Raw genomic sequence first — 144,179 nt, 5'->3', positions numbered from 1 at the left:
CTATATTCAGACGACCTTAAGAATGTTTGCTGCCCAAGGGTGATCATAACCAATTCATGACAATCCAAATATCTATTATCAGTAACTGTGAACTTTGATATGACTGTGATGTTTTTTTTAATGCTTAATTGTGATTACGTTTTATGACACAACTTTTAACATTCTGACAATTCAACCATAAATACTTAGTCGACCTCAGATGACCTTTAACATTTTTGGCCTAGAGTTGTCAGTGATCGACAATCTGTACTTAATTCACCTCGGAGGACTTTGACCTGACCTTCAACATTTTCGTGCTTACACCCATCATGTCCATAATAATTTAACTCTTACAACTTTCTGTCAACTCTCTAATTCATAACTCTAAACTTTTGTCAGTTTGCCTTTTCTATCTTTTACCATTTAATACACAGTTTTTTAATTAAATGGCTAAAACTGAAACAAGTAGAGTCTAAAGACACAATTCACGGATCAAGTGTACAGCAGTTTGTTCTAACTTTGCATTTTCGTATCTAATCTACTCTGCACTGATCTTATAATAGATTAGTGATTTTAAGCATAATGAAACCTACAATTTTTGTACATCCTGACTATGACTTATTAAACTCACCAGCAAGAAACTTGTTTAAATACAAGCTTCTTTCAATTCATTATCACATGCAGATATAGCCTTGACCCAATAATTTATTAGGATTCTAATTAAGATAAGCAAACATTACTGGTAGATAACAAGAACAAAGTTTTTGAGTTGGCAGTGTTCAAAAGTAGTATAATGTCAAATATTAATGGTCCTAAAAACTTTATTTGTAAACGGATTTTCATCGTTAACAAAACAAAATGTATGTTTAATATATCAATTATTTCATTTGTAGCAAATTTCTTAGTTTCCATCCATAAATAATCACAGAGTGTTATCTGTTTACAAAATAAGCGTTTGGTGTTAAAATTCATATTACTCTATCTATGCACTGTTATCAGCAAACTGGTATGGAGCCTATGACCACAGATATAAAACAACATTGTATTGTGACCTTGATCATATGTTATAGTCAAAAACAGATACTTTGAACGTACGGCCCAGCCTGCATGAAGGAGACTACATGCACTTGATAATTTTCTTATATATAATAAAATCCATTTTTGAGTATAATAGGAAAAAACTCAGATACCATGGATGGATACTGACTATATATTTATAGAACTTTGCCTACTAGGAATTTCATTGATACATAATGGGATACGGGAAAATCAATTGGACAAGTATTAATTCAAAAGAAAATATCCTATTTTGGTCAAAATTTAACCAATTTGAATATGTTGGGTGTCAATCTGGACTGAAAATGAGCCATTCGCCAGATTTCGTTGATTACAGCAAATTTCATCCATAAACAAAAAAACTTATCCAGCACATTTCATATCTACCTAAACTCTTGAACAACCTCATCCTTTTTTCTGAAAATAACCACATTTTGGTGGTCATCACAAGAAACTCATGCATATGCAAATGAAGCAATTCCTATTGCTAACTTGGTAAAATGCACACTTGTAGCCCAATCTCGTACATCATAGCACCCAGTTTTGATTTGCTGTTTCAAAATACTGCAATTACACATTAGTTCTTTCAAATATAAAATGCTAAAACCCAAATCTAGAACAATCGATCATAGCTGATCATTATATTTATAAAGATATAGCAAACTTTCCATGATAGAGGTTTGACCCAAGATAAATTACACATAAATTGGGTGCCAATTCAGTATTATACCCGCATGGCGGAAAAAAAAAGACCAATGCTAATTGCCCATGACCCCAGTAATGTTCGTCTTTTAAAAATATGGTGCAGCTATGTAAACACATCCCCACACACACACCATAACCTGTCTAGACACCAAAACATCAAATGTTATATTTTTTAGTTTTGGGAACACTCCTTTTTTGTAATATAAAAGTTGACAAAAAGTAACAAATTCTACTTTGCAACCATTAAAGTTGACATGAAACGCCAAAGTGCACATGTGCGACTGATTTTTTTTTTCATTTTTATTCACCTGTACATGGGCCTGGTGAAAGGGGAAAAGGAACATACAGACATGGTCCACCAGACCCCATCATAATAATTACGGTAACCAAGATAGATACAAAGATACAATCAGATTATGACAATGAGATTTAAATAATACCGCCCACCACGACAACAGGACCCAACCGATACCTCTGTCAAAAAAATGATGCGCACTACCAAGAGTGATGAAAAAGTGGTAGTCCAGCAAAAGCATGAAAACACAAAGGCAACTGTTGGGTCCCCCCGCCATGGGTGTGCAGAATCAGCACCATACTGCATCAATAAAACTAGACCAGGGATTTTCTACTTCGTGACATCTTCCAACTACCAAGATCATAAATCAATTTATCAATACAACACCTTTTATTGCTTATTTGTTTTTTAATCAGGATTACGAACACGATGTTTCCTTGTCTTTTTTTTGGTGTGAAATACTGCTGAAATAAGAAATTACTATAAATCCCGGGTGGGGTCACTCCCATTGTGGCTTGTACACCATCCGCTATAATAATATCGTGTTTAGGGTGTAAAAAACATGAAAAATTGGAAAATAGCAATTGCTAATACGCGGAAATGAAATTTAGGGTATGAAATTTGATTATCGCTGATGGTGTACAGGCCACAATGGGAGGGACCCCCCGGGCTATAAATATTATAAATGTATTTTATAAACAACAACAACAACATTTTACGTGTTTTGTAACATTTATAGCGCATGTTTCGTTTTAAAAAATATCGTCCACTTCTCCAACAGAATTCCGTAAAGAACTTCACTCGATGATCTGATCAGTACACCTGTAAAGGGCAAGGTGTTGTAAGTTTAATTTGGATATTATCTGATTATGCGGTAAGAAGAAAAGGGGGTCAGCGCTTTTACAATAATTGTGTTCGTGTTTGTGCAAATTTAGCAGTTATATCTACCAACTCGCCTTTTCATATTGAATTAGATTAACATAAAAGCCAATTGGAAAGTCAATGTTGGAGGCCTTGATAATTTAAAATAATTCATTTTTTGTTCATAATAGAATCAAATGGGCTACCGGCATCGATCTTGGAAAGCTAAACAAGCAAATCAAACAAACAGTAAAAAAGATAAACGAACAAACATCTTTTGTCGGGTCCTATCCCTACTCCAGATTCCAGAATAAATACATCACTGATTTTTTGGAATAAAATCTCTTTATGTCAGATGAACCATTATATGGCTCAATCCTAATCCTTTAAAGGCCCATTCAGTGATTTGCTCATCCGGACAATCGTAACAATCATCAAAATTCAGATTTTGTTACCATTATCTCCTAAATGTGCTAACATAGCCTGCTAGTGGTTCAGCCGAAAGCCGTGTATTTAAGACAAAATAAGGCATTTTACATGAATCTGTAATTTATACTGACAGTATATAAATTAGCTACATGTATTTGAATGAGGCTTACTGTTTGTTTTTTGGGGGTTTTTTTGCCCAATTTTTCATTTCAAAAATACCAAATGATAACATGTTTAAGGGGGTACTACACCCCTCGATAAATTTGTGTCTATTTTTGCATTTTGCTCAAAAACTGATAACACAGTGGTAACAAAAGTTATGTATATTATAGGGGCATGGAATCCAATTACTACACTGGAATTGCAGTGACCCAAGACAAGCGGTTCGTTATTTATGATAAGAAATAAGGTACCGTTAGGATGTACCTCATTTCCTATCATATATACTGAACCGCTTGTCTTGAGTCACTAAAATTTCAGTGTAGTAATCGGATTTCTTGCCCCAATAATATACATAACTTTTGTTACCAGTGTGTTATTATTTTGTGAGAAAAATGCAAAAATAGTCACAAATTTACCACAGGGGTGTAGTACCCCCTTAAGCAATTTATAAACAATTTTAATTTTTTTACACTTCCGCTGGGATCACTGAATGGGACTTTAATTCAACCTGACTGGAAATACAATTTCATATTCAATCAATGTTTGGTATTATTGGATGTTTTTATTTTGACAATAACAATAACTGTCAGTCACAAAAGTCACAGTACACAATATTCTCAAAAGGTTGGCAGAAAATCTTTTTCAATTTCGGATTATATATGTGAAGTAGATTAGGCATGAAGAGAATAGCAAGTTGCGCCTGTTATGATTCATCAACAGCACTAACAGAAGGTAAATCCGGCTCTGGTTGTCACATTTACATTATACATACACATGCGCACTCCCAACGCTCCCAAATACCGTCACCTGACACCCACCACACCACCCCTAGTACATATGGAAAGATTTGGCTACAAAACGATTCTCTTATAAACACACCCCTGCACAGTTCCACCTCGATACACCTGAGCACATAATTTCGTCCAAGAGCTTCCAAGCAAGCAGTGAACTGTCTTTACACATTCTTTGTTTACACTACACGGTTGAGTGTAGAAATGTTTGACAGACAGATAACACACTGTGTTAGCCCAGCAAAATAACACAGTTCGTTGATGGAGATATTTCAGTCTGCCGCTTCTTTGAGTCGACAATAGAAGCAAGCACTATTGGCTCTACTATATCGCCTTTGGTGTATTTTCTTCTCCCCAGCACACACAAGAACCGCGAACCGAAGTTTGATGACTTCACGCAATTATGGTAACTTTGTACCACCACTGGCTAACACAAGTTCCACAGAGTTCTCTTTGCTGCCCTAACCAATTATTATCCAGGGCTTATATTTAATCTGCTACCTTTCTGGAATAATCATTATATTTATAGCATATTACAGCATTTCTACAAATAGCCCATTGCCTCAACACAAACCAATCAGAATCATTCACCTGCGCACATGATTACTGTAACAGCGCCACCACTTAATGTTCTAGAAACTTCTTGAGCAATCATGATCATTCTAGTGGTTTACATTATGTATGATTGTTTATTAATATTTGCCATTGAGTTTCCAGAATTATTCTATGTACAAACCAATTGAGATTAAGATGAGAACAAGTGAAAATTAATGTCTAATGACAAAATACATTACTTTTAATCAATATTATGATTTTTTTTTTGGGGGGGGCACATATAGACTATCTCCTAATTTAAATGATGCAATGTCCAAATTACGCCTAGCATATATGTATTTTAATTATCTATAATGATATGGTATTTGATTGGACTTAATTTGTCTGCTTTGTGCTAATCATGCTAATAAAGTGAAGGAATTTATGTACAAAAACTGACGTTTATAAATGTGTATGATCATGAACGCCTTGGGGCGGAAGAAAACCTATGTTTCGTTTTATCTCATTTATTTCATTCGGCTGCAAACATGTTCTTTGCCTTCCAGTCTTCTATTACCATGTAATGGGGTGTAGAGAGCATATCTCCTGCATGGTTCATCTTCATTCCTGCATCTTCAGGATATGTCTCAGGAATCGATTCCTTGTTATTCTATGAATATGCATAAGTATTGTGCCTTTTATTTATGGCATGGTCTGCTTTGTTATTTTCGTTTACTGTCTGTATTATATTGCTATTAAAACAGCAATATTTCCCGTATAGAAAATCGGTTTGACTTATGCTTGCACAGCCTATGGGCCTTTTTATATGGAAAATCTGCTTGATTTATGCTTGCACAGCCTAACGTTCTTTTACAGAAAATATGCATGCTTGCACCGCTATCGGCCTTTCTGTATAGAAAATCTGCTTGACTTTTACTTGCACAGCCTATCAGCCTGTGCTATAAGTGACTAAACATTTTAATAAAAAAAAAGGTTTGATGTATCGGCCAATTAATGAAAACAATTGAATATGCTGTTGGACAAATGTCAAAGAAAATGGCTTTATTTGCTGTCTGAGGTGTGCAAGGGTTATTTTCAGCAACTTTAATTCCGTTAAATCATCCAGGATATTTCGTTACCTAGGTAACACAGCGAACTATATAGATAACCATCAATATCACTTAATTGGTAATGACCCATATTGTAGCGTTACCAAGGTAACGAAACATACTAGGAAGTACTAATTATTTCTTATTTGCAATGTTAGAAAAAGGGAACATTTCGAATAATCTCATTGTGGAACTCAAGAATATACCTTTTATCTCATAACTGCATAATTGTACGTCGCAGGTCAGCCAAAATATACAATATTGAATACTTTTGATCAGAGGAACAATTTGGTGCGGATTGTTTTAATATTTTTGAACTTGGATCCTTAGTGTAATAGTTGCCCTTAGGTGTCACTCGGGCATCCATTAGATTATCATTCTATACACCTCAGTTGTTGTACTTCAAAATGGTATTGGCTTTTCCACAGGACCCGGGGAAAGGCCAAACAGAGAGAAAAGTTGCTTCGTTAACAGGATAAATAAATTGTAGTGCCAAATTTGATCGAAAGGGTGCGTTTTTACTTCCCGGAAAATGATGATGGTGCGCTCCACTTGGGCTAAAAAATGCTATGTCTCAAAGCCGCCACGAGCGTTCGTTTTCTCTTGGCGCGTCTATGTCAGCTGAAACGGCGAATTCTTTTTTTTTTTTTTAGTTTTTTGCCGTAAAATCATGACATTCTGTTTTATATATGTGAGACATATTTTGAAGAAAATTTACACTCGAAAATGATTTTTAAAAAGTAATTTAAAAAAAAAATAATTAAAAAAAACCCGCATTCCGCATTCGTTTTTGAAACTGCCACGGGCTTTGAGACATAACATATTTCATGTATTTTTAGCCTTATTTCAGTCCACACCACTCCACGCCATACATAAATTCTCCCAGTCACATTTCCCAAATATGAAATTTAAAAAAAGTAAAATTTTAATTTACTTCTTTTAAATTTTGGCAGAGGCGGGTTCGAACTCACGGCGCACCGCTTAGTACTCTATGAGCCTAGCGCCTTAGACCACTCGGCCACTTCTCTTGTTTTTTATTTGAAACTTATTTGAACATATAATCGCAACTTCAACATAGGCCTACCACGTGACAAGCAAAGGCAGAAAACGTATTATATTTTGGAATTTTATCTACTTAAAACATTAATGTGTATTATAATAGAGCTACCATTATTTATATTGTTGAATTCTCAAGCGCATAGAGACAATTAATACGAGCGTCCTATGATACATACACAATACATAAAATCGATTTTGATTTCGGCCACGTGCTCTTGGCGGAAGTTGTATTACGAAGTGCATCCGAACTCTATTTTGAAGTGAATGCTTTTGACAAGGCATTGGATTGTTCCAGTTTGCATCCGAGAATCCACATTAGACCCCTAACAACAAAGCGGTAATCTTTTGTGGGGTCTAATGTCAATGTTACATAAATTTTCTACCTTCTATAGTAGATTAATTGTGACGCAAGTTGTTATCAAAAATTGTTATGATAGATGTACAGTTAATATTCATATATTCCATTACCTATCTGATGGTACAAGTTTTACACAGAAAATATTTATTTGAAAAACCTGCCACTCGGCTTTTTCCGGAAAGGTCACAGGGCTGCCGTGACCTGTGCAATAATTACAATTACAATTTTTCTTATTCTAACAGCAAGCGTTTCTAAAATGCAGTATGGCGAAATGTGGTGTAATTTCAGTCCATCACGATCGCGCTCGTTTTGTTGTCTGTTGTTCTTTCACATGAATTGGTTTGTCACGATTTAATATCTCGATGCCTCTAAACCCTTCCAAAATACGTTTTAAAGTGAAAGATAAAGAGGGTAGGAAGTAATTTATTCCCATTACATGAGGTAAAGAAAGTCTATGTATCAAACTATTACTCTAAGAATCTGAATTTCTCCATTATATGAGATTATGACAGCATTGTTAATAGTTTCCATAGATGCGTCGCATGATATCAAGGTAATACCATAATCTATGAATCTGTGTCATTACGCGTGACCGTGACCGACTTTTTCCCCCTACGAGACACTTTCAAATCAATTTTCAATTTTCGCAATACACAGTTTCCCAAAAACATGGTGTACATTACAGAAGTGAACCGCATTATTGCGATGTTACACAAAAAAGTTTCAACTCCGCATCTAGGCAGTTGAAAAGGAAGAGTAGAACATAAAACATAAACCTCAAAATATTGTGTTTATTCCTTTGTTTACATATAAATAACACGAACGTTTTAAGGAAGGCAACCAACAAAATAATGTAGACATTTTATATGATGATGTGATTTCAGAAGACGGGAAATCTCTGCATCGTAATGTTTTGTGCAAGCTGCGTGCAAGTTGCATGCAAGTTGTGTGCAAGTTGACCGGAAAATACACGAATCCATAACATTATCATTTGGAATCAACAACAGTTATTTCAACAATTTATGACCACATTATTCTTTGGAGTGTTTGAAACATGCATCTGAAATAGCATTAACAACGATTAGCTGGTTCATAGTAAAAACGGTCTCGATTAAAAGGAACATGTAAGGGTTTTTGGACTGTTTTTGATGTACTTAGACTAAATTTGAAATTGATATAAAAAGTTTGTGTTTGATGGATCACAATAATATTTTTTCCTGCATTGAATTGAATTGAATTGAATTGAAAAGGAACATTTAAGGGTTTTTGGACCGTTTTTGATGTACTTTGAAATTGGTTTTGATGGATCACAGTAATATGTTTTCCTTGGTTAAAATTACGTCAGTCATTTATTACAGTACAATTTTTACCTTCAAATGTTTTTTAATTTCTTAAAAAGAACTGAAAGGAGTATTTCGTGATCACAGTATCCTCTTTTTATGACATTTTTCAGTAGATATCCACGAAAAAAGCTTATTCCCAAAATTTTAGTTGATTCCGATTTTGTGTTTGCGAGTTATGCATGATTAGGTGTATTACAATGCTCCAATTGTTGTAATTTCGTTCTGGTATACCAGAATGAAATTCAAATTTGACGATATTTTTGCTAAACGAATTAATCTGCAAGAAATTGTTTGTACATAAACATTATGTATCAAGAGGTTTCCAGTGATATAAAAATCTCAACTTTTTTTTGAGAAAAGTGAAATGCCCTTTTAATGTCATATTGGAACATTTGGTGAGGTGAATTGTCAAAATTAAAAGGGGATTATGTCTGACAGTAAAAAATTAATATAATTCATATCTATTTTTATGGCCTGAAAATGTTGCTATGTTTCTTTAAATTATCACAAGATGACATTGGTGTCAACAGTGACTATTATAATATCGAAAATATCAAAATATCGCCCAACACAAGCAGACCTAGCTTACATTTATTTTCTCACTCTTTTTAATGATTGAACTTATGCCGCAAAAGAAACACAATGACAAATTAAATATTGCATATCTGATATTGAGAAAGTTTTCTTGAAACTTCTTGACACTTGACGGTAACAAATAAAGCATCTCATGTCATCAACATTATTAATGATCCTTTGCATAATATTCTTTGATTGGGTTTTGTTGAGTTCAAATGATACTGATTTGTTGTTATACTGTAAAAATATTTATATAATATTGAATGGCTTTGAGTGTGATACAAGAATATATTTTTCTATCGAGTGCAATATATTCTTGTATCACACGAAAATAAGCCATTCAATATTATTATTATTATTTATATCAGGCTTTTGCTATGCAGTAAAATGAAAATTTAAGCTTACCTAGCCACCGGGTTTAACCAATGTGTATAAATGTAAGCTTATAGGCCTACCTTATGACCTTCTTGTTTTCTGCTCTTTACTCTCAGAAGACAATTTCGGAATAATTATATATAGGTTTATTTGTAGATGTGGATTATATTGAAGGTTATCATCATCCAGAATTGCCGCGAATTAAGTTTGTGATTTAACTTGTTTATACAGTACGAAATCTCCTGTGTGCCGTTACGGTGTCTGTATTGTTGTGCTGTTGTAGCATGACGAGTGTTGGTGCTTTCACCATGGTAACGTGCAACGCGTACGCGATAGGCGTACAATATTTAAAAAATATTGTATAGCATCCGGGTTATTTGCAAATATTGTACAATATACAGTTTTATTGTATCGCTCAAAAGCCTGATATAAATAATAATGTTAATTTCTTATCAACTTATATCATAAAAAAGAAATTATTTATTGACATTAAATTAGATTATTTTCAAAACTCTACAAGTAACCTCTTTTGGGACACCCTGTATATCGAAGAGAGAAGTGATTATTATTTGACTAATCACATAAGCGGATTTAGAAAGCACAGTTTTGCATCATTTGAAATATGTTCAAATACAAGGTTAAATTTTCGACCTATTTCATTCACTAATGCCAACCTATAGGAAAGTTATCAAATTAAAATTGACAAGTCCATGTTCAATGAGAAGTTAATCAAATTATTATTGAAAATTCAATGTTCAATTGCCATTCACGTAAGTGGCAAACGCCGACTTATTAGCTTAGGAGCATATGTAACAGTTCTATCATCTATTTCATCTATGCGTTTCCTTCTATTTCTACTTATCTACTAATTGGTGCCTGTAATGGATGGAATAGGCTGCTAATAACTCATTTTCATAATTGAATCCATGACGTTACAATTAGGTTAATTCTTTCGAATCTTAGAAAATAATTAGAAATGGATCTACCATAATAGCTTTCAACAGGAAATTAATTTTGCAAGATTTTCCACAGTTTAAAAAATGGAGTTAAAGGCATAAATCGAAACCCCAGCCACCTACCCCAATAAACACATAAAACAAGTGTTATTTCGTGTAAAATGTAAAAAAGTAATTTCGTGTAATGAAATGTAAATGTGTAATGAAAATCATGTTTTGTAAATAAAAGTTTGGTAAATTCTTACAAATAGGCCCAGTGTTATAGAACAAATCCGATGGGATTCGTGCCATGCATATACGGTATCTACATTTGTGATATGTAAACCATTTTAACTGAACTAAAGTATGTGTAACATTTCCGTGTTTAAAAGGTCCAATGATAAAAAAATCGAATCAAGAATAAAATTTAAAAACAGTCTATATTTTACACATGCCCACCCGCTCAATTTAGTTTGGGGCAAGAAGAAATTAAATTTCTCACCCAGTAAATTATTCTTATTTACCATGTTTACCTCCCTAGCAGAAAACTGCGAGTAAAATTGAGCCATAACTTAAATCGTAGAGAATTATTATTCAAATCTTCTGACCAACAATAGATATTGCATTAGAATGATAATAATGACCTTTCAACAAAGTCAAAACCGTCCTGGGCAATATAATCAATTTTACTCTGTGAATCCAATGGAGAAGATGAAACAAGCATGTTTGAAACACAATGCACTCGCAGATTGTTATATAAATCTTTATGAATCTTTAAAGATCCATATAAAATGATCTGCGAGTTCTATTATATAGAACCATTGTGTTTCAAAGCATTCAATGAAGCAAGCTAACAATATTGAATTTCTTCTTGAACAAGCAAATTGAACAGAACAAACAGCATTTGAGAGCTAAGACTACGCCCTTGACGTTGATGTAAGCATAATGTCACAACGGTATTTTCTAATTGCCAAAGAGGGCGCTTTTCACGTGCACAATTTTTTTTGAGACAGGCTGTATATAAAATAACCCTTTCGAAAATCCCTTATTGTTATGTTTTTCTCATGTTTACTATTAAATTTGAGATTTTGTTAATATATTGTGAATGTAATATATGATTGTAGACGGCAATGGAAACTTGTATAAGATATTGTTTCATCATACCGTCTAACTTTAAGACAATGATAATACACTAAATGAGGAGCTTATTTCCAAACCATTTTAAGTCCACAACAACATGTTTCTCATTTACTTGTGTGACACAATCACAATTACTTAAACAAGTTTGACATTAGCAACAATGAGTTGTTGTACCATCAACAAGCCATCATTTACCACAACATTGCTGCTTAACAATATGCAGACTATTGTTTTCATTTGGGAACCAAAGGCCTCACACAGTATTGTTAATGTGCATCCACCCACTGTTTGGTTTGTAATCGTGCATTCAACTGAAATTACTATACCTATAGCATCACAACCCATTTCAATATCGCACAGATAAATCAGAAACATGTGTTTATGGACTTAACATGGTTTGGAAACAAGCTCTTCATAATGTGACGCGATCAAGCCAAATCAGTCGGAACTCGGAAATATTGATTTTGAGATATAGCCAAACAAATGAAATTTTTCTTTTTGTTTCCTCCTGTATTGAAAACTCTTTAATTGCTCATATCTTGGAACTGGTTATTCAATTTCAATGGGGTTTTCTGCAAAATCCAGCTTTGTAAATGCTTTTTACTATCCTATAGGAAACTGAAAATTTATTACTGACGAGTTCCGACTGATTTTGCTTGATCGCAATACATATGTGAAAAATAAATAAGAAATGGGTTTCAACAATTATGTTTGGAAAAAAAAGATAATATACACTGTTGTTTAAGGGTTGTTTTTTTACTGTGCGGGGGTCAAACCCTAAAAAACTGCTCTGATTTTTAAACTTTTAGCTCTCAAAAACTAGGATGTCTCGTATATCTTTGCTTTTAACTCGAAAACAATACTTCGCAGATAGGCCAAACGATACCTTTCTTTTCGTAATGACTAGAGTAATACTTTGGTATTTCCGAAACACGGATAGATAGCAAGTTTGGATCTCTGAACTCCTCTATAAGGCAGCCGTCTAAAAAGTCCGAATATCCGAAGCTTGGATGGATAGAAAAAGTTCAGAACTTCTCTATAGAGCTAACGTATGGCTGTGGGGTAAATGTCTGAAAATCTGGGTTTCCGGATGGAGCTTGGATGGATAGAAAGGTCTAGATAGACGATCTCATAATGGGGTGTGCGCTTATTTTCTGGAATAATTCATTATGACGAGAGGAAATTAGTAAAGTTTACCTTTTTATTTCTCCTTCCAATTATCTATTTGCGATTTTCTTTTTGGAGGCAACAGCCTCATTTGCCTGAGTATATACTTATTAATAATAATAATAATTGAGAGATCAAATCACTTTATTATCAAAATACATATAAAACCATTGAACAATAAAGGAATACAATAAGCCCAGGACAGATCGTATAAAAGATCATGCAGGGCGGACAAAAACAGTATAACAACATATAAGCACTAGAAATAGCAATATTAAAAGACATAAAAAGATATAAGATTTCATTATTTATCACATTATGCACTGAGCAAATTGCACTGGTCCCAAGACCTTTCGTCTTTGGCATGGTAAATGACAAAAGAGGCAATGATGGACAATTTGGAAACCTTGTCGCGGAATTCCTTGAAACAAATCGGGGAGTGAACTAAAGAAGTGAATGATTTGAGCCTGTCAGCATTACCTTGCGAAATGAAATCTCTAGAGCCAACTTCAACAGGAATGTAAGTAACATCAAAATCATTTTCCTGAATATCAGAAATAAGAGGCGCATACTTATTGAGTTTCAACTGATGGGCCCTGTCAATACCATGCTCAAAGGGAACGGTCAGTTCCACAATCAATAGTTTCCTGAGATTTTTCCAAAGAATTACCAGATCAGGTTTGAGGTTGGTTGGAGAACATTCAGTAGGAATGGTAGTGACACCGGTAAAACCAGCTTCACCTGGAATGTCATGAAAAATGGTTGCATCCGAATCTTTGAGGCCAGCTCGTGCGACAGATATAAAATATTTCAGAACACTATTATGACGGTAAGTATAACGACCTTGGTCCAGAAAGACTTTACAGTTATTTAGAACATGATTGAGAGTCTCTTTGTTGCAGCAATGTAAACATTTGTTGGAAACAGATTTACCCCACCTAGCAAGGTTGACCCTTGTGTTCAGAGAGTCGCCAAGGGCGTTAACCAAAAATTTGCTGACTCTCGAAGGAAGATTGAAAATGATGCTACGCCAGAGAGTGCAGGAAGATTCCTTGGAAAGGAGATCATAAAAACGTCCTTGCACTGCAAGAGAACGAACATGATTATGCCAAAATTCAGAAATTGAATCGGTCAACTTTTTCTTGGCGGAAGTTTTCTGAATGGTAACCTTGTTTGACTTTTCTCCAACTGCTTTAAATATTTCTTCACTCCTGACAGTCACTGATTTCTTCCGAGTCCATTTTCGCTCTCTATCCAATTTGGAATCAATGCAGTGGTTAACAAGCTCATCACTTCTATTTCTAATTGAAATATGAGTCATCACATGACTCTCAAGATAGAGATCAGAAATGGATCGAATGTTGAGCCCATTATTATTATTATTATTATTATTATTATTATTATTATTATTTACTATTATTATTATTATTATTATTATTATTATTATTATTATTATTATTATTATTATTATTATTATTATTATTGTTATTGTTATTATTATTATTATTAATATTATAAGCATTATTTTGCAGATTGCTACTGATGCGATAATTTAAAAGGATTTTGATACTCATATTGCATATATAATCAGCAATCATTTTTCCCCAAAATGCTCATATCATATCTGGAATTTGCGTTTCTTAAAAATCGTTCTGACCAGATTGAACTCTTTGGTAAAAGCCATATTCCGATTTCCGACTCTTTTGACTAATTTCACATAGCATATAAAAATTCATTTCTATTTATCCATTTGGATTCCAACTAATATTTATGGCACATTTGTCACTGCAAATAAAGCCGAGTGATTTGACAATTCACTAAGCGTGTCGCGGTTATTAATGATATGCGTCAGTCTTGTGGCATTTGCAAATCAGTTACAAAACGTGATCTTATAACGGAATTTAATACCGGGACGTCTGTCGCATGCTCACGGTGGAACCAAAAGTCAAATTCATGTTTTTAAATCACACTGTAAATGAGAATAAAAAAATCCCATGTTAAAGGAGTATTTTGTGATCCTAGCATCCTCTTTTTATGACATTTTTCAGTAGATATCCACGAAAAAACTTATTCCCAAAATTTCAGTTGATTCCGATTTTGAGTTTGTGAGTAACGCATGATTATGTGTATTACACTGCTCCATAGACAATGTGTTGTAATTTCGTTCTGGTATACCAGAACGAAATTCAAATTTCACGATATCTTTGCTAAACGAATTAATCTGCAAGAAATTTTTTGCACTTAAATATTATGTAGCCAGAGGTTTCCAGTGATATAAAAATCTCGACTGTTTTTTGAGAAAAGTGGAGGATGAGGCTGTGGATCACGAAATGCCCTTTTAATTATCTCGTAAACGATACACTCCAAAAAACTGCGATCAGCAATAAATATATTTTTGCATGCGCTCTCAGTGCATGCATGCTTTGAAGCTTTAAGTAATTCAATATTTCAATATGTAAAATTAGTATGTAAAAAACAACGTCAGTGGTTATTTAAAAGTACTAAGTGATAGCAGGTACATGTTTTAAACACAATTTTTGCAATATAATTACCATTCGTTTTTGTTATATAGCAAACATGATTGGCAACGTAGTTTTACCACTTCATCTATCAATGTCTGTTTCATTATTAAAGTGACAAAATCTCAAAAGTATACTTACAGATAAAAGCACACATGCAGTCCAGTCCTGGCTCAACGAGCTAAGATGTTTGACAACACTTAAACCAAATAAATTGTATCAAACAATCGCACGCTTTCAAGCCGTCTGAATCGAAAGCTCTCTACATCAATCTGTACAAAGTGCCTATATGCTGGAGGAGTGTTTTGACCAATCATTGAATCACAGATGATAGTAAAATACGTCCACCTTTCTTGTAAACAAGTTGGTAATACATGAACCCATACGTGCTTTTACTCTGCGAATGCGCATTGTACGTTTTCAGTGGATAATGCAATGCATATCAACTTCAGCAACTCCGAAATAACGTGGTGAATACAAAATACGTTTTCATTTGCGCCTTTGTGCAAATGCAACTTCCCACTCAAATTGTTCGCCATGTAAAAACAAGTACAAACATCTACAATACACCAACATATTTATACGCTATTATTAAAACAAAACCATAAAGAAGCAATGCAGCTTCTTTATGGTCATGTTTTTTATGTTGGGCACCAGTTGCGTTGTATGTGTATTTTTCAAACAAATCACATGCTTTTACAGGTTTGGTACTATAACTTTAAAAGTTTACATTAGAACCCAATAAAAGTATATATTCTGAGAGAATATACTCAGACGATTTCAGAAACGATACAATGGGAGTCATTATACAGGGTGACCCATATAATATACAGGGTGTAACAAGCAAAATAAGGATGAAAATATTAATTCAGTTAGGGGTGTCACCCCTAGACGTACATTGATAATGTAAAGTTTTGACGCATGTTTAATATAGTTAAGGGGGTACTACACCCCTGTGGTAAATTTGTGACTATTTTTGCATTTTTCGCAAAAAATAATAACACACTGGTAATCAAAATTATGTATATTATTGGGGCAAGGAATCCAATTACTACACTGAAATTTCAGTGACTCAAGACAAGCGGTTTAGTATATATGATAGGAAACGAGGTACATGCTAGCTGTACCTTATTTCTTATCATAAATAACAAACCACTTGTCTTGGGTCACTGAAATTTCAGTGTAGTAATTGGATTCCTTGCCCCTATAATATACATAACATTTGTTACCACTGTGTTATTAGTTTTTGAGAAAAACGCAAAAATAGGCACAAATTTATCGAGGGGTGTAGTACCCCCTTAACTTAATTGCCCACCCAGCCATATGGAACTTTTAGCCGTCAAGTACTTCAATTATGTAGATACAGGGTGGTCAAAAATCTATCAATATTTATATGAATTTCTTCAAAACACCCCTTATCTGGCAGTGGAGATGCAAATTTTCATGATTGAGGCATCTAACTAGATGTAAAATAAGCTCAACAATCCAGTTTTGAAAGTTAAAAGAGAATTTGACAAAGCGTTTTCGTAAAAATGGACTTTTTGGATCAAAATTGAGCATGAGGGCGCTCTTTCAGATTTGTCGCAAACTTTCTATGTTTTACTAGTTTTTAGTTTACTGAAGTAAAGAGGATCACAACCAAGGTCTGCTTAAGAAATTTGAGCCATTTATCATGTTTCGTTTGTCCGTGGCACCCTTTTGAATGTTGCCTACATTAAATCCCTATTCAAATACATAGAGGTCAGCGAACTTTATTAATGAAGAAACAAGTAATTAGTAATTTTTAATTGTCTAATTAACAAAATACTGAGGCAATAAATACTAAACATGATATCACTTGGCTGAGATCAAGTACAGAAACAAGTAGAAATCCATTGTACAGCATTGTGATCCTCCGCCACATGATCACCATTGTACAGCATTGTGATCCTCCGCCACATGATCCTCCACCACATGAGCCACCCCTGACTAATTAGACGAGTTAAAGTAATTAGTACAAATGAAAATCATTAATTTTTGTTTCAGAAATTGAAAGACCAATGTCTAAGGAAAAAAATAGTACTAAACAAGCTCATAATAAATATTAAATAAACAAGCTACATGCATGTAAACACGTTTTGATGGGTAAGAATGCAACAAAGCCACCCTTTTTAGGTGCCCAGTATAAAAAACATGACCTTATGGAGAGGCATTTTGTTAAAATGGGAGCGTTTGTCATTGTTGACACCTGTGTGACCAAGAAATCTGACTACCCCAGCTTTTGACCTATTTGCTTATAACTGTAGAACTGTATGTCGCAGTTAGGTCAAACTATATTTTTTCTGAGTCCTTGATACGAGTGAATACTTGGATTCTTTGAGCCACTTTTCAATTGTGGAAACCTGTTAACTTTTGTGATACACACCTTAAGCACAAAAATAGGTGTCATTAAATCGCAGAGGGGGTACAAACAAGGCCATCTTACATCATAAATTAAATTAGTTTTTTTAAGAGCAATGTCAAGAAACTAATGTTGTGACTTTCATGGGATGCATTTATAGTTATCATTTTAATCAAAGCTGTAGCTACACGAGGAGTAATAAAAAGGTAAAGTATGCCAGACAAAAAGAAAGAGCGATACAGGTGACATATATTATTGCTGCGTCGTCTTCTAAATCAAACATCGGCCTTGACATGCCTGAGTTTAATGCGTCTTTATCCAGAATTAATTAAAAAGTCCTCTCAGGTGTCTTCTCAGGTCATCATTTTGTAATTATCAGTGGTTCAGAATAATGCATGCAATACCGCATTTTTCACCTTGGCTAGTCCTTTTTTATGGAAAGGTTCTGTTCAATTATTAATTTTCCAAGGTGTACACTTGCAATATAGTTTCCCTGAGGAGAGAATTAAAATAGAGCAACTATATCGTTTTATTATATACTATATAACTATCGTTATATTATATACTGGCATAATCAGTAGATTATAAAGGACAATTAAGGGCCATACATACTCCAAATATCGACGTAGACAATTCGTTCAACAAGTATTCGCTATTCATTCTACGGTATTTTAATTAATTTTTCTATTCTAACAAATCTTTGTTGATGGAAATAAATTACAATTGATGTTGAATGTTTAGTGGAAATATAATTGCTATGTGTCCCAAAAATATTCTATAACTACATTTATTAAAAGTTATGTATTTTGTCATCAGACATTGGTTTTCACTTGTTCTGATATTTGTATGTACATGGAATATTCTCGAAAGTCTATGGAAAATGGTAGTAAACAATTATACGTGCTGTCAATCACTAGAATGATGATCATGACTGCTACTGGATAAAGTGGTGGCGCTGTTACAGCAACCATGTGTACATATTAATGTAATTATTCTGATTGGCCTGTGTTGAGGTAATGAGCTATATATTTAGAAATGATGTAATAATACTGTAATATGCTAGCCTTACTTGCCTTTCGGCCATCTCCACCATGATATTTTGATGGTATTTTGATGTAATGATATTTTAGTGCGTATTTTGTATTGTTATGTGAATTGTGGAATATTCTGGAGAATAATTAAACAAGAAGCAGTAGATTAGAGAAAAAAAAGGAAATTCTGTTAAACTTACGTTAGCCAGTAGTGGTAAAAACTACTGTTCGCGGTAGTGAACGCCAATTAGTGCTTGACTGTCTTGTCAAGGAAGTCACATACTGAAATATCTTTATCAACGAACTGTGATATTTTGCTGGACTAACACAGTGGGTTATCTGACTCAAGTGATCGCCGGGAGAGGAGCTTACGGCCAACATACGAGGAAGACTATTTGGAAAACACTAGCATAGCAGCTAGGATAGTGAAACATAGTCTTCAGGACTTGGACTGAGACTGTGGTCGACCAGGAGCTTCCCTTGGGTAGACAGGATCTTGGACATTGCCGGATCTTTGAGCAAGAACTGAGACCACCAAAGGAATCTCATCAAAAAGTCAGCTAATCAAGACCTCCAGGCATAGATAAGTAACCATAAAAAAAAAAAATGTTGGTAGTAATTTTAAGTTTAATTCTTGCATGATGCGATCAAGCAAAATCAGTAGGGACTCAAATATATTACATTTTCAGTTTTTTATATAGTAGTAAAAAAGCATTTACAAAGCTGTATTTTACAGAAACCCCCATTCAAACATTCAAAACAACTAGTTCCAATATTATGAGCAATTAAAGAGTTTCCAAAACAACAGGAAACAAAATGAAATATTTCCTTTGTTTGGCTATATCTCAAAATCAATATCTCCGAATTTCGACTGATTGTGCTTGATCGCATCACATATTTTAATTTCATTTACAGTAATACTGCACTAATTAATAAATAATTTTAAGCTGTTCTGTTCTGTTTTAAGTGTGTTTGCGTGTTTGGTGTTGAGTGAACTCGGAAGCAGGTGATTTTGGCCTTGAGTCCTCCTGACTCGTAAAATATATATATATATACGATCGATATTACGTCAGCAGCATCCGTTAGAAGTTAAACATGACTGGAAATAGAATGGAAAAGGAGTGAATGACGAATACTGGTTGCGTCGAATATTCGACGTCGAATGAAAAGTACGCAGCGGCCTTAAGTCAACCTATATATCGCATTATGGCCGGCATTTCACCAATAAATGACAATCCCTGAGTTATTTAATAGTGACATGCTATGCTGGTTGAAATCATGCAGCCTTTGCCTGATCTTCCCGACTAGGAAAAACAATAGTAATACCATCCTTATCATTTACGACTGGACCTTGCAGTCAATGATGTCTGGCACTCACATACTCTCTCTAGAATTTCTTGACAGAGCACATAAGAAAAGGTGTGCTTAAAAGCATTAACTTTTATCTATCACATCTCATCTGTGGTAGACTTGAACGATTGTACACTACTAATCATGACCAATACATTTTTTTTCTAATATCAAAACTGCATCATTAATGATAACCTGCAAGCCGATTGGACCGAGTTTTGACCTTTGTCAGTGTACCCCGGTTATAACTATAAATGCGCTTTTATAAAATACGCACGTGACCCATGGGCACGACATACCAAGATCAGCAAGCGTGACTAAATCCCTATGCAATGACCACTATACAGAAAGGGATAGATAAATATCATCAAATTTAAGTATTAATTGAATTGCAAAATTATTACACATTTTGCAATTCCGAATTTGTAATATGTTATCAAAAACAACATTTTGAAAGTATTTGACGACGGAAAAAAGTATTCAACGACGGAAACGTTTACAATATGATCACAAAGTTGAACAAAAATAGACAATTTTGTCTCATGTTGTTCCGCCTTTGCATTCAAATGTATAGAAAGACCACTCGCTATGTAGAAGGTCACTTCGAGACTTACTGTCTATAAGCTGTTATGGCAGCGCGGAGGTGGTCACGTGCGTATTTATAAAAGCGCATTTATATATATATATATAACCGAAGTACACTGTTTGTGGGAGGGCACCAATCACCATTGAGAACTTTGAACTCAGACAGTGATTTATTGTTGCGAGCACATTGCATACGGTTGCTGACAAAGTCATACAACAAAGGCAAAGGAACAACGGATCTGCGGACTCTTAAGTGGATTCTCAATGAGGATGTAATGGATCATCGAACGCTTTGGAGAAGACTATCAGAACCACCGGTTTTATGTTGTTGACCTTTAGAGGTTTTGTTCTGGGGATCGGGACAACAATGTTGTTGTTTTTCTCATTGGATGGGGACCACCCCTCTTAGAACAATGTCAAAGGGATGCTTAATTCATATGCGAATTCCTTGATCAGCCTAGGGAATCGAATCTGGGCAGCTTGCTTTACTGGTTTTAACTTTAACTTTACCGAGCTCAGCATACACATCCCATGGGTAGAGCGATAATGGTGGATCGATGGTCGGTAAGTAGCCTCAAGATTACAAAGATCCAAATGTGTCATATGAGAGGAGACTTGTGTACAAACTGATCATTGATCGTGTTACCAATGAAAACATGATCCTCATTGTCCCTAGGACAGAAATGCCGAGTTCAGATTTTGTATTTCCTGTCATGATCTTGATTTGCTGATGCCACTTCGTGGATTGATGCCTGAAGATTGCGAACCCCGTTTCTAACCCTCTTTGGCACCGTACACTGCAAGATTCCTATTTGGGCCACATGCACAGGTACACCGTCGGTAAGGTACTTGACTGGTACATACAGAGTACCTACATGTACCGATGCTGCTACTGTACAGGATCCACCAGCATTGGTACTACACAAGTACGTATACCTACCTGGTACTGCACAGTACCAGCCAAGTACCTTGATGACGGTATACCTCTGCATGTGGCCATAATAGGAATATGGTGTTGTAGTACATATAACTTCATTTCATAATAAATATTTCATAATAATTGGAAATCTGTCTTTACCTTATAAATCCTAACCCCAAAACGCACACAGTCCACGCAAATTAGCTGCTATGCAAGAGCTCTCGGGATACTTCCCGACCAGGGAAGCTTCGTAGTTCATCGGCGATGTTCGTTACAGGTCAAGCAGATCTACCACAAAGAGGAGTACCTAATGGACACTGTGTATTAGGTTCTTCAAAGGTCTGCTTTATACACATTTTTACTAGAAAACGATATTTTGTTATTTATGTTTTTGTACCATATAACTACCATGGTGTTGAAACAATTGTCCAAAGAGTCCAAAGTGTCACCATTATTTCTCTTAATTTAACTATTTGCATATTCATCAATTTTAGTTTTGATAGTGATATGAATGCACTCAACAGTGATTATCCACGTTAGCCAAGTAACTTGCCTACTCAACCACTCAACCATTTCAATGAGTAAGATATCAGTTCTGTATTGATTTGATAATGCTGGCTTCTGATATTTTTGTTTTCTTTTGAAGAAATTAAAGTTTAGCCTTAAATTTCATTTTAAACTATATTTTATTTATATTTTTGGTGCAAAAATGCTTAAACTAACTCTTTGTATATGCAAGAACGGTTCGAAACAGACCATTACCAGAAATAACCAGTGTTTTTAGACATGATTATATCTGGCATTGTCTGTTTCTCACTCTTTATCTACAAAATAACAATTTTAATTTAATATATTGACTTGTGTATCATTGATGGGCAATTACATTCAGAGAGTATTACTTTTGGGTCAAGTCACTGGTTTTATACGAGTGAAGAAAAACAATTAGAGATGGCTTACAAAAGCGTATAAAATAACATCTAGAAAGGCTACGAGTATACAAACCATCAGATAAGGCTTACAAACCCGTGTTTCATGACAACAATTAAATATGCGACCTTGCAGATCCCTCAGGCATATTGCTTACGAACGACACCAAAACTGTAGATGATTTTCTTGATTTCCTTTCGAAGCTTTTATACAAAGCTGAAATAACATTCACAAGTCGTGGCAAAATTTACTTAAGGGGTGATATAGGGACATAATGTAATAGGGGAAGCATGGGCTGGACTAAATGTGTGTTTGCGATAACATACGTGTACACTCATAGAAATTGTTCGTTGGCATTACTCAGTAAGTTGATGTAAGTCGTTGCGTCAACTTTCCGAGTAATGCCAACGCGTACAATTTTGAGTAACAATGACTCGATATCATTATGTTGGTCGCACTCATTTGCACTTACTTTATTGAGTTGTTACAACTCAGATAATAGAACTAGGTTAGCATAATTTTCTAGAGGTGTGCTATAGTATACAAAATTTTGCACTGATTACAAAAATAAATATTTGAATACTGCTTATTGTGCAGAAAATGATCCAATTACGTGAATTAAGTAGCAAAGTACTAAATTGGAATAACTCAAAACAATAAGTATGCCAGTAACTTAAAGGAGTATTTCGTGATCCTAGCATCCACTTTTTATGACATTTTTCAGTACATATGCACGAAAAAAGCATATTCCCAAAATTTCAGTTGATTCCGATTTTGCGTTTGCGAGTTATGCATGATTATGATTTATGTGTATTACACTGCTCCATAGACAATACGTTGTAATTTCGTTCTGGTGCACCAGAACGAAATTCAAATTTCGCGATATCTTTGCTAAACGAATTAATCTGCAAGAAATATTTTGTACATAAACATTATGTAGCCAGAGTATTCCAGTGATATAAAAATCTCAATTTTTTTTGAGCAAAGTGGGGGGATGAGGCTGTGGATCACGAAATGCCCCTTTAATATGAACGAGTTACATCAACTTACATGTTGAGTTACAATAACTCAACTAAATGGTTCTTTGAAGTTCCCTGAACTTGAATTCAGAAGCTTTTTCAGCATTTTTAAGTTCGGATAAATAAAATGAATTTTGTTTTGGCAACTTTTACACTATGTTTGAGTTCAGTCTCCAAACTTACTCCTTTTGAATTGCGCCAACAAGGCGAACAAGTCATTTCTATGAGTGTAGGCCTACAGGTGTTCATAATTTGGAAAATTAATGTTTTGTTTCAATTTTGGGGCAATTTTTTAAAAATGTGATATTTTTTATGATATTTCAAGGAAGGAAAATTACAAACATAAAATCATTTGGCACATAGTTTGTACACCTAAATGAGTTTATTTCAGCCTCATTCCCGCACACTTAAGGTACAATTTATGGTGGCGTTTTTCTATTATCATGATAATTATCAAATAAGTTGTGACTTAATTCATTTCTTGAAATACACGCGTAGAAATTAGTGGTAAACGTAAATAGAAAGCAAACTTTAAACTTCTAAGCTACTGAAATTTGGAATACTCCCGGAGTGTTTCATCGGCTCAACCGGCGTCTTCAGCGAATCTTATTGCTCTGAAGAATTTGTCTTTCTAGTGATGTTGAGAAACCTCCCAGGTGTAGATGACGTCAGATTGTGGTCTGGATATTATAGTCCCTAATACTTTATAGCGTTTTATTTAATGGGTTAAAATTCGCTTGACCCCTTTCGACCTGCCAAACACCCCCTTACAAATCTTCGCTCATAAATTACGAATAGATATGTAATACGTAATATGTGACCGTACAGCACGAATGAGCCGTAAATGTCCTCAATTGTATTCCGAGTTACAGTGTAAAATGGGCATGAAGGTCGTATTCATTGGTACCTCAATTTGGTGCTACGTGTACCTCATTTAATGAGATACACGTAGCACCAAATTGAAATACCTATGAATATGACCTTCATGCCCATTTTACACTGTAACTCTGAATACAATTGAGGACATTTACGGCTCATTCGTGCTGTACGGTCACATATTATCAGTGTTGGAGGACTCGGGACTCGGACTCGGACTCGAGTCCGGACTCGAGTCCTTTTTTCAAGGACTCGGACTCGGACTTGGACTCGGGAGCTAAGGACTCGGACTCGGACTCGGACTCGGACCCCAAGGACTCGGGGACTCGGCTCCGAGTCCTCCTCGAGTCCGGCAAAATAGGGTCTTTTTAGGTCTTTTATTTTCGTTCATTGAAAACTTCCTCTTATGCTTGATCAATGATCACATCACGTGATTAATAATTAATTTCAGTAATTTTGCATACAAATAAATTCAGTTTTGTAAATAAAAGTACAACCAAAAAGCAAGATTGCTTTCAGTTATATCTTTAATTGGTTAAATGGATTTTAATCATAATCGTTTGTTTTGACATGACTGCTTTGTTAGACGCAAATCTAGAATTTACATGAATAATAATACGCTGGGGCACTCAAGTTAACTTTTGATAGCGGTGTGCGGCGCCGAACTTTGGGAACAAAGAACTGATTTGGGGGAAAAAGGGGGCTTGATGAGCTAACAAATTCAAAATGTTTCCAAATTTAAGCTAAAGAGCTACATTTTTCAGAGAGTTAGGCTCAATGAACTGGAGCATGATGCAAATGTGGGTAATCTAAAATTATGAGCATTGAAGGAAGGTAAAATGGGGGTAAGAATTTTTTGGCCGATCGAAATGGAGGGTGGAAGCAATTTTTGGCAAACCTAGAGGGGGGAACAAGCAATTTTTGGCACATATGGGGAACCTTTCAAATAAAACGCTCTAAAAGGCTTATATAGAAAACAGTACGGGAACGCTTACATAATTATGCAAATTTCCCTGCTCACTGCGCTCGCAACATATATATCTAAACCATTTAAGGTTTGTAAATTGGGATCCCAAAAAATGTGCAAAGGGGGTGGGGGTGCAAAGATTTTTGGCAGGCCGGGAAGGGGGGCAAACGATTTTTGGCAGGCCGAGAGGGGATAAGCATTTTTTGCAATTTCACCCCTCCCCGGGCTCCGCATAATTATTGCACAGCCCCAAAACAATACCAGGCATGCTAGGTTGGACTAGCAAATTTATGTATTTACAAGAAAATAATATATAGAACTAAAATTCTGGTTAAGTATAGGCCTAAGTTGATAAAGTATTAGTGAAAATCCCGGGGCTTGAATTTGATACATAAGGACTCGGACTCGGACTCGGACTCGAACATTCAGGACTCGGACTCGGACTCGGACTCGGACATCAGAAATTGGCAGGGACTCGGACTCGGACTCGGACTCGGACACCAAGGACTCGGACTCGGACTCGGACTCGGATGATGAGGACTCGACTACAACACTGCATATTATTAAAGGTCATCAGTTGATTAGATTGAAATTGGGGGTTTGATGCATTCGGCATGTTAGGAGAAAGGCTAATGGCCCCTGAAAACGAAAGAATGCTTGTAATTTTCTGTAAGACCTTCGTTTAATAATAATGACCTATACCTGTGGGTCTGTGAGTGAAAACAGCGAGTTAATAATTGATAGTGATTACGACAAAAGTGCAAAGGAGACAAAATAAATGTATGAAAAACAAACCAACAAACATGCCAAAACCCAATAGAAAATGAAATAGAACGATTAGAAATATCGAAATCATTTAACTTAAAATGTAGAAGAGAATATCGAAGAAACCCAAGATAATCATGTGTAATAGCTAATATTTGGTCGAATTTATAATGGGGCGAGCCCACAAAGGGATGGCGCTGTCAATCATCATGATTGTATCAATAAAAAAAACTAACGATTGTGACTTGTTTTCATTAGCAATGGGGAAAAATAGGGAGATGGCACATTGGCAATTCGTTTCAGAATTTATGTTATTTCACATGAAACATAATGTATGCCTTCTTGTCAAAAAAGTAATAAATTTCAAGGTCATGTCCTTCTTCGTGTATCTAGTTTAGAGCAGTTTGAATTCGATCATCGCGTAATTATGTTCATTTTGATAGATAGTAGTTGATATTTCTTGTGTTTCTATTCGCTGGTCCCTTGCGACTTTGGTCAGTTGCCTGCTCTCTTCTCAATCATAAAAGGATAAATAAAATAACAAAATGAATAAATTTTGGATTTATATAGCGCCTTTATCAGATCTCGGAGGATTCAAAGCGCTGTAATTTAGCTGTCATGGTGAATCATCACATCGCATTGTTGTAAGATCCCCCAATTATCTGTGCAGCTCCCCAAATAATATTGCTGGGTACGTTAATTGGTAATGATACCTTCCTGTCTCAGGTCGATGACCAATGATTGACAGAACATCAGTCGGCCTGAAGATGCACCTTGGACACCTGACGATTAGATTGATTTATTTCCAATTAAATCAGGGTCTAACTGAATGAATGACAATCTTCTAGAATGTATACTTTTCTTTTCCATCAATAATTTGATGTCAGTAGCTCTATGAACTTTCACCAACGTTCACCAATCAAAACAATAGTGCTCACAAAAATATATCTATCTAGATAAACCTATGACCCCCGATATAGAAGGCAGGGCATCTGGTGCAATGTAGCGCACCTGGTGAAACCTTGTTGCTTGTTTTTGATTTCCGTCGTGTAAGCCTTTCTACTATACAGTGATTTCCACATGATAGAAATTTGTTTATATTATTTACTTGGACTGGGTAATAGGTGATATTATCTTGTGTTTCTATTCGCTGGTCCCTTGTGACTTCAGTCAGTTGCCTGTTCTCTTCTGATAAATAAAAGTAATAAAATAAATAAATTTTGGATTTACATAGTACCTTTTTCAGATCTCGGAGGATACAAAACGATGTAATTTCCTTGCCATTGTGAATCATCACAGTCAAGTCACATTGTTGTAACATCCACCAATTATCTGTAGAGCTCCCCAAATAAAATTGCTAGGTTGATAATGATACCTTCTTGTCTAAGGTCAATGACCAATGACAGAACATCAGTCGGTCTGAAGATGCACCTTGTCCTTGGACACCCGTTGATTAGATTTATTTATTTCCAATTCATTAAGGGGTCTAACTGAATGAATGACAACCTTCACTAATGTATACTTTTCTTTTTTAATCGATAATTTGATGTCAGTAGCTCTTCGAACTTTCATCAACTTTCACCAATCAAACACAATCATGGTGCTCACAAATAATATATCTATCTAGCTAAAACTATGACCCTCGATAGAATGAATTAAATTAATGGGTAAATATTCAGGTTAATGACCGGGTTGATGAGGTGCATTTAAGGGATAGTCTATTAAGGCATAGATTAAGTTTACGTTCACCTTGATTTCATGCTGTTACATTAAGGATTCTAGTTGCAAGTCATAAATAATTGCAGTCAGTTGCCTCTCCCACCCTAATCCATTTAAACCCTGTATAACCCTAATCCTATCCCTGGGCGCTACAGACCGCATGGTAGGGATGCCTCTTGTCGTGCTTGGAAAGACAAAAACATATAACAACAGGGATTTACGGGGTGATTATGTGTATTGCGCTGTATATGCACCATTATGGTGTGGGATGGATTTGGGGTGGGTGTGGCGGTGTTGGGGTGTGTTGGGGTGCGTTTACGTAGCCAGGCAAACGAGGACACACACAAGGATACACACATGACAAATGAGGACACCCGGTGGGGTGGGTGTGTCTGTGTGGTATTAAAAGGGAGTATAATAGTTTTCAGGTATTTGCACCTCCTCCATTTAATTTATAGTTCAGAGTTTTTCTTTTTCTATTTTGTTGTTTTTGATGGGAAATAAATAAATTTGATTGATTGATTTCCCTATACTATAATAATATTTTACCTCGGTTCAGGAGCAATAATAACGGAAAATCCGGGAACGTTAAATTACATTTTTCGGGAAGGGGGCATAAGAGCTCATACGCGAGTGAAGTGAAATAATTTTGGCCTGTCAAAAGATGGACAAGCATTGTCTGGCACATATAATTGTTAAAGGCACTTTTTAATATTACAAGTATTACGAGTCAAAATGCAAATGAATCTGCGAATTCTAGACCATAAAAGGTACCTGACCAGATTAACAGCCTCATCCTCCCAGTCTACCCCCTCCCCCCGTCTACCCCACCCAAAAAATGCAGATGTTGGTATTAGGTGAAAGCTTATATTTTTTGCATAGCCTCAGTGAAATTTTAGGCCTTAAAATAGCGGATTGAACAGCGCACAGTGTCATCGCCCGATATCTTCATGGCAGAAATTGCCATGGAAGGTTGAATTCACAGCAACGCATGGCCATTTTGTTCCGACCTTTGAGACGCATAATCAGCCGCGGGACATCTGACTAAGGCTACTGACAATAGCCTGTTAATTGACCTCTCTGTGTGTGAGTGAGCATGTATACGCCATTGATGAGGTCAATGGTCATATGCTTTTAGACTGCTTGCACGAGTGAGTGCAGCTAGCCTATGTTGCGCTATAGTTCAGCACATGTAAAATCAGAATATTTTTGTCAGTTTTGAGTTCAAGACGCCATGGTTCATTCTCAAGACACAAGCTAACGACTATCAAATCCGTTGAACACGTATATTCAAGTGCAAGGAACAAAATCCAAAGATTTATCGTCTGAATATCAAATCGTGCATAGCACATTCACGTGTATCGATCCCGGGTATTCATTGCAGTGTATGTATGATGTAATTATTAACCGGGCGATGTCGGTGTGCAGCGGCAGATTGGTGCTTTACCACCCCGGAAGTCGTGTACTGTTCTATCATGTATGGGCTACTATGCACCTTCTATAATCCAAATCGCTGGAGCAATAACGTATCTAACTCAGAACTAAATATATAGCAATGCTCGGGTGATGCTAAAAAACACAATGCCAGTGCCTCGGTTTTGGGGTAGTCCTTTTCAGTGATTTTGGTATATCAGTGGAGACCAATGCGTCCAATTGGGTGTATTTGGTTAAGAAAGGTGCCCTTAAAAACACTCAATTTGCAAATTTGGGTGCTTTTGTGAAAACTTGGTAGGTATACTGATGAGTTGCAAATACAGCAAAAAGAAGGTATGGAGAATGTGATCATTTAAAAGTCTGCATAGCACATCCCCGTATAAAACATTTCGATGCCCCCGGACACATTCGATGACCCCCCGTTACAATCGGACCATAATCTGGACAAGTACCTATAATGTTTGGAATACATAAAGATAACCAAAATGTTACATGCGCAAGGCTTTTACAAACTCGTTTACCGTAATCAGAAAACGAACAAAAACAGCAGTACAACAATATACATTTGGCTACCCATTGGCTTTTATTAAAGTAATGTGAGCGTTTATATCGTTTTTGTTTCTTTTTACGCACGAAATCACACTAAGATGATCCGGAGGTTTAAATACATAATCAATCGGGAAAGAAATATTTGGGGTTGCATTAGTAAGGAACTTCTTACCCTCTTCTATATTATTACAATAATATAATTTGTCTATAATTGTTGACATATAATTTTTATCATAGACATGTGCGTATTCATTTTTTTTAATGGACATGTTCGTATTTATAATTTTAAAAAAAGAAACACACAAAAACAGAGGGTAAGAAGATACTAATAAGTATGATTGGCATAATTGAGCATATGCCTTTACAAATATTTCCATAACAAGCAACTTTACTTGAAAACGGTTTCATCAGTTCCGCAGTCTGATTGAAAAGGTTGTCGAGCTGTCATGAGGTGTGACTCTGACTTCATCAGGATCTTCGTTGTCCTGCTGAAGTCACAGTATAAATACCCAAAACAATCTAACGGCCCACTTGGTGAAACCTTGTTGCTGGTTATATAGTAAGCCTTTCTAATTATTAATGATTTCTATACTATAAATTTTTTTATATAGTATTTACTTGGACTGGGTACTGCCCGAGTGGGCGTGCGATGAAAAAAAAGTAAAAGCAATTATTAAGAAACTAATTCAAATGGCAACAACATGGAAAGGGTGACAATATGAAAAAGGTATGATGACAAATAGAAGAACAACACCTCTCCTGCAATGTCCTTTTATTTATTGCTGTTACTTTGATATATATGTTGACGTCACCCACCCGAAACTACAGAAAGAGCTGCATACCCTTTTAGAACACCTTCTTCTTTGAATCGACACATTTCAGAAGTTGTCACTATCTAATCCCTACTCCCACTATTAATGAAAAATGATTATATTTATTTCCTATCATATACAATTCTACTTTTCTTTATATATTACACAAATTACTTGTCATTGTCAGCCTCAATTTTGCATAGATAATACTCATAGACCTACAGAAAAAATAACGGTCTTAACTAATAAAGGAACGATGAAAATAAGTAGTTTTAATACTATGACAATTGGTTTCTTGGAGGAATATTCATAAATTTAAACTAAAACTATTGAAAAAATCATGAAACTTTGAAATAGTTTTGGAGGCGCTTGAAATACAATTAAATTGATAGCATTACGCTTTAGTTATTACACATAATTACACCATCGAGACTGAATCAGGTCAACATGTCCATTTGACACGATTTGAAATAATAATTTGTAACCTTAAAACCCATTTCAAATCCACACGTCTTCACGTTAATAAACACATGCAGTTTTCCACAATTTTGTACAATTCTATTTACAACTTCTGTTGGAAAATTCTATTAAATATGAATAAATCAAAGAGATAAAATTGATGATATGTGCTTTAAACAAAAGTACAAGAAGCACAAATGACTTGTTTTACCAGTCTTTTTATGTCATATCTAATTGAAGATAACTGTACAACAAATTTATAACATCATTTCTAAAACTAATACACAATGTCGTGATTCAATATTCTTTTAATATAAAAATATATCAGATAAAAATCTTTTGTAGTACTGTCGTTATGCTCACATTTCAGTTCTCTCACATTCAGTTAATAAATAAAGACCTTATTTCCAAACCGTGTTAAGTCCACAAACACATGTGTCTGATTTACATGTGCGATATTGCTATGGGTTGTGATGCTATAGGTATTATAATACCAGTTAACAGTTAGACTATGCCATAGTCGAATTTTATTAAAAATATGTTATTATTAGTCATGATGAACCCATTTCGTTGAACTCAAAATTATACTGATGTTTATTAAAATTAAAGTATTCAATAGTAAAATGGTCATAAAGAGTTAAAAATATCAGACGATTAGTGACAATAAAAGTAATTGAATGCAACATTATCTTGCATAATTATAACGGCTCACTTTAATACTGAACAATTCTGGATTTTGGAATCCACCAGTTTATTGATAGCGAACCCCGAAACTTGGGAAGCTAACAAACAGAGGGAGTAGGGTGACTGATCAGATGTGAAAATCTATCAATTGTGCACACATTAATTAAATCAGAGTTTCAAGCTTAAATACAATATCCAGAGTATGCACAATGGGCAAGTGGACTACGGGGTAGTCTAGTTAACAGTTGGATGCACCATTACAAAGCAAACAGTGGATGGATGCACAGTAACACTTGCCTTTATTCCCAAATGAGAACAATAATCTGCATATTGTTAACCAGCATTGTTGTGGTAAATAATGGCTTGTTGATGGTACAACTCATTGTTGCTAATGTCAAACTTGTCAAAGTATAAATTGTAAGTGTATCACACAAGTAAATGGTTTTGTACTTAACACGGTTTGGAAATAAGCTCTTCAAATACTCTGCAGCCCGTACCTACAATCGTTGTACGATCGAGACGCATTGTTTTCCTTTTCCCGATCAATATCATCAATTTAATCATTTACGACTAGATAATACATTGTGTAATAAAGTACATTTTGTTTTGTTTCCGTAATCACAAAAAAAAGATAAAGTCTTTTGTTTAACACGTAACATAGTTAAGTACCGGGAATGCACAGCTTTGTTTAAAAATGTCCATGTTTATTGTTGACTTTTTTCAGTAGCGGAAAAATCTGAAACAGTAAAGGCAAGAAAACAAATTATTACATATATGAGAGAGTAAGATTCGTCAGCTAAACTTCCTAAAGTACTGCCTCTGGTGTCATCATCTATTGATGTTCTTGCTCCTCATTTGATTATGGACACACTTAACCAACGCTTACTTAATTCCATGGTTAAATCCATCTATCGAGTTCTTTGCAAGTGGACTTCGTTATTTGAGGACGACAACAGCTAATGACAATTACAGACATATTTGTTTTAATAATGTTTATCATGTACAGTTTGTCCACTCTGAAGTACAAAGTGACAACGCGCGCGTATACAGGGCGTTAACAGTGCGTAATGCTGCGTCTCTGCTGCAGGTTTGCGTGCCTTCAAATTCGGCACAATGTGTGCGTCGATCCGCGTCGGTACTTTGTACTTCAGAGTAGACTGACTGTATACGTGTTTCAGTTAAATGGCTTACAGTTACACAGAGATTGGATTTCGTCATCACGTTATCTTATAGAAAGAAACTCGGGGCCCATGGACAAGAAGCAGTGCGGGGCTCTTTTAACATCTGCTTTATCAGCCCTATGTCTTATCCATTAATATCGCTTTTGCTTGCTACACCCCTGGTTATACTCATACCCGCAAACCCAAAGCAAATTATTGTAAGTAAAATATGTAACAACCAACGAACTATATACATATACATCAGACATATACTTACCGGAATATTTCACCGATAAAGTGGTGGTGGTGGTGGGCCATAGCTAGGACCTGGTCCAAAAGAACCTGGACCGAGAGGTCCAAAAGGACCTGGTCCTTGAGGACCATATGGAGGGAGGCGTGGTTCACCAAAAGGACCTGGTCCTGGAGGTCCAAATCTGTCGCTTGGTCCATAGGCTGGTCCTGGAGGTCCAAATCTGTCGCTTGGGCCATAGGTAGGGAAGCGAGGTTCGGGACCGTAATTATCACTTGGGGCAGGTCCAACATGCACAGGTACTCTTACTCGCCGAATTATCTTTATAACTTCTTCCGGTTCTTCTGGTTCTGGTTCGGGTTCGGGTTCCAGAGCAACAAAGACCGGTTGCGGTTGTGGAGGTGGTGGTAGTGGCTGTGGTTTGGGTCGCTTAATCACGACAACGTTTTCCCTTTCACGGGCTCTTGGTCGGAAGCATATGCCGATGAGGAAGGCCATGAGAAGGAGTAAGAGAATGATGCCAGCAACGGCAATGGCGATGATGATACCTGCTGTAAGAGCTGCAACATAATGGTTCATAGGATTGTCAAAGTTGATATTGTTAATGTAACACGAGAGGTTGGGATTTCAGTGCTGTTTATTGCAAGGGATATATACCAATGTAGGAAAGATTTACACCTAAGTCATTTGCCTGAATTGAGCTGTGCCTGATGTGTTGAATTTTCGAACATTTCTTATTTAAATAAAATAAAAACATACAATGTTTTACATCATTGTGATGTATTAAGTTTATTCCTTTATTGCCTTAGGCCAAAAAAAATTGTTTGTTTGTCCATAGAGGCTTATGAAACAGTTGGGTCGGTAGGTCGGATTTTTTTTTTACAGATATTACACTTGAAACTGACTATTTGAAGACCGGTAAATAAGTCAAAACACACAGCACTTCACTGGTTTAACTCTTGAGATGGTTCTGCATGCTATACTGTTCATTTTCTTTACATTTTCTTTCTTTAAATTTGTACTAACCATTGTTTTATACGATGTCCCATCGATGCCAAAAAAAAATAATAATAAATAAAAGACACAGTCGGGACCAGGGTACACGGTCGGTCGGACGTGGACAAACAAACATTTTTTCTTTTGGGCCTTATGAATTTAATCAATGTTATTAATCTCTTACTTTCTTTAATGACGATATCCTGAATGTAGACTGTAGAAACTCCATTATCACACACTCTTGCATCAGAGCCCTCTGCGTCAGACAAGTGGACGGTGAAGAATTCTTGGTCCTCTTTTCCGTCGTAATCCAGAATCTCAACTTGCACAGTCTGATATTCGGCATATGGTTCAAAGAATAACAGTGTATCCTTACTCACGTAGTCTTGTCCTGGTGTAGCACTGCCAGTATTCGTGTAGAAACCTTTAAAACACATGAAACAAACAGGTTTTTATGACTTTATAATAGCAGGTGGTCGACAATGATACCAAGACTATGTAGGCCTTAACACACGCTTGCCTTTGAGCAAACTAAGGTAGTGTCTCTACCGCGACAATTACCTTAATGACAGCCAGGTTGCTTCAACCCCCCGATTACATCATTCAACTACATTATAATCGTGTTCACAGGGTCGGGCATAAGTGACTTATTACATGTAATAAGTGACTTATTACCGGTAATAGTGACTTATTACCGGTAATAAGTCACTTTTTTGCGACCATGTGAACGCGACTAAAATGACAAAGTAATGATGAATTCATGTAACCATGCAGTTCATGTTCTTCAAATGCACACAATTGAGAAACCAATTCTGGACCTACAATGTTACAATACAATACAATACAATACATTACAATACAATACAATACAATACAATACAATACAATGCAATACATTACAAACTACTTACGGACACGTCCTGGTTGGTCTGTGCCAGGACCTTGTCTTTCAATGGTAAAGTAAACCTTGCCATCATCTTCGTCAACAGTGTAAGCTTTCTGGCTAAACGAGAAACAAACTGCCAAAATAATAATAATAAAATAATAAATAACTATGATGATAACGACTCCTTTATATAATCAATGGCTAATGTTGGTGTTGATTATATTGTTTCTGTCATTGACCGAACAAACCAAATAATTTACATTCAATTCACGAACAGGAACACGCTTAGTATTTATCACATTGCTTATACTTCTCAGCAGGTGTTTTCAACTAAATTTGAAACTTAATTTGAAAGTACTGCTTTGCAAATTATGTGAAAAAACTGACCCGATATAGTATGTTACTATCACCAATAATTATTAATTAATATATCTCCATGAACAACATTAATTTATTCTCATGAATGGTACATGTAAATGGTAGCCATACCAGATAGATCCCATTACTATATGGCATAGCTCCGAAAACCAATATCACCCGAGAACTGCGCCGACCGAGTTCCTGGGCAGGTTGTTTCTTGGACCCAGAACCAGAGTAAAAGGGACCAATAATTATGGCAAGATATTTGGATAGTCCAATGTTTCATGATATAATATACTGAGCACAAAAAGTATACTTCACCCTGAGGGAGGAAATATCCCATATTTGTCTCTTTTGAAATGCTCTCTTTTTCCATTTAAATTAATATAAGTTTTTCTCTTACCAGATCGGTCTATTGGTGGGTCAGTTGGTGGTCTGAATGTGGAATCCAGAATAGTGATAGTGGCCAGATCTTGGATGCCAACATTGGTGCCATCAGAGGGATTCACCAAACGGAGGGTAAATCTTTCAGGACCTTCGATGTTATTGTCTTCGTTGACGAAGATGGTATACTCTGCTGTAGCCTCGTTCCGGTCAAAGGTCACACGAGAGCTAACCGTTTGGTAGTCGTCGCTATCAGTTGCCGAACCGCTAACGCTGACAATCCCTACATAGTGATAATAAAAACATACTTAGCTTAAACAAAAAGCCATACTAGACTCTGTATTGGTTTGTATGTTGGGGTGTGCATGAGAGTGCGTATTTGTTTGTTTGTGTTTTAATGAAAAAAGATCATAACTTCACATCCTATTATACATTCCACATGCATTGGAGTAATGTTCCTGTATATTTTGTACAGGACACCTTTTCGATTGAGGGGCTCGTTTACTCCGCAGGGATCAGTTAATTCTGCATGGTGTGGAATGATCAATAATAGTAGGTTTGTTTATGTGTTCCTATTTTGGGCATCTGTTGAGGACCAATGCTTCATTGTAATAATATGGTATGTATTATAATGAAACGGTGTAATGTTAAACCCATCTCTGATTTGCGTTATCAGTCATTAATTATATTTATATTATTATGTTCCACTGAACAATAAGTATAGGCGTAATTGTCTTCAGATTGTACAAGGATATGTTATTCTATTACGAAACTAACCAGACTGGCCCTTACATATTGTCATGTCATTTTCTGAAATGATTACTGAAAAGTTCGGACACGGTATACACATGAAGCATACACCCCTCCCACACCCACCCCACTCATCATGCAGACAATTCCCCAACAAAAACACCCCTGTCTTATACTGACCTACTGAAGCAGAGCTATCCGTGTTACCACTGCGAGATATACTGACTACTACAGACCCTTGTGATTCGCTGACAGAATGTTGTGTAATCACAAAGTTGAAAGCAGCTGAAAACGTAAAGAAAAATACAATTTTAAAGAGATAAATATGCCTAGGTGGCGGGGGTGGGGGGGCACGCCCAACAAAAAAACAGCAATCGTAATAAAATACAATTGAATACAATAATGCATCTTCCTCTTTAGCTCCCCAAAACATTGTGTTTTGGGCCAAAATAGAGTAAAACAGCAAATATTTTGTTATTAATAAATTATCAAAATTCACTTTCATAATTTTCGGGCTAAAATAATCTGAAATCTATATAGTACCGCGCGTAATGTCATAATAAAACCGGCAAAGAATACATTTCCCTTTAAAATGTTAATACTTCCACTGCCACTGCAAACATAGTATACAAATATTGACTGCTATGAGGGGCATGGTTAAAATTATAGGCCCAAGTTGATCTCAAAACCATGACTATGCCCCGAGGCGTAGCCGAGGGCATAGTCATGGTTTTGAGATCACCGCGGGCCTATAATTTTAACCATGCCCCGAATACAAAGTAGTCAATATTTGTTTTATATACCAAATCTTAAGATTCTTGTCATCTGTTTGGTTAAAAGCATCCATTTTGGGAAGAAAAAATAATAGTTTCAATGCTAACGGCACACATATTACAATCTGCGATTTCTGCGTAATTATAACGCGTGAAAACATTAACGCGTGCGTAATATCGTTTTACGCTGGGAAAAACGCGCAGTTTGATGGTGACGCACGTACCGGTCCATAGTTCATTTCCATGGACCGGTCCATAGTTCATTTTGCGGGCATAGTTAATTCAATGACTGCACTTTCAACCAATCAGATGACAGGAATCTATATATGAGGTATATAACATTAATTATATACCTCATCTAAAGATTCCCGCCATCTGATTGGGCAAAAGTAAGTATTCCCCGGGCATAGTTCTGCGTGTGCGTTGTTCCCAGCGTAAAATGATATTAAGCACACGTTGATAATTTCGCGCGCTGTAATTACGCGGAAATCGCAGATTGTAAACTGTGCCGTTCGCATTGAAACTACAGGGTGTATCAAAATGATTGGTACCGACGACTTCTCATTTTTGCTGAATTGTTTTGCTATTTTTTTGCACCAGTTTGGGGTTAATTGTTTTAATATTTTATATTATAGTAGTTTTATCTTCTCTAGGAATTTTAGATCATTAAGATAGCACATTCCGTTCAGAAGTTACATGCTTCTAAAGGAGAGTAGGTGTTTTTACACTTTTCATCGCAACGCTGGATCAGTAGCGCACCATTTTCAAAGCTCTATTTTACTATAAATACCTTTTAAATGAGAATGATATGTTGAAAGTCTTGGAAATGTTTTATTTTTTTTCCTTGCCTATTTCTTCATTCATAATGTATATCTAATCAGCATTTATTGGTTGATAGTAATACTTTTAGGACGGTAATTTATATTGTTGTATAAGATGCATTGAGATTACTAAGTCTATAGATGTTGTGGCAGAATGGTCACAGACTGTAGACAGCTAGTGTCTGTTAGGTTAGACCTGGTAAAAGTTGGAATGGCTCCACAGTATCCACATTTCAGCGTGGTTTCATAGTGAAGAATTACTGGTTGACACCAAGCAGAGAAGTGCAGAGAAGATTTAGAAGACAGTTTCCGAGAGCAAGGAGTATCCCATGCAAACATGCTATAACATACTGATAACATACAATGTTTCAAAATTTGATATTGGCAGTTACAGAATGGATCCACCCCGGGTGTTAAGTTCATTCAAGATGGGGCTTCACCTCACACTGCCATAGTCGTAAGGCAGCGACTTATCTTTCTAATAGTACAACCATGTAAAGCAATATTATTTCATATTATGTGGACTGAAAATGAGTATTGATTGAAAGCATGTATGCAATAAATAGTTTAAGGGCTGGGGTATGAACGTTTGGACAGTATTTATTTTGGGACATTAGAGCACATCAGACATATCGAATTGCATTCTGAATACGAAGAATGTCATTCTGATATCAAATAATTTTGATTTTTTGAAATTCGCAATTTAATACACATTTTATGGCAAATCATTAAAATTGATATTTTTGATATTTAACAGTACTTGAAGTAAACTTTATAAATCTGATGATTTATACTTAAAGTGTATGTAGGTGGGATGAAAAGCCGACGATCAATTGAAAAATTTGACCTTTCGTATTGAAGATATGGATTTTTTTCCCAATATACCAAAAAAAATTAGGTCTTTTTGGGAAAAAAATCCATATCTTCAATATGAAAGGTCGAAATTTTCAATTGACCGTCGGCTTTTCCTCCCTGCTACATACACTTTAAGAATATATCATTAGATTTATATAATTTACTTCGAGGACTGTTATATATCAAAATTTGAAAAATATCAAATTTTTATAATTTGTCATAAAATTTGTATTATATTGTGATTTTTAAAAATGAAAAATATTTGATATCAGAAAGACATGCTTCGTATTCATAATGCAATTTGATAGGTCTGAGGTGCTCTCATGTCCCACAAATAATACTGTCGAAACGCAATAAACGCTCACTTTGGATCCCTTGTGTTGTGCAAGTAAAACTATGATTACGACGATCTTCGTTTAAATGACAATAGCTTCCAGATGCATCAACCTATTATCTTCAGGTAATTAGATCAATAAGTAAACATATACCCCTTTCTATTGATACTACAAAAACTATATTAATTAGCAATTTTATATTTTTGATATATTTTTGAAAATGTTACATATCCCGGTACCAATCATTTTGATACACCCTGTATTAGTTTATCTTCCCAAAACCGATGCTTTTAACCAAACAGATGACAAGAATCTTAAGATTTGGAATATAAAACAAATATTGACTGCTTTTTATTCGGGGCATGGTTAAAATTATTAGCCCGCGGTGATCTCAAAACCATGACTATGCCCCTCGGCTACACCTCGGGGCATAGTCATGGTTTTGAGATCACCTTGGGCCAATAATTTTAACCATGCCCCTCATAGCAGTCAATATTTGTATAATAGAAATAGATATGCAAATTGCTCTCTAATGTCAGAGGGAAATACAATGGATATAATAGCATGAATTGAGTAAACATTGTTTGATGTTTGTTTCCTTACAAATCCACTTATATTATGTAGTCTGTTGAAATGAATATTTTTATGAGATTTTCATAAGAATTTTGTTTTTGTTTTGCTTTTGAACTGAGCTTCCGGTAAATTAATATTGATGAATTACTTTCGGGAATGCAACAAAAAGTAATGATAAAAAACACACATCCCCTCACAAATTCCACGTTGCAAGAACAAAGATAACGAACCCAAATTAAACAAGTCTAGCTATTTTGTAAATCAATGAGTAATTGCGACTTTCTTAAAGCCTGTGTCATTAATTTTACTACGTTATATGCCCCTTATATTTTAAGCATTTTCGTTTGATACATTTTATTAGTTTCCAGATGAACTACCTTATCCTCTCCCTGCATGAGATGACACACTGTCAGGGACAGTATATGACCCAGATAGGAAATCAGTTGCATTAGATGACATAATTGTTCAGTCCCCTTTTCAGAACTTGACCTGTATCTATAATGCTGACCGTTTGTTACAGGTGTCATGCTGGACATAATTTTGGCCACAGTATGGTTGAATGAATTATACCCACTTTTTCAGAAAAATTGGATAATCTGGCATCGTTTGATGCTCTCTCTTCTACTTATCTTTTCATTCTTACCACTGTAATCTAATATGCTGATATCTGTCTGTGAAGGGAACCCAACGACAGCATTGCCACCTTCCACACTATCCAAAATAGCGGTGAAGATCTCGGTAGATTCGATCTCAGCACTGGGGATGATGCTAATGCGAACATTAGCTTCAACATCACCATCACCAAAGTAAGCGACAAGATCGCCGACGGCAAAGTCTTGGTTTTCTGTAGCTGTGTTTTCCCGGATTGTAAGATCTGATTAAGGCACAATAGAAACAATTTTTATGATTGCAAAAAACTGGCAGTTTGAGAAAAACAGTATATTGATGAATAAAGTTTTTTATAACAAATGCATGAAAAACACAATAATGCGGCTAAACATGCCAAAGTATTCGAGTATCAGGCTTATTTATTAAAGAATAAAACTTCATACGAGTTGGAAGAGTCGAAACCCAAACTGGCAGGTATCTTGATCAAAAAATTGCAAATGAGAACAAAATGGAATTCGTTCACGATATTTCCAGTTTCGCAAAGGACACAAGTGCGACATTCTCTATCAATATTCTGAATTCTATCAGTCTCAATAAATAGTGAGTGACTCGAACACTTCAATCAAACCGGCTAAGGGCTTTTCTATGAGATGTATTTGCAACAGTAAAGAAGTATATATTCATAAGTATATATTCAGAGTTTTTGAATTCTCGGTATGTACATAATTTATTAAGGGTGCAAACATCAGCAAACCACTCTTGCCTAGCTGTGTCTCTTAACCTAGTGGAAAAGGATATTAAAAAGGTTTCAACCGATCCAATATCTTGAGTAATCCAGACAATACCAATTTTCCAAACCCATAATTAAAAAGTAAATTTTTGATTTGAGAAACCCAAGTAATTTGACCCTGATTATCAAGAGCATACATTTTGTAACATTTGTATGGGTAACGGTGATTTGACATACATAATAATTTACACCAATAATTGATACAACGGAAGGCATTCATTACAAAGAGTGAAAATCTGCCACATGCATTCTCCTAAAACAGCAAGATTTGTTGTCCTGCTGCCGACACCAAGATATTTCTTACAAGCCTTTACGTGAACCCTCTCGAGATGAGTGTAAGACTTGTAGCAATAACGATTATTGTTGTTGTTCTTGATTTGTTGGCGCTGATGCTACTACTACTGGTAGCGTTATCTTTCAAGTATTACATTATCATTATTATTATTAGTGTTAGTGTTATCATTATTATTATTATTATTATTATTATTATTATTATTATTATTATTATTACTATTATTATTATTATTATTATTATCATGATGTCAAGATGTTTTCCATTTGGAGAAAGGTGTAACTTCAGGTTGTCCTCTTTCCACAGTATTGTTTATATTATCTATCGAGATTTTTTGTAAAATAACATACGAGCATAGATACTGTAAAAATTGTCTTTCTTTTGTGGCTTTCCAATTCTCTTTCTCTGATCTGAACAAAAATGCAATAATAACCTAATCCATGTGGATTGTGTCTTTTAAAACAAGGTAAACAGGTACTTACATGCACGTCCGGAGGGTAGATATGACGAGTCGCTCACTCTTCTTACACACACGTCAACAAAGTCCTCAGACTCAGCAACAGATACGGATGTATCACACATAGAATAAGTAACACCTAAAATAGAATCATGTAAACTTTGCTTAGTAAAGTTGTTAGTATAGTAGTTATAGCTATCCAGCAAACACACAACGTTTTACAGAAAAGGTTTAAATGTCGGGCTATATATCCTTATATAAGGGTATAAAAACATTCATAAAACATTTTTGAAAAAAGTGATGCAAACCATTCTAACAGAAAAATGTTATTTAATTCTTGAAAAAATGTTTTGTAAAAATGTTTACTCAAAATGTTTTACAATATCGTTTTAAAAACGTATTCATGATTGTTAAATAACCCGACATTTAAATGTTATTAAAACGTTTTGAATAAACGTTTTAAAAACATTTTGTAATTGCTTAGTATATAGGTGACCCCGGAATGACATAACAAGCCGTTGACCTCCGTTGACAACAAATCCGATTCAGAAGTCAAATTTGTAGTTTTCTGTGGTTTGTCCCTTTTTAAATCGGCCAAAATACTATCATTTCTATAACTTCTCGACATCGGGCCTCCAGCTAGTAACAAAAATGAAGACTCTCCTCTACATTTTCATGTGTTCAGCTTCACATAAAATGCAATTTTCGCCAAGTATTTAACCTTTATTTTACCGAAATCGGCCAAGATATTTGCTCGATTCAAGGTCAAAACAGAATGTAAACAAACTGAGTCAGCTCTGCTACAAGTCTTCGACTAGTCGCTCTGCTCCACGATCTATTGTGGGTTGAAAAGCGTAAGTGTAGCGTCGTGTAAAATAAGTATCCGAATGGCCGGGGTCACCTATATTTATAAATATGTACGTAGGCTTAATATTAGTAGTAGAATAATCTACACCGTTAAATCCGCTTCAATACAATACGGATTTAATATAGTCAATAGAGGTTATCCGTGTTCTATAAGCTGCATATCCTATCAGCGACTGCTATACCTTGTTTAGGATTTTCAAAAGAAGTACCTGCATGTGCAACCATGACTGTTTCAAAATAACCCGCCAAAGTCATGCAAGTAACTCCGAGGTCATGTATTGAATTGCTTTGAATGAGGAATGCTACGGGAACGAGCGCCTTTTGTTAGAAGTCACACATGAGTAACGTGGATAACCTCTATGTCGAAGCAGAGAAGATGATCTTCTCTGGTCGAAGTATACGCCGTAGAAGTGACGTCATAATCGGATTAACTGCCATAGCAATAGATGAATACAATTTTTGAATAGACCGCCCTGCACTAAAAGCACATTGTACTAATCACCTGTGTATGTCAGCAAACATAGATTGAATACAATACCACTTTTCAAAGATACTTATCTTACAGGTGCGAGTGATCGGCCTTTCTTTGGCATCTATGGTTCAATGCATCGGTACCACGTGAATGATGTAGTGCAGGGCGGTATAGTCAAAATTGTATTCATCTATTGCTATGGTAGTTAATCCGATTAACTACGTCACTTCTACGGCGTATTGGAAGCCTAATTACATGCTCGCATTATGGCCCACCAATTATAGATGAAATTAGATTAAATTAACTACTGGTAACCACGACGGGAGTGAGAAGATGGGTTCTCATCTTCTCTTTAAAGTAGATACTCATTTAACTAGGAGAACGAACGTAATGTCAGTTTTGTGCCCATTAATGTATAGTTTTAATTTATTGTTGCATTAATTTTAATCTACGAATTTGTGTCTAGGATAGTGGAGCTAATTGTAGTCGATAAATCTGTTCTCATAATAAATATTTATCAGAGCTTAAAAGAAATCAGATTTATCTGTAATTAACAGAGGTTATGTAAATATTTTTTTCATAAAATAAAATGCCAATCATGTAGAGTTTCACAAACACATCTTACGTGGGAAGTCGTCATCGTCCGAAATATACACTATTGCGTCATCCTTTGGCGAATTGAGGTATTCTCCTGGTAGTGGGTCGGACAAGTACATCCCAAAGGTCTCCAGTTCCTCTCTCTGATTGTCATTGGTGACACTGGAATTATAATGAGATTATGACAAGGTTGACAAATTGTGACAAATAATTCAGTTTTGAGTGATTTAAAATTGAATATTGCTTCAATTTTAATTATTGTTTTTCATTTTATTGGACAAAACAATCTGTTGTAGAAATGGTAGAAATTAACAACAACAACAATGACCGCGGCTATATAATGTTATTTGAAAAATTTTGCAGTTTGTAAACATCTGAAAAAGTCTGGAATAATATGAAAAATCTCGAGTAAGATTCACGACCAGGAATTGTGTTGAGATTGACAGTATACCATGCCTTTGTACATTGCATTGAAACTTATTGTCCCTATAATTGTCCCATACAGATTGTAACAATAAATATTATACAATTGCAATTTCGCTTTTTACATGAAAATTAAAGAGATCATGGCAAAGTAATGTATACGACATCGTTTGTTTGATTGCAATCAACCGCGACAGTTCGTCTCACACACATAACAATGCACTGCGATCAAATAGGTCGATGACAACATTTGATTGAATGAACTGCACTGCGCCATGATTACGGTGCACCGGTTCAAATCCTTTGTTTGGAGCCAATCTATAATTTCACGCACAGCCTCTATGCAAATTAGAGTTTACACATGCTGCAGCTGGGGTAATCATCGAAGCTGGTAGCCGTTAGTGATCGAATGCATGAGCTTATTTGCTTTACTGAATCGATTTACTGGATTAATTTCCTGTTAACTGGGTTTAATGCCACAAAGGTCGAATCGGGCTTGCCGTGGACCATAAGTGCATCATGTCAAATATCATGTTCTATTGCTTGCTTATATTTTATGTTTCTGTAATTGTATTTTACTATTTATTGCTTGCATGCTTTGTAAAATCATCACGATTGAGTTTCAGTATTTTCCCCTTGTTTCTGCTCTCCTTCTGACTGTCTTCTTAATCGTGTTGGTTCTTTAAAAGTTCTTGTTTGCTTGTATATTTTGTTGTAAAGCGCATTGAGGTTCTTTGTAATAATGCGCTATATTAAGTGCCTGTTTATTATTATTATTATAATTTCAGTGAAATCAGGAACATCTTGTCTAACAGAAAAACTTTACTTGGTTTCATTATTAGTTCATGTTCAGTCGCTATGCGTTTGACTAAATCGTCCAGAAAACGAGTTGGGCCACTTTTAATTTTTCGCGCATATCAAGTTTGAATTGCGTAAAATTGACTTTCGTGATTAGCAATTGCATTTTTGCTTTTCAGAACAAAATGAAAGGGTCATGGCATAAATGTGATATACAGTAGAATCAGTAATATCTTGGCTAACAGAAAAACTTTACTTGGTTTATTTCCTAGTTCAGGTTCAAACGCTATGCCCGATTTTAATTAATCGCCCGAGTTGGAACACTTTGTGCCATGATCGCACGTATCAAGTTCGTACCGCGTAAAATGAACTTTCTTGCTTATCGTCTTTATCGTCAAAGATTTCAGAACAAATCCAAAGGTTTTGTTGTGTTTTTCTTTCACTTACTTGACATTAGTAAATATATGATGTTATTATTTATTTCAAATTTATAAACTAAAATACCACTGGGCACTTCAAATGCCCCAGTGTTTAAAATTATCCGTCTTAAGAGCACCGACCAGATGGTTCATGTTTCAACGCAATTCGGCAACCTTTGCTACACAAAGACACGAAAGTGGCCAAAGCTGTTTTAGGACTACACAATTGGCCACCTTCGCTGGTCTGCTTGTAGACTACCGATTTTATTGAAACAAAGCTTACGTAGTAGCTTAAAAATTCACCTTGACGATCAAGTACAATCCAATACAATCAATAAGTGATATGTTTGCCTAATACTATTTTCTAAATTGTATTAATTCTTCTGTTACCATGGTTACAACCTGTATTATTTAAGTTCGTTAATATATATGAAGAAATCCTTCAAAAGCTCTTAGAAAAAAAAGACGAAGATTGCTAAGAAAATCTAATTCAACGTATCTTGATAATCGTACAAAATGGAACTCAAGTATTAACAGAATATGAATCTTTAAAACAGGGGTCGCCAAGTGAACTATATACAATCCTTTCTCTTGCCTTAAACTTTAATCCTCGAGGTGATGGCAGTTATTTTAGAGTCATGAGAGGATGTGCCCTGTTACGGTTTCTTCATTTGTGCTTTTTTCTTCTTATAGGATTCAAACCTACCTGAAGTACACTTCTGCAGTGTGATCCCCAGGAGGGAAGGTAATATATGTGTCTGTTGCTGTATAGTCCGACGGCTGATCAGCAGCTTCAATGCCTTGGTCAACAGCTTCCCGGAATTCTATGCCTATTGTTTAAAAAGACAATGGTGTGATGCAGATTATAAGAATATTGATTGGTTGAATATATACGGTATGTATCTTAATGTAGTTGTATTACTCAAGCAAACCTACACCCCCCCCCCCACACACACACCCCCTTCACACTCACCCACCTCATCGCCCTTTCACACAACCTCAAATGTACACCCACCCCACGCATACATCTACACCTACATATACATATTATTATGCACCCATGAACACACCCCTACGTACACCCAACCCCACAGTTACAAAACTTCCCAACACACCCCTACTCAAACACACCCACATCCTGACCACACACCAACTCGCCCCCCCCACACCCCCCCCCCCCCCCCCCCACACACACACACACACACACACATTTTGTGAAAGAAAATAAAATCGTACATCAATCTGTGAACATATACGATCAGTAAAACTGTAACTTCGAATACCGTATATTCCGACAAAAAATAAGAATTAAACTATAACTTACGGACGCGTCCCTCTTCTTCTAAAGACCCATACCGTTCGACGCTGACAGGCACAACACCAGCATTCTCTCGTACGTTGTATTCAACTTCTTCAAATTGATAGTATACATCTGAAACAATGAAGAAAATACATAATTACATAACGCTATTATAATAAAATGAATTATACATATCCACCTAGATTTAGTATTTTTGAAAGCTGCGATACCATGTCTTACCCAAGACACATTACCAGGCTGACTGATGAAGCCCTGAGCTATTGATCTTGATCTGTGACACAGTTGGGATCGAGAACCAATCAGAGCGTTAGAAAAATACGAAACATGCATTGATTGTGTATATTGTGCACTCCGCGTATTACTTTTCATTCAATTCCTTTCTCCGATGAAAGCACCAGTCATATGATAGTCGTCGAGAAACTTTCTGATCGCTACTTCGTCCAAAATGTTATACGGACCTATTAGGATTCACTGCCTTGAATTGATCACAACTGGAATTCTCTCCTGAGGTTAAAGTATCTGTCATTCAGGTCACCAAGAATGTCATAATAGCTATAGGCAGTATATGACACATAAAACGACCATATTATGCGGTGTTTAGTTCCAAGGACGTACGTGTGCTTTGCCTGATGTAATGTGTGGTTAAATGTTGACAGCTCACTACAAGAGTTATTACCGTCAATTGGGTTGACAATGGAGGTAGGGCATGATCAATTCTGTTCAGGCAGTGGAACCTAATGCGAAAGCAAGTTTGCAAAACATACGTTTGAAAACACGGATGTATTAGTGCTCGACAGAAAACGTAAGTGCTTTGAAAGAGAGGTCTAGGAGTCCATACATATCCAGTTGAACATTCCCTCAACTATGGAAGTAAGAGCCATACTAAGCTGTACTATGACGCAGCGATCAGAAAAGTTCATCGACGACTCTCCTGTGACGTCAACTAAACAATGCTTAAAGGATAACAAAATACCTTGCATGCTTTGCATGCGGGTATAAAAAACCCATGAAATCAGGAATATATAGTTACCATCATCGTCAAGAATTGTGGCAATTGCTGACTCAAAGTTATCGAGCAGATCCCCATCGGGATTGGAGAGATACAAACAGAATAGTTCGCTAAATTCAGATTCATCATCATTGTATATCGGGATTGTCACATACTTCTCCTGTTCGAATGGTGCGAAATCGATAGTGTAGTTGGTGTAAGTCTGGAAGTCGATTCCATCGGTATCTGCTGCTACGTCACCTCCAACGGCTGAAACAAGGCTCTTGGTTGAAATATCTGAAGAATTCAAAATGCAATAAAAATTATGTGTGTATCCAGACAACTTGCAACCATGTAACAAGGAAAACGTACTTTTCATCTTAGCGGTAGTACCTTTTGGAATAATCTTCCAACTGATGTTAGATGCAATCTGTCAACTATGAGTGTATGTACATACTGTTAAATCCAATGCAGTCAAGTAATACTCTTTTAATGTTGTTTCATATTTCTGTACATGTTGTTATTTCTATGTTGACTTTTATGTAGAATGTCAAATGTGTATAATTATTATGTTTCTATATTTTAATCAGGGTCTCATGGGAGACCAGTATTGTATTACTGAACAGAGTAACCCTGAATAAATAAAGATTTACTACTACTAACTACAAGTTAGGTCGGTTTTTACCAGTTAAAGTGTTTTTGTTTGTTGATTGTTTTTCTATTGGTGGTACAATTAAATTAAAAAGTGGTCTACTGAATTTGTCCAAATCTTGTCAATATTTTTCAAATTACTCATTTGGTCATAAGAATTCAGAAAATATATAGTTTACGTATATACGAATTATCGTTGTGGAGTTATGAGTGAAAAGGTCAAAGAAGAAATTGGGAACTCCACAAACTAAACCAAAGAACACACTGCAGCGTCAAGCGCTAGTCCACCCAAAGATAAACAATTGAAGGACAAGCAAAGCAACATCGTTTACGCGATTCAGAATCAAGACGGTGAATGCAAAAAAAACTGTAATAGGGGAGACGAAACAAACGCTTGCTAAACGCATGAACCAGCATAGACGAGCCAGGACGAGCAATCGGCTGTCTAACCGCATTTGGACATATCCAGACATTCTTTTGACAACAAGGATGTTAAAATCAGGACAGAGAAAGCAGATGGTTTGTGGGGTTTGTGAGAGGGGTCAAAGAAGCAATTTATGTGAAATGGGAAGAGCCTTCACTCAATAGGGGAGGTGGCATACGTCATAACTTGACCGGAGCCAACAGTTAAACGACCAAGAAGATACGTTACAGGATTGGACGGGAAAATTTCCCACTCACAAAAAGGTAAGTCCAATTGGCAATGGTTGATTAGCTTATAGTTCAAATATTAATATTGTTTACTACCTGGATGAATGATAATCTTCATAAACGAAAACAGATACACGAAAACTGAAAAGATAAAAGAGAACATTGCTTGGACGCAAAATAAAGAAGTAAATTCATAAAGTGCAACAATTAAAGTAATTACCAACTGATCCTGCAGTTCCCAGGTAATTGCTATTCCTGGTGACTTTGACGACCAGTGGTTCATCTTCTGGTGTAGTGTAATAGCAAAACTCGATTGAATAGTAAGCTAATGAAGAAAGGAAACAAATAATAGGTGTATTAAAACAATCGTTGTACAGGGTGTCCCTGAATGAACTGTATTATTTTGTTGCGTATTTGAACGCATAAACCAAAGAAAACTAAACAACAGATGTGATTGAGAAATATATCAGCTATCACATACATTTTGAATTTTGACAATGGACCCCTCCGTTTTTTGAATAAAAGAAATTTACAAAACTATCTCATTTACAGCCCGTTCCATGGTGTCAAATATCTATCAATTACAATAGACGCCTCATGCGCTGATGATGCGCAGTGATTAGCACTCCATAATGATGCGCAGTGATTAGCACTCCGTAAAATTCTTATATTTCACGAACGTTGTGGTCAATTGTCAAAATTCAAAAAGTATGTGATAGCTGCTTTATTCCTCAACCACACCAAATTTGTGGCGTTAAAATACCCACGCAATTAAGCTTTTTACGATACGGTTCTTTCAGGGACACCCTGTATATGGATTCAATTTCTACCAATGGCACTGTTTTCAGTAAATTAGTTTATTAACTGTAATATCTTAATTTCATGTATTTATTTATTAATTACATGTACGATTCTGATGTGAAATGAATGGTCATTTGAAACCTTGAGACACGACTGGTCCGTTAGCAAGGATGTACTGTTCTTACAAAACAAATTGTAACACGGGTATTTATGAAAATAAAAAGTCGGAATTAAAGATGTTAGTTTACGCCTGACGTCACCGGTCAATCAAACTCAGAGATTTGAAGCCATTTAGAACTAGAAATTCGATTTTTGAGGTTTTTGCGGCGCTGTTTCGGCTCTCATCCAAAGATTCCATTTAAAAAAAAGGTCATGTTCTCACCCAATGACCCCATATTTTTTACATTTTGCTCTCACCGAAAGCCAAAAATCATGCTCTCACCCAATGACCCCATATTTTTACATTTTGCTCTCACCGAATGCCCCTTAGTGCGAAAGTGCCAGCCCTATACTTATATCCATTTCATATTGAAGTGCCCCCCCGGGTAAATTTACCAAAACAATTTAATTACAGATTACAGAATTATGGTACGGTTCTGTGCATAACTGGATAAGATGAAATTCGTTTTTGCGCTCATGCTCCCAGTAATGTCCCTATAATGGTGCTTTCAAATATTGAATATAGACAAACAAACGAACGTTCAAATTTACCATCGTCATCTAGAATGTTGATCGTAGCAGAGACGCTTCCTTCGACTACATTCCCATGACTCGCCTCTACGACAGCATAGAAATATTCCAACCCCTCTACACGCTTGTCTTTAAGGATAGTGACATTAGCTTCAACTTCTGACACCCATGGTGGGAAAACTAAGGTGCTATCCTCTGGCAGTGGTGCGGCACAATCTTGCCCCTCTTTTGCTGTTCCATTGTCGAACCGTAGTGCTGTAATTTTGATGACAGAAAACAGGTAACAATTTAAAAGGGGGGCTGAAGAACTGAGTCATGACAGGTCCACGTGAAATATTAGATGAGAACTCTTCAAAAAATGCACAAGATGAAAGATAAAAGAAGTGAATATTGATGAATATTACACTTACTGGCTTGTCCTTCTTGACTGACATCCCCACACCGATAAACTCTAATAAGCACAAAACAGTCATTCTCGTTGACATTGAATTCGTATGGCGTGAAGAATCGGAAACGTTCAGCTGAAAAATGAAGATACCGGAAGTACGATTACATCATCGGCACTATACACAACTTTCATTTATATTTTGTAAACAAACATTTTGAGAGTTGTTTTTTTGTGTGTGTGGGTGTGGGGTGGGTGTGTGTAAATTTACATCATTAATAAAACAGATCAAACAGTTATGGTTTCTGAAAAACGTCTGAATTCAAACAAATAATATATTGTACAGTAGATTTAAAACAATAGTCAGAATTATTTGGGAATACATGATATATAGCTGTCAAGACAATCGTTCAAGTAAAGACGTGGGTTGTGTATATACAGCAGTGATCGCCGTACGCCAGAGTTTCTAGAATTCTGCTAAAATAAGATAAATTTCAATGCCAATTTATTGCACATTCTAGGGAAGCGTGGTTACCTTTTTGAAATCGCCGAGTGGGAGGGTTTTCAATGAAATATTTTTTGTGTTAAAACTGAAGCATAAAAGAATATATGAATATTAACTGCACATCATATATAACGATTCGTGATACCCAATCGTGCTCAAATTTATGTGGTTTAGGAGGCAGAGAATTTTATTTCAATTTTATATATGCCAAAATATTTTCTGAATTTAGTCAAAATTAACTCTGAATTGATGGTGAAAATTTTATGTACATTTTACATAGGTCCCCACTAAAAATTACTGTTTCGTCTTTATGGAAATCTAATCTCCAATATCTGGAAGAAACTTTTGGGGACCTACGTGGAATTCTCCTATAAATTGCAAAAATCCAGACCGTGTATACACGTAAAATGGTAGGCTCCATACTGAACCACATGAATATACCCGGTATAATATAGGAGTATGGCACGTGCAGCCGGAGCAGCCCAGCGAGTTCAAATCGATAATGTATTGTGCATGTAGGCCTATAGCTGCCCATTTATGGTCGGATTTCTGTATGTAGAACACGCAGTTATCAACAATTGAGCGCTATTAATACACATTTATGTTTTTAAACAAATGAAATTCCCAAAATATGGTACGTTTTCTGTCTTTGCTTGTCACGTGGTATGTTAAGTAATGAAGTTGCGATTAAATGTTTAGGAGGAGGTTGTGGACCCCCGTACCCTCGAACCCTCTGGATCTGTGCGCATGACTATATCATGCACTCTACAGTCGGCATATAATTGGTTATAAGTTCTGTGTCGATGTATAATGCACAGCGGCAGCCGTAAAATGTGAAAAAAAAACATGTTATCATGGTTATGGGAGGGAAGAATTATTTCTGAATAACTATCCTCATTGACGATATTTGTCAATGGTTTTCAAAATACTTACCCTCATTATCCAAGATAGTGATGAAAGCCGATTGCGTATATTTATCAAATGTTCCTGGTGGGTCGGAAATGACTGCATAGACGTTCTCAGATAACTCGCAGTCGTCGTCATCACGTACATCTGGGCAAAATGTGTTGTCATAGTCCTCACCAGCGGCAAAGTCAATGGTCTTACTCGTGGCATAGAAATCGTCATTTGACACGGCGATCTTGTGTTCGCCATCATTGGGAAGCCCGTAAGCCATCACGTTACTAGCCGTATTAACGGTTTTTACATCTATAAATGGTAACAAGACGAAGGGCACTTAGAAAACATTTTCTTTGTTTGGTTTGTTTGTTTCATTGTAATATAAATGATCATGACATGAAAATGACAACAATAAATCTGAGAAGATATTCCTTGTAAAACTTTCGGATGTTATAAGTTTACACATTACTGATGTCATTTTCCCTGTTTGTGATTGGTGTTGTTGAAGGCAATAGGGTTTTATCAAAGAATACCTCCGTCGCAAATGCATGCACATTACTATGTAAATCTTTCGGATGTTATAAAATACAGTCTTTAGGCGACGAAAAAAAGAATCCCTGTTCTAAGGGCGGACGGACCTTTCAAGTCGGCTCGGTCGGTCGGCCCTTTTTTTTTAATGACCCTAAAAAATCACCAACATCTGTAAATAATTTGAAATTTGAGAAAATAAAAAATAATTTGTTCTAAAATTTCCCAAATTTGGGTCGGCATTCATTTGTGCAGGAAACTCCCCCCCATTTGTTCAAAATCTGGGTCGGTCGGGCCCGTAGAACAGGGTTTTTTTTTTCGTCGCCTTACTGATGTAATTTTCCCTGCTTGTGATTGGTGTTGTTGAAAACAATAGGGTTTCATCAAAGAGTACCTCCGTTGCACATGCACATTACTATGTATTAAAGCTTTTGTCAGAATGGAAACTATAGGGCCTACTAGCTTCATGGTCAAGTGGCTCTGACTTCAGAGAAGATCTGGTTAGTTTCAAAAGATAACAAAAATAAATATTTTTAATCGAATTCATCTCAGTTTTGTTCTTGAGTCATCTTAAATTGCCCAATTGAATTCTCAATCTTTTAGCGATTAAAGTTAGTTAGAGGGAAAATCTTTTAATTTTCATTTGTTTTTGTTTTTTCAATCTTTTGAAGACTCAAATTAGGAACAAATCCTTTCAAATTGAAAAACAGATTGAAAATATTTACTCTAAAAAAGTTTGAAATCTCATGCGAAACTTATGCAAAACATGTCAGTTGGCAGCACATTGGGAGTAACACAATAGGCGGGGAGAACGGGGCACTACACCACCTAAATTTTTGCAAGGGAGGCGACCTTCCCTTAATCAACGGAAGAAAAAAATAAAGCATGAATTTGCCTTCTACATTTGCCTTCTTAGTACGAAAAACACAGTGCATGTTTTATGCCGAAATAGGGTGGCACACTGGTCCACAAAATAGCAAGGTACACCACATTTGGAACTAAAATGGTCTCAAAAAGTCCCAGTAAAACAGGAACAAAACTGTTTCAATTTAGCTTGATTCCTATCATCAATCGCTAAAAGATTGAAATATTTCAATCGGTCAATTTAAACTTATGTTCTGTGCAATTTGAATGACCATCACTTACCACATGATCCTTGGCGTCCCACGTATCCAATTCGCCTCACTATGAAACACATACCTAAGGGACCAACTCCCTCACTAACATCATCGGTAGAAGGAGGGCTTATAGTGCACTTAGCTGAAAAGATTAGAATTTAATGACATTTAACACTATGTTAAGTTCAGGACAGCATAGAAAGAATTAAGCTTCAATGTTAACTATTATAATTTTACTTCAATATTACACTGTAAAAACATATGTTTTGTATTGTCAAGAAATTAAACATGTCTTCAACCATGTCAACAAAATTATTTGATATCAGAAGGATTCAGAATGAAATTCGATATGTCTGATGTGCTCTCATGTCCCACAAAAATACTGTCCAAACGGTCATACCCCAGCCCTTAAAACAAAATTCATTTAAAATAATTACAAGATAAATAGTCGAGTAAATGGCGAATTTTGTTCTGCGTATTACATATTGATACCTAATTCGTCACGATACGTCTTTATTATTTTCATAACTTATGGGAATTTGGATTTTAAAAAATAAAGCTTTTTAAAAGTAACGACATTTACATTGACTTTTCCCTCAAAGCACGCAGATAGAACACAGTCTGTCAGGCTGTAATGAACCCGTAACAAAGACAGCGGAAATCACCTTGAAGTACGAAATATCAAAATTGTGTCACTTTTGAAACTCTACCGTTTGTCATTCAAATGCGTGTAGCTAAGTGGAATAAGGTCGCATTTTACCCCTCCCCGGGACTCGTAATTATTGCACAGCCCCGAGGTAAAATCATCGGAGTACCGACTCCGCCATGTTTAAAATTTTAAAGACTGATTTAAGATATTTGCCTCCCAGAAAAACAAAACAATATCTGCTATATCGTCACCCTGCTACGATAATTGAATAAGTAATTTTTTTGTAATTTTGAGAACAAATACAAAATAGGGTTCAAGTTTGCATTAGTTATACGTAATCACCCTATTCATTTCTGATTATTCCTTTTAATTTGTCTCATTATCATTTGTTCTTGTTCAAAGATTGGTGAATGAATATGTTGAAATGAATGCTTGAGCCATTTTTCATAGCAAAGTGACGATATGTTGTTACTCGAGATACTGCTTTTTGACTTAGGGACAAAGACAACGTAAAGACGTCACTGGACTGATTAAAACACAACAGTCTCCTCTATACAAAATGACAAAGGTAGGGACAGAGACCACGCAAAGACGTCACTGGACTGATTCAAACACACCAGTCTCCTCTATATAAAATGACAAAGGTAGGGACAGAGACCACGCAAATACGTCACTGGACTGATTCAAACACACCAGTCTCCTCTATATAAAATGACAAAGGTAGGGACAGAGACCACGCAAAGACGCCACTGGACTGATTCAAACACACCAGTCTCCACTATACAAAATGACAAAGGTAGGGACAGAGACCACGCAAAGACGTCACTGGACTGATTCAAACACACCAGTCTCCTCTATACAAAATGACAAAAGTTGGGAACAGAGACCACGCAAAGACGTCACTGGACTGATTCAAACACACCCGTCTCCACTATATAAAATGACAAAGGTAGGGACAGAGACCACGCAAAGACGTCACTGGACTGATTCAAACACACCAGTCTCCTCTATACAAAATGACAAAGGTAGGGACAGAGACCACGGAACTTGAAGACATCACTGGACTGATTCAAACACACCAGTCTCCTCTATACAAAATGACAAAGGTATAGGGACAGTGACAAATTCACACCACACAAAAACCTCACTGGACTGATTCAAACACACCAGTCTCCTCTGTAAAAAGGTAGGGGCAGAGACCACACGCGCAAAGACCTCACTGGATTTATTCAAACACATCAGTCTCCTCTGTACAAAGGTAGGGGCAGAGACGACGCAAAGACCTCACTGGACCGATTCAAACACAGTCTCCTCTGTTCAAAGGTAGCGGCAGAGACCACGCAAAAGACCTCACTGGACCGATTCAAACACACCAGTCTTCTCTGTACAAAGATAGGGGCAGAGACCACGCAAAGACCTCACTGGACTGATTCAAACACACAAGTCTCCACTGTACAAAAGTAGGGGCAGAGACCACGCAGAGACCTCATTGGACTGATTCAAACACACCAGTCTCCTCTGTACAAAGATAGGGGCAGAGACCACACGCGCAAAGACCTCACTGAACTGATTTGAACACACCAGTCTCCTCTGTACAAAGATATATTTTTTGTGTAACGTATTTGCATTTACTATGCTTTTACCCCGGGTTTTTACTTGGGAGGGCTGACATTTGGGCTATTCAGTTGAAATCCATACATCCCTATGGCAGATATACCCTTAATCTCCCACACAGGAGTGTGAATTTCAAATGGAGTTATGGCTGACTCCACTTTTGAAATCTCATACATTTAAATAATAACAATGTAATCTTACCATCATCATCGAGAATGGTAACAATGCTGTCATCTCGGGAGGTGTCGATATGTTCATTTTGGTTGTAAATAGTAACCAGGAAAGTCTCCACCGGTTCGACTATTTCATCGTTGGTTATCGTGATCTCTGCTTCTGCCGTGTCGCTTCCTGCGGCAAATTGTGCACGGGCACCTGCGCGGCCGATGAAGTCTTCACCTTCATCTCTGGCTCGACCCTCAAGAGAAGATATTTCATCAGTTCTTACATCTAGCGTGATTAAAAAATAGCATAGAGGTTATATAATAATTATTATTATAATAATAGTTATTGAATAAGTTTATCTCACTACAAGCTCATATTACATGATGCAGTCATGTCTACAGTAGAATTCACCACGACCTTTGCAGGACTTAAACCCCATTAAAAGCTATTAAACCAAGATAACACTCATTGAAAATAGCTATGTTAAATCAGATCTTCTCTGGTTAATTCCACACTACACATGTTTCTGTTTTAACTGTGCAATATTGCAATGAGCTGGTATTATAGTTTCAGTTGGGTGAACGATTATAAAGCAAACGCAAGGTAACAATACTGTGTGGGTCTTTGTTTACGAAATGAGACAATAGTCTGCATATTGTTAACCAGCATTCTTGAAAATGAGAAACATAATGGTTGTAGACTTAACACGGTTTGGAAATAATTTCTTCATATTTTTTGGTGTTATCTGTCGTTTACATATCCTTCCTAAAACACCAAAGTGCGAATATTTCCAAACACCTAAATTAACTAAAAATTTAGGACATGTTACAAAACTATAGTTTCTAGAATTTCAGAGAGAACTTTCAATATTGGCCGGTTATTTTTCACACAGTGACGTAAACTAGGCAATGCTCTATTACCTATAACATGCACTAAAACACCAAAGTGCGAATACTTCCAAACACCTAAATTAGCTGAAAATTTAGGACATGTTACAAAACTATGTTTTCTAGAATTTCATAGAGTACTTTAAATATTGAAGTGACGTTAACTAGGCAATGCCCATATACCTATAACATACACTGTTTGTAGAGGTCACGCGTCAATGGTGAGAGTACTGTGTATTATGTATAGGAAAACGGACAGTAACTGCAGTATGAAACGTATTGTAAATTTATACCGGGTAGCCTATTTTATTGACGAACTTAGCAAGCTTAGGTAAAGTGAAATATGAGGATATTTCTGGAAATTAGGGAATTCTCTGAGCATATGTTAAACAGATTAAATAAGTAGAGCAAAGTACACTGATCAATATGCCTTTTGTTTGAAGTAAATCGGACATACGGTTTTCATAATATATCAGTTATTGGGGCGCCCGCTACGGCTATATTTGGCATGACTTTGTAAAAAGCTTCTAATTTCGGTCTTGCTAGATTTACTTCGCAACTGTTTTGCTTAAAAGTATGTCCAGCTTAGAAATAAAAACACAGCTTGCTTGGTTTTGATTTTGATTTTATTACTGTTTACTAATATGCATTGAATGCAAGTAGTTCTATATACAGCGGGAATTAACGCTTGAAATACGAAATAAAAATGCCTTTATGTATTTTAAAAACGCTTTTGAGGAGATGGCGCTATTACGATCGCAGAGTAGGCCTATGATCCAGGTGAAGGGCGACATGATTTGATGCGGCATTGATCCAAAAAGCTGCTTTGTCGACCAAGGAACCAGGAACTTCATCGATAAACATGGTTTCTTTTTTTTATATTTCTAAAAAAACAGGGATGGTCTCTTATCCCTGGAAAATCTAGCGCAGTAGTTGCAATTGACATTTGTTGTAAGTGTTATTTAAAACATTTACCTTTACAAAAATCCTTAATATCCTGTGCGTATAGGCTTGTCATCTTTGTTTGAAATACAAAATTATCCACAAAACAAATTCGAATGCTCTTAAAATATCCGCGGCGACTTTCCGTTAAATCAATAACCAGGCATGCAATATTGTCAGGTATTACAACCGACAGTAATATCATAATATGGAAAATCCATAAGATGCAAACCTATATATATTCTAAATAAAATAATTCTGCTCCAACAACCCTCCAAAACATGATTTCCTAACAATAGTAACCGAAATGGTAAGATTTGTATTCCTTTTATTTGAAACCAACCTCTTCCATCCCATGCAGTACGATTTTACACCTCTCTCACTGCAATAAATATGCTTTACTTTTCCTAATCTTTTCTTTGCTTACTATGCTAATGTTACATTATTGTTTTAAAGAAAACAATTGTATCCAAACGGTTACATTTCAGCCCCGGGCGTGGCACTTCAATATGAAATGGATATAGGTGTAGGGCTTGGAATTGTTTTTGATAAGCATATGTCCGTGACTCCACACATCAACAGTTTAATATCTTCACTAAATTTTCATTTGCGTAACGTAAGACTTATCAGTAGATATCTGGACAAAGAAACCAAACATAGTGTAGTTCGAGCTCTGATTCCATCACGGCTAAACTATGGAAATGCCTCGCTCTATGGTGCGAATGCTAGAGATCTTGACCACTTGCAATCACTTCAGCATAAAGCTGTCAAGCTCATTCACTCAGTTGATAGACGTGAAAGCCCGTCGCCTCTAATGCATAACCTCCATTGGTTGCCTATCCGTGATAGAATCAAGTTCAAGATTTGTATGTATGTCTATAAATGTTTACAAGGAAATGCCCCCCCAATATTTATGTGTTTTACTCTCTCATAGAGAAATACCTTCAACTGGTTGTAGGACAAGATCTTCCAAAGACCACATTACTAAGAGCTCGTGTTGGTAAAATGGTAAAAAATGCATCGGTGACAAATTGTTTTGTGTTGCGGCACCTTCATTGTGGAACAGCCTCCCACATAACATCAGGGAGGCTTCATCACTTCACTCTTTCAAAAAAATACTTAAGTGTCATTTGTATCCAGAATGTTGATATTTTTTGTTTTATTTTTGTTTTCTCTTTTTTGTGTGAGCTCTGATCGCTCGCGCGCTCTGTAAGAAGCGCCTTATAAGAAACTTTGGTATGTATGTATGTATAGGGCTAGCCAGTATAAGGGCATCCGGTGAGAGCAAAATATCAAAAAATAACGAGGTCATTGCAAGCCTGAGAGCATGATTTTTGGCATTCTGTGAGAGTAAAAATCAGTGTACAAAATATGGGGTCATTGGTTGAGAGAGGGACCGTTTGGATCTAAATTATGGGAGCATTGGGTGAGAATATGACTTTTGTAATGGGATGGGTGAGAGCCAAAAGAAGCCTCGAAAATCAGTGATAGACGACTCGTTGCTGTTCAGATGGAAATATTAGGGTCTAGCATACTGCAGTTACTGTCCGTTTTCCTATACACAATACACAGTGCTCTTACCATTGACGCGTAACCTCTACAAATAGTGTATGTTAGAAGTATGGGTAATTGCCTAGTTAACGTCGCTGTGTGAAAAACAACCGGTCAATATTAAAAGTACTTTTCTAAAATTCTGGAAAATATGGTTTTGTAACATGTCCTAAATTTTTAGCTAATTTAGATGTTTGGAAATATTCGCACTTTGGTGTTTAAGTGTATGTTATAGGTAATAGTACATTGCCTAGATAACGTCGCTGTGTGAAAAATAACCGGCCAATATTTAAAGTACTTTTCTGAAATTCTAGAAAATATAGTTTTGTAACATGTCCTAAATTTTTAGCTAATTTAGGTGTTTGGAAATATTTGCACTTTGGTGTTTTAGGAAGGATATGTAAACGACAGATAACAACAAAAAATATGAAGAAGTTATTTCCAATCCGTGTTACGGCCCACAGCCATTATGTTTCTCTTCTCATTTTCAAGAATGTGGTTAATAATATGCACAGTATTGTCTCATTTCGTGAACAAAGCGAAAAGTGTTTGCTTTATAATCGTTCACCCAATTGAAACTATAATACCAGTTCATTGCTCATTGCACAGGTAAAACAGAAACATATGTGCGTGGATTTAACCAGAGAAGATCTGATGTAACATAGTTGAGCTGTTTTCAATGAGTGTTATCTTGGTTTAATAGCTTTTAATGGGGTTTAAGTCCTGCAAAGGTCGTGGTGAATTCTACTGTAGACATGACTGCATCATGGGTCTTTGGGTGACAGATCTGGGTCTTTGGGTGACAGAGCATGTGCTGGTAATGGGGTCTTTGGTACAGCAATGGTGAAAAGGGGGTCTTAATAGCCCTACACTCATAGAAATTGTTCGTTGGCATTACTCAGTAAGTTGATGTAAGTCGTTGCGTCAACTTTCCGAGTAATGCCAAAGCGTACAATTTTGAGTAACGCTGACTCGATATCATTATGTTGGTCGCACGCATTTGCACTTCCTTTATTGAGTTGTTACAACTCAGAAAATGAAACTAGCCTAGGTTAGCATAATTTTCTTGAGTTGTGCTATAGTATACATATATAAATATTTGAATACTGCTAATTGTGCAGAAAATGATCCAATTACGTGAATTAAGTAACAAAGTACCAAATTGGAATAACTCAAAACAATAAGTACTAGTAACTTAATATGAACGAGTTACATCAACTTAAATGTTGAGTTACAATAACTCAACTAATTGGTTCTTTGAACCTTTTTTATTTTTCTAAGTTCCCTGAACTTGAATTCAGAAGTTGGCATTACTTAATCAACTTTTTAAGTAATGCCAACAAAGTTGACTATTTGACGGAACTTTTTGAGCTTTTTCAGCATTTTTTAAGTTCGGATAACTAAAATGAATTTTGTTTTTGGCAACTTGTACACTATTTTTGAGTTGTCCAAACTTACTCCTTTTGAATTGCGCCAACAAGGCGAACAAGTCATTTCTATGAGTGTACATACGCGTCACGTCCAAAGTGGGAGTGCCCCCCCCCCCCAGCACATCACATCATAGCTCCCATTGGGCGCCCCGTTCCTTTTTTAAAGGAATTTTTATTTTATTTAAAACAGACAGAGAGTTGTTCACTTACAAGCAATCTGGGTCCTGGACAGATCGCCTTCTCTGCAGAGAGTTAACTTTACCGTGGTATCCATAGGACTATCTGCACTCTCCCTTATTTTATATTCTGAGAAACCCACATCACGTCTGGAATCCTTCAGGAATATGACCGCTGGAATGAAATACAAATATATTGACAGAATTGATTATAGGCCACCTAGTTCAAAATAATTATGTGAAGCAAATTGGTGTAACCATCTGTTTTATGTAGAAAAAGCAGTTTCCATAGCAACAGCCATTTATTCTTGTTTTGCACATTTCCCCAGTTCTCGGCTCTCGCGATTTTCATACAATTTTTGTTTGTCTTTCAGGCCTATTTTGGAATAATTTCGTAGACGTCCATGACCTCATCTGTGGATGGACACGATTCTTCTTTCACGATTATCAAGTGAATATTCTCAGATTACCCCATGCCAAAATAATAAGGCTTTTAAACTGCGTTGGTACTTATAGTAAGATACCAGTGCTAATGTTTGGTGACCAAATCTTTGGAACGAAGGTGTTTTTTGGCATGCCTGAAGGATATTGAATAAATTTGGCTTGGGCTGCCCTCTTCAAACAGGGGTCAAAATTATAAAATATCCCAATTCTTTTACAAAATATAACAAATTACTCGTCTGGTCATAAAAAAATCCAAAAATGTATAGTATGCCCTATAGTTTGCGACCGTACTCATTTTAGTTACACTTACTGCAATTCACATTTCCCGCCAATACTGACGATTAGACAATATAGCAATGTCTTTATGCAAATGAGATTACGTGATCAAAAGTATTCTGATAGTATTTGTTGCGTGTTTTGAAATATAAAGATGTATAGTTGTTATTATTGTAAATAAATGTTACTTGACTCATGCCTGAGTGGAGTACATAATGGTTGCGGAAAATATTGTACGCCCCTCGTAGTGTTACAAACATACCATCATCATCGTTGATTGTCACGAAAGTGAAATCTTCTTGATTTGTTGCAGCTACTTGATTAATGCACTCGTTAGTGTCATCCTGGAATATCATTACTCCAAACCTCTCTTCGTCGAGTGCACCACCTTCCTGATAAGATTAAGAAATGAAACAAATTTCCGGGGTAAGATCATAGTACGATTATGCGCAATCTGTATAGGTTTGGCTAAAATAGGGCGGTGGGATTAAATTGGGAACAGTAACAGTGTAGATACATCATCATCATCATCATCATCAGTCGACTGCGGAGCAGGCGACTACAAGCTTTCTCCAACTATTGCGATCTTGGGCAAGCGAAACAATTTTATTTGGCTGTAGCATCCCTTCAGTATCTCCCAGGAGGTGCTGTACATACTGTAAGTACAGTGTGCGCGACCGTCCCGGTTTCCTCTTCCCATGTGATGGAATATAACGGGCATATTCTTTCACAGGCTCGTCGTCTTCAAGACGCAGTATATGGCCGAGAAATTTGAGTTGATGAATCGTGACTCTGGCAACCAGTGGAGTGGTGTTGGTTAGATTGTAGATGGTTTCATTTTGAATCCGATCCATACGCTTGATGTTTCGTATTTACTATTGTTAACTGTTATTTTCTGTTAATTCATATCAAAATATGACATCTTACTGTTACTTCATTGAAGTGACAGTCTGCTGTCATGTCAATTGTTGAATTAACCAATCAGGGGATCACAGATTTTCATGCCTCTCCTTGGCCTTTCCTGTGATTCATTCTCTCTCACTTATATTATGATTTTGTATGTATTCTAGCTTTTTGTGCTTTGATGAGTGAAAATAATAAATGAATGAATAATAAAAAAAAACATGACTCTGTAGATACACTTCCAGAAATTGGGGCGGGACTATGTTTGAGGTGAAGCACTGTCCTTGTCCTTATGTCCTATTTGGAGCCAGTGCCAGATAGACAGGGAAATATACAACATCTTGAACACATTGAAGGTAAAAACAAAGATTACACGCATAATTACCCGGTAGATATCATTATTGATATCGATTTTAAACTGCACTTCGGTTTCGCCCACAGGAAAGGTTATTGTTACAGGATCCTCTATTCCCTCGAAGTCACAATCGTCGTCTAATCTATTACATCCACTTCCCGATATCGCGTCAAACGTCATAGTGTTGTAAGTATCACCAAAGCCAAAAGTTCTTAAATCTGTAAAAAGAGATGAATGAATCATTAAAAAAATGAAAGTACAATTTTTAAGATAACACAACTAGTTATTTCCAAGAGTACAAAATACCTTTCCACTTTTAATACCAATTGTACCTTTCCATTTCACCTTTCCACCTTTTCAGATCCTTGTCCGCGAGCGTGTTCCGGGCGAGGCAACTGAAGCAAGTGACCGAGTTCAAAATCATGCATTATATGTTAAACAATTTGTCATATTTTACCAACTTTTTTAGCTGAAACGGGGAGTAAGTAATAAATCATTCACACATACTCTGATAGGCTGTTTTAATAAATAAATTTGGTGTCGGAATATATTAGGACCAAATGTTTCTTGGTACAGTTGAATCGGCGTAATTATGTAGTTTCTCCTATCTAATGCCACAAGTCCCAAACGTTTGGGGTTTGAGTAAAGCGTCATCAACTTTACACAGGGTCAAATTTCAAAGTTCAGAAAAATATGTATTTTGACCTATTTAGGTTGTACCGTTCTTGAGTCATGTCCAAAAGGGTCAAATGTCAAAAGAGGTGTCAAAGTATTCGTTTTGATATAACAGTTCAAATAAAGATTGGATTGCACGATCTAGGATGTTTCGTTACCCACGTAATCCATCAAAATAGATCAATATCAATTGGCCTCAATGGTACTTGACCTATATTTTGCTGGGTAACTTTGGCAACGAAACCTTCCTATATTGGGCAAGTTTTGACACCTTTTGTCAAACCGGAGCATTATTATATTTTTGACCCATATAGAGCCAAAAATAAATGTTTAACATTTCCGTAAACTCTTCTCCGTCATCAGCGGGTGGTAACTGAATATTGATAATAGTTGATCCTGTACCCAACCATGCCAACCAGAAAGGTATTTCCAGTAGCGAATCATAAATTCTTAAGAGCTCAAGGCCCCAGGGTATGACTCCTTCTTTATGCAAATAGACTCCCTCATGTTCGCTGGACAAACTCGTCTTCTACATATGACAGTGACACCTTCTAGGCCATGACTGTATCCTGTATCTGTTGTGTGCTGCAAGAGCTGACTCGCTGGTTTGGCAGTGTGTTCTGTGAGTCTCTCACCCAATGTCTTTTTTGGTTTGCCACGTCAACTTTATCACACTGCAAGGCACGGGATGCGACCAGGCTGATCCTTTAATTGGGTCTTATGTTTTGGTGCTAACTAACATTTGACGCAATGTCCGGTGGGATTTGAATATGATTTAATAACGGCTGAAAACTCGACTGATGTTTTTCTAATACCCTTTGGACATAAAAAGATTTAATCTTTACAGCAGAGGACGGAACACTTTTTCTTGTACATGAGAATTCCTCACACACACCCACACAATGCCAGAGGACAGATGTGACATGTCCACCTTCTTTGTTGTCCGAGCCTGTAACAACTCTGTCAGCACCACGAAACAGTGTTCGAAAAACACTTAAAGGGGTGGTGTGACTCAAAGTTTAATACTGATTTGTGTGTGCTGGTTTCCTGTATACACCCTTGTCAGGACTTTTTCAACTGTATGTGCTGTGCTGGTCGTTGACGTGTTTATACCAATGTGCCAAGGATCATGAGGAATGGAAGTTTTCATCTTTTTCTGGATCATTAGTAAACTTGACGTACCCATGCATTCTCGTTGTTGATATTGTCTGTAAACTGAATTGCTTCATTATTTTGCTTCAATTACAATAGAGGTGTCGTCTACTTACTGAAGCCATATGCGCGCTGGGTGGTTAGCTGTTGTTAGTGCATTTTGTTCAAACCACTCCATATAAAAGTTGGTAGTCCTCAGTGTAAGTAAACAAAATCAGACCACGCCCTTTAAACGGAGGCACCATATCATCATTCCGATGTTCAGGGTGCGAAGTTCATCTCTCCAATAGACCAAATCACAGTGCTAGTTAGGGTAGACTGCTTCCTTCATTCGTCAAACCTTCTGGATTGACGAACGACTGAGAAAACTACGTGGGAAAAAAGTGGCGGACTTTTGCAACCAGATTCTGGTTGCACATGAATATTAAGCAGGTTGCTAATTTTCACTGAGACTGCGCAGTTGTGTCCAAGACCGAGTTTGTTGTTTTTTGAACTTCAGAGCGTGATCTTGTCACAGCGGCGCAGTACACACGGCGCGGTAAACGGTCGCCGCTAGTCAGTCGCGCATGGCGCATTATCCAAAGTCGCAATCATGGGTCCGCCACAATTAGAACTGTAAGATAATCAGTCGTCACTACGAAGCATAACACAGTCCATGCGAAGTGTATACGACTGCTGGAATAAGTCTTTCGTTAGGGGCGAACATTTTGTATTCGGCCCCACGTTGTAGCAGGAGGGTGAAAGTGCATAGGAACAATGCCGGAAACTACGTCACGCTATTGTTCGACTTAAACTACATCATTTTTAACCCCTTCCGTTTCCGTTAATACAGCTTTAGTCTCCTCCACCTTCGCAACACGGTACGTGGAGTGACTGGAATCACAATGACAGCGGAGGAGAATACTAGCTGGTCAGACAATTTAATTCTATCAAGCATATAACATGTATAACACCTGAACAATCACCGTCATTTGATCGATTTACTACAGAATATATTGTATACACAAAATATAATTTTAAAATGGTAAACCTGTTAACTTATATACTTGTGTACTAAAGTATAAGGACACGTGAATAAAATCATGTAGAAGACAAAATGGCCGCTAATCCGCCTATTGTCTAGACTTAAACTACATCTTCCGCTTTGTTACGTAATACTAGGATGCCATGCCCTGGTTGTAGCATATCATATTCTTTCATTCTTTCAACCGCAATATGTTATTGCAACACAAAATTATGCATAATAGTTCACAGAGTTGATACCGTCCCAAAGCCTGAATCAACGGTAGTGGCTTAACTAGGGTTGGTAGCACCCGGGGCAAGAAACAAAATTGGCGCCCCCCCCCCCCCCCCACACCCCGCGGGCAGGGACGTAAGGATACATAATGGTGCCCCCAACTCTTGAAACAATTGCTCGCGGAGCGCTCGAAATTTTGGACAAATTAGAGTCACGCGGTAGCCGTGACCAGCAAGTTTATAAAAAAAAGACTGATAAAGAAGACTAATAACAGATGCTCCCGCGAGACTATATTTACACCTAACATTAAAACACTTGACTTCTATTGTTCGATGTTATTTTTCGCTGGGTACAAAATGTATCTAAAACCATGCTAAATGTTATTTACAGTCCCAGGTGTAATATCTTGACAACCCATTAATTCCAAAAGGGCCACCAATCCTACAGTCAATCATTGTTCGTAATAAACAAATATTTTTGCTTCCATTTCACGCGGTATTTCATAGCGAAAATTAGTTGCAAATCATACTGATCCAGAATTTTTAGACACTGCTACAGGTCTACCTGGTTATCACCTTCACACTACTTTTTCAGATTCACTTCCAAATATGTGACTCCTCGTCACAACTGAGCCCGGAAGTCGCCAATCATCATTTTTGAGATATTCAACCAAAATATTCTGCTTTAAATTAGCTTTAAAATGATGTATATCATGTCTATAGTACTTGACATTTAAGTACTGAAAAATCAATAAAACAGTCAATAAATCCTTTGTTTCCTATTGTTTATTGTTAAGTTCGATGGAGCATATCTCAATAGTGGCACTGGCGACATCCGGGCTCAGTTGTGGCGAGGAGTCACAATACCCTAGCAGTTTCTGAGATACCCTACATACAAATTCTGAGCCCCATTTGCCAAAAAATCAAGTTTTCATAATTCTTTTGTTCTTATCGGACGACGCATCCATTTATATAATAAATGCTGTATTTCGACACAGTAACTTACAGCAGAGGTCCGTGGCCTAATGGTTAGAGCGCTTGACTCCAGATACGCTATCCCGAGTTCGAAACCCGGTGACCAACTGATTTCTTTTTCAATGTTTTATCAACAATTTATTGTCATTAATCAAGAATAACAAAATTTTAAACATCCAGTGCTATTGTGATATTTTTTTTATTAAAGCAAGTTGTTTGATTCTCAGGGAAATTGTTTATTGTGTTAAGGGAGGTGTAATGAGCGTGAACCTGGTTTGGATGCAGAGGGAGTGTGCCTGTAACAGACACAGCCACCAGAAAAGGACCAGCTCAGATCGCGCGCCAAATAAGTTTGCAGTCCAGAAATTTCATTTTTTCTCAGCCTTGCAAAAAATAGGCAGAGGTGGGAATCGAACCCGGGACCTCGGTGTTGTAAAACCTACTGCGTTACCACTGAGCCAACTGACAATCAGCTATGAGAAGTTTGATAGTAATCCTTGATATTGCTGAATAGAATAAATCAATACTGATAGGTCTATTTATCTAATGTACGATGTTATTCAAATTGGCCTATAAACTAGGAATATAATGTTAAATGACTATCAATCGATCAATCAATCAAGTTGTCAAGTTATCAACAATCAATAATAAACCGACGTAGGCCTATCATGGAATATTACTAACTAGGCCTACTAACTAATATACCAAATAAATAAAATAAATAAATAAGTCAGTAAATAAATAAATAGGCATAGGCCTAAATAAATAAATAAATACATAATGCAGAATGCAGTTAGTATTTTAGTTGCAAAATTCCAAACATTCTATTCACACATTCTATTATAATTTTCTGCTATACACGCAAAGGACCTGTGCCTTTAATATGTCCGCGCCTAATCAATAATGAGTCTTTCACCATGCTCACACACCATGTTAAACTATTGTATCCCTGCAAGTATTATCTATGACCAAGTCCTAACACCTCAATGAAATGGATGCTATAACGTACCCAATCAAGCGAACATATCAAGGTCATATCAGGGCGTTATACAAAGAATGGTCAAAGGTCAACGTTTCCAAAGAAGTATAGTAATAGATGTAGACACAAGCTTTCGTGCGGGAAACATAAACACATAGTCGTCAGTCGTGTGGTTTTTATGAGATTTGATACGGCGCTGAAGTCTATTGGCTGTCCCAAAATCAGTACCAGACCCGGTTTCCAGACGGCAATGTGTGTGTTGTTACAAGGAATGCAAACTCATTTTATCAATGAGTGAACCACATAGAGGAATACGACATCTATCGTGAGCCAATCTGCATTCTGTTGCCTGCAAAAGCCGACGATAAGGTAAAAATTCTAAAAGCAGCGTGACTAGATATTTGCGTTAATTTCATGATACGTGTAAAACGCATTGAAAACGCCAAATTGCAGTCATAAAATATATAATATTAGTAAATCACGAAATCGAATGTTAACGTAGGTATGTGGAAAAGAACTGCAATAACAATAACAAACTATGTGCCCAAAGAGTTGTCTTTGGCATGTCGCTTTTTTTGAAATATGACCAAAAATATCAAAAAAAAAAAAAACGCCCCAAAATTTAAAACAAACACGAACCTTCCAAAATAAATATATATTAGCACTCGGCGGCCCAGTCACTACCTGCCGCTGTGATTTGGGGTAACTCATTGCTTCCCTCTCCAGATACCGGAACTTCAAGGTCGTTTCATACCCCAGCCCTTAAGGGCCTATTTAAAAACACAGCATAGTGTGATACAACACCATCAAGGATCAAATGAAATCTGAATAACACAAGAAACTAGATCAGGTATTATAGGGTATGCAATACGACGTTACTCATTGTTATTCTCATTTAAATATATTTTGTCCTACCACGGGCAAATTCGCATGATAATAGGACAATAAAACATGATTGTGATATGTATGTATGAATGGTTGTTGAATCGATTTAAAGACCTGACTCTCTGTCATCTTCAGCTATCATAGAACATGACAATTGTCATACCGTCCCGGTAGGTTGATTACAAACACTCTGTAGGTGTGGAAAATTGTTCCGCTAGTATGGAAGGCCAGCAGGAAAAAAAATCCAAATAACATTTATCAAGCATATATAGTACGGAAGCGTCTATGTGACACAACTTGACAAGATAATTTATTATCAGCATTATGTCAACATGACGATATAAAATATCTCGCCAAGACAACTGAACAAACAAGTCAACATGGCAAGATAAATTATCATGCAACCAAAAATGGATGTCGTCTTCGCGAAATAAATTATTATGCCAAGTCAATTTAGCAACAAATTAATGTCTACATAGCAGGATATTTTGTCACGTCCAGTTGACTTAAAAAACAATATAAGTCAACATGGTAAGATAAATTATCATACCAAGGAACAGTAATTTTTGACACCGTATAATTTTAAATTATTGAAAAGCATCCTCGGGATGTAGAGGAGGGGCGGTTGAAATTAAAGGGAAAATTACATCTCAAAAGACCGCCGACAACCGCCGCTCAATAGGGATATCCAACTAGAATGTCGCAATACAAAGAACCACAAACCGCGAAATTTGGATATCCAGCTAGATTGGTGCAGGACTCAGGAACCACAAATCTTGAAATATGGATATCCTACAAATTAAAACCACAAACCGCGAAAAACCGCCAACAACTGCCGCGCAATAGAAATATTCAACTATATTGCGCCGCAGGGCTACAAAGAACCACAAACCGCGAAATTTAGATATCCAACTAGATTACCCTGCAAATATAAAGAACCACACACCGTGAAATATGGATGTCCAACAAGTTTAACTATAAATTAGCCCTCGATAGAGGGCAAGGCTTGAAGGATTACTGAAATTATAACCACGAACCAAGGAAGTTGCCTTAACAAGCAATATAAGTCAACATGGTAAGATAAATTATCATACCAAGTAGCCTAATAGTAATTTTTGACACCGTATAATTCAAATTATCGAAAAGCATCCTCGGGATGTAGAGGAGGGGGCGGCCCGAAATTAAAGGGAAAATTAAAACCACAAATCTCAAAAGACCGCCGACAACCGCCGCTCAATAGGGATATCCAACTAGAATGCCCCGCAGTGCTACAAAGAACCACAAACCGCAAAATTTGGATAATCAGCTAGATTTCCCCGCAGGACTCAGGAACCACAAATCTTGAAATATGGATATCCTACAAATTAAAACCACAAACCGCGAAAAACCGCCAACAACTGCCGCTCAATAGAAATATCCAACTAGATTGCCCCAAATCGGCAGGGCTACAAAGAACCACAAACCGCGAAATTTGGATATCCAACTAGATTACCCCGCAGGGCTATAAAGAACCACTCACCGCGAAATATCCATCTAGATTGCCCGCAGGACTCAGGAACTACAAATCTTGAAATATGGATATCCTACAAATTAAAACCACAAACCGCGAAAACCGCCAACAACTGCCGCTCAATAGAAATATCCAACTAGATTGACCCGCAGGGGCTACAAAGAACCACAAACCGCGAAATTTGGATATCCAACTAGATTGCCCCGCAGGGCTATAAAGAACCACTCACCGCGAAATATGGATGTCCAACAAGTTGTAACTATAAATTAGCCCTCGATAGATGGCAAGGCTTGAAGGATAAGGAAAATTATAACCAAGAACCGCGAAAGACCTCCAACAACCGCCGCTCAATAGAGATATCCAACAGTAGATTGCCTGCAGGGCTACATAAAAGAACCACAAACGGCGAAATTTGGATATCCGGCCCCACGTTGCAGCTACAAAGAACCACACACCGCGAAATATGGATATATAACAAGCTTAAACAATAAATTAGCCCCGATAGAGGACAGGGCTTGAAGAATAAAGGAATACCACGAACCGCGAAAGACCGCCAACAACCGCCGCTCAATAGAGATATCCAACTAGATTGCCTGCAGGGCTACAAAGAACCACAAACGGCGAAATTTGGATATCCAACTAGATTGCCCAGAGCTACAAAGAGCCACGTACATTTTAGTTATAGGTCTAGCTGCATACTCGTATTTTTTATTGTCATAAATCAAGGATAATATTATTCAAACTTCTATTTTTCGCTTTATTCGTCTTATGGAGTACTTCGTAACCGGATGACTTTTCAAGCTTGGAGCTACTCGGCTTCATTCATAAAAAGAAAGGAAATCTACCAAAAAAACGTTGACAACGTAAAGAAAGCAGCAAGTTAAAAAAGCCCCACCTCGGCTCACTTTTTGAAACTTGGTCCCATTTTGAACATCAACAGCAAAATCGGCGTTTTTTATTTTATTTTTTTTAAACAAAATACAGCGTTTCCAACAAGTTCATGAAGTTATAACGTTTTAATGATAGCATGACTGGCATTATATGCCTACTTGTTATTCATTTAATTCGATCATTAATCATGAAATTAATATTATAAAACAAAACATAAAGGATGTTGGCTTACCATGCAAGAGCAAGCTAATAACCTTTCTGATCTTACAAATTAATATCGCATCGGCACGTTAAGGACACAGTCATAACACATCTGGAAATGCTTGAAGTTGATAATATTATGATCAAGTTTAAATCAGTCCCAGGAAATCAGTACGTTTTAGTAAATGGGACCAAGTTTCAAAAAGTGAGCTGAGGTGGGGCTTTTTGAACTTGCTGCTTTCTTTACGTTGTCAACGTTTTTGGTAGATAAACAAATAAGGCCTACCACTAATTAATTTTGGTTTCTAAAAGTTGAATATCGGTCTTAAAATGTTCTTTCAATTGAAATAGCGTTATTTTGCAATGTATAAGATATCATAATGAATGTGATGGCGTGGACACACCTGAACTCCTCCTGACATATTTACGCTGAAATTCAAGCGTGACGTACAGAACACATTTTTGCATCTTTTTTTCTAGGAGCTCATGGCAAATAATATTTATTTTCCTTGGGAGAAAGTCAAATTTACATATTCTTTAAGTAGACATGCTATATATTTAAACATAAACTGCAATATGATTTTGATCGAATTGTTGACAACATAGTAGCTTGCAAAATATGGCATGACGGACTTGACATATTTTGTCACAATTTATTTCACAAAATGAATACTTGCTTAACGCTACCTGTTTCTCAATGCACCTAAGTATTTCACAATTAGTCAGAAAAAGCAGTGATTTATAGTGCGCTACGCACATAGACATACCACCTAGACCTGGATTACTGCCCATCCTTTACCACAGCGGGAGGTGAAGCCCCGTATCCAAGGTGATATTGACGGATTGACTTCGCTGCAACAAGAGCACACACCCTAGACACATAATAGCCTTCGCAACCAGGATCAGCTCCCCGAGTTGCGTAAGGGTTGCAACGAGAAAATTAGCAGTAAGTTCCTTGTCCAGGGGAATTATAAGCTAATTCAAATTATCCACGAGAGCGTACTAGGCACTGCCATGGTTCGAACCCGCATCTCCCGCACCATAGTCGAAGGCCTTATCGATTGAGCTAACTTGACTGCTAACTTTCTTCTGCTCATTTAATACCATGCTTACATCCAAAAATACTAGTACAGTGTATTAATTAATCCATTTAGTACGTGAACTTGGATACTTGGATGACAAATTTGCATAATTCCCCCAATCATGTTTTTAAAGAAAAAGTATGTTAAACAGTTTTAATGTTACTTACCACCCAAATGAAAGAGTATTTAATTTTCTTTCAATTGATCCAAATGTGTGATTGTAGGACCTAAATTTAAATATCGACCATTTTCCAATTTCTAAAAAATGGGACGTTAATGGGGAGCCTTCAGTCACATGAAGTTGAATACCAAGAAACTAAACTTACTGAAAGTTTGCTCGCGACCTGTAAATCCCAGACGTTCCATTGTTATGATGACTTGTCCGTCGCCTTCGTCTGTAGGATACGCGGGTTCCGAAACCTTGATGGATATATCGGCTGTAAAAAAGCCAAACAAATTTATTTTATGTCAAACAGACGTCATTGTAGTTTTCTCAAATACAAAACTAAAACCTATAATAATTGAAACATCTAGCACAAACATAACCGAAATGAAAAAACAACAACACCCATATATATTTTTACTTATGCCCTACCTGTTTTGGAGTACATGTATAATACACAAAGCAAACATGCATATTTAACCCAAATCACATGATTTCAAATCATCGTTTTTAAAAAACATTAAAGGCTGATGTAATCCAGTTCCTCCTACCACGCGTATCATTTTCATTCATCGCATGATGTATTTAATGTTAAAACATGATAATCATGTAATATTCTTATTTCATAATATTGCTGCTCCGGATACACATAGGTGTTATAGGCCTCGTATCCATAGGCTGTTCCCTTGTGGCGTGTGCCCTTTTCCGTGTTTACTTTTCCCATGTGACCTGCCACACAGAACGAACAACGAACCGTAGCGGCCACTAAGCAAAACAAAGGTTCGTTGTCTGTGTGGCAGGTCACATGGGAAAAAGTAACACGGAACAAGGGCACACGCCACAAGGGAACAGCCTATGGATAGTGAGGCCTCTAAACCCATGAAGTGACCAAAATATTGCAAAAATTTAAATTTAATCATAAACACTGACCATCATCATCCATGATTGTTACTTGGACGTTATCACAAGTTGACCTTTGGTTTTGCGTAGGAACTCCATCAGTGGTGGGTCCAATGTCTTCTGTCTGGGCGGGAGCAATCTTCACAACGAAATTTTCATCAGGTGCTGGTTCATAGTCACAGTCTGGATCGGAAATCTCAATTATAAGCTCAGCGGTCGCAGATCCGGAGAGAAAAGTAACAGTGGCGGCGGCTTTGGACTGAAAGTCCTCATTGTTAGTGCTAGATGCTGTACCGTCTTCTGTGTTTACCGCTGAAAACATAACAAGAAAATATTAAACAAACTCAATAAATTGTTGCAAAACAATACGAAGCAAGTAAAGATGTACCGTCATAGAATGTCCATAAAATAGCATCTGATATGTACATTGATTTGTCTTCCTCCATTATGATCTGTTCCAAGTGACATGTGATGCATATTGACTTGGGTAATATAATAATAGTTATAGTAGAAGCAATAGAACAAAGATAGATTTAAATTACACTTACTGATTTGAGCTTCACGACCAAGGAAACCTTCTCTAATGAAATCGATTTTTATAAAATTAGCGCTTTCCAGGACTTCGTAAGTTTTGTCTACTATGCAGATGTCAGCTATGTAATGAAATCAAAACAATATGACAACATAAATTCCTGTAGGTGTACAATAGTGACGACAGAACATAAAGAAATAGGTGAGATTCGAACACTAACATGCATGTCTAGCTTTCTCAGATTTAGATATGATACAAAATGTTGGTACACTTTTTATGCTCTTCTATAGAGTTTCTACTGTCTTTTTATTTGAAAGAGATTAGCATTGAACGTTAAGCAAGCAAGCCAGAAAAAATAAATAAAGAGAAACAAAATGAAAACATGATTGGAAAGAGAGGATAGTGAGAGAGGAAAGAAGAAATTGGGAGAAAGAAACAAGAAGAACAGAAAGGAAACATAAAGGAAATAACAGCATAAAGAGATAAACATGATAAAGCAGCCAGTTAATGATGCGAAAGCAGGGGCGTAGTAAGCATGGTGGACGAAGTCCATGGGGCCCGAGGGTTCCGGGCCCGAGCACAAAAGCGAAATAAAATTAAATAAGGGCTGTGAGAGCGGTACCGGATTTAACATTGGGCCAGATGCCCCCCCCCCACAACTTTCTTTAACCCCAATAACAGCATGTTTTTGGCCAAAGTAGGGCAAAATTGTAAAACTTTCCGCGCTTCGCGCATATTCAAATGGCAACTGGGTCTAATCAAATTTTTTCGCATGCTTTGCGCGCAAATGTCCTAGTAACATCGGAACGAAATATGTTAGCCCCCTCTATATTATACGTAAACCAAAACTTGGTCACAGACTTGAGTGCAAGTGCCTTCCTCGGCATGAGTTCAGGGCCTCCAAATTTTGGCCCGGCCCAGGGCCCCCATAAGGTAAATCCTGCCCGGGTTAAAAGGGCCCGTACTGCTCCTTGTCCACGGGCCCTGATGATCTTGCTACGCCCCTGTGCGAAAGTCTTTATGCGTTACTTATAAATTAATACGTCCAGTCAGGTATATTTCACACCTGCCTAACACAAGTCACCCAATTTCGGAAACTAGACAATGTTGTATATTCTTATGAATAATTATTGATTGGCAACATATCCCAGTAATTATGCCAGTGATCAAATCGGACAAATTAGATTCAGTCTTTTTGGACATTTTTGCATAAAATAGTAAAATTAAGAGTATCATATCGTAGCTATTACTGATTGTTTAGACTACAAAAGTATATTTTTGCCCCGTCTCATGCAAAGAAAAAATTTCAAATAAAAAAGTTTGACATTTATTGCCAGTTACCTTCAATTAAAGGATTCAGAATGTTGCATTTTGCAAAACAGGATAACATATTTTTTGTAGTTCCAAAAAATTAGAGCTGTATTTTCTGGAAGTAGTGTGTTGCTGGGATGGGTCCACCTCCTAATATTAGGGTCGTCATGACATTCAACTTAATTAGAGCATAATTATTCAGGCTAAAATGAGATGGTGAACCTACCGTCGTTGTCACCGATAGTAACAACAGTTATACTCTTGTCAAATTCGTTGTTATCGAGCGTTCCTATAATATCTTCTTCACCATTCGCATTTTGTAAGACAATCCGGAATGTTTCTTCATTTTCATAGATGTTATCGTCTATAATCTCGACGCATATTTCCTTTTCCATGTCGTCTACATTAAACATGATACTATTTGGAGCCGTGTTAGCTACAGAGCCCGACAAAGTCATCAACGTCAACAGCGTCGTTTACGCCAACGCCAGATATCCCCGTTACCAGCTCTGCAACAAATGATAATAAAAATATGAAAAAATGTCCAGAAACTCTCCTTTAATCTCTGTACAATATCGTACAAAAATATAATAAGAACTTCCGTGTCTTTTAGAATAGGCACATTTAGTTCAAACATCACCCGTATCATTTAACGGTACCTACAATAATGAAAGGATTAGTCAGACTCTACACCGGAGATCAATGCTCGACTAGCAATTGCCAGAGATGCTACCAGCCAATTATTAGGATTATGGAAGGCTAAAGCGATCAGCCTGAAGCCGAAGAAACAACTGGTGAGATCCCTTGTCTGGAGTATAGCCCTGTATGGTGCAGAAAGTTGGACCCTAAAACAAAGCGATATCAAGAAGATAGAGTCGTTTGAGCTGTGGGTATGGCGCAGAATGCTTCAGGTCAGCTGGAAAGATAGGAAAACCAATGCATGGATCCGTCAGAAAGTGGGAATCACAGAGAAACAAGGTCTGCTCAGTCAGCTGAAGAAAAGAAAGATATCCCTGCATGGTTATTGGAAGCGGCGTCCAGATAGCATTGTTCAGATAACGATAGAAGGGGAAGTAGAAGGAAAAGCCAGGCCAGGTCGAAGGAAAACAGGATGGATTGATAACATCAGAATGTGGACTAATGGTGGAATGGCCGTGTCAAGAGATAAAGCACCAGATAAAGCACGCAAGAGAATGCCGACGGTTCTATGAGGACTATGGCAACGCAGCAGCAGTCAGACCTAAAAAAAACGTATCGGTCATTTAATCCCATCATAAATATTATACTCTGACAGCAAAAGTTTCATTTCATCGTTAGCTATATATAATGCATGTATAGAGTTTTTGCAAAACCCAATTAATATTTTCATTTGACCGAGAAAATTAATTATGAAGTGAAAAGGTGTAACTATCATTTTTGCTTATTTCAACACCGATTCGATCGTTTCAAGTGCCTAATTAAGTGACTGAGTGGGTCTTGTTTAACAATAGGCATTGACTGACTACCGTTCTGCCTGCATTGCTCGTATTTGAAGTAAAATCTAATTTATACTGATACAAAGCAGCGAAAATCTAAATGTCATGGCCTACTTTGAGTTTTTAAAATACCATCAAAATATGTCGCAAGGTTTCGTGACACCTACGTTACCCCGATATGTGAACACGTACCTTATTGGTTGCAAACACTGAAATTGAACCAAAGTGCCCTTAAATGTACGGCTTATCATGTATTTGAGAAAGAAATCCTAGACAATTCGAAGGTTCGGACCGTATTTTTGAGAAATGTAACATACATTACCATAAAGTGCAGTATTAAAACAAAAAGTGACTATAAACTGTTCAGCAAATTATAGCCGCAGGTGTAGGCCTACTTCATATTTTCCAGAATGAAACTTATAAGGACTGCCTTTGAATTATGAATAAAAAGGAGTAGTTAAGGGATGGGGTATGAACGTTCGGACAGTATTTTTGTGGGAGATGAGAGCCTCCAGAGATATCGAATTGCATTCTGAATACGAAGAATGACCTTCTGATATCAAATAATTTTGATTTTTGAAATTTGCAATGTAATATACATTTGATGGTAAATAATCAAAAATTGATATTTTTATATTTAACAGTCCTCGAAGTGAATTTAATAAACCTGGTGATATGTACTTAAAGTGTATGTAGCTGGGATGAAAAGCCGACGATCAATTGAAATTTTTGACCTTTCGTATTGAAGATATGGATTTTTCCCCAAACGCCAAAATAATTAGGTCTTTTTGGGAAAAAATGGATATCTTCAATATGAAAGGTCAAACTTTTCAATTGATCGTCGGCTTTTCCTCCCAGCTACATACGCTTTAAGTACATCCCAGCAAACACAAAAACGTTTTAAAAACGTTTTAAATAAGTTATATTTTAGCTTTTGGTTTAGGTAAAAACGTTTTAATAACATTAAAATGTCGGGTTATATAAAGGTCATGATAACGTTTTAAAACGTTTTGTATGAAAACACACTACAACAATATTTTTAAATGTTTTCAAAAATGTTATTGTAAACTATTTTTGCAAACATTTTGCCAAATATTGTGTCAATACTTAAATAACATTATGTTAAAATATTTGAACCCAGCAAACACAGAAATGTTCTTAAAATGGTTTTTTCAAAACCTCTTAATAACATTTAAATGTCGGGTTATATAAAGGTCATGAAAACGTTTTTAAAACGTAATTAAAAATATTTTGGGCAAACATTTTTGTCAAAATATTTTTCAACCCCAAAATAACATTCTGTTTAGAATGTTTTGTATCAAGTTTTCAAGAATGTTTTTGGAATGTTATTAAAACGTTTTTATACCCTTTATATAACCCGACATTTAAACGTTTTCTGTAAAACATTTTTGTCTGCTGAGCAGGAGATTATCAAAAATGTTTTTTAAGGTTATGAAAACGTTTTATACTCTTAATATACCCTTTATATAACCCGACATTTAAACGTTTTCTGACAACCTTTTATTACCTTTTGCGGATGATGTCGAAAACGTTTTGTGTTTGCTGGGATATCATTAGATTTTAAAAGTTTACTTCGAGGACTGTTATATATCAAACATTTGTCATAAAATTTGTGTTGTATCGCGAATTTCAAAAAATGAAAATTATTTGATATCAGAAGGACTTTCTTCAGAATGCAGTTTGATATGTCTGATGTGCTCTCATATCCTACAAAAAATACTGTCGAAACGCTCATTCCACATCCCTTAAGAGATACTTTATTTTTGCCGATTTTTCAATTCCAAGTAGTGCCGATTTATCGGTTTTGACCCTCTATACTTGGTATGAGACTGTCACTGCCATAGGCGTAGACCCGGGGATGGTCCATGCAATCACCCCCCCATGTTGACACCTGTATGTGGGTTTCTGACCAATTTAGTTTGGCCATTTTAGCCACCAAGAGTGCAATGTTTTATTCCATTTTGCACGTATTATAACAGTTTAGCTTCAAAATGGCAAAAATTTTCATGCATATCTACCATAAACTTATTATGTCGTCAAAAGGTGCTGAATTTACTATAGGCCTACATCAAGAATTTTTCCAAGCCCACCCCTCCACCCCCACCCCATGTCAAAAGAAATCTTCGCCACTGGTGACTCACTGCCACCCTGATACTTCATGTACTTACCGACTTCAGCTGTACGGCTGACATACCCAGTCCTGGTTAGTTTGACACAAACACCCTTTGTCCCACCATCACATGTACAAGCATCACCCTCTCTCACGCTGTAGACCACAGTCTCAAATTCAATTTCAGCTGTAAAAGCAATAAAAAATATATAAGAGAAATAGCATGAACATTTGACGTAAAGGAAATGTGGTGATGTTAAAATATTTTCTAGTTACTAATATTTAAAATGAATAATTCTTTTATTTCTGCACTTCTTACAAAAATGTATAACGTAGGCTTACAGTAAGGTGTCTATTAGTATCATAATAATGAATTACACTCAATTTGTCGTGTAGCTGATTAATAATATATTTTATTTATCACTATTCCATCCAAATGTCAGTTATGCCCTTTTGTCGTGGTAGGTCAGTAAAGAATGCCATGGGATGCTATAATAGTATTAATAGTCATGATTTTGAAACGGGTCTATAACAGGAGCATTTGCATTCATATATAGACCATAATGCGAACAATGTTCTACTTGAGTTAGTAATTTCTTGTAAAAAAAAATCCCATAAACTCACTAACTTTTATTTTAAACATTATCCTATTTTCCAAAGAAAGCATAGATCATCCTAAATCTTTAGTTGGAAGTATTATCTATTCCCAGCTCCAGTGACACCATTAATTTCCCTGGACATTTAGACGTATGAAATTGATATATGGTAAAAAGATCAATATATAAGGGGTTCATTCATATATTTTCATGACTAAACGGTTGTTTATGCCCGAGGGGCCGATTGAACCCCGTTCATACCATGGAAGTACTACCAGAACATTTTGTGATTCTTATTTCATCAAAATAATAAAAACTAATTACAAGTAACATTAAAAGAGATATTTTTTCTTTAAATCGTGGTAATAGAACAGAAACAAAGGATGTAGCATTATCCTTTACACCCAAATAATATGTCGTCGGCAATAAAATAAAAATAATGTTTTATATATTATTTAACATATGTGGTTCATGTACACTCAAAACGGAAGGATGAAATGAAAAATAAAGATCATAATCAACCCAGCAAACACAAAATGTTTTACAGAAAACATATAAGGTTAGACAAAGAAACGTATAAAACCCCATTTTCCAAAAACGTATAAAAGACGTATTAAGTTGTTCTCTAGAACCGAGTTTTCAGCAATCAAATATCACATTGAGAAAAATCCTTCCTTAAAATTCTTTTACGCCCCATGTTCACAAGATCAAAAACGCGTTCCATGTTGTTTTTCCAAATGTGCGCCCCGTATAAAACCAAGCCGAGTGATTGTTTTCTTTTTTTTGTATTGTACTACAAATCGATCAAAGAAATAATGTTGCCATTTAACAGAACCAAATGCAGTACCGATTGAATTTTAGAAGCCCGTATTAGGGGAACATTTTCGATGCATCTTGCACGACAAAAAACTGTTTTGTTACATTATCGATACCTTGGTTGTCGAACGTTAATTTTGACATACCTACATTATTTCTCAACTGTCTGTCGCTGACTCTACCATTTGATTTTTACTCCAAACTGAAGCTACTTTTGCAAAAAACGAGGTTTATCGCCGCCATCGATGCGTCCGACACTGCAGAGGCAATGCGCTTGTTTATTATAACAGCCTGTATATGCACTATTGCCTATAGTTAGTTTGAGATTTAAGCCTACGTATATTTAAATTTTACTGTCACTAATATAATTATATCAACTTTTTCATAACCATTGACTAGTATTTTGACTATTGACTAGTAATAAATATCAGTATGATTTCGAGCTCAACTGAATGCATTCATCATGATTAATAACATATTTTTATTCATCAAAATTCGACTATGGCATAGTCTGCTATTAAGGTCGCCCCTCCCTATCCCTGCAACATAGGATGACTCACGAGCCACGGTTTCATCGGTTTGTGGTCCTAGTGTATGTGAACTAGCCTTGAAATATCCATTGTATAACCTTAAATGTCAGGATATAAAGGATATAAATACGTTTTAATCCCGTGTTTTAATAACATTCCAAAAACATTTCAGAAAAGTTGATACAAAACATTTTAAACATGTTACTTTTGGGTTGAAAAAATATTTTGCAAAAATGCTTGCCCAAAATATTTGCAATAACGTTTTAAAACGTTTTCATGACCTTTATATAACCCGACATTTACATGTTATTAAAATGTTTAAAAAAAACCTTTTAAGAACATTTCTGTGTTTGCTGGGAATGTTGCCCCATCGAAATTTGCCACATTTTGGTACTAAGGTCGATACACTTTGGACAAAATTTGACCAGTTTGATGCTAATAAGCTAATTTGCATATAACTCAAAATGGAAGGGTCTGCATTGCCCTTTATTTGTTTTAATAAGAGCCAAATAAATGCGTTTTAGGGCATTTGTGTATGCTGTGACAATCATGCCTAAATATCTGTACAAAGTCTAATATTGATCTATGCACTCTAGTTTTTAACAAACCCATTTTCCAATCTTTCTTGTATCCAGTTATTAAAAATTGGTATCAAATAGAAAGATTAAGAGTATAATATCATAGCATTTACTCAAGATTCTGAATGTTTCGAACTTTCTTAATGCAATTGTTGAAATGGAAATAATTAAAATAATTAAAATCATTGATAAATTTAATCAAAATAGAAGTGCTGGTCATGATAATATTGGAAATTGAAAATAGCAAAGGTAAAACCGATCTATAAAATAGAAGATTCTGAAGTATTTTCTAATTAACGCCCAATTTTGGTAGTACCTTGTTTTTCGAAGATACTTGAAAGACTAGTGTTTAACAGATGCATTGCGTATATAGATGGTAAAAATACTGAATGATAAGCAGTTTGGTTTTCGAAACAACCATTCTACATACATGGCAATAACACAACTAGTTGATAAAATTAATTATGCCGTTGAAAGAAATGAAACCACAATCGGAATATTTTTAGACCTATCCGAAGCCTTTGACACTATTGACCATGACATATTAATTCATAAATTGGAACACTATGGTTTTCGTGGTATCGTACTTGAGTGGTTCACTAATTATCTAGGCAACAGAAAACAATATGTTTATTACAACTCGTATGAATCAGAACTTAAAGATATTATTTGCGGTGTACCTCAAGGTTCTATGCTGGGTCCCTTATTATTCATTCTTTATGTAAACGATTTTATCAACACATCTGATGTATTAGACTTTATATTTTTCGCAGATGATATCATACTGTACTCACACAAAGATGTTGAAAGTAAATATCAATTAATTAATAATGAATTGAAAGAAATTAGTAACTGGTTCAAGTCAAACAAATTATCAGTAAATGCAAGTAAAACAAATTACATGGTTTTGGGTACACCACATATGACATCAAAAAATTGGAACAAACCGAACTTAAACTAAACTATGTGTGATGTATCTCCTGGGATAATTTTAGATGGGACAGTTCTGGAACGGGTTACTAATACAAAATTCCTGGGTGTAATTATTGATGAATGTTTGACGTGGAAATACCATATAAAGTGCATAGCAAAAACCATCTCATGAAATATTGCAATTATGAACAAACTCAAATTTTATCTACCTGATCGTATTCTGTATTTTCTATATTGTACCTTTGTTTTACCTTATTTAAATTATGGAATATTGATTTGGGGGGATACGTGTAAAACATACTTAGATAAAATTATGAAATTACAGAAATGGGCTTATTTACCAGATACAATATTTTAACTCTTGCCGACACCTACAAGCTTGAATTGGGGTATTTATGTACAAGTACAGTAATAATGAATTACCGAGGTGTATTTGATGATTTCTTTGTACTACGTTCCAATATTCATAATTACCACTCAAACGAGAAACGCTAGTAAATTCAACTTAAATGAAGAACAATAAAACATTTACTGACCATGCCATTCGTACTGCTGGTGAATAGGGTGACTCTCTCTGGCCTTACTGGCCTTCTGGTCATCCCCTCCATAATTCGTTGTTGTTTGATATTGCCCTTGTTTATTTGGTTTTTTTTAAATTTATACTTATATTTATTTGATTATTATGTGACTTGTTGTGAATTATGGGAAATAAATTATCTTGTATCTTGTAATGTAAGAAAAAATGAAAATTATGCATGTTTTTGCCCCTTTTCCAGCCAAAAAATATCCCAAATAGGGCCTATTAACATTTGACTTTTATTACCAGTTAGTTCCAGGTAAAGGAATAGGAATGTTTCATTTGGTAAATCAGGGTAAAACAATTAATTCCAAAACTTAGTGCTGCCTTTTTCTGGAACCGGAAGCAGTCTGAGTGTGTTTCTGACATGGATCCACCTCTTAAATGAATTAAGAGCATATTGAGATCGTGAACCTACCGTCGTTGTCAAGTATAGTAACAACAGTTGTACTCAACGCTCCTTGGATGTCTTCATTACCATCATCATTTTCTAAGGTAATCCGGAATTTTTCTTCATTTTCATAAATGTTATCGTCGTTTATCACGACGCATATTTCCTTTCCGTATCGTCTACAGCAAATGTAATATCAACTGTATTTACGAGCTCGACAAAGTCATCAGTCGGCGTAGCAGTGAAGCCAGTTACATCCGTTACAAGCTCTGTAACAAATGATAATCATGTAAATATGTAAAGAATTTCGGAAACTATCCTTTAATCTCTGTACAACATCGTACCGTACCAAATAAAAAAGAAAACTTCCGTGTCCATTTGTTTTAGAATAGGCCTGTTACAAACATATAGTTCAAACAAACACCCATATCATTTATGAATAGGTAACGGCGCCTACAATAATGAAAGGATAGTCAGACCTAAAAACCGTCATAACTTTTAAACTTTTAAAAGTTAGAATTCATCGTTAGCTATACGCATGTATAAAGTAAAAAGGGTGCTACATCTACATGAAAGTGTTTATCATTTTTATCACGCTAATTAATTTATAAATCCTGATTCATAATATGACCCAAAGTCATTGCAAATTACTTGTCGTATTTGTAAATCACCTTTAACATTACACATCTCAAAGCGCCGCTGTCATCAGAATCAGCTCACTTCCTCCTTGAGTACAATCGAGACTCGTGACAGTTAATGGTTAATGTCCTACTCTTTTCGAAACTGACTGTAAGCTACATGAACAAGTATGACTCGATGTACACGGGACCGTTGCGACGGCTTAACGTCTAATGTCCCTTTCAGCTAATTTAATTTACCCAACTCTGCATGTAGCATAGATAATTATAGATGAAATAAAAGAAGACCCCGAGGCACTCTAGAAGTCGCGGTATGGGACTGTCACTGCAACCCTGATACTTACGGATTACAGCTTCACGACCGACGTTCCCAGTCCTAGTTAGTTTGACACAGACACCCTTTGTCCCACCATTACATGTACAATCATCACCCTCTCTCACGCTGTAGGCCCCAGTCTCAAATGCAATTTCAGCTATAAAATCAAAAAGTATATTATGAGCAGTAGTGTGACAAAGTTAACGTAAAGGAAAGGTATTGATGTTAAAAACTGTTTTACTTCCTAGTTGTTAAATTATTTATTACTGAATTCGTTTATTGCTTCACTTATTCACATTATATTTATAGTTTGTTGTCCATAATAATCAAATTGCTCATTCAAAAAAAAAAGAGACAATGATAAATAATCAACGTGAATCTGGTAAAAGTATCCAATTAATCTTGAAACACTATTGATGAAAAGTTGAATTGAATTAGTGAACATTTTGGAATAATTGTATCCTGCATTGTATGCTTTTCCTCTCCTCTTAAGAACAGTGGCAGTTTTTCTTTAGCTTCTTTACCCCAGAGCATTTATAAAGCTGCATTTTGAAGAAAACCTCATTGAAATTGAACAACCAGTTCCAAAGATATGAGCAATTAACATGATTTAAGAGTTTCGTAAACAACAGGAAACAAAAGGAAATGTTTCCTTTGTTTGGCTATATCTCAAAATCAACATTTCCTAGTTCCGACTGATTTTGCTTAATTGCATCACATAATGCAGACCCCGGGGGGCACTCCAACTTTGGAGGTGACGCGTATGTAGGGCTGTTAATACCCCCTTTTTCAGCATCGCTGTCACCCAAAGACCCCATATTTTTTTTACGAACACATGCTCTGTCACCCGAAGACCCCTTATTTTTCCATTTGATCTGTCACCCAAATACCCTAACAAGTTCAATTTGAACAGCAACTTTCATTTATCACTGATTTTGTTACTTATTTTGAAAAACCCAGAAATTTAAAGCCATTCGCTGTTTCGGCTCTTACCCAAAGATTTCATTTAAAAAAAGGTCATGCTCTCACCCAATGAGCCCATATTTTTTACATTTTGCTCTCACCGAATGCCCCTTAGTGCGAAAGTGCCAGCCCTGGCCCTACACCTATATCCATTTCATATTGAAGTGCCCAGCCCCCCCCCATGCAGACTTACCATCATCGTCCGTTATCATAATGGGCACATCTGTATTAGTATACGCGTTGCTATCTACTGTAACTATATACACATAAAAAGTCTCTGGATTCCCTGGTTCGTAGACGTTATCATTTAATATAGTCACTGTAAATGTTTGACTTTGGTCCTCCGGATTCTGCGTAAAAGTCACCTGATTGGTGTTAGCAGTGTAATCTTGTGCAGCTGTAGCTGTACCATCTCTAGTTGAAAGTACTGGTAAATAATAAAGAAAACACAGCAAATAAGGTGATATATAACTTGCACTGTCAGGGTAATTTGAGACTGATATCGGAAATGAGAAAATACAGCTTCGTTATCACATCAATATTGATATCAATCAAAAACATTGTGATAAAATAAATAAATAAATAAATAAATAAATAAATAAATAAATAAATAAATAAATAAATAAATAAATAAATAAATAAATAAATAAATAAATAAATAAATAAATAAATAAATAAATAAATAAATAAATAAATATAGATATTTATATAGTACTTTATGTCGTAAACAGCCACAACTAGCGCTTTACATTTATTCCACCGTCATTAGAATATGTCGGAACCTCGTTTGCTGCCTACAAACATGACAAATGGCATAGGGTTCATCAGTACAACGACTGTGACTACCCCTAACAGCTTCCCATTGCACCGGGTGGGGTGAGGCAAACGAAGCAAAGCGCCTTGCCCAAGGGCGCAACACGGTGGTGGGATGGGGACTCGAACTAGAAGTCACGGACGCACGTTACTTGCACCATGGAAACTCTTATATGAATAAAGAAAAATCACATTCTTCTTCAACATCTTTTAAGAATATCAAAAAATATCAGAACTTACCGACGTCTTGTGTTCCTGGACATACTCCATTACATGATGTACGGCGTACAGTTACTGTAACAACTTGGGAGCCGACACTCTCATCTACCGTCGTTGGATTAACGCTGACTTGAAATGTCGACGATTGTGCTGCATTGGGGAAAATGTAGGACATTTAGCATACTGATATTCTTGACAAAACTTGTGGGTAACAAATGAGAATTGCACAGGCACTGAAATTTGATTTTGTCCACCGTTGTTTCTTGGCTGCAATAATATAATGAATTGATATTGGAATATTAAAACAATAATAATTATGCAACAAAAGTAATTTCTCATCAAATTTACTACATTGGCTTGGTTCAAGTCTTTGATAATTTGCCTCATTTACTAACGAACGTTTTCGTAATTGACCTTTTCGGTAAGTCGCATAAGCCTTTTGCGGGTAGACCTGATATGTTTGACGTCACGCCGACATGTGCTTCATTTATCTAACATTGCTTTTTGACTTTAAAGCTGTGAAGTGCGCAGTAACGATGCGCAGGGTGACGAATTCACATGATCACAGGTCTACCCGCAAAGGTTTATGGGATTACCGGAAAGGTCAATTTAATCCGTTTTCCACAAAGTAAAAGGGCTATCAAGCAAACCAGATGTCCACCATAGCGAACTGTCATCAACTTCGGAATTGAAAAAAAAAAAACTTTTCAAAATATATTAAGCCAACAAGCATAACGCATTCCGTTTTTCACAATCTGAGCACTTCATTGGGGATTTGTATATCAACGTAACATTACATTAGGAGTAAAATCCATTACAAACTTCGGGATCTCCATCGAATGAAGGCAAAAAGCATCACTCCAATCAGTTTTCTTATTCAATACGAAAGAGTTGATCTGAGTCATTGAACATTCTTTCTTTCAATTATGATGGTCCGATATTGATCTTTCCCTTGTAATGTGGAAAAAGAGACGCATGTAACAACCGACTAGAAGTACCTTTCGTTGTGACTCGTCACATTTTATCAACCTTTCTCAAATAGGAGAAAAAGAGGGCGCAATGGTTCTGTTTTTTTCTGGTATATCGTGTACGGTATTTACATGAACTATACACAGCGTCATCAACCCTATATCTTCGTGTCAAAATTGCCGTGATAGTACGGCGAATCCTCTCGTGTTTCAATAGCTACGCATGGCGATTTTGTTCGAGATAGGCCGAGCGACTCAGGCTAAGCATAGTACGACTATCATATGAGATACCACCAAGTTCTATTCTACACATTATTACGATTTGTGCGTGCTCTAGTATCCCATATGGTGTTGCTATTACAAGGAAATTCGATTTGTTTTCAGGTAAACCCCAGGTTTTGTTTTTAATACACTTGAAACTTGAAATTAAATACACTAATTAGCGGCCATTGCTGTTTGCTCTGGATACATTTTTAATGCATTTTTGGCGTAACGATTTTTAAATCGTAAGTTAAAATTGTGATATATTTAATTTTGAGAATTACAATTATATAAAGGAACACATTTAAGATCCAGGTGCTTGTATAATAGAATATTCGATCACACGTGTATATCACAATGAATATGTAAACTTTATCTATGTCAATAATAGAATATTGATTTCACCAGCGGAGTATGGAGCTGTATGAAAAAATATTTATAATATAGGGTGTTGACACTGTGCTATATACATACTGCTTACACTAATTAGTGTATTGGCTTATATACTATCTTATTCATTTGATCGATAAATAACCAGGCAGAACATCTCTTTTTGTTTTATTTTTCGCAATGGAGCGTGAGATTATTAGTTTAACTGAAAAAAGTATGTGGGTGTGTGGGTGGGTATATGAAGTGGGTGAGTATATGTGTATCGACAAGTTGAATATCATGGAATCATAGCCATATTACCTTGAGAGTTAGCCACAAGCACAAGAATACACAGCCATCTTATTGCTAGCTGGAAGGAATCCATCTCTGAAACGGGATGTCTGCCCACACTTGGGCTGTTATATGCCTGAATAATAATAATAACAATAATAATAATAATAATAATAATAATAATAATAATAATAATAATAATAATAAATAAATATTTATTTGGGGTTGCGAATCTAAAATGATGGGTCGCAGAACCTCTAGTGATATACAATTTTGACATCACGGGGTCACAAGTGTGGTGGTCTAACATTCAAGAAATTGGACTGAGTTCAAAATATAATATTAAACATAAAATTAGAATCTTGGTTAGGTAATTTCTTCTTGAAAAAATGACACAAAATACTGTCATAAGATTCTTATTTAACATTTCGAGCAGGGACATGAGATAGCCTATGTGAGATGTGAAATACAACCCAAAATAATTTCCCCACCGGGGGTGGCACTCCTCATAAGACAATTATATTTTTGGTTCTTTTATATCTCGAAATACCAAGAAGGTATGACACCTCGCGTGGTATCAAATGAAAGGAACAAGTAAAGAATATGATAAAATAATTTCCCCACCGGGGTGACACTTCTTATAAGACCCGGGTCAATATTCATATTGTGGGTCCTTTTCATATCTTGACATGCTAATATTGTTATGGCCTCCTAGTGCATGGTGTCAAATGAAAAAAGAGAAAAATAAAGATTATAATACAAACAATTTCCCCACCTGGGTGACACTCCTCGTAAGACCAGGGTCAAAATTACTATTTTGGGGTCTATATTTCAAGATTCCACGAAAGTATGACTCCCCGTGTCAGTGATATACCACAATATACAATATACTAGTGCTGAAAAAACGTATAATAGTCGTAGTAAATATCTTTAATAATTGTCTTGACCATTAGTTGTGTGCAATTTCAGGCATACTCGTATCTTGGATAATTAGCATAGTAACGTATATAGTGTAAATGATACAAAAACGTATTCTACAAGTTTAGCTAATAGCATTAGTCATTAATTCTGATAAGGTATAGATAATACGGTAGTAGTATCAGATATTTCATGGTTAGATGCACTCGATAAATATTTAAATTATTTAGATATCATGGATATAGCCTAATTCAAAGGAGAATTGACCTACCAAGTGCATTATACTGCCCGACAACACTTGTCATACATTTTTATTCATTACAATGCATATCTATTGTGTTATTACATTTAGTACTAAAAATATTGAGTATTTTACTTATCTTAAAACTCAAATCTCATAATTATTAATTAATTTGAACCTAAATGACAGCCTAATCTACCGATTTCTGTACGGGTAGAGTCCTTGGTATCTTATCTGCTCAAATATTGTTGTTGTTGGCGCAGTTATCTTACTGAAAAGCTTATCCGAGTGAAGTTTAGAAAGAAAGGTTCTAGCTTATAGTAATTTGTTAGCTTGTTCAAGTTTCGTATGTAAAACCATACACAGATTTACATGTAATACAGTATTGGGCGCCATTTTGTTTTACAAACTTTTTTGTATAATATCAGATCATCGACCCTGCTAAAATCAAATTCATATTAAAAAATACTCTTCTGAATATCACTACATTAATCTCAAACATCTCACTTTATAAAGAATTTCACCCTTTATAAAGAATTTAGGGGTGATCTTTGACCATGACAAGCTATGGCAAGAAGATGTAATACAGTATTGGGCGCCATTTTGTTTTACAAACTTTTTTTGTATATATCAGATCATCGACCCTGCTAAAATCAAATTCATATTGAAAATACTCTGATTTGTCAAAGTAGTCACGGTACTGATAATTATATCACTTCCCAATAGTGGCAATTTATTAATTCAATCATTCGCCTATTATTACATATAGTTTGTCTAGGTACCTTATATATGTGTGATTTTATACTTGAAGTTACTGTTTAGTAACTTAATACCGGGTAACTATACTCTAAACTTCTGCGTATACACAAACATTCCAAAGATAAAGATACAACTTACCTGAAAAGCTTATCCTGGTATCCCTTTGATTTAATAATCCAAGTAAGGGAGAAAGTTGTCCATAAGTTACCCGATGAGGAATAAAGACATAATATCTAATATTGTAGCCTTATTGTACAGGGTGTGGTGTAGTACAATTTCAATGTACACCACAATAATACAGTGTAAATTGTACCTGTAAACGAGACTGAGGTTAACTTTGGGCACGCCTGATTGGATATTTCATTGTTTCGTATTGCCCTTGTCACTGCCAAGGTAAACCCAACTAAAAAAAGTAAGTAGTCCAAAATTAATATTTCCTAATACTTTTGAAAGAAACGAAAATATAAACACATTTTTTATTAATATGTTTAATGGTGGTATCACACCATGAAATATGTTTCTATTAAAAAAAACTCTACTTATCATATAAGCAAATCAAAACATTCTATCTAAGCAATATAAACGATAATAAAAAATAACATAGTCTGATAGTTGAAGAATGTGATAATTATAATGAAGATGAAGATGGAGATGATGATAAAGATGAAGATAATGATGATACTGAGGATGAGGATGAGGAAGATTGAAAGCGTGTATAGTTTTAATATTTTAATGTAGGCTATTTACTTTTTATGAAACCATTTGATGATGAGAAATACATTACTTTACTATATATAAACGAAGATTGCTTTCATACGACTTTTCTAACTTTGACTGATATTCCCAAAATATCCCAAATATTTGTAATATTACGAATACCTCGGACACATAGGCCTAAAATTATAATTGATATTAAAAATAGGTCGAGATTAATTTCAGCTAAAATAATTAAGGAAAATAATACTTTCTACTAATTAACATATTCTTACCATTAAATTAATTAACTTTAATCATATGGTAAACTATGTAACGTACAAAGGAATACGTGTTACCTTATTTATAAATTCAATCATTAAGAACAATATATTTTCACAAAAATCAACATTTTGTTATCAATGCTAAAAATAGACACTTGGCGTTTACAGATATAATAAGGATAGAATATGATCAACGTATTTTCCTTTTTTCATATGCACGAGGACAAAGAAAATATGGGTGCACTAAAAATCAGGACTATCCAACCACCTATTAATATAGTCACTAACATGAACTTTGTTTTCCAAAAGACAATCACTGAACTGGAACAAGTGACATCTGGGAGGTATATACCTTAATAGAACAATCACAGTCACACTGTACATGTCATATGCACACTTAATCTTGCAAATGAAAATGCCTAAAACACCGTCCTTCTAATCATTCTTAATATAAGTTTGATCACCATCATTAGATATGACTGCTCTCAATGGTGATCATGGTGATCTAACTTTAAAACGTCTTAAAATGCGCAAATAGTCGAGCGACGCACATGTACCAAGCATGTCCTTTGTAGCCTGTCTATATCAGGTATAGGTAGGTAGGTAGGTATAAAGATACACGACAATTACCAGTGGTTTTGAACTTCATGCTTCTCTGGGTCCATTGTCCTTCTGACAATATATTATTATTCATATTTGAAAGAACGATGGGCGAGGCAAATGCAATCTTTATTATTACCTTGCGCGCGCAGAAGGCACACAGGTTAGCCCCTGTGCTTCTTGACCCGTAGATAGTTCTTTCTTCCATGATAACGAACTGAGTCTAGTCAATATTAGGTAAAAGGAATAAAGTTGAACAGAAGAAGGAACAAGCGGCCATTTTGCCAAAATGGAGGTTCGAAGTTTCTTCGTTCTCCTGTTGGCATTTGCCGTCAGCATAAGCGTCTGCCAGAGTCAATGTAAGTTGCTAATATTCTTGTTTAAGTTTACTAAAAAGTGTGTTGCAACTTTTAATCAGATTAGATCTTCAGAAGGGCAATGGTTCATTTTACGTGCGAGCACAACCACACCCTAGGCAACTGTCAATATTTCATACTCAAAAGAAGATAATCTGCGATTAAGGTACTTTTATCCAATCTTTCCTTTTTCCTTACACTTTGGTTATTGTATTATCAAATTGTGGCATAATGTGAGACATAATTATTCTTAAAATAGGTAAATTAGAAATGGAAACGTGGTCTAATGATTACATGATTACTTACATTACTTAACCTGAACAACCTTAACAATATGTTTTTGTTAAATATTTAGCTTTATATTGATCATTTCGACGGGTATTCGGGTGAGAATGAGGTGCAATTACATAGATATGTGCTTTGAGATACTTATTATTTGCACAAATGTTGTAATATAAGTAGGCCTATATAGTATAAGTGCATATTGCTTCGTTTACATGATTTCTGTGTTTTTACATAATTATTATCAATAATAATAATACCACCAATATTGGTAGGATTTGATGCATTTTATTAAAGGATGCCTTATCGCACGTCATTCAACAATAACGGTTTCATCTTCAGTAATAGACGTGCCACCCTTACTCTGAAGATGATACTTGCAAGAATATGAGAAGCATATCTGCCCCTTTGTACTCTTTAGAGAAAGATATCGTATCCTATAAATATATAGTTTTCATGAAAGATTACCATGTAGTTGTAATGTTCTCGTGAAGGATGTGCTTTTAAAGCAATACCATGCTTTAAAAACATTATGTAAGATACTTTCACTAGCCTTTCACTAGTTTCAAAATCAATGGGCTTCATGATAGGCAGAATGCTGCAGGATTGGTTGGATCTTATTCAATCACCCATGGAGGGTGCAAATATCATATCAGGGACTAAACGTTCGATAATACCTAGCAAAGAGTGCTCTAAATCGAACTCCAAAAACTTCTTCCAAATGCGCTATCATTTTTGAGCAAAATGCAAAAATAGGCACAAAATTGGGCAGGGGTGTAGCACCCCCTTAAAGATCGGTGCTTCCTTATGGAGGTACACTATATGTATATGTATTGGTACTACCAACTAGTAGTTCTAAAGCCCATTGTTCTCTCATGCCTTCCTTAAAGATCGGTGCTTTTAGACAATTGTCCACATTCATAATTATACGTACATCAATTTTGCTAAAATTTCGAAAGAATAGTTTAATGGCAATTATGCTCTAACAGCGTCTTATTTTGCACGACAATACTTCGGATAAGAGGACAACTGCGTATGAGGACCCTACCATATTACCTGATAATTATTGATTACATCAATTTGAACAATGCATCAGCGTATGCCATTATAAGTTGTCTTATAAGTCTAGACAAAAGTTAAAGACTTGTAGCCTTTTAAGGGCTCTTTGCACAGTTTTTTATGGGACATGACAGCACATCGGACATATCGAATTGTATTCTGAATACGAGAGGAATGTTCTTCTGGTATGTATTAAATAATTTTGATTTTTTTTTTTAATTGACGATATAATACAAATTTTATGGCAAATTATTATTAAATTGATATTTTGTTTATTTTTCATATTTAACAGTCCTCGAAGTAAAATTAATAAATCTAATGATGTGTACTTAAAGTGTATGTAGCATTTGAAATTTTGACATTTCGTATTGAAGATACATATTTTTTTTTTCCCAAAAGACCTCAATTTTTTAGGTGTTTGGGGATACAAAATCAAGATCTTCAATACAAAAGATTTCAATTTTCAAATGATCGCCAGCTTTTCTTTCCTCCCAGCTACATACACTTTAAGTAAATATCATTAGATTTATGAATTTTAATTCGAGGACTGTTAAATGTTAAAAATATCAATTTTTAATAATTTGGCATAAATTTTGTATTATATCGCGAATTAAAACAAAAATCAAAATTATTTGATATCAGAAGGACATTCCTCGTATTCAGAATGTAATTCGATATGTCTGATGTGCTCTCGTGTCCCACAAAAAATACTGTGCAAACGTTCATAGCCCTTAAGTTCGGGTTTTAAGGTATTCAAAATATATATAGTATATTTCCATGCTGTCAAAAGCTTTACTAAAATCTAGAAACTGAAATACCCCAGTAATACTTTCATTTTTGCAACATCTTCCATTGTTGTCCCTGTCATTCTTTGATGTACCCAGTCTGTTCAGAATCAATAATTGATGATAGGACATCTTGCAGCCTTTTCGCTGAAAACCTTTTTTATAATCTTATAATTTGTAAATGATAAGAGTGCGAAATTGCGAGTTAACAGCATCATTGGTGGGTACGCTACCTGTGGATGTGGAAATGGGAAATGATGGGTCTTTGGGAGCTGACGGGGTATAGGCAAAGTGTCTTTTGGTGCTGCAAATTGTCAAAATCTAAGGTATTTCTTGGCTTTCTGGTTGAAAATCGCCATAAAAAATCCAGAAATGACAGAAAATAGCAATTTTGTGGTCTTTTATAGTTGAAACTATTACAATCAAGGATCTTTCAGCGCTCTTTTTCTGTAAATTTCAGGAGTCTTTTGGAACTACGCGGTCATAAAACAGGAGTCTTTCCGCAGGAGTACAGTGCGGTAACTTTTGTAAGGTTGCCCCGGTACCAACCTTGCATTGTATGAATTAACGTGTTACAATGTTGGCATCAGATTTTTGCAAAGATGTAATTGTTTTACTGACAACAATTTCGGTCCTGATTTTAATGAATATTTTATTATTTTTACCTTTATGAATTCGTTTTCCTGTGATCTCACTTTTGGACCTCACTTATTTTTTTACTATTCTCATGTAAATATTTTGCATCATTATAACCAAGCTCTTTTCTAACATCATTAACTTTCTGAAGCTATGTTTTGTTGTACAAAATTTCCAGAAGTTGCATTGTTATTATTACTGATGTTCTTAACATTTACTTTCAAAACACTGATAATATTAACTAAACTGAGAGATATCTTACTTGATTTGCTAATAGGAAATGCTTATTTACTAATTTAATTGCTACGAAACTAAAAAAATGTAGTCGCAAAGCCCAATATCCTAAACTCCTGAGTATCTAAATGAATGTGTATATTTTTCTAGAGGCAAACTTGATGCCCTTTTAATTGGTCTAATGTATCCATTAATTTGATTATTAACCTATTTTAATTGCTTATGGGTTATTTGTATTATCTTTAAAATATAGGTGTCCTTACAGGTTTAACACGGTGTACAACAAACAACGTTAAATAAAGGCAATTACACTACATATTTGAACTTCATTGAAATAAATTTTATTTATTAAACATATAATTCAATCGTATTCCTGAGCGAAGTGTTCATTTACCAATCAATTCGTTACTTGCTAAGAAGTCTAGACATTGAATATAAGCAAGTACTTACCACCAACGACCAACTATTATAAATTGGGGTTTACAAATCGTTTTATTTGCTTTCAAAATAATGTAACAATGGACAAATCAAAAACCACTTGAAGTACATGAAATGCCAGCGGCAATGCATTGTATACCACGACTTTTAAACTGGCCTATATAATTTTATCTGATCATTTTGTCTCAGTTTGGCATATGGCTAGAGAAAGTGTTTTAAACAGGGGCCAGATTTACATTTAGCTGGCCCCTGGACACGACAGTATGACTGGCCCCTACCACTGTAACCTGTGTTGTTTTATGAATTCTTTCTTCAAGATGCGTGAGTGTCCTTAAGAGTAGACGAGGTATTGTTGGTCGATTTGCAGTATCTAAATCAATATATTATTGAAAAATAACACTTTGAAGTTTTGCAAAAGTTCATTCTACCAATCATATATTTTGAAAACTTGCTAGATTTATTGTTGTTAATGGGTTATAGTGACGTTTCTATTATTATTATTATAAAAGTATTGTTATTATTATTATTATTATTATTATTATTATTATTATTATTATTATTATTGGGTTATTATTATTCATTATTATTACGGAATCAAAACACAATAGATCGGTCACATTGTAAATCCGGCCCTTTATGTCATAAGGAATAAAAAATTGTTTGGAAAGATTGGGGATAAACTTCAAAGGGCAGCGTGAAAAGTAACATGTAGTATTTTCTTGTGAAGATTCTAACAAGTAAATTATTTGGCTCTCAGTCAAACTGGTATTGCGGTATATTTAGTTATATGAGATTATATAATTGTTAACCTAAACCTGACTTGAAATATACTTGTATCTCATTGGTTAAATTCGAATCTATCGATTAATGGTGGCACATACACTGGTGAAATTATATTTGAATCCTTCACTTCCAACTTCTATGTAGTGGCATTTTAATTTAAAATCTTATTGTTCATGATGCAAATGATTCTAAAAGTACTTTGTAGTGTAACTTACTTGCTTTAAGTAAATTATACTTTGGCATAATATGACGTATTGTACACTTTATTTGATGGACTTGTTATTCTAAACTTTTTTTTAAATAATTTTATTGTTATTTAAAACAAATGTGTTGTAATCGCCCTGATTTAGTTCTCCGGCCACAATGTGCTGTTTTTATTCATGAAGTATTAAAACAAAAACTCAATGATAAAATAGAACATCTGACATGTCTGATATAGTAACAATAACAACAATGGCAGCAGCAAACAACCACATTATTTTAACCAACCCGTTTGCTTATCTTCGATAAATTTGCTGTTCAAATTAGATTGCATAAAATAGATAAGTTGACGTATCAAACTCATTATGCTATGACATTATTTCCTATTATACAAATCGACAACGTGTTAATTAACTGCCGTGTTGCTGAATACAATTTCAGTTCATAACATTTTGCCTTCCAGTGACAATTTTGAGGTCATTAAAAACAATAGCGATTAAACCAGTCTGGCATGTAGAAATCTTTTTGTTAGTGTTGTACAACTCCTTGTCACGATTATTCCTTTCCTGCTCTGGTAGGCTACATACATGTACAACGTACTGCATCGTGCAGAAGTAAACAGTTAGCCTGGCTCTGGGTGTAGTAAAGTATTGGTAGGTTTAATAAAGTTTTTTCCAAGTCAGTGAGTTTGACTGCAACAAGGTCATTATCAGAACAGGTGAAAGGCACAATATACATCATGATAATTAAGAGTGCATACTGTGGAACCTACGGTGATATCGACTGCTGCTTTTTAATTCGCAAAATTTATTATGAAAGGCAAACACATAAAATTCGTGATCCACAGCCTCATCCCCCACTTTTCTCAAAAAAAGTTGAGATTTTTATATATGAAAGGCATAAAACAAAATACTTGCAATTAATTTAGCAAAGAACTGAAATTTGAATTTCGTTCTGGTGCAAGAACGAAATTACAACGTATTGTCTATGGAGCAGTGTAATACACATAATCATGCATAACTGCACACGCAAATCGGAATCAACTGAAATTTTGGGAATATGCTTTTTCGTGGATATGTACTGAAAAATGTCATAAAAGAGGATGCTAGGATCACGAAATACTCCTTTAATTAATTTAAGAACTGTTAACCTAAGACTAAGAGCATTTTTAATGCTGAGTTTTTATTTAGTAAAATTAATGTTATTGCAGCATGATTATATGATTCAATATTTACAACTTATTTTTATAATATGTATGAAGTTGATCCCGGATTTGAGTTCCTGCTCGAACACATACCAATGCTGATTACACTGCACTATTTTCAATATTAGGTATTGTCCTGATTTAAAAAAGTACAACAAAAATAAAAAAATAGATAAAAAAAACCCATTTATTTTCAAAATTATAGATTTGCTTGTTGGAATAAAAATCACTCTTTTTGGGATTTCAGTTTCTCACAACAACAAAAAAAAAGACACTTGAAGCTACATGTAGCAAAGTGAAACGCGGATCACCGAAGACTGAATTGTTTATTCCATGCTTCTGAAATTATTTGAGGCCAGTTTTTACTTCGAAGACCACTAAGATATTTAGACAAATATTCTGAAGTACAACTTAACCAAACAATGATTGTTTTTCGCATTCTTGGTTCACATTATATTTAACTGCATTTTCACCGAAATGGTTTTGAATCGTACGATAATAATGTGATATATTAATTCAACTGTTTGAGAATATTATTATTATGAAAAGAACAAGCATATCCCATTCAGCTCAGACCACGGTGATGTAGCACTGGCTATAGAATATTAGATCACAAGTATATAATACAATATAGCACAGTGAACAACTATACAACTTTCTTTATCTGTGTCAATAATAGAACATTGATTTAAATGGAATTGAATACATCTCTACATCTGAGTTTGTACACTCAACTGAGCGATCTAGCGATCGGTTTCTAGCCAATTCAACTAGCCCACAAAACTGTAACTAGCCTGAGGTACTACCATTTAACTAGCCTGAGGGACCAACATTTAACTAGCCCAAATAGGACGTCCTATATTGAATTTGAATTTAACTATCCAAATGCTATCTAGCCAACTTTGTGTGACGGCAATTTTTCTATGCCGATATATCAAAATACCACAGTGATCTGAACAGTAATGTACTAAATGTAATTTTTATTCCTGAATGCTAATGGGTTTTTTTTATCTTTCAGGGCTATGTCTCAATTAATGATGACTATAGCGATAACTCTTACATAGAGCCATATCTTGATCAAAAGCAACAGTTACCGAATTTAAAACTCGGTATTTTTATTGTTGTGGCCACTCTTACATAGATTATATGTTAAATGCGTAATCTTCAAACTCAACTTTTCTGTTTCATTTTGAAATTTCTTCCACATCCAGCATCTTTTCGATTTCGAGAATCTAGCGTTGAGGCTTACGAGGGCAGTGAACGAGTCCGACTTGTTGTTGAGAGGACTGGAGACAGAAGCCAATCTGGATCAGTTCGTGAGTATTTTGCTGTTTGTCGTTTGAAGTAGAAACTTCCTGAGAACATGACGATGGTGATGATGATGATGATTATGATGACTATGATGATGATGATGATGATGATGATGATGATGATGATGATGATGATGATGATGATGATGATGATGATGTGGGTGATGATGATGATGATGATGATGCTGATGATGATGATGATGATGATGATGATGATGATGCATAATGATGATGACGATGATGATAATTGATTGATTATGATGATGCTAATAATTTATTTTCTTCATATCTTTGTTCAATGCTATAGGTGTTACTACTTTGGAAACATCCGCGGCTTCTGGTGATGATTATGTCGCCTTAAATGCCGTGATAGATTTTAACCCCAATGTAGAGTCACGTACTGTGGATGTCACTATTATCAATGACGTTCAAGATGACAGTGGGGAGCGATTTACTGTCCGATTATCCGAACCGACTGGAGGAACTATTGGGAACCCCTCAGAAACAGTAGTCAATATTAACGGAGGTAGCGCCCCAACTACAGGTACGAATTCTTTACATACTGCAGTTACTGTCCATTTTCCTATACATAATACACAGTACTCTCACCATTGACGCGTGACCTCTACAAACTGTGCATGTTATAGGTATATGGGCATTGCCTAGTTAACGTCACTGTGTGAAAAATAACCGGCCAATATTTAAAGTACTCTCTGAAATTCTAGAAAATATAGTTTTGGAACATTTCCTACATTTTTAGCTAATTTAGGTGTTTGGAAATATTTGCACTTTGGTGTTTTAGTGTATGTTATAGGTAATAGGGCATTGCATAGTTAACGTCACTGTGTGAAAAATAACCGGCCAATATTTAAAGTTCTCTCTGAAATTCTAGAAAATATAGTTTTGTAAAATGTCCTAAATTTTTAGCTAATTTAGGTGTTTGGAAAGGGTCGTACTTTTGTGTTTTAGGAAGGATATGTAAACGACAGATAACACCAAAAATATGAAGACATTATTTCCAAACCGTGTTAAGTCTGCAACCATTATGTTTCTCATTTTCAAGAATACTGGTTAACAATATGCAGACTATTGTCTCATTTCGTAAACAAAGGCTCACACATTATTGTTACCTTGCGTTTGCTTTATAATCGTTCACCCACCTGAAACTATAATACCAGCTCATTGCTCATTGCACAGGTAAAACAGAAACATGTGTAGTGTGGATTTAACCAGAGAAGATCTGATTTAACATAGTTGAGCTGTTTTCAATAAGTGTTATCTTGGTTTAATAGCTTCTAATGGGGTTTAAGTCCTGCAAAGGTGGTGGTGAATTCTACTGTAGACATGACTGCATCATGACCATTTGTGAAATGCCTGATCGCGGTACAATGTTATTGCAGCTCAGTATGCGAACTCTGATATCCAGTAAAGTCATTATAATTATGCTGATAATAATGGAAGTATCCAGTTACCAAATAATGCACACGATATTAAAAATTATACAATTCATACAAAGATTCTTAACATTTGATTGGTCAATTACTGTTGATTATTTTTGCTATTTAAAGAACAAGACAATTGCACTCCGCGCGAGTGCAATAGTCAAATGTGCCGGGGGGGGATTTTTTGGCAGGCCGAGGGGGGGTGGCAAGTGTTTTTTGGCACAGCCCCTAACTGCCTCAACTGCCTCAACACATTCATTTGAATACCTTAATATCAATTATTGAAATAATTCCCAACTTTCTTTCTTCATCACAGGACTTCAACAAGAAGTGCTCATCGCCATCATCGTAGCCTGTGTAGCTGCGGTCCTCATCCTTCTTGTATGCTGTTTACTTATATACTGTTTGCGTTTCCGTGGACGTGGCGTCCGAGAAGACGTGGTCTACGTAAAAGACATGCTGCTCCAGAACCAGAACCAGAACCATACCCAGTACCATATCCAGAGCCTTATCCACTTCCCAGACCGCATACTCCTCCACACCATCATAGGCCGTACACTCCTACATCGGTGGTTAGACCACGTACTCCACCACCACACGTGCACGCGCCTGCACCTAATACACAAGTTATGGTCATCAATGAACCCTCGCCACCAATTATTGAGCCTCCTCCACAAAAACCAACTCAGGTAAGTCCTTAAGACGCAATAGAGCAATCTGATCCAAAATATGAAACCTTCACAAAAAATAATGGAGCCGCTATAAATACGCCCAGAACCATTCATCGTATTCACAATATTTCAACATAGAAAAAACAATGGTTTAACTGAATGGTGTACATTTTGATACCCATTTGTCCAATGTCGTTCAATATTAGCAACACAGTAGTGTTTTTAAATAAAAAATACTTAACTTTAAAAGTTGCATTTTACCAGCAATCAATGGTTATTACGCAAGCATTGTGGCATTGAAAACCCGCCACTATCTTCGCGCTGAATTCAAATCAATACAATTTACTGCAACTTTTTAATTCGGGAAGGGCCTATTTTTTTATCAATAACACTACTGTGTTGCTAATATTGAACGACATTGGACGTATGGGCGTAAATACACCATCGTTCTTTCTATGTTAAATTATTGTGAATAGGATTATTAGTTGTGAAGCTATACTGTATTTATAACGGCTGCGTTACTTTTTGTGAAGGCTTTATTAGACAACTAGGTGAACGAACGTGAACGCGGTACGTAAACGTGTGATGTCACGTGATACTGCTGTAACCAATCAGCACTCTTGAATGGCACCAAATTGACATCACACGTTCACGTATGTTCACCTAATCTTTTTTTTTTTTTTTATCTTTGGACAGCCATAATGTTACTGTCTATGATTTATTAACAAATTACAAAATATAAATGATGGCTGATTTTATGATATAAACATTTTAATACCAGAAAAGACAGAACAAAACGAACACAGACAACAATGAGACAGACACAAGGACAAGTTTCCCATGTTATTTTCATTAGCTGTGCACAGAATGTGAAAAAAAAGGTTTAAAGGCGAGGAAATGCAAATAAAAAATAGGATGGCAGGCAAATTGATCTCAATCCTCATTAAGGTCAAACGAAAATTTCTTAAAATGTTTGCTCAATTTACCTTTACCTTCTGCGATCCTATATTCAGTATTAAGTTTCATTCTCACAAAGTTCATAAAAGCTTGGAAACTGGGAGAGGTCTTTTGAAATTTACATCTATGAATATAAAACTTCAAACATAATACAAGAAAGTTGATTACAATTTTGTGCTCAGAGTCATAAACATTAATCCCAAACATTTTTTGGTAGTTCAAAATTGTAATATTATCACCAGTTTTGCTTTTAATAAATTGGGTCAGACTGTTCCACAAGCATTTGATTTTATCACAATCACAAAACAAATGCACCAAGGATTCCTCAGAATTATTACAAAAACTACAAAGTGGGGAATCAATTCTACCAATTTTATGAAGGAATTTGTTTGTGCAAATTGCTCTGTGAAACAGTTTAAAGTAAAAGGCCCTAAGCTGAGTTTCAATACTGCAAGAAAAGTTATTATTGTGAACTTCATTCCATGTTCACCTAATCTTGCTATTATCCTGAACCGTTTCTTTCAAGATTAAGTCCATGTTGTGTATTTTAAAAGTAACAAGTCAACAATCGATACTAGTTTGTTACTTTTAACTCTTAAATTTAAATTCCATGCATCAAACTGTGAGCAACTACGCGTACAGATATAATTGGTTTGTTATATGATGCATGACTGCCAGATTAATTATCGTTTTGTAATGTCACCATCTAAAAGGTGTGCAAAGTGTTAGCAGGGACCATTTAAGGGTAGACGAGGTATTGTTGGTCGAAGCAACCTAAAAATCGATTTTCATTATCTAGTTCAATATATTATTGAAAATTAACACCTTGATGTTTTGCAAAAGTCCATTCTACAAATCGTATACTTTGCAAACTTGCTTAATTTATTGTTGTTGATGAGTTATGTACGATTTACAAAAGTGTTGTTGTTTCAGCCCTCTTTACAACGTAACTCAAGAACCGCAGCACCTATAAAAGTATATCTGTGATATTTTAATTCTTCTTTTTCCCATTCTAGGTGATAGTGATCAGACCACAGACTCCTGAAGTCATCCGTCGCCGACCAGATCCAGTAGGACCAACAGAGGTAAAACATCAAGATTTTGTAATTATTTTAATAGCACACCATTCACAAACCATACGGTGTAATTCCACACAAACTCCTTTTTTAATGTAAAGGAAATCCAAATATGATATATTTGCTGATACATGTAAAAGAAACACTAACTGACACAATACACTTCTAGTAGTAGTCAATAAGACCGAAAATCGCAAGCGTCAGCTGCAAGGAAATTGTGGTTATGTACCCAGCAAACACAAAAATGTTCCTAAAACGTTTATTCAAAACATTTTTATAACATTTAAAGGTCGGGTTATAAAGATCATGAATATGCGTTTTTAAAACGTTATTGTAAAATATTTTGGGCAAACATTTTTGCAAAATAGTGCCAACAGTTATATAACATTTTGTTAGAATGTTTTCAAAAATGTTTTAGGAATGTTATTAAATCGTTTTTATACCCTTTATATATAACCCGGCATTTTCTGTAAAACGTGTGTTTGCTGGGTAATGCCCAAGAATATAATTATATTTTAAGTCACAAAAACGGCTGTCCTGAAATATATAAAGATGAAGTGAAACAAAAATAAGTGATCATGAATGATTTTAAGCATAAGAAAACTCATGTCAAGAAAAACACGCATACAATTTTGGCTAGAGAATCATTTTTCAAAAAATTTGACATACTGGCGTATAAGTTTAATGACTAATTACAATTACTACATCTATTTTTCCTACCCATTCAAAAAAGGGGTAATATATAACAAAGGGGTATTAACGTTGCGATTATCTCTGGCCGTTTTCGTGATACGCCACTATGTCATACGAGCGATAAACACATTCATCAACGTTTTAGTGTTCGCTCAACTTGACACGATTAAGTCCATTTTTCTTTTTTCGCTACAGTACTCGTTTTTTCAAGCTAGAAATACTTAGATCCTGAGGCAGTTGTTGCAATTTAAACAAAATAAGTTAACCAAGTTTAACTTCATTTGAATTTGTCAAAATTTGACTACTTCCCGCATAAAATTCAGCTTAATAAACTTCATACGGGACCACTCTTTGATGACATTTGCTACACTATATATACCACACTGAATGTTTTGTGAATTAAACTTTTAAGTAAACAATTCAGTTGTAAAACCCATCCAATTAAGTACTGCTAACCAAGGCGGATTTGAGCTAGCATAAAGGTTGAGGCAACAGGTAACCTCAAAATTCTAAGTAAGCCCAACAAATAATTTCTATGAGTGATATTACTTGTACAAAATGTATGTTTTCAATGCATCTGGTGATAGCTCTTTTTGATTTCATTGTAGGTGATAATAAGCCGACAACGCCCTAGATCTGCCTCACCAGTTCTCGAACCAGTGCGCATTATTGATGCACCTGATGATGACAGACGATCTCCTAGCCCTGTGACCATTGTAAGACGAATCCACAAACCTGTCCCTGTCCGTCTTGAAGGGCCAGGACCCAGACGCTTTGATGATGACCATCATCACCACGATCACCACGATCACCACGATCACCATGATCACCATGATCACCATGATCATGATGATCACCATGATCGATATGATAGACGTGACCGGTTTGATGATCGTTTCGGGAGTTTTGATCGATTTGGAGGACGTGATGCCTTACTGAATGTAAGTATAAAAAACCCTTTCTTCTTTTTTTTTTCTTTTTAAGGCAATAAAGTTTGAAACAGATCCGGCTTTTATATTTCTTCTCTTCTTTCTACTCATCTTATTCTCATCTTTCTAACAGTTTTCTTTTTGGATCTTCTTAGACTCCATTAGACCATCTTTTGTTTCTGCATTATTGTTTTACATGTCAATTTTTTTCAAAAGATAACTTTGATGGGTCATTCGACGTTTCTCATCTTTCTTTTATAGCTACCACCTGGTTCGGGTCTCTTTGGTCCTTCGTCTTATGGACGCAATGCCTTCGACCCAAATCCATCATTCGGTGCTTTCGGCTCACCTCTCTCAAATTCGGCTTTCGGACCTTCGGGTTTCACTAGCTTACCACGACCTGGAGCTCTGCCACCTCAAGGGGGCAATTTCTTCGGTCCTCAACCGCCTCTCTACGGACCTCCACCACCTCCAGGGGGTAACTTCTTCGGTCCTCAACCACCTCTCTACGGGCCTCCACCACCACAAGGTTTCGGCGGCGGGTTCGGCGGTGGGTTTTAATCTCATCTTTATTTAAAGGAAAGTAATTAAGCAGAATATGTAACCTGACATTTGTAAATAGTTCGCACGATACAAGAACAACAGATTGTGCTAAAAATGATAATGCTATGTCTCAAAGCCCATGGCAGTTTTTTTTTAAATTTTTTTTAAATTTTGAATTAAGATGTCATTTTCGAGTGTTCAAAAGTACACATCATAATATTGTGGTTGATTTACACATTTGAAGTACAATATCAATTGTTTTATAACAATTATGATGCGATTATCGAATCGAGTAAATTTTCTTCAAAATATGTCACAAAATTTCATGATTTTACGGTAAAAACTAAACAAAAAAAAAGGGAAATAAAAAAAATGAATTTGCCGTTTCAACTGACATGACGGGCGAAAAAACGAACGCAAGCGGGGGCTTTGAGACATAGCATTTTTTAGGCCTTTTGGGAAAATAACTTATTCACGAGACAAAAACCAATATGTATACATAACTTTTGAAAAGGTTAACATGGTAAAGATACCCATTTTATAATGTTGTATAGTGTATACAAAGTATATCTTGTGAAACTATTCCCAAATTTCAACATTATGAACAGAAATTATTTTTCTATGGTAGAATAATAATATTTTTATAACGAGGAGGGATAATTTTAAGTAGTTCGGTTTCTTCGAGGCTGTTAAATTAGTAAATTACGATCGAGCTAGAAAAAATGCAAATCTGGGTAAATCCGTCTTTGATATTAGCATACAGGTGAACAAACAGTGTTTGGTGTTTCATAGTTGATATTTAGACTTAATCGTTATATTTTTTAATATTTTTTTTTGTTAATTTTAATGTTTGAATGTTTTGATGTCATTTGTTGTATATGATAGCTATTTGACATTATCAATGTCCGAAAACAGTACTACGACGTTTTTTGTAATTAATTAATATTGTAAAAATAAAGTTTTAATGTGGTGGTAGGGATTTACAATTGAAGTAATCGTTTTTGAAAGAGGGTCCAAAGTATGTTACAATATCTGCGTCAATTGTTATTAATTGTTATTGGCACTCCTATGAGCATAAAAGCTCTTTCGATTCTTAAATATAACGTTATGGACCCTATACTTTGAGAAAGCATTAGTATTTCATATCAGATTTATTTCTAAAAAAAATTACTCTCGTATTCAATGAACCAGCGTTACCAGACCATGTCTCAATTCAAGGTGTACTACACCCCTTGGTAAATTTGTGACTAATTTTGCATATTTCTCAAAAAATAAAAACACATTGGTAACAAAAGGTAATGTACCGTATATTATAGGGGCAAGGAATCCAGTTACTATAGGGAATTTCAGTGACTCAAGACAAGCAGTACGTTATTTATGATAAGAAAAGAGGTACCGATAGAATGTACCTCATTTCTTAACATAAAATTATAATGAACCACTTGTCTTGAATCACTGAAATTTCAGTGAAGTAATCATGGTAATTGGATTCCTTGCTCCTATAATATACATAACTTTTGTTACTAGTGTGTGTAGTTATTTTGTGAGAAAAGTGCAAAACTTTCTCCAAATTTATCCATGAATTTTTTAGCACATTCTTTTCTTTTGAATTGGTAAACCCTATAGGCCATACAATAATGCAGGTGGATACTAAAAGTAAAAATAGGAGAAAGTCATGATAAAGAGGGAAATTTATAATATTTACCTAATACTATATATATGTCAAGAATATGTAGAAAATGTATATATATTTTTTTATACCGAAAAAGAATAAAACAGTGACAACAATAATTAGCAGAATATGATGAATAATTGTGACATTACTCCTTGCACATGTTGCAATGTGACGTACAATACAGGACTCATATACCAAACACTTGCAGCAATATCGTTATATGTTATTATGTTAGATTCAATTAAATTTTTACAACATTTGTTACAATTATTAGTGATATTCTGTTATGTTGTTACTGTAAAACTAAATAAAAAAAACCTCCAGATTGAAAATCATCATCAATACAATAAATTTTCCCAGTTTTGGCGATCGTCTAAGAATTTTAGTAAAAAGTTTAGAAACACAAATATCGTCATAAAAATATTTCATTTCTGACGTAAATGTTCCAGTTGAAGCTAGTTCCTTGTTACAAATCCGTTATTTCATTCAAATAAAAATGTATTTTGTTGGTAAAATTATGTAATCAAAAGGAAACACTTTGATTTGATATACAAAGTATAACGCTTTAATTAAGTAAATGTACTATTATTTTGATACACTGGTTAGAGTTACTAATAAAACCATCTGGAAGAAAATGTGTCTTTGCTAGTGTTTTTTTGCTTTTGTTTTGTTATTGATATTATGATAAAGTATTTCAATTTAGAAAATAATTCTTCACTTGGTCGTTAAGGTAATTTCTTTCGCTACTACATAAGCTTTGTTTCAATCAAATCAGTGGTCTACGAGCGAAGATACGGCCAATTGTGTAAAGTAGTCCTCAAACAGCTTGGGCCACTTTCCTATCTTTGGAAGCAAAAGTGAATCATGAACCATCTGGTCGGTGCTCTTAAGATGGGTAATTTTTTAACAATAGAGGTTATCAGTGTTCTATAATATCAGATTTATTCATATCAGATTTATTTCTAAAAAAAATTAACTCTCGTTTTCAATGAACCAGTGTTACCAGACCATGTCTCAATTTAAGGTGGTACTACACCCCTTGATAAATTTGTGACTATTTTAGCATTTTTCTCAAAAAATAATAACACATTGGTAACAAAAGTTATGTATATTATAGGGGCAAGGAATCTAGTTACTACACTGGTATTTCAGTGACTCAAGACAAGCGGTACGTTATTTATGATAAGAAAAGAGGTACCGCTAGAATGTACCTCATTTCTTAACATATATAATGAACCAATTGTCTTGAATCACTGAAATTTCAGTAAAGTAATCATGGTAATTTGATTCCTTGCTCCTATAATATACATAACTTTTGAGTTTTGTTACTTGTGTGTCAGGGGCTATTTTAACGTGCCTCACTGTCACGATCGTGCAATGAGATAAAAGTGTTGATGAAGTAGAGCGTGTTTCAAAAATAAAAAAATTGACATTTTTACCTGAATGTGACCATAAGAAAGGCTCTACCATTGTCTACTATTAAAGCATATCTACTCGGATTGTTAATTGTCACTGCACGAATATTTTATCTCGTCACGTACGTGACAGTGAGGCACGTTAAAATAGCCCCTGTTGTGTGTAGTTATTTTCTGAGAAAAGTGCAAAACTTTCTCCAAATTTATCCATGAATTTTTTTAGCACATTCTTTTCTTTTGAATTGGTAAACCTTAGAGGCCATACAATAATGCAGGTGGATACTAAAAGTAAAAATAGGAGGAAGTCATGATAAAGAGGGAAATTTATAATATTTACCTAATACTATATATATGTCAAGAATATGTAGAAAATGTATATATATTTTTTTATACCGAAAAAGAATAAAACAGTGACAACAATAATTTGCAGAATATGATGAATAATTGTGACATTACTCCTTGCACATGTTGCAATGTGACGTACAATACAGGACTCATATACCAAACGCTTGCAGCAATATCGTTATATGTTATTATGTTAGATTCAATTAAATTTTTACAACCTTTGTTACAATTATTAGTGATATTCTGTTATGTTGTTACTGTAAAACTAAACAAAAAAAAACCCTCCAGATTGAAAATCATCATCAATACAATAAATTTTCCCAGTTTTGGCGATCGTCTAAGAATTTTCGTAAAAAGTTTAGAAACACAAATATCGTCATAAAAATATTTCATTTCTGACGTAAATGTTCCAGTTGAAACTAGTTCCTTGTAACAAATCCGTTATTTCATTCAAATAAAAATGTATTTTGTTGGTAAAATTATGTAATCAAAAGGAAACACTTTGATTTGATATACAAAGTATAACGCTTTAATAAAGTAAATGCACTATTATTGTGATACAACTGGTTAGAGTTACTAATAAAACTATCTGGAAGAAAATGTGTCTTTGCTAGTGTTTTTGCTTTTGTTTTGTTATTGATATTATGATAAATTAATGAAGATATCATCAGGGAAAATCGGAAAAGGTGGAAAGGGAGGGATACTAACAAAAATTGATTCAATCTGGAAAGTAATTTTTTACTTGGTCGTTAAGGTAATTTCTTTCGCTACAACATGAGCTTTGTATCAATAAAATCAATGGTCTATGAGCGAAGATATGGCCAATTGTGTAAAGTAGTCCTAAAACAGCTTGGGCCACTTTCCTATTCTTTGGGTAGCAAAAGTGACTGAATTGAGTTGAATCATGAACCATCTGGTCGGTGCTCTTAAGATGGGTATTTTTTAACAATGAGGCATTTGAAGTGGTATTTAAATTTATAAATTTGAAATCAATACCATATTATTTACTAATTTCAATTAAGTGAAAGAAAAACATGAACATGTCATTCAACATTAGCAACACAGTAGTATTTTTAAATAAAAAATACACAACTTTAAAAGTTGCATTTTACAGCAATCAATGCTACGCAAGCATTGTGCGAACCCGCTAGTATCTTAGCGCTGAATTCAAGTCAATACAATTGGATGGAGTTCGGGTATTGTTCATTACAAACACAACTGTGTTGCTAATATAGAACGACATTGGACGTATGGGCGTAAATAAACCATCGTTCTTTCTATGTTAAATTATTGTGAATAGGATTTCTGAAGCTATAGGCGTATTTATAACGGCTGCGTTACTTTTGTTGGAGGATTTATTAGACAGCCAGGTGAACGTGAACGCGGTACTTGAAAGAGTAAACGTGCGATATCACGTAATACCGCTAGTGCAACCCATCGGCATTCTTAAATGTAGTGGCGGAACTACAATCTACGAAAAAAGTCCTTGGAACGCTTGGTACACTCTGTCGAAATTCCGTGCAGAATTTCATATGATCATGGAAATGACGTATGTTTTGCCTGGGAACAAGCATGACATCTACAACAATGTTATACCCTTCCCCTCTCCCCATCAATCAATGTTGGAACACATTGGGAAACCGCTGAAGACTTTGGTATTTCTCAACATTGCACGGGGGAGAGTGGGTGACAGTTTTCGGTTATTTATACGCAAGCGTTCCAAGACTTTTTTCGTTGATTGTAGGGGGGTGCAAGGCAAACATTTACCTCCATATTTTTCTCCCACTCCCAGTTTGCACCACATACACACTTTTAAGGCACCCCCCCAACTGTCCACTTTTTGCGGCAATTCGATCTAAAGTCAGAGTAACGACTACCTATTCTGGAAGGTCTGTTCTTTGAATTTTTACTATACGCTCTCCCTTTTGGGATTTAGCACTTTTGATTTGATACCCCACTTGTGACCGGACACTACGAATCAGCCGTAAAGTCGGCCCGGTCAATTTTGTTTTATTTTGTGTTTAGAAATTAGATATCATAAGCTTTAAAATGGTATATCATTTGACTTCAAACGATATCCAGTAGCGGGGTTATGGTTTGTTGAACTCTGCTCCTTCAACAAAATGATACCTTTTTTCGGTTCTAGTACATGTGTCTCTTTTTCCACATTGCTGGTAATAAATACCATACAGTCATGATCTATATTAAAACGTTTCATACAACGTGGCATAATACATGTATGCACAATTTTAAATATAATGTACTTTTGAAATTAAAGTCCATCATGTTTGTCTCAGCTCCATTCCTTAAGTCACCTTTATACTGTTTCCACCTTGATTCCGTTTCCTTACTCAAATTCAAAAGTCAATCCAGTTCCTTTAAATTTTTCTTCGCAAAGAGCTTCAATGGCTTTGTTTTGTGCATCAGAAAAGTAGTTCTTCCAGTCCCCCACTACACCTGTGAATAGGATTGATAACAAACAATAATTTGTAGTCTTGCACTCTTATTATCGCGCGTGTACGTATGCGTGGAGTGAGTTTGAGGCGGACTGCGGACACTTGTAACCACCCCAACCGGGTACACCCAGTCAGACACGTGAGCAACTAATGCAGACACACATATTCTGCGAACGTCCACCGGTTGCCAGAACGTTCCAGGTTGGCCCAAATTTTCCGATAAACATGAGTCCACAGTTATATTAGATGGACCCCGGTTCGATGGTGATTTCTCTAATGTGGACTGGTTGGATAGTACAAAATTAGAGGTGTATGTCCCCGGTTGTAGTCATTTCTCTGACGCATGTAAGAGTGTCCACGGTTTATCATTTATTAATTTTTCTAACAAAACATTATATAATGTTCAATTCTAGAGCTGAATAATACCAACAACTGCATATAAATGTTATATTTTTTAGCAATTTTCAACATAGAATTCCATTTCTATTTCAAAATATTCATCTTTTTCTGCTTTTTTGGGCTAATTTTTATTCTATAAACTGTAAATTTGTGGGCAAATTGAGGGCGCTATTTACATATATTTTTATTTTAAATTAGGCTATTTAGATGAATTATTCCTTACATTTCATGATAAAAAGTTTTTTGAAAATTCCCTTGTCATTTGTTTGTCTTTTTGCTGATGTTCTAATACCATTATGCAAGTGTATACCCCTTGTAAAGATGTAAACAAGATTTTAAATAAATAGCGCCATCATTGTTCAACTTTTCTTAAAAATGACTCCGTTTTACATGCCATCAAACAACCGTGTGTCCCCGATTGCCGGCGTTTATAAGTATATCGATGTGTGTGGTTTGGGAGTGAGGGATTGGTGGGGATGTATATAAATATATTAAGCCACATCGTCAAAAACAATAAGGGAAGTTTCAGATCTAATTCAATGCTAATTTAAAGTCAACCACCCTTTCTCCGTCGTCGTGTCTGCGAGGACGGTCAATAGAGGTAGTCATTGTGACGTCAACGTCGCCATCTTGTGGGTATGGAGTGCCTTGTTGCTAAGATCACCGCGTCGACGGTAGACTGAAGAGGTGCGTCACGTGCTGCGACTTCCGGGGGCGTAATGTCTAACGCATGACATGCAGAACGGCAGTACCCACAAGATGGCGGTCCCGCGGAAAAGGCTGATGGCCTCTATACAAACATTTCCAACTGCAATCGGAGTCCCGGGTTCAACCATCTCTAAATTTCACCCACAGATTGCTCCATTCAACTCTTATACTTCCATCACCCATGAAGACATAATCGTGCCCACTTCTGTTGACTTTGCCTTTGTGGGTTAAGTTGAAAATACTTAACCAATTCATTAAAAAAGAACGTGCATTTTGGTTACGATACATTTGGGGACATTTAACTTGAGAGAAGACTTCATATAACAGATATCTGGGAAAATCTTTGAAGTGCAGCTACAGTATGAAAAGGTGCACTGAATAAGACATGTAATGTTGAAACTTTGTAGGTACTGTATTATTTAGAATATAATGACGTACCTTTTCGCATAAATGAGACGTCTTTCTTTTCCATTAATGAATCTGGGTTAGTCATTGGGTTCTTTTTCATACTCCCAAATGTAGTGTGTCGTGTTATCCGATCTATGATCTCATCTGAGTAATGGTAGCCAAGAAACTCACAGATTTGTTTCACCGCAGCCTTTTCATCCTGTTTTGTTAAGTAAAATTAGTATAATAAGCATCCTGGGAGATATAAATTTTATATTGGGAAAAATGAACCACGTGGAGAAAGTGAAAAGTATAAGAAAGTACAATCTTCTATATAGACAAGAAGATTGTACAGCCAGTATTGGCTCAGTTTGAAATGTGATGTGACCTGAGTAATTTAATTTGATTATGTATTTTTATTTACAATTAAAATCTATTTCATGAGACATTTTAGGGAATCCCCTCTCATACATCAAGTTGATCAAAAGCAAATTGAATCATTTCTAATTTTTGTATAGTTGGGAAATCCCCTTTTTCTAGAATGTTAATTGTGTTGCACAATTGCATCTGTCAATGTAAGTGGAAACAGGGGGACATCTGCAATGCAATGCAATGCAGGCCTGTTTTCCATTAGAAATTGGGCGGAAGGTGAAAATAGCACCATTTTGGAGATAGCCAACTATGCGAGGATTTCATACAAAGGATATAAAGGTCTTCAGTGGACTTCGTTGAACAGTAATCTTCGCATGATAAGTGAAACAGGATATACATCAAGAACATTGACATCAGACCTCTCAAATCAACAACAAGAAGAAAGCTGCTGGCTAAGTAACAGAATCGAACTCTCATAATAGATTTATTTGATTGCATGTATCTATGATTATGTACCAGATCATTATAAATAAATCGCATTTCACTTTTGATTAAAAGACAGATATTGTTAACCTAAACAGTGTGTTTTGTTGTGCATTCTGAAGTGAATTTGTGAAAAAGGTGTCTTTGGTCTTGAGTCATTAACGACTCGTAACATAATAAAACAAATATCGCAATTACCTTCTTCATGTCCTCGAATTTTAAAAACAATATGTTTTCTTCGTCTCTTTTCTTCCAATATCCCAGGTAGTGTTCATACCATTTACCATTGGTTACTGCCCAGTGTTAGAACAATGAAAATAACAAGTTTACTACGATCCATATGGCATAAATACTCTCAACATGTATAACTTTACTAATCAATCTGTTCCTTGCTTGATTTGTGTTTTTTTCACGCTGTACATTAATCTGGTTGCAGAGGTACTTCATCAAAGGACTTGTAACACACCGTGTCCAAAATAGTGTGGAAATGGGTATATGTTTTGACGATTCTTTTGTCAAAAATAAATAATATGGTCAAGTCATGAATATTTCCGTCCATTGAAATATAAAATAGGAGTGAATTTATGTGCACGCCTATTATTGTTGGTTGTTTGTTGGTTTATTTGTTGTTGGTATGTTGGTTTTAATAAACTAAAAACACCAACAAAATACAAACAAATAAACAAACAAACAAAAGTAATGAAAAGCAACAACAGTAGTATACCAGACTTTCGGTCTATATACATACCATTTCCTGTCATAAAATCGTCAAAAAACGCATCCCAAGAATCATATTGTGGTAGATCTTTTACCCATTTGTGGAAATGATAAAAGGACACAGCTACATCTTTTGGATTCCTTGTAACGTATACAATTTTGGATTTCTTTGCGTAGATATCCGGTGGTAGCAAATGAGCTGGTAGATGAGATTTTAATAAACGAGGCGATGGCATCATATCCATAATGTCTAATGTTGATGGGATGGAAAATCTGCCCTATATCGACAATGGAGTAGAAAATGACAAAGAGTACAGTTTATTATTACTATTATTGATCGACACAAAATTAATGTAATTTAACATGCCAAGGCCAGATTTGGCAATAATATTATGTCAATGCCTTACCGCGTACCGGGTTAGGGTAAAGGTCCGTTCATACTACCACCACATTTGCGATGCGTTGCTTTGCGATGCCGATATATCGATTACTTTTGCCGCAACTCAACGCAACTCGTCGCATTTCCAAGTTAAAATGTATTGCAAATCAACGCATCGCAAATGGGGTGGTAGTATGAACGGACCTTAAGAGTTTATGGTTAGGGATCTAGCAAACATTTTGGACTAGGGAATCTTAGGATTAGCGAGGTTTATGACTATAATAACGGATATAAACAATTTCCAATAACCGCGAAAACCCGAAAATAGCATGGGAGAACCGACGTCTATCACATTGGAAAACACACGCAATAACGTCGGACTTTATGACTCCAGTGTTGTACAGCTATATTTTAATCTCTATTTACTGTCTTACCTGTTTTATGCTGAATAGAAGCATTCGAAATAGGATCTTCAACGAACACCAAAGAAATATCAAAGCTTTCAACGGATGAGCGAACCACTTTATCTGAAAAAAAAAACCCAATACAACAAACAAACAAACAAAAAACATTTATGATGATTTATCATTTTCATTTATGAAAGAATAAGAAGCAGATTACCTTTTATAATGGCGGCTAAAGGTCCGTACATACTACCACCGCATTTGCGATGCGTTGCTTTGCGATGCCGATATATCGATTACTTTTTGCCGCAACTCAACGCAACTCGTCGCATTTTCAAGTTAAAATGTATTTAACTTTATTGCGATATCGCAATGCAGTAGTTTGCAGTACGATGCAGTGCGGCAAAACACCGCATCGCAAAGCAACTCATCGCAAATGCGGTGGTAGTATGAATGGTCCTTAATTATGTCGTGGGTGAGCTTTTTACTCATTGAAATGATACACGCGGTCATAACTGCATTCTCTCAAGGTGAAAATGTACACATTTTTTAAGGCATAGCCGTGAGGTAACGTAATGCATCGTCGAGTATGTTTCATATCAATTTTAATATTGATTTTTCATTTATTATTTCACTCATAAATTAAACAAAATCATAATCTAACTATATACTACAGAAACGGAGATGGGCTAACCGCACTGGGACCTACGAGCAAATAGTTGAATAGCCTTGATTTGTAAATTGTCATTTTAAAGAGTTTTTCACTTACTTTTGGTGGTTGAAAATTAGCTTCCAGATATGGAATCCGAAACATGGTGTGTCCTTTCTGCGCTTCCTCAGTATTACCACCATTCATGGCGAGGTACATGATTTCTTGTGTCCAAGTTGTTCCTTGAAGTATAGTTCAGTAAAACGTATCTTGTTAAACCCATGGTCATAAACAGAATTCAAGAACAACTATAATAGTTTTTGTTTAACGTTATTTATAACTCACGAGAATTTGACTACCTTAAATAATGTCAAAACGATACGCATGTTATTTAGGAGCCAAAAAAGAAAACACCAGTCCATCATTGTTTGTTCCTGCATTTAGCTAAAGTTTTTTCGGCTTATAAGAGGCGAAAATTATTCAGTTTTTGTTACCTCACGCATCAATAAAGTCCCAACTCTCGCATAAATTCACATAAGCGTAGGCTAGTCACGCATTACGCAACGCGCAACTAGCACCCAAAATATCCCAACATTCAACTTGAAGGATTACGATTGAGCTGTTTTATCTGGTAAAACAGGATAAACCCAGTAGTTTTCTACTGGAATAGGCGTACCTCTAATAATTTCAATCACCCAACTATTTTCATAATATACCTTGGATACATCCATAAAGATAGAGAGCAAAATTAAACCACACTTGCTCGCAATGATTGGGCATATTTATTGTGGTCTGTAGGAATTCGGAGTCGTACCAACCTGCCTTGGGGTAGGTGACAACGAAAGCATCATCTGTTCTAGCCTTCCATTTGGGCATATCGTTACTCAGTGTCTCTTTCTTCACATTGGTGTTGGCAAAACATACTCCATCGTACTCAAATAAATGTACCTCTCTCTGCTCGGTGCTATCCTTCATAGCATCTGCCATCACCTGAACTGCACATAAACCAATTAAACACACGCAAGACATATAAAAGTATACATTTTTATAAAGGCAAGACATCAATGAATCTCAATATAAACACAGATTTGAAGTAAAAACAAAACAACAATTATGAAGAAAATAATAAGAAAAGTGAATTTTTGGCAATTTTTGTTCGGTACATCATAACAAAAAAACACTCATTCCAAAAAGTTTTGTTTTGTTTTTTTCTTAATCCTGAGGCACCATTACAAAAACCGGTGTTTTTTTTTTTTTTTTTATAGTTTTTTGATATTGGCCTTATTTTTGGAGATATTGACCATACAGGGTGTCCCAAAAATAGAGGCCCCTCGTTACGCCCTCTTTTTCTCCTATTTCGGAAAAGTTGATTAAATATCGTTTGGTATGTAAAGAAACCTTTAATCGTTAGCTTTAATAAACCAAAACAATTATTTCAATCGGCTCACAACTTTTGAAGATATGCCCTTTGAATAAAAGTACCCGTTTTTCACTCTGTCCACGGATAGCAAACAGAGTGGCTGGGATGGCTCATGCTGTGGAGTGGCCTGCACGATCACCAGACCTCACACCAATTGATTTTTTTTCTTTGTGGCAAAATCCAAGATCTTCGCAAACGTATTACTGAATGCATTCGCAAGTATCCGGCGCACATGGATGCAATGAGGACCAGGGCTGAAATCTGTATTCGCCAAGGAGGCAACCAGGTAGAGGGCAGAGCAGCACAGTAAACTCACTTCAGAAGAACCACAGACAACCCAAACAGCCTTTTTGGGCTACCTAAAAAGTGACTTATGTTGTAAATAATTTAAAAAAAAGAAGAAGCAAGAAACAATAAAGTAAGAAAGTAAGAAACATACAAGTAAATAAAACAAAAAGGCATAAATAACCAAGAAAAAATAAGTAATTGCAAGTAAAGCAAAAGAAGTCCCATTCGGCATCCATTTTACCCACAAATTAATTAACAAAATCCATTGCCCATAAACCCACCGGTAAAGCCCACTCCATAAATAAAGTTATTTTATAAAGTTATCATTGAGGAATGTTTAGAGGTTAATAACTGCGCATCGGTTATTTGGAGGGCATTGTGAAAAATCTAAACATTTTGCCTTTGGAACCGAGGAATATCCCGAGGGGCGTAGCCCTGAGGGATATTCCGAGGTCCAAAGCAAAATGTTTAGATTTTTCACAATGCCCGACATATTACCGATGCAAAGTTATTAACCTCATTCATAACCGTCACTTTAATCTCTTCACCTTACAAAATAACACAACATTTTGCTCAAAAGTTTATAAAAATAGATGATTTTTACATCTTCCCTTGCCAAAAATCGATCAGGCTAAAACAGAACGACCAATAACAAAAGTGCGTATCACAATCTGTGCAAAATATGGTAGCGCCCAATCCAAATACGGCAGCCAGCGCGCGCGCAGTTTGTTGGACGCACAATACCGCGCACGCAGAAGTCAATTGTGTGCGACATTGGAACAATTACGTATTTTGCGGTCAATTGTGAGATATTCATAACCTCATAAATATGCATGATGCGTGTGATCCAATCAATATCAATATATCAATATATTTTATTAACATTCACCAAACAAACTGGTATAGTTAATATTTACAAATACAAATATTTACAATTGAAATTGCAATATTAAAGTTACAAGTACAAATATTTACAATTATAGAAGAAATATAAATTAGTCTTAATAATAATAGACAATATTAATAGTGGCGCTCAAGTCCATGTTACATTGAGCCTATATAATGAAAATATGACAGGGGGCCGCTGCTCTAAGCCCAAATGGGAACTTTGTTATTATCTATAAGTCCATGTTCGTTCGTGAATCAAAAGCTGATTTGACGAATTTGGTTATTGGAGTAATACTGTCAAAATCACTTGCACTCATTATAAGTTTGAAAATGTCAGTGTCTACCATACCATCTATATCATACATTTCATGTATTGTAGATAATAAATCTTGGCGAGGGTTGGTATAGAAAGGACATATCATTACAAAATGAAATTCATCCTCCACCTTATTTAAATTACAAAGTGTACAAATTCTATTCTCTGGATTAATTTTTGGAGAGAAGTGACGCCCTTTTCGATCATGAGATTATGTGCGCTTATTCTTAATTTACAGAATGCAGCCCTGGAAGATCTTTTTTAGCGATAATAACATAATTTTCTGCACTGAAAGAATTTTTGAATATACAATATGTTCTGAGTTTAGGACTAAAATTATTAATATGATTAACCCAAAGATTGTTATAGACGATTTGAAGTTTAGATACAATAATTTCATTAAAATTGGAAGCGGTGATCGTATTTGGTTTATCCCAAATGTCAATCCTATTGATAAGGCTAAATATATTTTTTATACCTGTCGACCATGTGAAATTATTAGTACACACTAACTTTCTGTTATCTACAAGTGCTTGAATTACAAGAGAATCATTACCATTCATACATTTTTCGTTTAGCTTCCACCAGTATTTTACAGATAAAGAAAGCATAGTTGTGAGCAGTGGAAAACTACCTAATTCGCCTCTTACTGCATTGTTAGTGGATTTTTATGAACTCCGAGTATAATTTTGCAAACCTTAATGTGAATAGATTCACTTGGAAGTTTATCACATGTTGTAAGAAAGTTTGAGTCGTTCAGTTTGTTTAACAAATATGGTGCCCAAACCTCACATCCATAGCTAAGGATTGGTTGGATGAGGGTCTGAAATAATTTCATGCTACATTTTAGAGTCACTTATAAAATTATCCCTAATTTTATAATATGCTTTCATTGCTTTGTCTTTAAGTCTAATCATTGCTTTTGTAAATGAACCAGATGGTACAAAAATGATACCCAAATAGCAATATTCATTAGTTATGTTGATGTTACAATTACCATAATTAAATTTACAACCTTTCAAAACATGACCACCTTATTATTGAATATCATGACATTTGATTTGTCAATGTTAACTAACAGTTTCCACTTTCTGCAATAATTGTGCAATTTATCAAGGGCATGTTGAAGGCCATTTGCACTTTCAGATAAAATGATTAGATCATCAGCATACATGAGACAACTGAGAGGTGAGTTGTTAAGACTCACTGGAGCGCAATTAGCATCAAATATTTTTGGAAGATCGCTAAGAAAAATATTGAAGAAAATTGGGCTAAGGACACAGCCTTGTTTCACGCCGACTGTGGTGTTAAACGCATCAGTAAGTTTGTTGTCACATTTTACAGCGAAAGAAACAGATGTATACATGTTCTTAATTATTTGAAAAAAGTTGCCGCCAATACCCGTTTGGCTTAATTTATATAAAAGAGCATTTCGCCAGATGGTATCAAAGGCGGCAGAAAAATCAATAAAACATACATATAAATAAGATTTACTAGCACGATGAATATATTTATTAATAAGTGTTTTGAGAACTAAAATGGTCACTGGTTCGAGAGCCCTTTCTAAAACCAATTTGATTATGTGGAATTATAGTTTCCTTATCACAAAAGACATTTAAACGGTTATATAACACTAAACAAAATAATTTACATAAATTACTCGATACAGCGATTCCTCTGTAATTTTTTGGCTGATTTTTGTCGCCTTTTTTGTGAAGTACTGTTACTGTGCTAAGTCTCCAGGAAGAGGGAAAAATTCCCTGCCTAAAATTGAATTAAAAAGACAGGTTAAAGATGGTGCAAGAACTGATATACCCTCTTGTAACATTTCGTTATAAATACCGTCAACTCCAACTGCCTTTCCTTTTTTTAGTGTTTAGATTGCTTCTTTGACTTCGTTGATGGTAATAATAGCATTAATGTTATTTACATCATTAGTAATAATAGAATCAATATTATTTACATCATTTTCATTAAAATTTGACACAAAATTATTTATATAATCTTCAAATAGTGTATCATTATGAGAAACATTTCTATTCATGAGAGTCAGAAAGTGTTCCCACCACTGTTTAGGTGTGATAGGATTCTGGGATGAATCATATTTTATTATTTATGAAAACGCGAACGCAATTCGAGGTCATTAATATCTCACAATTGACCGCAAAATGCGTAATTGTTCCAATGTCGCACACAATTGACTTCTGCGTGCGCCGTATTGTGCGTCCAACGAACTGCGCGCGCGCTGGCTGCCGTATTTGGATTGCGCGCTACCATATTTACACAGATTCTGATACGCACTTTTGTTATTGGTCGTTTTGTTTTAGCCTGATCGATTTTGGGAAAGGGAAGATGTAAAAATTGTTTATTTTTACAAACTTTTGAGGAAAATTGTTTGTTATTTTGTAAAGTTAAAAGATCAAAGTGACGGTTATGATTAGAGGTTAATGACTGCGCATCAGTTGCTTTGAGGGTATTGTGAAATATCTAAACATTGTGCTTTGGAGCTGAGGAATATCCCGAGAGGCGCAGCCCCGAGGGATATTCCGAGGTCCAAAGCACAATGTTTAGATATTTCACAATACCCGAAAAATAACTGATGCAAAGTCATTAACCTCATTCATAACCGTCACTTTTCACTTTTTTAATTCAATTTACGTCACATTTTCTTCTTTTATTTTGAAAACAGAACACAATTTTAACTTTATCTGTCGTTTCCCTGTAAAAAATCGAATAGCCCATTAAGGAAATACCGCTAGCGACCAATCACACTAGCACGCAATCATGCGATGTCTAAATACGGTGGCCAGCGTCCGCGTAAATTGTTCGAACGCGTAACACGTCACGTAACGCGGTCATTGTAGAGCGTACTTTTAGCTACGTCACGAGACGCGGTCATTATACTTTTTCAATGACCTGCAATTGCGTCCGCGTATATAAAAGTTATTATCTGTGATTGGATCGCACTTGCTGCGTATATTAATGAGGTTATGAAATGAGGTTAATAACTTTGCATCGGTTATATGTCGGGCATTGTGAAAATCTAAACATTTTGCCTTTGGACCTCGGAATATCCTCGGGGCTGCGCCCTCGGGATATTCCTCGGTTCCAAAGGCAAAATGTTTAGATTTTTCACAATGCCTCCAAATAACCGATGCGCAGTTATTAACCTCTATTAATGACCTCGATTTGCGTTCGCGTTTTTGCAAATAATAAAATATGATTGATCGCACGCATCGCGTTTATTAATGAGGTATTCATAACCTCATTAATAAACGCGATGCGTGCGATCCAATCATATTTTATTATTTGTGAAAACGCGAACGCAAATCGAGGTCATTAATATCTCACAATTGACCGCAAAATGCGTAATTGTTCCAATGTCGCACACAATCGACTTCTGCGTGCGCCGTATTGTGCGTCCAACGAACTGCGCGCCCGCTGGCTGCCGTATTAGGATTGCACGCTACCATATTTGCACAGATCCTGAGGGGATTTGCCATTTGGTCTAATACCATTTGGTCTAATATCCATTTCGTCTACATCCATTTCGTCTAAACCCATTGGTCCGTATGCACAAAAGAGTTAGACCGGGTCGTAAGTTAGACCTGGTCTAAGTGGAATTTAGTCCCAGGAGAAAGGACATTTTCCTTTACATTTGCTTAAGATATTTTGTATTATTTTTGAACTCTGCATTTAAATCTTTAGAATTTGCTAGCTACTTTATGAAGGAAATAGGAGTAAAGGACCATTCCTGATGGAACTAAAATCCACTTAGACCAGGTCTAACTTTAGACCCGGTCTAATTCTTTTGTGCATACGGACCATTAGGTCTATATCCACTACGTACAATAATCATTTGGTCCTTTAACCATTTGGTCCGATAACCATTTGGTCCGATAACCATTTAGTCTAATAACCAATAAGTCTAAAACCATTTAGTCTAACAACCATTTAGTCTAATACTCATTTGGTCTATAACCAATAGGTCTAATAACCATTTGGTCTAATAGCCATTTGGTCTACACACCATTTAGTCTTTCAAGCATTTAGTTTGTTAATAAATAGACGAAATGGTATTAGACTAACTGGTTATTAGACCATACGAGCATTAGACATAACGGTTATTAGACCAAACGGTTATTAGACCAAATGGTTATTAAAGAAATATTAGACCAAATGCTTATTAGACTATATGGTTAGTAGACATACCGGTTATTAGACCAAACAATATTAGACTAAATAGACATTAGACTATATGATTATTAGACTAACTGGCAATTAGCCTTTCTGGTAATAGACCAATTGAATATAGACTAAATGGGAATTAGACGAAATGGTATTAGACCAAATGGCAATAGACCGATCCTGATACGCACTTTTGTTATTGGCCGTTTTGTTTTAGCCTGATCGATTTTGGGAAAGGGAAGATGTAAGAATTGTTTATTTTTACAAACTTTTGAGGAAAATTTTGTGTTATTTTGTAAAGTTAAAAGATCAAAGTGACGGTTATGAATGAGTTTAATAACTTTGCATCGGTTACATGTCGGGCATTGTGAAAAATCTAAACATTTTGCTTTGGACCTCGGAATATCCCTCGGTGCTGCGCCCCTCGGGATATTCCTCGGTTCCAAAGGCAAAATGTTTAGATTTTTCACAATGCCCTCCAAATAACCGATGCGCAGTTATTAACCTCTAATTCATGCATGGTATGTGTTATTAATGTGTATACTTCTTTTCAAACTTTAAAGTAGCCAAACCTTCTCCGTGGACAGAGTGAAAATGGGTACAGTTCTTTAAAAAGGCATATCTTCAAAAGTTGTGAGCCGATTGATATAATTGTTTTGGTTTATTAAAGCTAACGACTCAAGGTGTCTTACATACCAAAATATATTTGATCAACTTTTCAGAAATAGGAGAAAAAGAGGGCGCAATGAGGGGCCTCTTTTTTGGGACACCCTGTATAAGGCATCAAAATGAACTTTTTGAAATTCGCAAATGCTTATTTGCACAATATGATGCCTAAAATCGGAAATAGACAAAAATATAAAAAAGTGAGAAAACGGGTTTTTTGAGTCAATCATGCTTTTTATGATGAGCATAATTGCTTACTTGTATATGTTGTATTTATTGAGTTATCGTGTACCTAAATCGTCATTTTACAGAGAAAATGAACATTGAAATAAACGCCGTTGAAGTTTAAAGTGCTCACATTTTGCACTCATAGGGCCTGCACTTTGGCTCGACATTTGAAAGGGGCGTGAATTCATTTTTGGATACGCCCCTATTATAATTAGGTAATACTCGACTCACACACATTCCCTATATTAATATGTATATACATGTACCACATGTAGTCAATGTGTCTGCTTTATCTGTATTGTGCCGTTCTTAAGCAAATACGGTAGTTAAACACGATTTCATCAAACATTATAACAATAGCTCTTTTACAGTGTGCAATCATCCCGGGCAATAATTGGGCAATAATAGAGGATGTGCGTGAAATTATTGATTGGCTCCATACAAAGGAATTGAACCGGTGTCCTTCACCATAATCATGGCACAATGCAGTGCATTCAATCAAACGTTGTCGTCAACCTATTTGATCGTATTTGTGCATTTGTTATGTGCGTGAGACGAGCTGTCGCGGTAGATTGCAATAGCTTGTAATCATGCTTTTGTTCAATGAATTTGAGTACTCCGCCATATTTACGATATGATACGTCATAATCTAGGTGATTATTTGCATTGGATGTCTTGAATACGCTGGCGAGGTTGTGTAATAATCGGATTAATGCTATAACAGTAGGTGAATACAAGTTTTGAATATATCGCGTTGCAAAGCCCCATTCAGTGATCCCAGCGAAAGTGAAAAAAAAAAATCAAATTGTTACTTTTATAAAAAATTTAATGAAAAAATTGGCACAAAACCCAAGAAAACGGCAGTATTGACGAAGTTGAAGCCCCATTCAAATACATGTAGCTAATTTATATATACTGTCAGTATATAAATTACAGATTCACGTAAATGCATTATTTTTGTCTTAAATAGGCCTACACTGAAAGGGCTGAACCACTAGCAGAAGACACCAAGTTGATGTTTTATGACCTTTGACATTCTATTGTGGCGAGTGACATGGTCAGTTCAATTCACGCCGAGTGTCCTTGACAGGTTTAACTCTGCTTCGGTGGTCATGAAAGAATTCAAAGATAACCTCTGCCCCAACAATCCCAAGCAATTGTCTGAAACTGCTCTTCGGATGATGTATCATAAGAACTCAAATGATGATAGTCATATAATGACCAAAAGATTATTATTACTGACTATATCATTGAAGACTGAGTTCTGCAGTCTTGTACAAAATCTGAATTTTGATGATTTTTACGATCGTCCGGATGAAAAAAAAAAAATAACTGAATGGGCCGTTAGTTCCCTCCTCTCCTTACACTGGCAATATGGATCAAAGAAACAATAAAAGAAAAACAAATATGAAAAGTTCGAACAATATTTGGTTTATAAAATTAATGTGACCGTGATGAGGCTCGAACTCACCACCTTCCGATTTAAAGTTCGAAGCGCTAGCGTACCAAATTCTGATGCCTTACCAAGTGAGCTGTGCTCCTGAGATACGAAATAAAAATAAAATAATACACTGTATACCTGCTTGTGTCGGTAATTGATTTGCTCAAATTCCATAATGGTACAGTGCAACAGAGCAAAAATGCCCAAAATTTAAAAGCTATATAATTTATGACCACTATACACTACACATAAAAAATACTAATACAAGGGAATTTCAACGTAAGAATCCAAACAATTAAGTACCAACATGCACAGCTTTGTCCTTATATCACATTTGGGTTTTAACAAAATGTTATCAAACCTCTACTGTGATTGGCAGCTGCACAAGGCATCTCTTTGATAGCTGATCATGGCCATCCATTCAGCAAGTGGCTACTAACTGACCTTGACAGGCTTGAATGAGCACTGTCATCTGCTACAAAACCATCACACTCTAGGACCTGGTCACTCCATAATGCTACAGCTACAGGGAGCACAGTACTTTGACAATGGAGTGAAAGACTATTATTATTGATTAGGCGCGGATTTTAAAAGTACAGCTCCTATGCGTGTATAGCAAAAAATTGGAATAGAATGTTTGGAATCATGTAACTAAAGTACTAAATGCATTCTGCAAAATGCGCTCTGACCAATTTATAAAGCATTTCATTAGCTTTAATTTGACATATTGTTTGACATATTTGGAATTATGGTAAATCATTAAATAAAATATTTATTAATTAATCAATTATGTCAATTAATTAAAAATTTGATGCAAATATGCATATTTTCTCTGACAGAATTGTAGGATTTGACAAGAGCCATCTTTCTTGTAAGTTTGATTCTTATAACATACCGGTATCGTATTGTGTCCCGTTATAGTTGCAGAAAAAAATACGCGTGCAGGACACACATACGCACACACACACCCAGAGGATCGTACCGTTTTACAATCGTATAACATTCATTGGCGCTAGTAGTAGTAAATTTCAATTTTCTTTGTTTTACCTCACTTGTTCTGCTCAATATTAAATGAGTACATATCTGGCTGTCTGTAAAAGCTTACATTTTATGGAAATTATGTTTAACTATTTGCTTAAACAGCACAAAACAGATAAAGCAGACAAATTTACTATACATAGGCCTATACATGTATGGTATCATGCCAGGGACTGTTTAAGAATATAACATTAGATTTATGATATTTACTTCGAGGACTGTTATTTATCAAAAATGTGAAAAATATCAAATTTTAATAATTTGTCATAAAATTTGTATTATATCGTGAATTTCAAACAATGAAATTTATTTGATATCAGAAAGACATTCTTCGTATTCAGAATGCAATTCGATATGTCTGATGTGCTCTCATGTCCCACAAAAATACTATCGAAACGCTCAAAACGCTCATTCCAGATCCCTTAATTTGGTTAATTTTCTTTTCTTGTTTTCTTTCTTTATTTTTCTTTGATTTATATTGCCAGGGTAAGGAGAGGGAACTAAAGGCCCATTCAGTGATTTTTTGATTTTTTTTCATCCCGACGATCGTAAAAATCATCAAAATTTTGGACATTATTATGACTATCATTTGAGGACTGAGTTTTTATGATCCGAGGAGCAGTTTCAGACAATTGCTTGGGATTATTGGGGCAGAGGTTATCTTTTGAATTCTTTCATGACCACTGAAGCATAGTCAAACCTGTCAAGGACACTCGGCGTGAATTGAAAGACCATGTCACTCGCCACAAAAGAATGTCAAAGGTCATAAAACACCACTTTTGTGTCTTCTGCTATCTAAAGGCCTATGGCTGATTTTGTACCTTTCGTCATTGTCATAGATGTGCTAACATAGTTTGCTAGTGCAGTGGTTCGGCCGAAAACCGTGTGTCTAAGACAAAAAATAATGCATTTACGTGAGTCTGTAATTTATATACCGGTACTGACAGTATATAAATTAGCTACATGTATTTGAATGGGGCTTCAACTTCGTCAATACTGTCGTTTTCCTGTTTTTTTTTTTTGCCATTTGTTTTTCATTCAAAAAAATTTATAAACGTAACAATTTGATTTTTTTTTTCACTTTCGCTGGGATCACTGAATGGGACTTTATAGCGCGGATTAGTATTCAAAACTTGTTTTTACCTACTGCTATATAGTATTAATCCGATTATTACATAACTTTGCCAGCGTATTCAAGACATAGGTTATGTAGGGATAAACTGTACATGGGTATAGAAGCCCTGCATGCTTTTATCGATTGGCTCCAAACAAAGGATTTGAACCGGTGTCCTTCACCGTAATCACGGCGCAGTAGCCTACAGTCCATTCAATCAAATGTTTTCAGTGTGCGAGACGAACGATGTATAAATCTGGAGGTCACATCATCACTTATCATGCTTATTGTAAAAAGTTTGTCCAATGCATATACTGTGTGTATTGTTCCCGGGTATTGTCAATACAGTCAAGCAAACAGGTATTATATTTTGAAATGGCCGCTATAGTATATTCACAGGGGTGTCTTGAATGGCCAATCATATGGGACATAATCAAATTGCAGTGACTGCTTCCTTTGTTACCACATGTCAGTCATCTTGTGATTATTGGACCATGTAAACCTGCAAAAAACGAGCCAAAGTGCAGGCCCTATGTTGATCGATGCTCACAGGAGAATGCGGCAGTTCTCGTTTTTCTACCTTACATTACGTGCACATCGGTTAAATCCACATCCCCTTGAGATGTTTGGGCGAAATCTATTCATATCTTGATGTTTTAATCGGGGGAAAGAACTTGAAAAAATTCGATTTTATCAGCTAAAACGGAGCCATTTGACCGCTAGGTTTTTGTGTGTGAAATCAGTGCTTTCGTGGTGCTTCCATATTAGATGCGCCGCGCATGCACATAAGCAAAAACACTCAGTACTGAATAAAAATCAATAGAATTTACTGCAACTTTCAAGTCTTCAGTTACATTGATTCAAATGTACACTGTGACGTCAATATTTAGACAATTGCTACAAATGAGGTATCAAAATGTGCAAAAATAAATTCTGCTTCCAATGTATTTTACAGATTTATAATATTTAAAGCGGGGTAATAACTTTTTTGAGATGTTTATTTCTCAATATTGTTGGTATACTTGAGGACAGGGCTGTGATATTTTAGTCAAGCAAAGAAAATGACTGGCAAAACACAGTGTGTTAACGTTCTACATGGGTGAGCATAATACATTACCTATACCGGGACCTATACACTACATGTACGTTAAAGTAAAATAGCTATATAAATATCTTACATACCAGTGTGTAAGTCAAACACCTTATCCATTTCCCTGCCTGGTATTGGTTTGCTTTCCTCTCTCTGTCAAATAGGCCTAATGGGTACCATGCAGGAAGGAACTCAATCAGGTTCTTCCAAAATTGTATATTTAAATTTCACAGTGTCTTTGTATGATCAAAAGAGTTCACGTATATTGAAGTTTCCCCGGAAGTTAGCAACCAATAATGCTGATTCATGCATGGTCAACGGTCAAAGAACACAATTGCTATAATCACAAATACAATATTATGTAATTACATGTACAAGTATTTACTTTTGAAGCTCGATATCTGCCACTTTGTAAACTTCAGTGACAAACGTACATATGCGCCATGGTTTAAAGGCCTATTTAGTAATTTGGTCATTCAGAAAACCATAAAAAATTCATTTTCTGTACCTTTGTTGGGAGTATAGATGTGCTAACATACGGTATAAGTGGATATATTATCTGAAAGCCGTGTATTAAAGAACAAAATAGGGCATTGCATGAAAATGTAAATTCTCTACTTAAAGATTTAACCCAGGTTGAATAATAAATAAATAAATAAATAAATAAATAAATAAATAAATAAATAAATAAATAAATAAATAAATAAATAGATAAATAAATAAATAAATAAATAAATAAATATAAATAAATAAATAAATAAAGATGAAGCTCCTTAGGAAATTAGTCAAGGTTAAACTGTCTCCATGTAAATTCTGTTCTGTCTGTCATCAAAGTAGTCAGTTCTTCTGTGGAGAACTGGCCAAGCGGGGTTCCTGTATTAGCCACATGTATCATGAATCGGGCTTGAACTTTGAAAATTAGTAAGAAAAAGAAAAAGAAGAGAGAAAGGAAAAAAGAAATAAATAAAGAAAGAAAGAAATGAAGCATGAAGAAAGAAAGAAAGAAAGAAAGAAAGAAAGAAAGAAAGAAAGAAAGAAAGAAAGAAAGAAAGAAACATACTGCAGTTACTGTCCGTTTTCCTATACACAATACACAGTGCTCTCACCATTGACGCGTGACCCCTACAAATGATGTATGTTGGGAGAATGGACACTTGCCTAGTTAACATCACTGTGTGAAAAATAACCAGCCAATATTTTATTTATTCTCCAAAACTTCTAGCAAATATATTTCTCTAACATGACCTAAAATTACAGCTAGGTTAGATGTTCAGAAATGGTCGCACTTTTGTAAAATATGAGTGAGGGCAAGGCATAGCTAGCCAACTCCCGTGTTATTTGAATGGAGATTTGACCGAAAATATTGGTATCGGACCGCTCACTTCTGAAGGATGCCACAAAAAAACCGGTAAAAGCTACATTTAAATTATTCTAAATAGGTTCTAGAAAATAAAGTTTTGTAACATGTCCTAAATTTTTAGCTAATTTAGGTGTTTGGAGAGGGTCGTACTTTTGTGTTTTAGGAAGGACATGTAAACGACAGATAACACCAAAAATATGAAGAAATTATTTCTAAACCGTGTTAAGTCAAAAATCATTATGTTGCTCATTTTCAAGAATGCTGGTTTACAAAAAGCACGACATTGTCTGATTTCGTGAACAAAGCCACACATAACATTGTTTCCTTTCGTTTCCTTTATAATCGGTTACCCAACTGAAGCTATGAATACCAGCTTTATTGCGATATCGCACATGAAAACAGTCACTTGTGCACAACCAGAGAAGATCCGATTTAATCAGTTGAGCTGTTTCAATGAGTGTTATCTTGGTTTAAGGTTACACAAAGAGACGTATAAAAATCGTATAAAAGACGTATAAAGTTGTTCTCTAAAACAGAGTTTTCTCAGTAATCAAATATCGCAGCGAGTGAAATGTTGGTGCATTGGATGTAGCTTAACATTTTTGTGTGTGTTATATACAAATTATTAGAATAAATTTTAAAATCCTTCGTTTAAAGCATTTTTACCCACCATGTTCACAAGATCAAAAACACGTTCCATGAGGTTTTTTTTCAAATGTGCGCTCCGTATAAATCCACACCGAGCGATTGTTTTCTTCTTTTTCGTATTGTATTACAAATCGATCAAAGAAATAATGTTGCCATGGGGAAGAACCAAATACAGTACCGATTAAATTTTAAAAGCCCGTTTTGGGGGAAAATTTTGGAGAATTTGCTTGAGAAAAAGCTGGTTTGTGAAATTATCGATATCTTGATTACGAGACGTTAATTTAGACATCTGAATACCTACATTATTTCTCAACATTCTGCCAATTGCTATTCCATTTGATTTTCACTCCAAATTGAAGCTAGTTTTGCAAAAAACGAGGTTTTCCTCCATCAGTTCGTTCAAAATTTCAGCGCCGACATGCGTGTTTATTCTAAGAGCCATAATGCGGACGCGATTGTAATCATATGTAATTGCATCCAATTATAGTTATATCATCCGCTTTGAGAACAGACAATTTGTGTAAGTTGATCTGTGGCCGAGTGGATAGAGCGTTGACTGGGAATCTAATATGAACTATTTTTGTGGGTTCGAGTCTCCGTGTGGCTGAATTTTCTTCTTTTTTTTCTCTTTTCTCATTTTTACTTCCTTTCTTTCCTCTTTTCTTTCTCCCTTTCTTTTATCATTTCTTTTTTTTTTTCATTTCTTTCATTTCTTTCTTTCTTTTCGTTCATTTTCTTTCTCTCTCTTTCTTTCTCTTTTTCACTATTTCTTTATTCTTTCTTGCTCCTTTCTTTTTAGTTTTATTTGATTGATTCGCTGAGTGCAGTGAATCGTGATTGATTGTTTTTCACTTTGTAGGCCTGCTAAGTCTGTCTTGTTGATTTTCATCCCAAATTCGATTTACAAATTGCTTTTTGATATTGTTGTTGTTGCCTACCCTTACATTGTAATCAGGGGAATAGCAGCATTGATTTCATCAAAGATATCAAGGCTATAAATTCAAAATCAACACATTTTCCAGGGCGTAGCTTGACGAAGTGCCCCCAATCAATTTTAAAATTTATAAAATCCTTGTGAAAATTGCCGAAAATGGCTTGTGCCCCCCCCACCCCCCCTCCCCGGCATCCGAGCTCCGGGCACGAGCTAAGCCAAGTTTCATAGCCTTTTCATGTCTTGACCGTGGATCGATATTCTATTGTAAGTAGGCCTACGTCCCGGTACGCTTGTTCATTTTCTGCATGGCTGTTTCTGTTATGAACTTACGCCCCTCTGAAATCAAGCGCATGCAAAACTCTCGGCTAACCTTAATAGCTTTTAATGGGGTTAAGTCCTGCAAAGGTCGAGATGAATTCTACTGTAGACATGACTGCATCATGAGAAAGAAAGAAAGAAAGAAAGAAAGAAAAAGAAAGAAAGAAAGAAAGAAAGAAAGAAAGAAAGAAAGAAAGAAAGAAAGAAAGAAAGAAAGAAAGAAAGAAAGAAAGAAAGAAAGAAAGAAAGAAAGAAAGAAAGAAAGAAAGAAAAAGAAAGAAAGAAAGAAAGAAAGAAAGAAAGAAAGAAAAAGATGCCTCAGTTTTACACACAAAAATATTTCATTGCAAACCCGCCCACTCGGCTATCTCAGAAAGGTAGTCAGACTTCCTCATCATGTGCAATAAATTATGCTTAATGACTTTTTTAATGATTAATATTTTTACTATATACTGAAGATAGCAATTACGGCGGGTTTATATAAGACAAAAGGTAATTTCTTGCGACCTGAATCATCATTGATTTTTGTTTTTGTTTTGTTTTGTGTTGTGTTTTTTTTTTGTGTTTTTTTTTGTGTTTTTTTTTTTATTTTTGTTTTTTTTTGTTTTTGTTTTTTCTGTTTCTGTTTTTTTTTGTGTGTGTGTTTTTTTAGTTTGCTATATAAGTGCCGTTTTAAATTTTTGTTCAGCTTCTTCATTTTTACATTTCTTTATAGCTTTGCATTCGGCCTGTTGGCAATTTTGTTCTAAGCGCGCGGCAAATTATAGCCGTTTTGCCCCTGTATTTTGCATACTGAATCATCATCTAGAACGCGTGTTAGACAATCTCCTCTGTAGATAGCATTTAGGGCCTACAAAAAAAGTAATTAATACTTTTTTTATTTTCCCGGAAAAAACAACAACAAAAAACAAGAAAAAAAAACCACTGTTGATTCAGTACGGCAAGAAATTACCTTTTGTCTTATAATTATAAACTCGCCGTAATTGCGATCTTCAGTAGATAGTCAAAATAATAAACATTAAAAAAATCATTAAACATAAATAAAAAAAGCAACATGACGGAAAAATTTTCCGTCATGTTGCTGATAATCTCTGCTATATAAGCAGTAGACTTCGGTTGTATATATAAATGCGCTTTTATAAATGCGCACGTGACCAGATGGCCAGCGCCATATTTGCATTAGGCCTACATCACTGTCAATCACTGAAATGGCGACCATTGAAGGAGTGGCTACAGTTGTGACCTTGTTTCGTGGCTACCACTGGCAAGGAACATTGGCTGGAGGTTCGATGCTATAAATTTGCAAGGATAAATCATGGATATCAAAGGATCATGATTATTGCACAGCACCCCCATGTACAAACATAACTAATGTTTATTTATTTTTATTTATTTATTTATTTATTTATTTATTTATTTATTTATTTATTTATTTATTTATTTATTTATTTATTTATTTATTTATTTATTTATTTATTTATTTATTTATTTATTTATTTATGCGACGAAAAACGAAAAGCCTGTTCTATTTTGAACAAATTGGGAAACTTTTTCCTGTACAAATGAATGCCGACCCCAAATTTCGGAAATTTCAGGACAATTTTTTTTGTATTTTCTCAAATTGAAATTTATTTACAGATTTTTGTGATTTTTTGGGTTATTTAAAAAAATTTTAAAACCAACCGACCGACCGACCCTACTTGAAAGGTCCGTTCGCCCGTAGAACAGGGTTTCTCTCTTTCTCGCCTTACTTATAATTTTATAAATATTATTTGCCCCCGCCCCTCCCCTTTTACACTCATAAATTAATTGTTTTTTGCTAACTTTCCCTTCCGTGTAAAGTAAAACTTTATAAGCCGGTTGAATCAAACTGAACAAAATTGACGTATACAATTACAATATACCATGACAATAATGTGTATGACGAGATCTAACTTACTAGCTGAATTGACCTCAAACCATGCATCACATACGTGATTGTACGTCATATTGTCATATAACGTATGAGCGTGATGTATAGTATATGAGTCTTCCTCAACATCTTCCAGCCGGGATGATTAGATCATGTACAGTCATCTACGTGATTATACTCTAAATTGTACGTCAAAGGGTGACAAAGGGTGTACAGATTACCGATTTAGCATAGGGGACACAAAAAGGTGCTTAAAAACACATTTTGAATTTGTTTTTTGTCCATTTGCGAGCGAATGAGTAAGTTAGAATTGAGGAGGTCGGGCGGGGACATCTAGCCTATTATTAGTTTGAGAGGGTCATTATACCGAAAAGGGCTAAAGTTATAGTTTCCTCAATTTACGTTATAATTAGAGTTAAAATTTAGGTCAGAGTTATGTTCATTGGCGGCCCTACGGGGGGATACTTATCTTGACTCCCAAATAAATAAATCCATGACCCCTTCCTTCCGAAGAAAATGACAGCCCCCTAAGTTCCCTACGTGCAAACATTTATCAAATAACATCATCGGCAGCTACCCAGTTCTGACCTTAATGCCAGTAAGAATCACATTTCGTCATCAATATGGCCAATTGCCACGCCCATTTATCACGGAAATAATGAAATATAACTTTTTAAATCAGCTATATCTAGCTTTTCCGTCATAAATTTTTTTTTTTCCCGTAATGGAAAATCCAAATAAAGAGTTTATGTTTCGGGTCAAATTATTTTGCCCTTTGCAATCAATGCCACTATTTTGCAAAACCAATTTTCCTTGTAACCTGTCATTTTCGCCTATACTTTTGCGTGTGGAATTTGTGCACATCCGGGTACCTTACATCGTTGAACACGGTATGGCGACTTGTAGATGTCACGTGCGCATTTATATATATACCCGAAGTCCACTGATAAGTGCCGCTTTAAATTTTGGTCAGCTTCTTCATTTTAACATTTCTTTATAGCTTTGCATTCGGCCTATTGGCTATTTTTTTTCTAAGCGCCCGGCCAATTATAGTCGTTTTGCCCCGGGATTTTGCGTACTGAATCCTCAGATTTTGCGTACCGTAAAATGGGGTAACTTCGGTCAGCGGGGTAACTTTGGTCGGTCAAATATATTTTCTTAAATGGTCATATTTTCTTTCAGCAATATTGTTTTTAGTCATATTTGGTGTCAATTTGTTAAGAAATATGTTTGGAAGAAATAATAGTCGCTCATTTGTAATTTCCTTGAAATTTATGAAAAAAGCGGGATTTTTGACCAAAAATCAGCATTTTTTTACATTTTTTTCAAAAAAAATAAAAATCGATATTTGTGAGCAAGGATGTGTGTTTGATTAAGTTTGCAAGGTGTCAAATGTCACAAAAAACAACAACTTGCCCATATTCAGCGAAGATCAATTTTTTTGATTTTTTTTCCTTCATGGAATGTAATACTGTGACCAAAGTTGCCCCAAAGGCGGGGTAACTTTGGTCAGGGCATTTTTAACCCCTAGGGCACCCTTACAAAGTTATTAAAAATCTTTTTCAACTTCAAGGTGTAGAAGGGAACCCTGATGTCACAAAAAAGAGTTAATTAGAAATAAAATTGGTTTTGTTTGGAAGCAGTGGTTTAAAAACTCTGAAAAGTGCCCAAAGTTACCCCATTTTACGGTACTGAATCATCATCTAGAACGCGTGTTATGCAATGTTTTTTTCGGACATGATTAATTTGCTTGTTTTTGTTTTTGTTTTTGCTTTACTTGCTATCTTCTGTAGGTAGCATTTAGGGCCTGCAAAGAAAATAATTAATATCTCTACTTTTTCTTTATGTTTAATGATTGTTATTTTGACTATCTACTGAAGATAGCAATTACGGCGTAATTATATAAGACAAAGGGTAATTTCATGCCGTACTGAATCATCAGTGTGGGTTTTTTTGTTGTTGTTGTTTTTCTCTCTTTTTTTTACTTCAAGTACCTGATAATCTCTGCTATATAAGTGCCGTTTTAAATTTTGGTCTGCTTCTTAATTTTAACATTTCTTTATAGCTTTGCATTTGGCCTATTTGGTATTTTTTTCGAAGCGCGCGGCCAATTATAGCCTTTTGCCCCGGGATTTTGCGCACTGAATCCTCAGATTGATTTGCCGTACTGAATCATCATCTAGAACGCGTGTTAGGCAATGTTTTTTGGAACATTATTATTTTGCTTGTTTTTCGTTTTACTTGCTATTTTCTGTAGGTAGCATTTAGGGATAATTAATACCTCTATTTTTTCTTTATGTTTAATGATTTTTTTAATGATTATTATTTTGACCAGCTACTGAAGATAGCAATTACGGCGGGTTTATAAGTAATTTCCTGCCGTACTGAAGCATCAGTGTTTTTTTTCTTCTTCTTCTTTTCCTTTATGTTCCTGATAATTTTGCGTACTGAATCCTCAGATTTTGCGTACTGACTCATCATCTAGAACGCGTGTCGGCAATGTTTTTTGGAACATTATTAATTTGCTTGTTCTTTTGCTTTACTTGCTATCTTTTGTAGGTAGCATTTAGGGCCTGCAAAGAAAATAATTAATATCTCTATTTTTTCTTTATGTTTAATGATTTTTTTTAATGATTGTTATTTTGACTATCTACTGAAGATAGCAATTACGGCGTAATTATATAAGGCAAAAGGTAATTTCTTGCCGTACTGAATCATCAGTGTGTTTTTTGTTTTGTTTTGTTTCTTATTTTTTCCTTCATGTTCCTGATAATCTCTGCGATATAAATGTCGTTTTAAATTTTGGTCAGCTTCTTCATTTTAATATTTCTTTGTAGCTTTGCATTCGGCCTATTGGCTATTTTTTGTTTAAGCGCGCGGCTAATATAGCCGTTTTGCCTAGTCCTTCAAGGAGGACCACGCTCCATTTAGTACGATAGTCCACGCCGTCAGGCGTGGGTCCTTCTACATTCGACATATCCTTCCCGGAAAGTCGGGGGAAATATCAAACTGATTAACCACGCCTACTGACAGCTACTAATGATATTCAGCCAATCCGATTGACTGAATATCATCAATAGCTATCAGTAGGTGTGGCTTGCCTACCTGCTACCAGAACACTAGCTTCTAGATTGGGATTGACAACAGCATTGCGTAACAAAATTGATTATTAATCCTCTTCAGTTGCTTATGAGTGTTAAGGTGGCTTTAGGCCTACACGATGAAATTTCCATTGCAAGGCCCATTACTTAGTGGGTGAGATTATGTGCTCACTGACCATGAAATGACTGAAATTTCATAATCATATCAAAATGGCACCTGTGCTGTCCAGACAGCAAAAGATCGCCGTCCTGTGTATATCTATACAACTTTTTTTCTTATCGTGGTAGGCCGCGTGGCACTTCCAAAGCACTTCATGTTCCTCGTACAGATCAAGGAATTTCCGTGCCATAGGTGTTGCTTTGGAATTGGCCATGATGTTTTATTTGACAGCAACAGCATAGGCCTACAATGTAGCCTACAATGTTGGTGAATCAAGTTGGTCCCTACATTTCCCAAATGAATGCAGCGACCAGCTGGTGTTCATTCAGCTGATTGGCTGAAGGAGGTTAGATTGCATGCAACAACCTTGGAAAGTAGAGCATGTCTCTACCTTTTTGCCTGTTGCTTGGGGGATTAATTTGCCTGATGCTTGGGGGATTAAATCATTGCAAATCCAAAATACACGGTGCAATCTTTTTCCAAGGTCTGTGCAACAGGCAATTGCATGGAAAATTGCATCGTGTAAACCGGCCTTTATGCTATTATAATACCCGGTTTTCTTCTTACGCTCAGTTCACTGACCTGTAGGTTGTATGCACACAATCAGTTCCTTTTTGTTATCACTACATTTGATACTGTCCTGATTGACCTCGATTCGTTTCTATGTTTGTATAGAGGTTGTGCGTGAAATTATTGATTTGTTCCAAACAAAGAATTTCAACCGGTGTCCTTCACCGTAATCATGGTGCAGTGCAGTCCATTCAAACAAATGTTGTCATCAACCTATTTGATCGAAGTGCATTTGTTATGTGTGTGAGGCGAACTGTCGCGGTAGATTGCAATCATGCTTTTGTTGAATGGGTTTGAGTAGTCCGCCATATTTGCGGTATGATACGTCATATGCACAAGCTATATTAATTGTGAAGTAGGCCGGCCTATTCGTTTAACATGTTTAAGAAAAATATAGAATTGGAGGACACACGCTTCATAAAAACTTGGGGTTTAACTCATTTATTTCCTTTTTTTGAAAATAATAAGTTCAGCAAGTTCGTTCTTTCTTTCTTTCTTTCTTTCTTTCTTTCTTTCTTTCTTCTTCTTCCTTCCTTCCTTCCTTCCTTCCTTTTCTTCCTTCCTTCCTTCCTTCCTTCCTTCTTTCTTTCTTTCTTTCTTTCTTTCTTTCTTTCTTTCTTTCTTTCATTATTTAATACGGGCCTATAATTATATTTATTTTATTTATAATTATTTATGTTTTATTATTAATGTGTATTCATTCATTTATTCGTTTACTAGCGGGATACCCGCGCTCCGCGCGGGTCCCCGCTAGATGAGTAAATGGGAGCGATCACTAAAACAGGAGGAATTACTGAAAAGGTAGAATCATTGAAAGGTAAATTTTTTTTTCTAAACCTGTCCCTTCTTGCATTTCCATTTTCTTTTCAGTTTATTCTGCACGGGCCTAGTTTGTTTCCATTAAAACAAAATGCTATTTAGCTTGTGATTTTCCGTTTCCATGTTTTATTTATCTATCTAGGCCTAACCCCATTCCCATTATTTTCTAAATCTATCCTTTCTTATACGTTTCCCTTTATAGCTTCATTTTTATCAGCTGCTTAGCTTGTGATTTCCCGTTTCCTTCAGTTGTTATTTATTTTTCTTATTTTTCGTGATTAGTTTCTAATTTTAACTTCTTTTTTCCCTTAATTTTCCTGATTAGTTTCTTTCTTTCCCTCTTTAGTTTGCTCCCGTTTCATTTAGTTACTGTAATCATAACCTGTATAATAGGCCTACCCGTAGGCCTACCTTTTTGTCTTCTTCTTTTTTTCTATTCATTTAGCTCCTTTCTTTCTCTTCAGTTTCTTTTGCATAGGTCTATTTTGTTCCCATGCTGCTTAGCTCGTGATTTCCGTTTCCATGTTATTCATTTATTGAGCCCCGTTCCCATGCATTATTTTATAAATCTACCATTTCTTACATATCTCCTTTTAGTTTTAGCTTTTTTTCTACATTTTGTTCCCATTTTTCATATTTCCTGCTTAGCTTGTGATTTCCCGTTTGAATTTTATCTATTTAATTCTGTTCTCATTATTTTAGTTTTTTTTACGTTATTTATTTATTTATTTGGGATTGAGCACTTTATTCAAAAGATAGTCTAACTTGAGTAAAATGTTGTTATTTATTTATTTATTTATTTATTTATTTATTTATTTATTTATTTATTTATTTATTTATTTATTTATTTATTTATTTATTTATTTATTTATTTATTTATTTATTTATTTATTTATTTATTTATTTATTTATTTATTTATTTATTCTTTCATTTTTAGCTTCCTTCTTTCCTCTCGTATCCTCACGATTTTTATCATCTTGGCGGGTAATCTCTTAACCGAATCCAGTACCATGCATATAATCCACAACCCGACCCATCCATAGGCCTACCTTTTCAGTTTTGTCTTCCTTTCTTTTCTTTTCTATTTCTCTGGCACTGAAAGTTGGTCTGTGCATATTATGCACCCCGTACGTGCGAGTCACATTGCTCAGTACGCCGACGTACTAACGCCAACCCCCTGCTGCCAGTTAGTTACGGTACGCGCTACCACTGAGTTTTGACAACAAAAAATCCCGGGAAAAACCCCGGTTTTAACCATATTTTCACTGATTTTGAGGCCAATTCTTGGTCTTGACCGTTTTCAACCAAATAAAGTGCAATGCGTTCCCCGTATATTCCTCAATCTCCCGTATGAATGTGGCTGTAAAACTAAACGACGATTCATTATAGGCCTAGAATAAATAATAAAATTCACGCGACGTAGCCTTAATCTCTTGGCTGCCAACTTCGGTGCAGTGGCGGAAAATGGGGTGCGTAGCTCTGCGTAGGGGCGAAAAGCTCGTAAAATCATTCTTAAAGTACGCGATGTTGTGCATCTAGATAGCCTGAATCATTTCTTGGCCACCTCGCAGTTGGCAGAAAACAGGGCAATGTTGCTCTGCGTATGGTTTTTAATGGAAATATTATTACGCGGTTCACACTGTCCTTATTACCCACAATGCCACTGCATGCGATTTTGCATAGCAACACGACAGTTTTTTATGTTATTCTCTAAGTTACCATCAATTTTTGCAAAAATGAACCTCAGATGGTTTAATGGCAATAGGCCTATGTACCCGATCAATGTACGAATAAATCAGAGCTGAAAGTGAAATCATCTCTGAGTCTATTCGCGCACAAGATTTAGCGACTTCCTTTTATTTAGGCCTATATAGATATATTTATTTGTTTTATTATTCATTTATTTATTTTCTATTCATTGATTTATATTGCCATTTGTCAGGTTTATATTTTTATTCAGTATATTCGAAGTTTTTATTACATGGTACATGCATGAATGCATAAGCTCCAAAGGTCAAATATATAGTGGCGTAGCTGCCGGGGGGGGGCAGGGGGGCAATTTCCCCCTGGCAAAAATTGCCCATTTGGTAACTATGTCCTACGTGCAAATATGTTACATTTGTTTGAATTCCTTAGACCCAGACAAATAATATGACATGTTTTGGTGAATTTGGAGCATCTTTAATTTTGTCCCCCTAGGCCTATATGACTAGGCCTATGAGCAATGAGCATGTAGGGTGTTTGAGGGTCTTTATTGAGGGTCACGGAATTCTAATAGGCCTATAGCTTGGTAGACAACAATTTTTAATTCAGCATACCCGAATTAAACAAAACAATTTTACGCGAACTTGCCACTTCATGACTTGATGCTTATTAAATAAGACATTTCCAAAATAGAACCAGACTAATTCAGTATCGAAGTTACGTAATGTTACTATGTCAACGGGATCACGCGCTAGAGTAATGAACCACGATCGAAATGATCACCACATAAAGTATATGGCACTCGAAGGCATACCAAAGTAGCGTGATCCGGTAACCAAGAGAATTACGTAACCACTTCGATGCTGAATATACCCGGCTAATATAATTATGTGCACACTGCTTTTACAAAATAATTCAACATGATATCACGATTTAGGCCTCTATCGAATTTTCGCGACTTCAAAAGTGTGAAGTGTTTTGATCCACAAAATCTCAAAATCAATCGATTGAGATGATTAGCGTACTCGTCCCAGTTACATAACAGATGTGGTTAAATGATGGGGCGGGGTTACCAACCATATTTGGAGTCATTGCGTTGTCATCAACTGGGTTGGTTCAGGTCACTGCTTATGGTAATTCGAGTGCGCTGCTGGGGGTAGAGATCGAATCTATAAGGACCAACATTGTGCTAAATATTGCGTTGGTCCTGTATGGACTAGTTTTGCCCCGTAATTACCGGGATTTTGCGTACTGAATCCTCAGATTTTGCGTACTGAATCATCATCTAGAACGCGTGTTAGGCAATGTTTTTGGAACATTATTATTTTGCTTTGCTTGTTATCTTCTGTAGATAGCATTTAGGGCCTACTAAGAAAATAATAATTATTAATACCTCTATTTTTTTTATTATGTTTAATGATTTTTTTATTGTATGAGAAAGGTTTTTTAACACAGGTCAACACATACATAAATGACAGCCAGTGAAAAGATTTTTTTATTGATTATTATTTTGACTCCGACAGTAGGCCGTATGCAGACTCCCGAGTATGAGACGTATAATATTTGATGTAACATATCTACGTTATTTAATCTAGTCCCATTCTATTTCCAGTAATGTTTAAGTTCTAACGAATGTTTGATGACGTAAAATCGATAATATGTTACGTATAGGCCTACTATATCTGGTAGAAATATATTATCGATTTTACGTCATCAAACATTCGTTAGAACTTTTAATGTTTAAAAACATTACTGGAAATAGAATGGCAATAGATTAAATAACGTAGATATGTTATATCAAATATATATAAAAAGTCTGCATACGACCTAATTAGGCCTACTCCGACATTCTCTGCGCCCCGAGCGCAGAACGTCCACTACCGGAAGTTCTGAGGAGGGGCGCAGGAGCTCCACTGGTGGATCACGTACATACATGAAATGTTTAAAAAAGTTACCATCAAACAATTTCTACAAATTATTAACAAAACGTATTTATTGTTTGCCAAACATTTATTTAATTTATTAAATATAGGCCTACATTGCTAATCAAACGTTTGTCAAACATTTATAGTCAAACGAGCAAAACGTTTGTTAAAACATTTTTGTAAACGTTTGCCAAACGTTTGTGATCGCTAAATGTTTGTTACACGTTTGGCGAAAGCGGCTATGTAGATATGTGCCACCGTTTTGGATCGATGGGTGGGTTTTCAGTGGAGACCAGTACACTGAATTGGGCTCATTTGGGCAAAAGTGTCCTTAAAAGTAGCACTGTTCTAATTTCCTGAAAATGTGTACAGGGAAGATCTAAGCAAAATATCCTGAAGATTTATATCCCTGGTAGTGCCCAATTAGGGCAAAATTGGGTGCTTTTGTGAAAAATGTTTAGACTGCTGGGTAGCAAAAAGAGCAAAAAGTATAGGTTTAAAGAAAGTCAACATCCAAAAGCCTGCGTGGCACATCCCCCAAAAGATCCCCGGGTAGAAAACGCACATTGCAGATGATTGTTTGGGGTTTTTTCTCAATTTTTAAAAGATCTGTGATTTTTAATGAAATAGGCCTACATTTCTCTCAATTAATAAAATCATGCCCTCTTAATAATAGGTAAGCCCAATCTTATTATTTTCCATTTTCTCTAACGCTTTTTGGAGTTCATCAATTTCTGCTTCAAAAGACGAATCTTTTCCTCTCGTGGAGTGAATGTGATGACGTCACGCATAAATCCAGATTGATCTGTGGAAACCAACAACACAAAATCAAAGAACGTAAATCGAAGTGGATAGTGTCAAACATAGTGATATAATCACATTTCGCCTCTATAAACTTTAAAGATAGTTCGAATCCTTAAGCCTGGTTTAATTAATCGGGGTTTAATTTAATTGACTACAAAATCATGTTATGGACAATTGAATTCCAAAAGACTATAATAGGCCTAGAGGATTTTTTTTCACATCCAATTCCAACTGAGAAATAACATTCTCTCTGTACTGTAATTAAGTTAAACTAAGAAACTAAATTAATCTACACGAGACGTTTACTCTACTTTTGATTTGACACTGACCATTTTGACCAAAAGCTACTTCCACCACCGACTCCGGCTTGAGTTTGTCTTCAGCTTTTTCCGATATCTGTAGCAGAGATGAATCTCGTTCAAGGACGACTTTACAATCTTGAAGACAGATTTCTTTTTCAACATGAGCTGAGCCACAGTTTTCTTCTAACGCGTCGAATTCAGAATATCTAACACCTTCATGAGTATCAAGGTGATCTAAAACGGGTGGTTTGGTTTTAGACCTACATCTGTTTCTCTGCGTATTCTTAATCTTCCTTCCATACAACATCACCCATCTGCACGTTCGTCTTCTTTCGTTACGCCGAACAACTCGCGATTCATCTTGAATTTTCCAAACGCTTTTTCCATTCTTATGTTGACGAACGCGATGCAAATGCAAGACGATGTGTTTTGGTTGTTGTA

General features: G+C 35.7%; 4 protein-coding genes across 4 annotated transcripts; 1 reads left to right on the top strand and 3 right to left on the bottom strand.

Moving 5' to 3' along the window:
• Positions 1-29,925: 29,925 nt before the first annotated feature.
• Positions 29,926-76,659, bottom strand: LOC140154931 (uncharacterized). Its single transcript, XM_072177591.1, has 25 exons — positions 76,382-76,659; positions 74,861-74,965; positions 74,343-74,624; positions 73,576-73,686; positions 63,694-63,881; positions 62,668-62,797; positions 61,720-61,860; positions 56,739-56,984; positions 54,303-54,416; positions 52,662-52,937; positions 51,249-51,359; positions 50,860-51,093; positions 49,568-49,672; positions 48,088-48,342; positions 47,061-47,168; positions 46,443-46,566; positions 44,125-44,258; positions 42,186-42,299; positions 40,656-40,886; positions 36,836-36,940; positions 35,925-36,188; positions 35,187-35,294; positions 34,460-34,699; positions 33,307-33,839; positions 29,926-32,605 (listed from the first exon to the last, which is right to left on the bottom strand). The coding sequence occupies exons 1-24, from the start codon at positions 76,611-76,613 to the stop codon at positions 33,316-33,318; spliced, it is 4,482 nt and encodes a 1,493-aa protein (XP_072033692.1). The 5' UTR covers positions 76,614-76,659; the 3' UTR covers positions 29,926-32,605; positions 33,307-33,315.
• A 3,160-nt stretch (positions 76,660-79,819) lies between these two features.
• On the bottom strand, positions 79,820-91,243 carry LOC140154932 (uncharacterized). Its single transcript, XM_072177592.1, has 7 exons — positions 91,077-91,243; positions 89,051-89,156; positions 87,153-87,281; positions 86,293-86,526; positions 85,165-85,293; positions 84,210-84,451; positions 79,820-79,948 (listed from the first exon to the last, which is right to left on the bottom strand). Exons 2-6 carry the CDS (start codon positions 89,112-89,114, stop codon positions 84,333-84,335), a joined length of 675 nt encoding a protein of 224 aa, XP_072033693.1. The 5' UTR covers positions 89,115-89,156; positions 91,077-91,243; the 3' UTR covers positions 79,820-79,948; positions 84,210-84,332.
• An 8,966-nt stretch (positions 91,244-100,209) lies between these two features.
• Positions 100,210-110,153, top strand: LOC140154930 (uncharacterized). The gene is made up of 5 exons (XM_072177590.1): positions 100,210-100,347; positions 101,562-101,934; positions 103,890-103,958; positions 105,251-105,583; positions 105,833-110,153. The coding sequence occupies exons 2-5, from the start codon at positions 101,629-101,631 to the stop codon at positions 106,130-106,132; spliced, it is 1,008 nt and encodes a 335-aa protein (XP_072033691.1). The 5' UTR covers positions 100,210-100,347; positions 101,562-101,628; the 3' UTR covers positions 106,133-110,153.
• Positions 110,154-110,233: 80 nt separating this feature from the next.
• Positions 110,234-129,609, bottom strand: LOC140154928 (sulfotransferase 1C4-like). Its single transcript, XM_072177589.1, has 8 exons — positions 129,273-129,609; positions 117,322-117,498; positions 116,624-116,745; positions 115,885-115,977; positions 115,103-115,349; positions 114,553-114,647; positions 113,551-113,719; positions 110,234-112,006 (listed from the first exon to the last, which is right to left on the bottom strand). Exons 1-8 carry the CDS (start codon positions 129,298-129,300, stop codon positions 111,897-111,899), a joined length of 1,041 nt encoding a protein of 346 aa, XP_072033690.1. The 5' UTR covers positions 129,301-129,609; the 3' UTR covers positions 110,234-111,896.
• Between the last annotated feature and the right edge of the window lie 14,570 nt (positions 129,610-144,179).

This window comes from Amphiura filiformis, chromosome 6 (genome assembly GCF_039555335.1).
Source record: "Amphiura filiformis chromosome 6, Afil_fr2py, whole genome shotgun sequence".
Classification (NCBI taxonomy): Eukaryota; Metazoa; Echinodermata; class Ophiuroidea; order Amphilepidida; family Amphiuridae; genus Amphiura; species Amphiura filiformis.
This window is presented reverse-complemented; position numbering and strand designations above follow the sequence as displayed.

What these genes read in the sequence shown, in the direction of transcription:
- LOC140154931 (XM_072177591.1), bottom strand. Translation starts at nt 76,613, where the DNA reads ATGACTTTGTCGGGCTCTGTAGCTAACACGGCTCCAAATAGTATCATG. An exon ending in GGATAGCTCTGCTTCAGTAG is followed by an intron (nt 36,189 to 36,835) that starts GTCAGTATAAGA and finishes ATCACTATGTAG; the next exon opens with GGATTGTCAGCGTTAGCGGT. An exon ending in AGACCAACCAGGACGTGTCC is followed by an intron (nt 34,700 to 35,186) that starts GTAAGTAGTTTG and finishes TGTGTTTTAAAG; the next exon opens with GTTTCTACACGAATACTGGC.
- LOC140154932 (XM_072177592.1), bottom strand. Translation starts at nt 89,114, where the DNA reads ATGGATTCCTTCCAGCTAGCAATAAGATGGCTGTGTATTCTTGTGCTT. An exon ending in TCCAGGAACACAAGACGTCG is followed by an intron (nt 86,527 to 87,152) that starts GTAAGTTCTGAT and finishes ATTATTTACCAG; the next exon opens with TACTTTCAACTAGAGATGGT. An exon ending in CGGTCGTGAAGCTGTAATCC is followed by an intron (nt 84,452 to 85,164) that starts GTAAGTATCAGG and finishes CATTTGTTACAG; the next exon opens with AGCTTGTAACGGATGTAACT.
- LOC140154930 (XM_072177590.1), top strand. Translation starts at nt 101,629, where the DNA reads ATGCTGTTTACTTATATACTGTTTGCGTTTCCGTGGACGTGGCGTCCG. An exon ending in CTCCACAAAAACCAACTCAG is followed by an intron (nt 101,935 to 103,889) that starts GTAAGTCCTTAA and finishes TTCCCATTCTAG; the next exon opens with GTGATAGTGATCAGACCACA. An exon ending in GACGTGATGCCTTACTGAAT is followed by an intron (nt 105,584 to 105,832) that starts GTAAGTATAAAA and finishes TTTCTTTTATAG; the next exon opens with CTACCACCTGGTTCGGGTCT.
- LOC140154928 (XM_072177589.1), bottom strand. Translation starts at nt 129,300, where the DNA reads ATGGATAAGGTGTTTGACTTACACACTG. An exon ending in TGTCACCTACCCCAAGGCAG is followed by an intron (nt 116,746 to 117,321) that starts GTTGGTACGACT and finishes CTATACTTCAAG; the next exon opens with GAACAACTTGGACACAAGAA. An exon ending in CTAATTTTCAACCACCAAAA is followed by an intron (nt 115,978 to 116,623) that starts GTAAGTGAAAAA and finishes TTTTTTTTTCAG; the next exon opens with ATAAAGTGGTTCGCTCATCC.